Consider the following 144179-nt stretch of genomic DNA (forward strand, 5'->3'; position numbering starts at 1 on the left):
GAACTTTCCCAAGTCTTGGGAAAGTCCCACAGAAATCCTAGGTGTTCTGCCATTTGTGGCTTAGCCATAGCCATAATTGAGTCATAGCCCCCTCGACCTTTCAAAAGCCCCAGGTGTTGATTAACGTGGGGAGAGGGAAGGAGGGCTCGGTGCTTGCTCTCAGGGAGCTCCCAGGGTTGCTGGAGCATCTACTCCCGTTCTGGGTGCTGGGCCGCCCTAGAGCTGGGGCTGAGCTAGAAGGCACAGGTTGGCCTGTATGTCTGCTGCTGGACAGGTGAGTTGGGAAGACTTTCTTCAGAATTGGGACTACAGTTCAGTAATGAGGACGGATCCTTTGAGTCCTATTCTACTAAAATGTAAATTTCCTTTAAGTTGACAGTCCACCGGGTGAGATAGGAGCTGTTCCCAATGGTCCATAAGCATATTTCTTGAAGCTCACTGACTCTTATCTTGGAGGGTGACTATCCACAAGAAGGCCCCTCACCCCTGGGAATAGCTGCACTATGCGTAGACCCACCAAGGGGTGTCCCGCAATGGCATCCTGGCCCCCAAAGGGTATCTGTTGGCCTAGGAGACCCCCCCCCTCCCCCCAAATGGAAACAGATTTCATCCAGAGTCACCTTAAAGTCTCCTGGGTCCCAGAGTGTGGGCTGGTGGCCAGGAGAAGGGCTGTGGTCCCGAGAGCCTTCACTCCTGGTCCAGGGTACCACACCATGGGGGAATATGGGTCCCTGGGTGTCCCAGGGTGGCAGGGCCTAGGGGTGGTGAAACAGCAATCAACAGCATCTGGGGCTGCATGGGGGCAGGGGTGCTGGTGCCTGCATGCACACACCCTCACAGGCTTGCACCTGATGGAGGGAGTCTCTGTATATGTGTATGTGTGTTTCAATGGGTGCTTTCATCAATATGAGGAGGTGTAGCTTTGTGTACATTGTACATCTCTTTGTTTTGGAAAATCTATGGGGTACAGATGGATCTGGACAACTATATTGGTGTGAATGTGTAAAATGACTGAAACACACATGGAAAGAGAGGGAGAGAAAGAGAACTGGGCCAGCAAGCACAGGTGGTAAGACTCTGTAAGGCCTTATGGAGTACTCAGCGTTCTTCTGGATTTCCCCACAGCCTATATATGTTAATCTTGTTGTTAGAGATTTCTAGACATTCTAGAGCACTTTGACTTTTCAGAGCTCTGTCTTATCTATTATCTCATTATCCTCATAATAATTGCATAGAAAATGGTAGGGATTACTTTCCCAACTACAAAGATAAAAGTTCTGAACTCAGAGAGGTTAAGTGACTAGTCTAAGGTCACACAGCTCATTAGGTTTGACCAAGTTCTTCTCAGATGTACTGTCTTGTTTCCAATAGGTCTGAAATGTCTTCTTTATCAAAGAGAGATGGCATACTGCTTTGCAGTTCACTGGTCTAATACATCCCAGTTCTAACGTTGGTCTAATACAGTTCAGACAATTGTCCGTCTAAGACCTCCTGGGCTTACACCAGGGAGAAATGCATGGGCAGCTGTCCTGCAGGGTAGGAGGATAAGTAAAAAAAACTAAAATGCCTAGAAAAAAGCAGCCCCCATAAGACTTGTAACCTGCACTTCATTGTTCAATTTATTTGCACATGCACATATGCACACACACACACACACACACACACACCTGTGTTGGGTGCCCTCTCCCTGGGTGCCCTGGCTGCCCTCTCCTTGCCTATCTGGCATCTTTGTATCCAGGCCTGATCCCAGAGCAGAATTCCAGATCTGGAAGAGGGAGTAGCCCCACCCCTGCTCTCCAAGCTCTCCTTAAGTGGGCAGGATACACACACAAAATGACTTGACACAGTCAAAGAAAACACGTAAACAAATGCAAAGTAATAGCCCAGCTGTAGGAGCTTTACACAGCCGTGGGAGGGGGTGGATGGAATCAGCAGCGAAGCAGAACTGGGGATGCTGAGTCAAAGCAGCTGTGTTCTGTGTTCAGGAACTGAACTCCAAGGGTGAGCTCTAGTTGGTGGAAATGTCCCCAGGCCCCTCTACATGCAGCCTGGCATGGAGCAGTGCCTTAGACCCCACAAGCTCTGACCCAGGTCCTGAGGCCCCTGCTGCGGCTGGAGCAGAAAGGCCAAGGGGCAGAGACCAGACAGATTGTCCTTGCCAAGAGGCAGAGACAGCTGGCGTTCCTTACAGGGCTCCTTACAGGGCCGTGGCCAGAGAAGCCAGTCAGTGGTTGCCAGGAAACTAGGGCTGTCCTGGCAAGCCTCAAAGCGGCACCAAGCCCCTGTACCCTCAGTTGTGCAGCACTCTTTCTCCCTTAGAATGACAGGCCTCCTGAACAAGCTGGGGGAGAGCAGCCATGTGTGAAGGAGGAAACTGAGCCCAGAGCTTCTAAGAAATGTGTACCAGGTCACACTGAACTCCGGAGAGCGGGGGCCCCCTGCCTCGTTCTTGCTTCTCCTTCTCCCCACTGGCCTCAACTGAAGTCTTCTGGAGGTTGATTTAAATCCAGCTTAAAAAAAAAACAAAACTCTACCTTGTATCCCTTGGTTTATTTTCCCCAGACTCTAGTTTGCTGCTTGTAATTTGGACCGCATTGAAAAGATATAAACATCTCTCTGTTTGAAGAGCCTCTGAGGATCTGACAGTGGCTCCCTGGGATCAGGGAACGCTTTGGGGTGAAAGACACCGTCCCTCTCCACTCCACCCCTGCCCCTGCGTGTCTGGAGGGCTGGACGCCAGGCTCCGGGGTGGTGGGAGAGGAAGGAGTCCTGACCTGCCAGGAAAGCGTGCATGGGGCGGAGGGAGGGAGGCTCTCCTGCTCCCTGCACCACGGCTGTTTCTGCAGTTTACAGCCGGACACCTAATTTATAAGCTGTTTTTACTGCCGTTGTCAAACAGCCACAAACCAAAGAAATAAAGTAGCCAGAGGAACAATGCCTCCTTACACCTCGGCCCTCCCAGCCTGTCTGCTGTGTCAGGGCCTCAGTCTGAGGGGCTGGGGAGCCGAGGTCGACTGAGACAGACCCTCCAAAGCAATTTCCCTTGGGGGCCCCGTGGCCATGGGAGACACATCCAAGGAGGCTGGTGGGAAACCAAAGCTGGCTTCCTGCCTTGGAACACCTCAGTGGAAAGCTCCCAACCCCCTCCAGAGAAACAAGTATGTGTCAATCCTCCTGCCCCTGGGCTGAGCATACCTGCAAATTGCTCTCCAGCCCTTTATGCGGTTGCCCGTGTTGCCCAGCCAGCCAGCAGAGAGGAAGGGGGCCAAGGATGATGTTGGGGGAGGGAAAGCTATAATAGTGCAGTCACCCGGGCTCCATCCTGCCCCGGAGGGCCCAGCCATCACTCTGCCCCCATCCCCACCTCCCCTTTGCCCCCCTTTTCACCTCCGCATCCCACCGCACTGTCCACACTGTTGCTGGCATCTGATCACCTCCAGTGTAGCCCTTGATTGTAGTGAGTGCTCTTCCCTTCTGGTTTGGTGTATGATTCTTCAAACTGCCCTGGTGCCCCTTCGCATCATTTCTAGGTTAGGCCTAGAGTAGGCAGGTGATCAGTAAATGTGCAAGGGATTGATCTGAGTGAGCTGGGAGGGGCCCGGGGACAGGAGCACACGAGGAGGGCAGCACGCGGGCATGAGGGCCCTGAGTGCCGAGGGTGAGGGAACCACCCGGGGAGCCAGAAGGTGCCCGGTTCGGGAGCTGACAGCCCCCATGGGCCCTGGGGTAGGGAAGCTGGCCATTTCTGACAATCACCCTCCCGCACCCCCGTTTTTGTGGTGGGCCTTGAACATACCACATATTTGGTCAGGCGTCCCTGTACGGTCTCCTACGCAGTGAGAAATGTTGAGGCACAGCCTCTCCTTCATCAGCTAGAGGAGCACAGGGGAAAGTGATTGTTCTCCGGGGTGTCCAGGAAGGCCTCCCAGAGGAGGCTATGCTTCCAGCTGAGTACTGAAGACCAAGTTTCCTGGGTAAGAAAGAGGAGACAACTATTTCAAGCCGTGGAAAGCTGGATGTCATGGTTTCTCGGTTGCTGAATCTCGTTTACTATGGCTCAGCACAGATACCCAGCTCTGGGTCAAGACTGCCCTCTTTCCGCAACCACCGAAACCTCGAGCTTGCAGAGAGCCAGCCAGAAACCCCAGTCTAAGAAACTCCCCTGTCCCCCTTCTTTAACCCAGACACGGACACCAGAGCCTCTCCTCCTTCTCGCTCTTGCCCAGGCCAGGCCTCCCTCTGCTGACAGCTGCTGTGCTTGGTTCTACCATCTCCCTTCAGCATAGCCCCTTCTCTCTCTCTCTCTTTTTTAAATTGTAGTAAAATGTATAACAGAAAATTTGTCATTTTAACCATTTTTAAGTATACAATTCAATGGCAAGAATTACATTTACAACATTGGGCTACCGTCACCAGCATGCATTACCCACACTTTTCTATCATCTCACCCAGAAACCGTGTACCCATTAAGCAATAACTTGCCCTTCTCTCTTCCCCCAGGCCCTGGTAACCTCTCTTCTACTTTCTGTCTCTATGAATTTGCTTATTCTAGATATTTCATATATGTGAAATCATAACAATACCTGTCCTTTTGTGTGTCTGGATTATTTCACTGAGCATAACGTTTTCAAGGCTCACCCATGTTGTAGCATGTATCAGTTTTTCGTTCCTTTTTATAGCTGAATTTTATTCCATTTTATGCATATCCCACATTTGGTTTATCCATTCATCTGCTGATGGAACTTGGGTTTTTTCCACTGTGCTGGTTTAAATGTATTATGTCCCCCCAAATAACATTATCTTTGATGTAATCTTGTGTGGGCAGACCTATCAGTGTTAATTAGATTGTAATTCTCTGGATGTTTCCATGGAGATATGCCCCACCCAACTGTGGGTGATGACTTTGATTAGATATTTCCATGGAGGCATGGCCCCACCCATTCAGGGCAGGCCTTGATCACTGGAGCCATATAAATGAGCTGACAGGCAGAGGGAACTTGGTGCAGCTGTGAGTGACATTTTGAAGAGGAGCTACAGCCAAGAGGGACACTTTGAAGACTGCACAGAAGCTGAGAGAGTAGCTGCAGATGAGAGACAGTTTGAAGACGGCCATTGAAAGCAGACTCTTGTTCCAGAGAAGCTGAGAGAGGACAAACACCCCAAGAGCAACTAAGAGTGACATTTTTGAGGAACTGCAGCCTAGAGAGGAACATCCTGGGAGAAAGCCATTTTGAAACCAGAACTTTGGAGCAGACGCCAGCCACGTGCCTTCCCAGCTAACAGAGGTTTTCCAGACACCACTGGCCATCCTCCAGTGAAGGTACCCTTTGTTGATGGACACTTCATGGCCTTAAGACTGTAACTTTGTAACCAAATAAACCCCCTCTTATAAAAGCCAGTCCATTTCTGGTGTTTTGCGAGCTGGCAGCATTAGCAAACTAGAACAGATTTTGGTACCAGATTTTGGTCCCTTTGCTGCTGAGTTTGCAAATACCAAACATGTTGGAACGACTTTTTAAATGGATAAGGGGAAGATTCTGGAAGAACTGTGAGGAGCTTGATAGAAAAGGCCTAAACTGCTTTGAAGAGACTGTTTGTGAAAATATGGACTCTATTTTCTGACGAGGACTTCTGACGAGGACTTGAACCGAAATGATGAATGTGTTGTTGCTAAATGGAAGAAAGGCGATCCTTGTTTTAAAATGGCAGAGAATTTGGCAAAATTGAGTCCTGGTGTCAGACGGAAAGAAGAATTTGAAAACAACAACATACTTAGCTGAGGAGATCTCCAGACTATGTGTGGAGGATGTACCCTGGCTTCTCCTGGCAGCTTATAGTAAAATGCGAGCGGAGAGAGATAAACTTATAACTGAACTCTTGGGTTCAAAGAAACCAGAAGCTGATGGCTTGGAAAATTATGAGCTTCCAGGGGGTGGAATCCCAGAAGCTACAGCCCAATGTGAGGATGTAACCAAACATGGATCCCAGCCACCATTTCGGTACAAGCCAAGATTGGAAAAGGAGTTAAGCAGAAAGGATTTGTGGAAAGTCCTATTGTCTGATGGCTTTGACCCCTGTGTGCTTCATGCGAAGCCAACAGAATTTTGCGAGATCTTTATAGACAGAGCTGTTACAGGTCTGGACTGGAGGAGACAGACAAGGAACATATTGAAGGAAAAACTTCTTCAAAGACAGAGCCATGGAGGTTGAGGTCTGGAATCAAGAGGTCTCGGGTTGGGAGAGCAGAGCATCCCACATGCATGGAAAAGATGAGTTTGCCCTGGAGGTTGAGGGTGAGACTTCCGCCTCGATGCTCAGGAAATGTTCTGCCACCCCAAGGCCCAAAGAGGGTGGAGCACATTCCCAGGGAATTGGGGAGAGCCTGGCTGCCACCCCACTGTTCTGAAGGGGTTGAGCATGTGCCCCGGAGATGGAAGGGAATCCGGGAGCTGCCCCGACGTTTGAGGAGGGTGGGGCCAAGAAGGTGGTCTCCCCAGTGTGTGGATATGTTGGAGAACTCACCTAAGCGTTTGGAGAGGAAAGGGCTGCTGAAAAAGCCCTTAGGAAGGGTTATACTCCCGCTCTCTCAAGCCCCAAGGATGCAACATCGTTCCGTAAATGACTCTCAGACTTTGAAATCTAATGGAGTTTGTCCTGCAGGTTTTAGGAACTGTTTTGGTCCTGTGAACCCTGTTTTCTTTTCAGTTTTTCCTTATGGCAATGGGAATGTTTATCCTATGAATGTCCCTCCTTTGTATATTGGAAGCACATAACTTGTTCTAAGTTCACAGATCCACAGCTAAAGGAGAATTATGCCTTAGGATCGACCACGCCTATAATTGATTTTGATGGGATTTTGTACTTAACTATTGTTACTGAAATCATGTAAGTTTCTGTGATATTGTTGTTGGATGAATGTATTTTGTATATGGAAAGATAATGTCATTTTGGGGTCCAGGGGGTGGAATGTGCCAGTTTGAATGTATTGTGTCCCCCAAATGCCATTATCTTTTATGTAATTTTGTGTAGGCAGACATTATCAGTGTTGATTAGATTTCTTTGAGTGTTTCTTTGGAGATGTGCCCCACCCAGCTGTGGGTGATGACTTTGATTGGATAATTTCCATGGAGGTGTTGCTCCGCTCATTCGGGGTGGGTCTAAGTTGATCAGTGGAGCCATACAAATGAGCTGACATAACAGAAGGAACTCAGTGCAGCTGTGAGTGACATTTTGAAGAGGAGCTACAGCCAAGAGGGACACTTTGAAGAAAGCACAGGAGCTTCAGATGAGAGACAGTTTGAAGACGGCCATTGAAAGCAGACTCTTGCTCCAGAGAAGCTGAGAGAGGACAAATATCCCAAGTGCAACTAAGAGTGACATTTTTGAGGAATTATAGCCTAGAGAGGAACATCCTGGGAGAAAGCCATTTTGAAACCAGAACTTTGGAGCAGACGCCAGCCGCATGCCTTCCCAGCTAACAGAGGTTTTCCAGACACCATTGGCCATCCTCCAGTGAAGGTACCTGATTGCTTCAGTGAAGGTACCCTTGGACACTTTATGGCCTTCAGACTGTAACTGTGTAACCAAATAAACCCCCTTTTATAAAAGCCAGTCCATTTCTGGTGTTTTGCATTCTGGCAGCATTAGCAAACTAGAACATCCACCTTTTGGCTATTATGAATAATGCTGTTATGAATATTGGGGTACAGGTATGTGTTGAAGTCCCTGTTTTCACTTCCTTTGGGTATATATCTAGGAGTGGAATTCCCAGGTCATACAGTAATTCTATGTTTAACTTTTTGAGGAAACACCAAGTTGTTTTCAGCAATGGTTGCACCACTTTTCATTCCTATCAGCAATATACAAAGGTTCCAATTTTTCTACATCCTCACTAACACTTGTTATTTTCCTTTCTTTTAAAATAATAGCCACCCCAGTGGTATCTCATTGTGGTTTAGATTTGCATTTCCCTAATGGCTAATGATGTCGAACAACTTCTCATGGGCTTATTGACCATTTGTATATCTTCATTGGAGAAATGTCTATTCAAGTCCATGATCAATTTTTCAATTGGGTTATTTGTCTTTTTGTTGTTGAGTTATAGGAATTCTTTTATCTTCTGGATATTAAACCCTTATTAGATATATGATTCATAACTACTTTCTCCCATTCTATAGGTTGTTTCACTTTCTTGATAATGCCCTTAGATACAAGAAAGTTTTTTATTTTGATGAAGTCCAATTTATCTGTTTTCTTTTGTTGCTTGGGCTCCCTTCACTATTAATCAGCACTTCCCCCTGACCATCTCCAATCCCCCACCACATCCTCCTTTAGTCTAATATCCATTCAGCCACCATTTATGGGGCCTACCATAAATAAGGAGAATGAGAGATGCTGGGGAGGTAACTTTGACTGATACTTAGCCCCTGCCCTTGAGGAGCTCACAGTCAAGTAGAATATCATGGCAGGATAGTCAGAAGTGATATCAGAGATCTCCTAGCCTGACCACCTCATTGCGAAGAAACTGAGAAAGGTTTAGCAACTAGCTAATGTCAGCCAGCAAGTCAGTGGCAGAGCAAGGACTAGACGCTTTCTTTCCAGATATTCTGTACTCAACAAATGTTTGTTGAATAAAAGAATGTATGTGTGAAGAGATGAAAGAGTGAATGAAAAGATAACATGTGAATATGGGCTCAATATCTCCTCTCCATAGGGAGACTAATCCAGCCCTGGGCCTTCGCTCATTCCATTTCAGCTTCTGAAATGTCTGCCTCTACCTCTCCATTTTCTGAAGCATCCCCATTCTTCAAGACTCATCTAGTGTCCCTGCCTCCTCTGTGAAGCCTTCCTTGATTGTTCCCACCCACTAATGATCCCTCCTGGGTTTGGGCTTACTTGAGACTTATTTGGGTATACTCTGTGTGTATTGAGTGTCAGAAGGACCTGGGCTTGACCTCTGTACACCATTTTCTAGCTGGGTGGCTTTGGAAAGTTGACTAGCATACCTGAGTCTTAGTTTCTTGAAATTTAAAACAAGGGGATGGATGCCTTGCTTATAGGGTTCTCATAAGGATCAGGGTAAGGTGATGTAAAGTGTCCAGTGATGGTGAATCCAGTAGATGGGAGCTTATAGGAGTGGACGTGGTAGTAGAAGAAGGAAGGACAATAGTAGTAGCTAAAATTACTATGTGTCAGGGACTCTACATGTACTTTCTCATATCGATGCTCCAAAGGAGCCACTTTTAATTTTTAGTACAGTTGAAGAAAAAGAGGCTCAGAGAAAGCAAGTAACTTGCCCTAGGTTACCCAGCTAACTGGTGGAGAGGAGCACTACTGTGCATCCCACCTGCAGCCCTGCCTGCGGCCCTCCCGGCCCATTCTGCCTCGTATGCAATCTGACTCTCAACCTAAAGTTATTAATTGAGCCCCTGGGGTTTGCAAAGCACTCTGAGTACTGAGCAAAACAAGACAAAATAGTTGTCCTCTAGGCACTTACAGTTTGGGATGAAAGAACATAAATATTAAAAGATAATTGACAGTTCAAGTCGATGCCAAATAAGTCTCATTTGAGCTCCAACCCTGGTGGGATTATTAGAAGGTGGGAACAATCAGGGAAGGCTCCACAGATGAGTCTTGAAGGATGGGGATGCTTCAGAAAATGGAGAGGTAGAGGTAGACATTTCAGAAGCTGAAATGGACTGAGCAAAGGCCCAGGGGCTGGATTAGTCTCCCTACGGAGAGGAGATATTGAGCCCCATATTTACATGTTATCTTTTCATTCACTCTTTCTTCTCTTGACATATACATTCTTTTATTCAACAAACATCTGTTGAGCACCTGCTGTTTGTCATGCATTGTGCTAAACCCTGGGGATAGAGAGATGAGCAATGTATGGACATTGCTCTTGAATAACTCAATCTAGTTGGGAAGATCAACAGTATGATATGCAAATATTAATATAGACAAGTATAGAGGGCAAGAGGACCCAGTGGTGGGGCCATTCATCCATTCTTGTGGGGTTATGCAAGTTTTTCTAGAGGAAGTGCTGTCTAAGCTGAAACATGAAGGACAGATACAGGAAGATTTTAAAACATTTCTACTCATTATCATCATGGTCAGCAATGTCAAAATACCTTGCATGTATTGAACACTCAGTAAGTGCCAGAGAATGAATTAGGTCCTTTACACATATTATCTTCTAATTCTCACGACAACCCTATGAGATAGGTGCTATTCATCACCCCTATTTAGAGATGAAGAAATGAAAGAGTGTTTATGAGACTCACCCAAAGTCACACAGCCAGGAAAAGTGGCAGAGTCAGGATTCAAACTAGGTCTGACTCCAGAACTTTAACTTCTGTGTCTGGAACTACTCCATATTATCAAGTGGGAAGAAGCATGCGTAAATCCTGTGCGTGTGTGTTTCAAGGAGGGTGCTTGTTTAAACCATTAGGGGCTGTTTTTCAGTATGCCCCCAGGACTCTCCAGCTTCACTCCTACTGCCCACACTTGCAGGTTCTCAGCCTCCCTGCCCTGGAAGGGAACAATCCTTCAGAGTATACACCTGGTGCACCAAAATGCCCAAGCACCGAAGGCAAAGGGACTCCTAGAAGAACCAGAGTCATGTTCTCTTTCTCCCTCTTTCCCCACCCTTCCTGAAGGAGCCCCAGGGGAAGTGGGGGCCAGGAGGAATAGAACCTCGGGGCCTGGCTCTCCGTTATTGCCAGCTCAAGTGAAGTCCCACTTCCTGTTGTCATTAGACTCCCCCAACTGACAGACAAGAACTAACAACCAGGAATAAATTTATGGAGCTAGTTCGCTAAGAGAGGATGAATTAGCACCCTGGGCTGTACACCGCCTCTGCTATTGACCACTGCTGAGTGTCAGTGCTCTCACCCACCAAATGAGGGGCTTTATCCAGGCAGGTCTAGTCTGTGTTCGTAAGGGGATCGGAGAAAGGGCAAGTCACACTCCCAGCTGATTGCCTACCTTCCTGAGAGCCCCGCAAGAGCAGGATGCCAAAGACAAGGGTGGGCCTAGATGAAAGGTAGGGAGACAGGGTGATCAAGCAGGACAAGGCTTGTGTCTTTCTCTCCTAGAGATTTAGGCCAAGGAGACAGAGCAGAGTTCCTGGGGTTGTTTTCATGAAATGAGGGTGGGGGTAGTTAAGTGAATCAGGTCTTAGAATGGCTCTTCCATGCCATGTGCTCCACGTCACCCATAGGGCCGAGCTCAGAATCATTAGGGTATATCATGGGTTCAGGGATCGCTGGCTTGGTCCCAAAATGAAAGCGACAGCAGAGCACAAGTCCTACAGTAATTGAATTCAGTATCCTCCTTAAACTTGAAGGTGAAGCTGATTAGGCTGAGGATAAGTAAATGAACAAAATAAGTTTATAGTCCTATTTCACTGGTAGATAATCCAGTTAGAATTCTATACCCCAAGAGAAGGTGTAGGCTAAAAATACACAGAGCTCCCAAATGAGATTGTAATGATTCAGAGAAAAATGGGTTGATTGCAGGTTAGATGGAGAGCTAAAGTATTTTTGCTGTATTTCTAATATTTGAGGACGCCAGGAGAATCTGGCCCTTCCCAAACACCCTGAACATCACACCAGAGATCAAAGACTGATACACCAGGGTCTGGCAAACAGTGATAGCATAAAATTTGAAGGTCCTTTTTAAAAAATTTTTATTTTTAAATGATCATAGATTCACAGGAACTTGTGAAATAGTACAGAAAGATGACGGTGCACCTTTTGCCCAGTTTCCCTCGATGGCAACATCTTATGTAAGTATGATCCCATGATTCCATATCAAAGCCAGAAAATTGATATTGGTATAATTCACAGACCTTATGCAGATTTCACCAGTTTTACATGCAGTCATTTGTATGTGTGTGTGTGTATGTGTATGTGTGTATATATAGTTGTCTTGCCTATCCCTTTCTTCTCCCTTTAACCACCTCTCCTCCTTATTCCCTGTCAAACAGTAATCTGTTCTTCATCTGTATAATCCTTTAATTTTAAGAATTTCATTTAAATGGAATCATGAAGTATGTGGCCTTTTGAAATTGGCTTCTTTCACACAACCTGATGCCCTTGAGATCCATCCCACTTGTTGGGTGTGTTCATAATCCATTCCTTTTTGTTGCTGAGTAGTAGTCCATGGTAGAGATGTATATCATGGTTTGTTTAACCTTCATATGTTGAAGAACATTCAAGTTGTTTCCAATTTGGGGCATTCATGTTCAGGTTTTTATGTGGACATAAGTTGTCATTTCTTTGGGACAAATGTCCAGGAAAGCAATGGTTGGATCATATGTATTTTTACTTTTTGAGAAACCGCAGTTGGAAGCAAATGGAAAGATAGACATGTCTGGGAAACTTGGGGGTCTCTATTACATAGTCACAGTTGTCCACCAGGTCTAGGCTGGGGCCTGGCTGGAAGGGACTGATGCTTATTGCCCTACAGAGACTGAGACTGTAGCTGACACAGCTGGGAAATGACCAAAGGCAATTGGAAGGAAGAGCTATCCGAACTCCAAAGTTTTTCAAAGCAATCTAGGGAGAAGTTAGAAACGAATTTTAATCAGCAGAGTGATCTGGCCTCCAATAAAAACCCCTAACTGCACTAGAAAGATGCGCTGCCTGGAATGATTTTCAAGGCATAATAATGTACTGGTAAATCAGAGCTCTGTGCATAAAGAACATAATCGAAGAGGCTTAAGTGTTCACTGAGGAGTTTTTTGGTCCAGCTCCGGCCTCCTCAGGCTCCACCTCACCTGACTGGAGTGGCTGCCAAGTGGAGGGCACTAGACCACTCACTCACTCCCTCAACAAAGGTTTGTTGAGACCCTACTCTGTGCCCAGCATTGTGCTGGGCTTCTGACCAGACGGAAAGAAGCCAGTATCTGGATGGGTGGTCACCATTAGGAGATGGGACATAAGTTCTGCTGAACAAGAGGATGTTGAGAGGCTGAAGTCTTGTCAAGTCCCAGGATATCTTAAAGAAAATTAGCATCTCCACCAGTGGAGCTTCTTAACAGAGGGCAGACTCTGGAACATGTGGATGGGGCAGGATGTCAGGGACCTTAGGAACAAGGTCCAGCACCGTGCCAAGCACCTTATTATAACCTTAATATTGTAAGATTCATACAACAAGTATTTGTTGAATTCCTACCATGTGCCAGAATGACTGAAAAAGGCACTGATTTCATGCGATGGGAAGTGCTACTTGGACGAGAGACAAAAGAGTCGTTGAAAAGTCCTAGCCCAGCGTGGCTGATGGTTTTCAGATTTCCTGTGTGGGGTATTGGGGAAGTGATCTTCAACAGGGAGAGGCTGGGAAGTGTAAACAGAGTTTGGTACTTGAGTAGAGTTTGAAGAGGCATATTCAAAATGATGCTACAATTCTATATTTGGAAAATAAAAATTATTGTTCTTATCATTAGAGCTAGACCAAGTCAGGCTTGATAAAATGGTCTTAGGTAGGGCAGTTACGCAGAAAAGCAATAACTCTCAATAGAGGGCAAAGTTCTGGGGCAAGACACAGCAGAATCTCCAAAGATGTGTGCTATTTTTATACTCAAAATAAAGAGTGTCTGAGTGAAAAGAAAAAGAAACATTTAAACTGTATTGGGGCTATCATGTTAACCCTTGCCCTACCTACTTTCTCAAATGATACACTCTCTCCCACTCATAGTCAAAGGGCATGAGCTTTGCAATGCCTGTTGGGGGCCTTGTATGCTCTCCCTGCCCCCCTTGATTCTTTGAATAACATTGTCCCCTTCCTCTAAGAAGCCCTTTGTGGAAGTCAAGTGCACCTCCCTCTTTGGAAACTGACCGGAGCCAACCTTGGCTGAGAAACCCCTTTGTTGGTGAGTTTGTCACAGGGTTCCCCTGGGTCGTAGGGTTCCTGCAGCATCAAGCACTCCCTGGGGTAAATCTGGTAGTAGGAGGGCAGGGGGACTAGGTAGGGGGAGTCCACAGGGTGTCCTTCCTGAAGTGCCTCCTAACCAGCATTTGACAGCTCCTGAAATGTTCTAAACCTCAATCAGTGGGAAAGGAGCAAGATCAGCTTCTTCTCTTTGTCCTTAAGGAAAAAAGAGATACATTCCAGATAATTTCACCATGATGAAAGAGGAAGAACCGCTGAAGTAGCAAAGGAAATAAATTAACGCCATCTCAGCTAAAATCACACACAATTAAAACCTGGATCTGAATGTTCTTTCCTGTGTGGAGAGAGCATCTTGAAAATGACATGCATTAGTCATCCATTCCAGCCACCATACTCGATAGGTGCAGAGGCCATTTTTAAAATTAGAGGGCATGCAGAGATGGAGAGGGGCTGGGTTCCTGACCCTGATCCTCAGCTTTCTGTTCTCACATCTGGAGTCCAAAAATTCCATTTTGTGATCGAGGTGTCCAGTGAGCCAGGTTGGAAGAGGCTTCTTTCCAGAGGCTGTTTCACTCATCTTTCCTTCCCAAGCAGGGCCCATTAGCCATTTGTGGGTCGGACACAGCAATGACCTGAGCTCCTAGACTCTCTGCCTGGGGTCCTCGCTTGCAAGGAGGCTCCCTAGAGTACTGGGGGTCACCCCACCATGCTTCTGCCTGCAGGTGGGTAAGTCTCAGCTCAGAGAGACAGGAGTGTCTCCTTTTCTTCTTTCTCCTACTTCTCTTCTTCTTTCCTTTTAAATTTTCTTCTTCCAGAAAAAAACAAAAACAAAAACAAAACAAAAACACTGCAAAGAACATGGGTTTATTGTGCCTGAAGAAAAGAAGACAGAAAAGACACCACAGCCAAAAGGTCCCTGGGTCTCCACATACAGAGGTTGGTGACTGGTGATGGGCTGTTCTTCATCTCCCCCGAGTTTAAAATGGGATGAAATGTGATTCCTGGCAGGAGAAGCAATAAGGATAAAATATAGGGATGAGCTTTCTGACAGTGAAGATTTTAATCCCTTTGACAAGTGGCTCTCAGGGATTGTGGGATCTCTTTTCTATGAGTTGTGGGAAAGAAAAAGGAAAAACAAAACAAAACAAAAAAGCAGCAGGCTTAGAGTCAGAGCACATGGGTTTGAGTCTGGTGCTGGCCTCTTCCTAGCTAGGCAACTAACCACTGCAGGCCTGGGAAGGACTAAACACACCGGATGCTCCCGGCAGTGTCTGGCACAAAATCAGGGGCAAAGTGTCAATTTTACCCAAGTTGCTTATCATGCAGGCCAAGCTTCTAGGGACAAAGTCTGTGTCAGGGTCTAGGCCCAGGATGCAGCTGGGCGGGGACTGGGGTGAGGCCAGGGAAGCCCCTGGGGCCAATTTTTAAGGAGGCACTCTCTCTCGGGGTTGTGCAAGTGCAGGGGTCAACACCTGAAAGTGAGTGCCTCCTTAAATTTTGAACCCTACACACCTTACTTGCATCATTCTAGTTCTGCCCCCGCTGCTCAGCCTTCTGCCTTTGCTGTTTGATGTGTTTGTAGACGGGAAGAATGTGATAGCCTTTGATGAAGCTGCTGTCCCAGGAGGATAATCTGGACTCAGTGGTTTTCACTGATTCATGTCTCCCTAAACCTATGGAGGTAAGGTAGAAAGAAAAAAGTCAGAAGAGCCAAAGTCACCCAATCACTAATATTTGTTTAACCCCTTCCCTACTTCCAGCCTTGAGCACTCCTGGGTTGGGAGGTGAGCCCCACCCAGGGGCTATGGGTCCGGTGGGGCAGGAGGATGTAGGGGAGGATTCTGTCCTATGCTTTGAGAATTTATGGAAAATCTGTCATGAGCAAGGTCTTCTGCTGGGCATTCTGGGGAAAAGATAATGGTTGATACAGTTCCTTGGGGGAGTTCATAATTTAAGTGGGCAAGTGGGATATACCCAGATAAAATAATTTTCTAGACATAGCACAAATGATTGCAAATAAACGGAAAAGCATAAGGCAAAGACTATTCCTACAAAAGGGAAAGGGAGAAAAAGATCAGAATCAGAAATGAATAGGGCAACACTTCTGGGAAGGAGCTGAATTTTCTCCATGGTTTGTAAATGGTATTCCCCAGAGTATGGACCTTGGACCACTTCCATCAGAATCACTTGGGAAGCTGGTTTAAAAATGCAGTTTCCTGAGCCACACTTCAGATCAACTGAATCTGGGAGTGGGACCCAAGAATATTCACTTCAACCAGCTAGCTCCCTAGGTGGTTTTTCTGCACACACAGTTTCAGAAGCACAAGTTTAGAAAGCAAAAATAGACCCAGGTGGTGGCTGCTGGGTGATCTTTTCATATCCCTGTGAGCTCTAGGATCTGTGTTGGAATTAATTCAAATATTGGGAGTAAGACCATAAAGACTTCCTTCTCTGAGAGAAAATAAGAAGGAAAATATAGGGGTCAGAGTCAGTGCAAAGAGAAAAGGACAGGATGAGGTTACTTGCAGGAACAGTTTCTTGCCATGTGAACGATTTCTGAAATGAGATGTTCAGAAATGAATAGAAGCTGATTGGAAAAGAAGACAATCAACGGCAATAATGCAAAATAGAAAGGCTGGATTTGGGTAAATACCTCATTCTTAACATGCACATATTCCACATGTGTCTTGTTTTAAGGCTTTGGAAATAGTCATGGTTCAATGGTAACCCATGGTGAGAAATACAGTGAACACCATGATGCAGTAAATCCGTATACATTTACACAACACTGAAACAAAAGTATTAATGAAATATGTTCTGTTCTATTTCTTTTCTTCTCTCTCTCTCTTTTTCAAGTACTTGCTGCTGCAACCCACTAATGAGTCTCTACCTGCAACATGAAAAACATTGACTTGGATGAGAGAGGGGTGATGAGCATTTATGGACAAAGTCCTCTTGACAATCTATGGGTTACAGTGAGGTAGGTCAAAAGTCAAATAAAAAGGTCCTTGAAGGCACCTGGCACTAGACACTCAGGAAGACTAACCATTCTCCTCTCCTGTCTTCGAGTGTCTTCTCAAGAACTTCCGCCTCCAGGAGGCCTTTCCAGATCAGCCTCATCCAACTTCAAGCACTCCAAGCCCTCTCGATGTCTCCCGTTCCTCGTGAGATATGCACTTCAGAGTCTGCCATGGTACCCACAAAGGATGCTGCCTGGTGGGTCATTTGCAGATGTGCCATGGGACACAAAATCCTTGTCCCCTAGCTCGAGACCTTGGAGAGTCCCCCTCTTGCCTACACAGGTTCTCTGTGTCTCAGAGGGTGGTAGGGGTGGGGGAGGAACCTCTCCAGTCCTCTCCATGGTTCCCTCCTTCCAAAATAGCATTTCTCCCAGGAATCTTTTGAATACACTAAATTTAAACCACAGCGGATTTGGTTACCATATTGCCCAGTTTAGCTGTTTTATATCTCCAAATTTAAATTAAGAATTACACAGTACAGATTATCATTCACAGTTGGTTACATATGGTGTTTATGATGTTTATGCTTATTCCTACAAAAAGTTGGACACCAGGACCTTGGTGAGGAATGTAACTTCCATTACCATGTTGTTTCTGGGCAAAGACAGATCCAACCTACATCCCTGTTACCTGCAGTGCCTTTTCCAGGACTATAACCCAAGATAAATTTGGGTACTCCCCGTAGTTCCGGCAACTCTGCCATCTGCAATGTTCTCCTGCCTTGTTGGGTCTCTATGCTCCATGGATATCTGTGGATCCTGGGAGTTTCCTAAGGGCAGGGATGAAGGACAGATTCGTACTTTGCAGGGCCCACTCTAAAAAAGGAACAAAAACTACAAATGCAAAATTAGATACAATGGTGAATAATTATTTAGAACCAGAAAGAAGATCACAACAATTTATACGAACCTTGGAAATTCAAGTCCCTCTCTTCTGAGATGTCTTTATTCGGTTTACTAGAGATGCTTACTTAAAAAATGTTTTCTGTGTGCAAACTGGCTCCCCGACCCCAGACACATACATAGAATCCTCTACAACTTCCAGCTCTCATAGCCAACTCCCACCCCTAAGGCTTAACTTTACTCACTTCTCTGTGAATCTGCCTTAGGTTGTCTTTTTACTGTTATTCCCAAATAGTTCAGAGGACAAGGACCCATACACGGTAAGCCCAGGCAGGGAGAGGTCAGAGAGCAATGGACCCTCCCCAGCCAGTGTGTCTACAACAAGGTCCATCCAACCACCCAAATCAGAATCACCTGGAGAGTTTTCAAACAGATGCAGATTCCGAAGGCTACAGAATCTGATTCTGGGGCAGGATCTGTGAGTCTGCATTTGTGCTCACTCTCTAGGTGGTTCCTAAGCATGTAAAGCTTGAGGATCACTCGCTGCTCTAGGGTCACATTTTCTACCTGGTTGGGTCACTGGTGGGACAACATCCTCAGTAACTACAAAGGCCCCATCCTGGCTCTTCTGAGGCTGCACCCAGCCGTGGAGCACCTCCCCACCTCCAAGGTGGCCGCACCAGGTTCCCAGCCTTCCGTCTCTAAAATGGCTCACCTGCCAGCCTCCAGGAGAAGCCTTCTCCTCGCTGCCCCATCATACAAACAGCACGCCCAGCACCAGTGCAGTTGCCTGACCCCTAAAACAAAGAGCCAAACTGGGCCAAGGATTGTTTCTAGGGGTCTATAATCCCAATATTCTTCTCCCTGGTTTCCTGGTAGGAAATTATACACAGCTAAACCCAGAGGTTAAGTTTGAAGGCAAAATGTCAAAAACAGGATCATTAAATCCTCTGGGTGATTAATTACCTAAGAGCTTCCCAAGGACTGTGAGTTGAGACCACACGTTTTCCCAGTAAAGTGTCTGGCTTAGAATGGCAGCTATGGGAACCAGGTTGCAAGAGATGCCTGCACCATACTAAGCACTCACTACCATGCTCACTGCAGGACACATGTGATCCTCTTACATCTCACAGCAATGCTATGAGTACGAATTAATACCTTATTGTCATCCTCATCTTAAAGAAGTGGTTCAGTGGTTGGACCCTGCCGTCGGATGAACGTGGGATCAGCTCTCAGCTCCATTATGTACTACTTACGTAAATATCGAACCTTATTTTTTTCCTATCTCACAGCCTGAGTCCTAGGTTGATGGAGTTTTTAATGAAATGGTACATCCATGTGCTTAGCACCATTCTGTATATATAATAGGGGCTCAACAAATGTTAACTGTTACTACTTGAAATCTAATTTTTTACACAGGAAAGAATTGGAACTCAGAGAAGTTATTTTCCTGAAGCAACACAGCTCTAAAACCTGTGCTCTTTTCTCAACCCCACTGGCTTGTGAGAAATTTGGACTCAGCTCAGCAGAAGGCCTACTTTATAAGGGGCAGTGCAATCCCCTTACCCCTTATCTAGCATATGTCTTACAGGGTCTGCCACTCAGAAATCAGCTGTTACTTGCTTTTACCTCATTTATTCTTTGGTGATCAGTTATTGAGCATTTACTACAGGGTACTGATCTCAGTGCTGTGTGGGACAGGCTTCCAGAGGCTTACCCCCTGGGAGGCTGGGGTACTTGAGGGAGGGTTTCAGGCCCTTGATCTGGTCCAGAAAGGACTGGTCAAATCTTTTCACTGTCAGTCTGTGTACCCTGACACTGGACCTCAGGCTGGAGAGGTGGTTCCATTGAATTAATAAGGGACAAAAATGCTCCGACTCCAAAGCCTGGAGTCAAGCTTTGACCCCTTTCATTCAATTAGTCAGTTTCAAAATTCTGCCAAGTTTTCCTTACAAAGGACCATTGCATTTACTCTTCTTTGTCGGTTCTCAATGCTGTCCTTTCCCTTGTTCCTTAAACGGCCTCCTAACTTCCCATCTTCTCCCTCTTTCATCCCAAATGGCTTACGCACTGGGCCACAGCTACACTGCTGAGCCAGACAATTCCTGCTCTTCAGCCACTGCTCCCACTCTGCAGGACCAGTATGGCACGGTAGCAAGAACACCAGCTCTAGATCTTCCTTAAACTCTCTAAGCCTCTATTCTCCTGTCTGTTAAATGGAGGTAATAATTAACTCAAAGGATAAAATGAGAGAGACATATGAAAGGGCCTGGCATAGAATAATTGTTCTATAAATTCCCTCCCTTCCCGCTACCCTCCAGACAGCCCATTCTACTATGCTTTCCTCCACTTTCATACTTTTACCGGTCTGTTTTCTCCACCAGTTCAAATTCTATCCCTCTATCTGGGCTTGGCTTGAAGCTCAACTCCATAAAACCTTCCGCGAGTAACCCTAGCCCATAACGGCTTTTCCTTTCTGTATTTCTATGACACTTCTATTGCCATGAAATGTTAAAATTTGTTTCACATAGCTCTACCTTGTCTCTCTAAGCTCTTCATGGCTATTATGCCCCACAGCAGGGGTGGAGGGTAGGGGTGTTGGGGGTGGTTCAGGAGGTACACTGGGAGCTTAATACTTGCTTCCTGAATATATGAAGGCGAGAACCACCTCTGTGCACACAGAACACCACCGATCTTCAGGCTGACGTTATAAAAGCCTCTAGGCACGGCAGTCACCTCTGGTTGTGCCCTTGGGAGAGACAGGGCTAGAAAGATCTGTCCGTGTTCTATCTCAGGCTCAGCTCACAGGAGGCACTGTGCTCAAGCACCGTGAAGGAAGGAGCCCAGAGACACCCGCTCCTGACAGGGCTCCCCATACCTTGGGCTCCATCTCACCCACTCACCTATCCCTGGTTCTGCAGGCTCTGGTGAAGACCATCAAAGGGGCACAGCCTGTCATGGAACTTAGATTGTTGTGCCCATTCTGAGTGGTCCAGGCTGAAGGCCCTTTAAGGCATGCACATTATAAGCCTTCCCTGCAGCAGAAGACCCACTCTCCTAAACCCCCACTAGTGGCAGTGACCCAGCCTTTCTAAGCCACCAGGCAGCAGCCCAGCACCCACCTTCAGCATGGATCAGCTCCTGCTTCCCTTCCTCAGTCTCCATGACCTGCAGCCTGCAGGGTGAGGACCCTCCAAAGCCCAGCCCCTGAGTGGGCCTGCCATTTCTTAGCTCACACATAGATAATCATCATTTTTTGAGGGCCAGGATGGGCTCTACCAGATTGTCAGAGCTGTCTGACTCAGGAGGCAATGCAGGAAGGGCAGGAAAACTCAGGGGTATTGTGTGTCAAACTTTAGGGTGAGAGGTGCCTGTGCCTCTGGACAAATTTTAACCCACCTACTGCTTTCCTTAGTTCTCTGATAACCTCCGGAGGGTAGCATCATGTGAAGCAAAAAAAAAAAAAAAAAAAAAAAAAGTGGTCTTGAGGTGCCTGCTGTGCCTATCAGCTGCACCTGTCCTCTAAAAGCTGCTGAATTTCCCATCTGTCCTCCTCGCCTTTGCAAAAGGGTCAGGGACAATATTAGAAGAGCCATTCCCTCCTCCTCCTGGACCGACTTGTGCCCCCCTTTCCTTCTCTCAGCCAAGCCTTGTGTCTCAAGGCCCCAGCTACTGAAGCTTTAGCATCTGGCCCCACCCAGCTCCTCCCTCTGGGGTGTATTAGGAAGAGGGGGGCCTTCGGTCACTCAGGAGTTAAAATGACAGTGGGCCAGGAAGGGGGTGGCGTGGCACGCAGACTGGGAGGAGGAGACCGGAGTGGGCTGGGAGGTTGGGAGAGCGGCGGCGGAGCGAGCGAGGAGGGCGAGCGAGAAGCCGGGAGAAGGGGCGCACGCGGAGGGGGGCGCCGCGAGGGCCTGCTCGGTGCACTTGTCTACGAGCGGCGCGCAGAGGGAGCGCCCGGCTCTCTCCCGCCTTCCTCAGGCCACGACGCGCACGAAGGGCGGTGCGGAGCCGGTGGCGCCGAGAGCGCAGAGAGGGGGTAGGGAAGAGACTGCTTTTCTGCCATCGCCTTCACCCGGCTCTGCCCTCGGAACCACTCCCTGGAAAACTCCGCCGCCAGGAAAGCGCCGCACGACCCTCCCCCGGCTTGGCGGAGCGCACCCAGGGAGGGCGCGGACGAGCCTCCCTAGCCCAGCCCCGGGCTGGAGCCGAGGCGGTGCGCGGTGGCTGACGGCGGCTCCAGGACCCCGGGCGGCACCCGCCGGGTGAGTGTGCGGCTCTGGGACTGAAATCCGGGAGGGGCGGGCGGCGAGAAGGGCTGCAGCCCCGGCCGGGCGGTCTGGGGCAGCGCCGCCGCTACCTGGGCTTTTCGGACTCTGAGGCCGCTCGCGTGGATGCAGGAGACACTGGGAGGTAAGGGTGGGGGTGGGGGGCGCCCGGGAGCAAAAGCCATCGCAGCCCCCGGCTCCTACTCCGCCGGCACCGCGGCTCCGCCTGACCCGGGTGGGGGGCTGCAGGGGGGCTGCAGGGGAGGGGCGGGCTGTTGGCTTCCGCTGAGATGCCTGCAGGAGCGATGGTGACTTGAGAGAAGGAGGCGGCGGAGAGGGGAGAGGGAAAGCGAGCTGGAGAATGTAAAGAAGGTTGTCGGCTGCACTGGAGGCGGCGGGGGAGGGAGCGTCTCGGGCCTTAATCAACCTCGAGAGGCTCGAACCTCCCCAAACTGTTGCTGGGTACAGCGGGGCCCTGGAGATGTCGTGGAGCCGAGAGATGGCAAAGAGGCTAGGGAGGGCGTGACAGGGGCGGACTAGCAGGATGGGCGCGCTCCAGAGCCTCGGAGACTTTCCTTTCCTTGGAGCTTGGGTGTCTGTGGGGAGGGACAAGGTGGCCTTGGTGTCCCTCCGAAGTATCTGGAGCCAAGAGCCAAGACTGCAGCCCGGGATGGGGGTATTTGGGGTGGGGGGTGGGCCAGCCTTGGGCTGTAGCTGGGGGCTCTGAGAGTGGGAGGCCAAAACTGAAGGGTGCCTCTGTAACACCCAGGAGACAGGATGGTCTAGCCAGCCACAGGTGGTCCGTGCGTCCTGCAGGCGAAGGGTGGTGCAGATTCTGGCTGGGCAGCCAGAGAGGAGCTGCTGGGTGAAGGGAAACTGAGCTCCATTTGGGGTTGAGCTGAGAAGCTAAAGAGGTGCAGGAGACCTGGTCTGGGGGATGGGCTCTAGGGGTGTGTCTGTGCTTTCCTCTCTCTCTGTCCTTCCTCCCCCACCAAAGGAACAGGAAGGAAAATGTCAGCTGGGCTTTGTGCTCTGTTCCTCAGGCTGCCGCAGCTCCCATCTGTTGAAGCTAATGCAGCTTCTAATTGGGCAACTGGCAGGGTCGAGAGGGGGTGGGCTGAACCCCGGGCTCACTGGCTAGAGATGGACAGGCCGTCCTCCTGCTTGAATTCCCTAGGAAGTGGGGAGAGTAGAGAGAACAGCCTCCCCAGGCCAGGGGAGTAGGGGCAGCTTCCAGCCAGCCTGGTCACCATCATCCGGGAAGACCTGGGTCTCCCCAAGTACCCAGGCCACTGGCAGCCTCCTTGCCTGTTTCCCTGCCAGCCCGGGAAGGGCTGTGGCCCAGTGTCCTCTCCTGAACAAGAAGACCTCCTCTCACTGCCCACTACTTCTTCAAGGTCCCTCCAAAAAAGAGTCCTGGGCAGGGGGATGGGCAGGGCTGTGTACAGAGCACTGAAGTCCCCTTGCTAAAGGGTCTTGTTGCTATCAGAAAAAGTCACATGTGGGTGGCCTGACCCAGTTCCTGGCCAGGTGCCATTGTGGGGAGATAGGAAGAGAAGGGCACAGCTAGGGGACCAAGCCTCCTGGGGCTTTCTCCTTCTTCAGGGCTGGCTCAGACTTTCTTACCTGGGATTGGGACTTCATTGGAAAGGATGGAACTAAAGCCCTCAGCACTTTAGGAATTGAGATCCCTGCCCAGAGTCTGGCCACCCAAGAGCACCCCCAAATCCACCCTCTCCCCTTGTGGGAGACACCAAGCACCAGTGTCTGCTAAGACAAATTCCACCCAGTCTGGGACAGCAGTTTCGCTCCCCAACTCCACAATTCCTCCCTCACTCCGCATTCTGTTTTTCCCTCTGCTTCCTTCCTTCAGTCTCTCTCCCCTTCACTCCACTCTTTTCTCCTCAAGCATTTCTTCTTCTCTCTTTCCCCTCACACGTCTGTTCCCCTTCTTTCACCCTCCTCCTTCTCCCCCAGACTTCCCCCCATCTCCCAGGTTTCTGTCTCCACCTTTGTCCCTCTTCTCTTCTGCCAACTGCAGCTGCAACCACAAGCCGGGTGTGTGAGCAGGCATGTGAGCGCGGCTCCTGAGCGTCCTGACAGTGGGAATACACGCACTGTTAGCTTTGCTGCATCCCCTTTGCAGAGGAGCCAGGGCCAGTGGGCCTGAAGGATGCATTTATTTTACTGGTCCTCATGTCCCTGCACCCTGCCATTTACTCTCTTTGCCCCTCCCACTGCCCACCTTTATTTTTTATTTAAAAGGAAAAAGAAAATCCATTTTTTTTAAAATGGATTCATTCAACAGCTATTAATTGAGCACCTACTATGTGCCTGGCACTATTCTAGGAGTTGGGGATACAGCAATACACAAATCTCTGTCTCTCAGAGTGAACCATACTTGTATCTTGGCCTCCCAACACATTAGTTCTGTGCCTGGCCAGGCTCTTTCAAGACCCACAGTTTGGGAGTGGATGGGGAAGGTGTGCAAACAATCATAAGTTGTCACCATCATCGTAACACTGAATGAATTCTAACCTGCCAGGCCCATCTCCTTACAAGGCACAAGGCAACCCAAAGCCTACAGATCATCTTGTCCTTAAGACATTTCAGACCTGAAAGGATGGACCAGTTTGTGTTTTACCATTTGTTTGGGCAGTCAGGGCTGATTAAAAGGCTGCTGCTTCAGGCTGAGAAGGGGAAAAGAAACATTTATCATTGAGCATCTACTAAGTGCCAATCTGTTAAGAGCTTTATAAAAATTATCTCATTTAATCCCTATGAAAATCATCTAAGGTATGCATTATTATCACTGTTTTATTGCTGAGGAGATATAATCACTTGCCATGAATGTGCCTTGTCTCACAAATTAGAGTAGAAGCCTTCCAAGGCAGGGGCAGCAATACAGGCTCTCACCCAGTACATAGCTGTCAGTGAGGAGGGCCTGCTGAATGATTGCATGAACAAGCTTTCTCAACTAACCAGGGAAGACTTCCTGGAGGAGTTAGGAGCCTGGGAGAGGAGGTAAAGAGGGCAGTGGATCTTTGATCCTCCACAGATCCGTGAAATTTGTAGGCAGGCAGCCATCAACCCCTCTCCCATGACATTACCTGCATCCAGGTAGAGCTGATGGGAAATCGCTGTCTTTGTTCTGGATTAGACTGGTCCATGGCCAGTCTAACGAGTCAATGCCATATGGGTCCTCAGCCGCCTCCTTTTCTCATAAGCCTGGTCTCCTTACAAAAGCTCCAAGGAAAGGGAGGAGGTGGGGGGGCTTTACAGCCTGCAGGGACTACAGGGAAGGACAAGGACAATGGGTGGAGACTGGAATGAGGCAGGAAATGGGGAGAATAACCAAGGAACAGAAAAGAAGGAAGAAAAAGACAGAAGAGAAACTGAAAAGCAAAAAAACAAAAAAGCATAAAACAAGAGACATGCAAAAAAGACATGGGTAGACAGAAAGCAGCTAGTGGTTGGATTTATAAGGGACATGAATCAGAAGGATGCCTTTATCATATACTTCCTTGGGTGCTCTGGTCTCTTTGGCCTATAGCTCAGAGGCTAAAATATTTACCAAGTTAACCTCCTTCAGGAACGCATTTATTCAATTGGCCAGTCTTGTCTTTTCTAAGCACCTACTGTGTGTTCTGCCCTGTCCTGGGAGCTAGGGGCAAAAGGACGAATCAGATATTGTCTCTGCCTTCAAGGAACTCATAGTAAGAGTATAGATTCCGGAGCCACACTGCTGGGTGACATGGGGCAAGTCGTCTAATCTGTTTGCGTGGGATTTCTCACCTATAAATGGGATAACAATAGTATCCTCTTCATAGGGTTGTTAGGAGGATTAAATGAGTTGATACATGTAATGAGCTTAAAACAGTGCCTGGCATATAGGAAGTGCTAGGTAAGTATTATTATGATGATGATTACTTTTATTAGATGGGGGCATCAGTCCTGTAAACAATAATGAAACAAATGCTATAATATAGGAAGGAGCAGATGAAGAAGTGACTATCTCTGCCTGCAGATTAGAAAAGGATTCCTGGAGGATGTGATATTTCGGTCAAGGCTTGAAAAAGAGTCAACCAGATAGAGGAGGTGGGCCTGGGGAACCTGGTGCTAAGGGTATTTGGGACACAGGAGTTGTGTCTGAGAAGGGGCTGTGTTATGTATGGATTGTCCTTTATGGATATTGGTAGTGCTGTTAACACACCCCACGTTGGCTTCTGCCTCTCTAGTGCTGGGAGCTGGGCTGCCCGTGGGGGCTGGCAGGTCATCCAGAACCTTCCCACACTCTCTGGCCTGAACAGTCAGCCTTTGGGCAGCGGTTCTAGCGTGTCCCTGCTGTTCTGGGTCTTGCAACCTTGGCCTCCTGAACATTTTAAGCCATCATCAAGCAGACTGCTCCAAACCCAGAGCTGCCCCAGCCCTTGTCCTCTGACTTCGGGCACTTCCGGGGACCCAGGAGACAGCTTGCCTCTAGGGAGCTGCCTGTTAGGTAGCGAGTTTAACCAGGTTTGGTTTGGAGTTCAGTTTTTCTCTGTACATTTCTTCCACCCACACCATCCCTGCATTTGAGGGACTTGAAGCATGGCCCAAGATGAAGAGCCGGCAGAGGGCTCCTGGGGCAATAGCACTTTCTCAGCTTCCATCTCTCCACATTGTAATGACACTAATTATGGCAGCGAGCATTTATTGAGTATTTACTATGTTCCAGGCACTGTGCCAAGGGCTCTACCTGCATTATCCCATTACAGCCTCAAAAATACCCCTGTTGTGTAGGTGCAATTATTATCTCTAATTTATTCACAAAGAAGTGAAGGCGCAGGGAGGTTAAGTGCCTTGCTCAAGGACAAGCAGCTGCGGGAAAAAAAGTGGAGGAGAGATTTCAACTTTCTGCCTGACTCCAGGATTCCTGCTCCTTAGCCACCCACCCCCCAGAATCCAGCGTTCTCGGGGCCTGAAAGGTGCTCTGGGAATCTTCTAGCCCATTCCCCATCTTCCTCCGGTAACGAGCTCTCCAACCCCAGTCTGAGCCAGGGGCTGCCTTTCCCCTCTTTGGGTCCTTCAGAGAGGGCCTCCTTGGCCGTCACCTCCCCCATCTCCTGCGGGTCACATCTCTTCGAGGTCCAACTTTGTTTCCTTCTGACTCAGCTCATGGCCTCAGGGGCCACATGGAGCCAGTGGCCTCAGAGAAGCAGGACCCGAAGAGTCAGTCCCCACTGCTGTAATGGGAACCAGTGCCAGGAGAACTCACTGGTAACTTGGGAGCTGTGTGTGTGGGGCGGTGGGGGGTGGGGGTGGGTGGAATGCAGACCCCAGGTAGGCTGGAGGGAGCTGGGACGGGCCTGAGACCAGTGCGGTCAGTGGGCTGTCTGTAACAAGGCAGGCTCGCGTGTCTTGGGAAGAGCAAGTGCAGTCGTTCGTATTTACAGACATCTCACAAGTCAGATCCTTCAGGGAAAAAAGTATGGGAGAAGGGGGCAGCGATTGTTGGGCAGCCAGCCTGGTCCCCCAGGAAAAGGGGTTCTGTCTTGTCTGATCCTTCCAGGGGGAAAAAAAGGAGGAAGAGAGAAGGGCATCTGGCAGGAAAGGTTATGTGCCTTCAAAAAGTCTTCTCAAGATGATTATTCAGAGGCGGGTGAGGAAAGGGTCTGATTTTGGCCTGGGAGGGCAGAGGTGTTGATGCCCAGCAGATGGAATGGCCACAGAAGAGCAGCTGGCGGGCAAGCGGAAATTGACACTTTACCTTGCCTGGCAACCTCTCCCCCCACCCCAGGACACCTCCCCCATCCCCTCTTTCCCAGCTTCTACTTCTGAACAAACCTTCCATGGGATGATGGTAACTGGGTGCTCGGGTGGCCTCAGGCCTCTGAGCTTCTGAAGGTATTTTCCAGAGTTGGGCCCAGGGGTAGGATGGTAGAACCCCACATCTAGAGGGGACCCACAGAATTATCCTGCCCGTTCCCCATCTCTGAGCACAGCCATCTTGGGTGCAGGGTGGGACAGAGCCCTCTTCATTCAGCAATTCAGGGCCAGGCACTGGGGGTATAGACAGCAGTGAACAATCAGACAGAAACCTCTGCCCTTAAGGAGCTTATATTTTATTGTCCAGGAATACAGACAGTAAGTAAAATGAATTTGTAAAATAGTTTATTAGAGAGTGGTAAATGCTAAGGAGAAAATTACAGCAAGGGAGGAGGGCCGAAGATTGTGTGCTGGGAGGCGGGGAGGCTGTGATTTGTATACAGCCGCCAGGGGAGGCCTCTCCAAGGTGACTCACTTGAGTAAGGTGAGGTGGCGGTGAGGCGTGAGGGCTCCAGGCAGAGGGCACAGAGGTCCAAGGCTGTGAGGCAGGGGCTTGCTGGGGTCTGAGGATCGCTGAGAAGGCCTGTATGGCTGGAGTGGAGTGAGTGGGGAGAGCAGTGGGAGATGAAGTCAGGGGACAAGGCCAGGCCATGGAGAGCTGGGGCTGGAGTGAGGAGTCTGACTTCTCTCTCAGTAAGATGGGAGCCTTTCAAAGTTTGGAGCAGAGGAAGCGATGTGATCTGACTTTTTAGAACCCTGGGCTTTTGGCCACCCATTTCAGCGTCTCACCTCGAGGTTAGTCAGGAAGTTCTTTCTCATTGGGCTCTCCAGCCATTGAAGGTGTTTTAGCCAATCAGGCCTGACTTACACACTTTTTCTAAATCTTTTTTTGAGCATCATCCTAGGCAATGTGGGGTGGGAGATGGGAGAACAATAGAAAGGTAAGGCATAGTCTTTGCTGGTAAGGAAATCTTCAGCTTAGTTGGGAAGGCCAAATTTATACTCAGAAGAAATAATGAGGGAATAATACCAGACGTATTTAGAACCAAGTGCTAAACTGTGTGATTTAGATTATAAATGTTATCAGAACTGTGAGCACTGCGTGGGAGTATATAGGGAACGCTTCCTCGAGGAGGTGCGGCTGATTTGTGCCTGGGAAATGGGCTGGGGTTTGGATCTGCAGAGGGGAGGATTCTCAGGCAAGGGGAACTGGGAGCTCCTGGGAGTGGGGTACGGGCAGGGGGTGGGGTATGGGCAGGGGGTGGGGTAAAGGAGGCTGGCTGGAGTGGAGGGTGCACAGATGGGAGTGAGGTAACAAGCATGCACTCCCAGAGGCAGGGACTTTCGCCTTTGGAGCTGTCCATTCGCCACCACCTGAGTTTCTCACTTCCCCTTTGTATTCTCAGAGGACAAGGAGAGCAGCCCTATGGAGAATGGAAATCCGTCATCCAGTCTTGCCCCCTCCTTCCCAGGGCCTGTTGATCTCTGTTCCTTGAAGCCCTCCTGCTTGGAGAACGCCCCGTTAACAGCTCTCTGGTTACATTCATAGCTCTGCACTCTCTTAGTGTGTTGCTCCCCACCCCTCCCCTTGGCCTGCTGATGTCTGGGGCCTGCCACCCCTTCTAGGTCAGCTGATGTCTGGGGCCCAGTGCTTTGGAATTGTCCGCCCAGTGTGTAGCCAGCTTCTCTCTCTCCCTTCCTCTCACTGCCCAGGCTCCTGTTTGGTAGGTTACTCCTATAACACTCTCAATAATTTTGTATACAGTGAACTGGAAAGAAAATTCCCCAAAATGAGCAAACTTATTCCCTCTGTGAAGGTGAGTCCCTCTTCTCTCTGGAGAGAGGCTGCCCTGGCTTGGAGTAGGTCCACTGGTAGTTTACTCAGCCTCCCAAAGACACAAAGAGACCCCCAGTCCCCACCCCTCCAGCCAAAGAGCAAGCAAGAGCCCTGAGTGACACAGGCAAAGCATTCTGCAGGATGCCTCCCCTCAGGCCCACTGGCTGTACCTCAGGGGCTCTTGGCACAACCACCTCAAAGACACAGGGACTGAGCATGGCCCAAGGTTCTGTCCTCCTGACTCACAGTCCAGGGGAGAGAATGAGAATTTGGAATCAGCTGGACCTTGGTTACAGCCTGTGAGCCCTAGCCACATGCCCTTGGGCATTTTAGTTAACCTCTGTGAGCCTCAATTTCCTCATCTATAAATGTAGGCTAATAACATCTACTTCTTTCATTTGTTAATAGTGAGACCTAACATTATTGAGTTATGATGTGCCAAAAGCTTTACCACATCATTTCATTTAATCCGCATAACTCTGTCAATTAGACGCTATTTCCCCCACTTTACAGTTGAGGAAACTGAAACTGGGAAACCTTGCAAGGCCACACACAGTCAATAAGTGGCCGCTCCAGTACTCAGCTCCGGATCTTTCTGACTCCAGAGACTGATTCTCCACCACCACATTAAATGAACTAATCTGTGTAAAGTGCCTGCTACAAAGTAGAAGCTCAATAAATGTTAGTTCCTTTTCTCCTCAGTTTCCCCAGGGCCACTCCTCCAAAGAATAGCTTTCCCCTACTGTATCACATTTCTTTTCCTGCATCCCCTGGGACATATGATAGAAGTAGGAATGGGAATAAGCTGCCGGTTTATACTGAGGAAAAAAAGGAAGGCTGAGAGAGGGTGGGTAATTTGCATAAAACCATTAAACACCAGGGTCACCATTAATACCGAAGGCACCTTTATCATCAGTTTTGTTATTTAGTCCACTGGGACCCAGGCAGTTAGCAGAGGGCATGTTGCAGAGGTGAGACCTGAGGTTGTGCTGTATGGGGGAGAAGGAGAGGCTGCCATCTCCCCGAGGGGTAAGGAAGAGCCTTCCTCATCTGCAATGGCATGATCAATCAGTATGGACCTGGATCTGTGCTAACAGGAAGATGAGAAGATCTCTGTGTTCTGAACTGGGGAGCTTTTTCCAGCATTTGTTAAAAACAATCTGGGGGCCCCTCTGGATGGCTCTAGGAAGCTGAGGTGTGGAAGGCCAGGGAGTGGAGGAGAGGCTGGTGTCTCGACTTCCTGACTGTTCAATCAGTGTGCCTTCTGTGCCCATGCTGTGCCGAGGCGATGGGGATGGGTGATGGGAGCAAGGGAAAGCAAGGTCGTGCTCTTGGGGATCATCTGGTTTGATTGGACAGATCACTTACGTGCATGGATACATACGTACCTTCCTACATATGTAAGCTCAGTCTGACCTTACCTGGAAGTAAGAACAAGGAATGAAGAGGAAAGAGCTAAGACCAGTGGGCTCTCCAGAACAGCCCCCATGCTTTCCTCCCTGGAAACCCCCACTGCTGGTAGACATAGGCCCCAGCTCTCTTCCCACTGCACTGGAATGGCCTAAGCCCACTATGGTTCATACTCGATGGGCAGACCCCAGGGTCCCTCTGAGTTGCCTTGTAAGGATCCCCTGGGGAGAAAAGGAGAAGAGGAGGCCAGGTAATAGCACTTTAGAACTGATGGCAGCCTGAGAGTCCTCTGGTTAGGTGGCTTTCAAAGTTTTTATAGAAATGACCCATTTTTCAAATCAAGACAAACATATGTGTCAGAGACAGAAAGATAGACCCCCGAAGATGTCCATGTCTTAATCCCAGAATCCGTGAATATGTTTTTATTGCATGGCAAGGGGCAATTAAGATTGCAGGTGGAATTAACATTGTTCCACAGCTGACTTTAAAATAAGCAGATTATCCTGGATTATCTGAGTGGGTCCAGTGTGATCTCAAGGGTCTTTTAAATGTGGAAGGCGGTCAGTGTCCAAGTGATGCCGTGTGAGAAAGACTCCGCTGGCCATTGCTGGCTTTGAAGCTGGAGGCAGGGCCATAAGCCAAGGAATGCAGGCAGCCTCGATGCTGGAAGACTCAAGAAAAGAGATTCTCCTCGTGAACTCCCTGGAATGAAGGTAGCCCTGCTGACACTTGGATTTTAGCTAAGCAAGACCCATTTTGGACTTCTGACTTCCAGAACAGTCTGATAATAAATTTGAGTTGTTTTAAGTGACTGAGTTTGTGGTAATTTGTTAAGCAGCTGTAGGAAATGAATGCAACGTGAAACCTTTTAATAGGAAATGGACAGGAACAAGGCTGTAGTTGGAAGAAAGTAGGGACACCAGAACCACACTGACTTGGCTGCCTCCTGACCTCCCAGTGACATTGGGGGAATCCTTTCATAACTCGGAGTCGTCCAGTTTGGAATATATTATTTGAAGTACAACCCCCCTCATTTTATAAAACGTGAAACCTTTTAATAGGAAATGGACAGGAACAAGGCTGTAGTTGGAAGAAAGTAGGGACACCAGAACCACACTGACTTGGCTGCCTCCTGACCTCCCAGTGATATTGGGGGAATCCTTTCATAACTCGGAGTCGTCCAGTTTGGAATATATTATTTGAAGTACACCCCCCCTCATTTTACAGATGATGAAGCTGAGGCCCAGAGAGAAGTGGCTTTGACCAAGGTCACCCTGTGGTTAGTGGAAGAGCTGGGACTCCAATCCAGGGCCTGCTCATGTGTTGCCAGAAATCCCAGATGCTTGCATGGCATTCTTTCATCCAGTCAGCCATTCTCAGCAAATGTATGTGCATATTTTTATCTACAGAGGCCCAGGCACCCTGCTAAGCACTGAGGAGAAGCAAAAGTGAGTTCCAGCTCAGGAAGATGGGGAGAGAAGAGGACTGCTTGAGTTCCGCTCCTGCCCCCCCCCCACCGTGCCTCAGTTTCCTCCAAACACAGGCAGCCAGCCCAGGTTGCCCAGAGCTGTCAGCTCTCCTTGGCCATGGGGTGGTCCCCAGGTGGGCTTTATGACAGCCACCTCCTCTGGGTGGAGACACAGCTCTATGCAGGGAGGGGACTCGGCTCGCTGGCCCAGGCTGTACCTGCGCTGCCCGCCTGCAGTCTGTGCCGCATTTATTACATCTAACAAGCTGCAGGTGGGCAGGACACGGGCCTCGGGAGGCGGGGAGAGGAGGAGGCAGAGCCCAGTGCCCTGCTGCCCAGAATCAATGCCCGGATCACACGTCATCTCCTCTCTGCCAGGTGTTTTGGCTTTCCCGGCTGTCTCCACAGCACACCTGAGCCACCGGCCAGCCCCCAGGGCTGCCAGCTCTCAGTCCTTGTCTCCATGGCAACCCACATTTGCCGTTCTGGTTTCTAATGACTTATTGGCATGTGTGGTAATTTGCAGAGCGTGGCTGGCAGACTAGGGAAGCTAGTGAGGAGGGGAGGGAAGGAGGGAGTGACGGACACTTGGCAGTGGGGCGGGGCTTCGGGTTTCAGATGGAGATACAGGCACACTTTTCTTCCTGACCTGCCCTTACTATTTCCTGCTAATTAATGTCCGAAGGAAGCTGCTTCAGGTCCAGGCCTCCCTTCTCTGAGGAGCATCAGCTTTCTCCACACCCCTGTGTGGGAGACAGATGGACAGACAGATGTGGAGCACAGCTGCTCACCTGTCAGGCAGAGAAGGGTGGGGGTGGTGGGGGTGGGGCAGACAGCTGTGTTCATCTTCAGCAGGTCACGCTCCTGACTGCTTCCTGGGCCCTGGGAATAAGGGGCACCCCCTGGGCCCAGAAGCTGCTCTGCCTCATGGGAAGGGGTGAAGGGGGGTGTATCCAGAGGACAAGTCTTTGCGGCTTCTTGGCCTCTCCCACACTCAGAGAACCAAGCGGAGCAGCACTGGATGAAATGCCACATTGCGAATGTAGTGACGGAGAGCAGGGTGGGGGGAACCAGCCAAGCAATCAAAGGGGGAGAAGGAGAAAGGACCTGACCCCTCTCCACTTTTCTTCTGCAACGCTTACCCAACCTCAAAACTACTTCCCCAGGGCAGGGCGGTGGGGAGCCTCAGGCTGTCTGTGATGCCGCGGTCTTTCTGCACAAAACTTCTGCCTCCCCTTTTGCTTCTCTTTTGATTCCGTACTACATTTATGCTGTCATGGGAGGCAGCCCAGTGCACCTAAAAGAGCACAGTCTTTAAAGTTGGATGCATCTGGGTTAGAATCCTGTGACCTCTGCTTACCTGTTCTGTGCCCTTGAACAAGTCTTGGCCCATCTTTGAACCTCAGTTTGCTTATCCATAAAATGGGGCTAACATGCTCATCTCTCAAGTTTGTGAAAATGAAACCAGCTTACGCTGTAAAATTCCTGGCACACATTAGGTGCCAAAAAATATGTAAAAAGTTTAAAAGTAATTGCTTAGTTATCTACCCAAATAATCAGAAGCGGACAAATTATATATTCTCAGATCACCAATAATAGATGTCAGTTGCACATTCAGTCCTTTATGAAATTCATAAGTAAAAAAATATTGTTCTTTCTTTGTGGTTTTAATAAAAGTTCAAGAATTAAAAAAAAAAAAAAGAACAAAGGAAAGAGGGGTGGAGACTTGTTTCAAATGTTCCAAGTTTGCACAGGAGATTTTTTTTTCAAATATTTCCAATTTGTGCGGGCTAGTTAAGCTTGTCGAATAGAATATAACCTCTGAAGTATCCAGCCAATGGAGAAACAGGGGAGGGACTTGCGGTTAGGTGTAGGGAATAAATACTGCTGGGTCTATTGTTCTGCGTGCCAACATTTTGGTTGGGCGCCCGTTCTTGCAAGATCGTGAATAAATTCTTTTCTTCTCCACAAAAAAAAAAAAAAAATCAGAAGCAGTGTGATCAATAATTTTAAAATTTTGGTGGACTTTGCAGGGTTTTTTTTCCTTTTTAATATTTGAGGCTAGTCTTCATTTACTCAGTAAATTCTTATTGAGCATCTGCTGTGTGCAGAGTCCTGGCCCAGGTGCTGGGTTTTTTCCTGGTATTTTATGATTAGAGTGCAATTAGGTTGGCCATGCATTCCCTGAGCATACAGCAACTGTCAGAGGGAGAGGGCGGCCCAAGGTCAGCCATGTAAGTGGATCTTATGTGTAAGTGGATTTCTGAGAAGTGGCTGGCCCAAGAGAAAGACCTGCATTATGAAGGCTTTGTCTGGGTGGAGTGAGACACGCCGCTGTCGCCTCAGAAATGGTGAGTCTGTTTTTAGAACTGAAAACTGGTCCTCCACTTTCATGAGCTGCTTCTGAAGACTAGGGGGAGAGGGGCTACAGTGACCACCCAAACACCAGCAGGAAGTGGAGCAGATGCACCTGCCCTCACCTGGGCATCAGCAGATCACAGTTTCCTCTGCCGGTGCTGGGAGGAGTGGGAGGAGGGGCAAAGGGAGGAGGAAACTTGGATTCTATCTCTGCCAGCAGATGGACTTCTGCCTGCAGCAGGAATCTGTCTGTTCTTCTGTCAGCCTCCCTGCAGCCTTCTCCAGGAAGGCACGACAGAGATGGCTGGGGCCCTGGCGAGTGTCTGGCCCACTGCTTCCCCACCTTTTTCATCTACTTATAGCACACATTGACAATGAAAATGGCTCAGGGGCTCTGGCTGGCCTGAGGGCTAAGGAATCAATATCTCAGCCCACCTGTAACCCATCCTTGGCTTCCTAAAATCTGTTGGGAAGTTCTAGGTTAGCCAATAACCCTAACCTCTTTTATCAATGAGAATCCTGATGTCCAGGGATGGAAAAGGATTTGCCCAAGGTCACACAGTTGGTTATTGCAATCAGGACCAGATATAAAGCTCCTAACTTCTGGCTCTGTGCTATGCCCGTTACCTCTTCTCAAGACTCTTCCTTTTCCTTTCTTTTCTGACCTGTCACCCTGGAGAGTGCACTTCAGTCAGGAGCAAGAGAATGTGATTTCTCTAAGAGATCATTGTTACTGAAATCTCATAAAATCAGGCTGAATTTCCCCCTTCCCCTTATCATTGCCACCCACCATTTTCGTTCAGTGAAGCCTTTGGCATCTGCCCACAGACATCCTCCCCTGTCTGACTCCTCCGTCTGTCATCCTGGGTAGGTTGGTGATCACATGGACAACTGGATATACTCGTTGGCCTGTCAGCTCCTTCACTGGCTTCCCCACTTCAGCCACTCACTCCCAAGATTACACCTCAGACCTTGCCATCACCTGCCAGTCACCTGTTAGAGTCCCCTGCTTTCTGGTCACTACCTCCTGGTCTCCCAGCTTGCTTGTCCAACCCATTCCCATACAACCATTTTTAAACCCCTTTGGGACCTCCGGTCCATTGGCATCTCTACTATCTTGCCAGCCATTACCTTCCTTTGCCTTCTTTTCTCTCTGGGTTGGATGGATTCTGTGGTCCATTATTTTAAGAACTCTCCTGACAGTATCCTAAACTCCCTTGACCCTCTGTCTTTTTATTGCCCTGGTTTGGCAAAGTCCTTGTTCTGAATTAATCATCCTATCTGCTTCTTTTTGCTTGCATCCAGGCTGGTAAGCCTGCTGGAGAGGTAAGCTGGTTCCTTTACAAATTCACCATCTGCATTCTCAACTTAGTCTTCAAAAGTGCTTGGTGTTCCTACCACATTCCTCTGGTTATCTCTCTCCTGACTGTCTACAATGAGTATTTCACACCTTCGCCCTCAAGCCTCGATCCTTTCCACCTACATCCTCACTCTCAGCTGAGGACCTCACCTCCTACTTCAGAGAGAAATAGAAGTCACCAGGCAGAACACCCTCCATGTGTCCCCACCAAGCCCTCAGACACACCTGTCTCTGCACCAGCCCTCTCCTTCCCTCCTGCTTCAGGACAGGAGGTGGCACTTCCATTTCAGGCCAGTGTTTCCACCACTATGTTCTAGATCCTATAATTCTGGCTTAAGTTTCTCCCGTCTCAAAAAACAAAGCAACAACAACAAAAACTTCCTTCAAGCCCAACTCCACTTCCTGCTACCACCCTGTCTCTTTTCTCTTCCAAGCCAAATTTCTTGAAAGAGTTGGCTCCGCCAGCTCCCTCCATTTCTGCACCTCCCACACGTTCCTCAGCCTTCCTCTAGCTTCTTCCTCCGACTTCCTCCCCCATCGTGCTACAGAAACGGTGCTCCATGTTGCTAAGTCCAGAGAACATTTTTCAGTTCTCAGAAGCATTTTTCACTCCCTTTTTGGCACTTTCTTTTCCCTTGGCTTCTCTGACCCCATATCCCTGGTTTTTCTAGTTATTCCCAAGTCTTTGCTGATTCATTCTTCCCTTCCTGATCTTTCACGCCAGTGTGCCTTATGGTCCTGTTCAAGGTGTTCTCTTCTGACTTGATGCTTTCTCCTCAGGCCATCTCAACCACATGAACAGCTTCTATGACCATCCACATGTAGATGATATACAAATTTCTCTCTCCAGTCTGCATCTTTTCATCTGCGCTCCACACCCTTGTATCCACCTGCCTAGTTGACATAAATCCATGTCTCAAGAAACCTCAGAGTTTGCATATGTAAAACCAGAGATGTGCTTCTCCTTCTAAATCTCCCCACAGTCTCCCCTACCCCCAGCATTGCCTGTCTTTGTGAATGGTACCTCCTCAAACCAGTTACACATGCCATAAACTCAGAATCCTTGCTGACCCTTCCTTCTTTACCCTCTTAGAATGTAACTCATCACCAAGTCCTGTCTCATCTACCTTCTACAAAGCACTCAGATCCATCCACTCCTCCCCGTCTTCACAGCGCCCCCTGTAGTTCAGGCTGTCCCTTGCCTCTCACTTGGACCACCAGAATGACCTTCTAACTGGTATGTTACATCCACCCTTGTACCTCTAATCCATTCTTCAAATTGCTGTTAAAAATGATCTTTTAAGGACACAAACCTGACGCTGTCACATTCCCCCATACTTTCAAAACCCTTCTATGATTCCCAGTGCTCTTTAGGATAACCAGTGACTGACAGTTCTTGTAGGGCTTGGCTTATACCTGCCTCTGCAGCCCCCTCCTGTTCTTTGCTCTGCAGATTGGCTTCTTTCAGTTCCTTGACTGCTACCCTCCTTCTGGCCATGTGGCCTTCGCGTATACTCTTCTCTGTGCCTTGATCACCTTTCCTGAGCCATACTTCCTTCTCTTCCCTAAAACCTAGTTATCCTTCAAACCTCGGCTCAACTAGCCCTTCCTTAAGAACCTTTCCTGTACCTCCAGAATTTCATCAGGTCACTGCTAAACATTCTTATAATACCCTTTATGCTTCCTTCATAATACTCAAGATGATATCTAATTATATAATTGGGTGCTTATTAGGTAAATGTCCATCTTGCTGCTAGCCTGGACCCCATGAGGGCAGAGACCCTATCTGTTTAGCTTACATTGTGTCACTAGTGCATGGTTCAGAATAGATGTTCCAAATATATTAGGGGACTGAATTCATTACTAAAATGTCTTCAAATACAAAAAGGATCTTAGAGAAAAAGCCCAAAGGAGAAACTACCCCCTCAAGTGTGCCTTGCGGTGGTTCTCCCTAGAGCTTTGCTTGGGCTGGTCCATCTCCCTGGGCACCCTTCACTTTCTCCTCACCTGACTAGCTCGTACCATACCTCAACCCTCAGCTCTAGTGACGTCTTTTCCAGGAAACCTTCCCAAAGCCAAGAGAACTCCTCCCATGTACTTCCAGAGCTCTCTTAGCATATTCTAGCCTTAGTATGTCTTTGCTGGGCCCTTCTCTGCAGACTGGAAGCTCCTCCAGGACACACCATGAGTTATTTATATCAGAACTCCCAGTGCCTGGCACATAGTAGTAGTAATAAAATAACAACACAACAGAACAGATATTGAAGGCTTACTGTGTGCCAGGCCCTATCTTCAGTGTTCATTGAATCATCAAAATAACCTTCTAATGTAGGTACTTTCATTACCCCATTTGTTTTGTTTGTTTTGTTATAACTTTTTCTTTTGAAATAACCATAGATATACAGGAGTTGCAAAGAAATGCGCAAGGAAGTCCTAAATACCCTTCACCCTGCCTCCCTCAGGAGGTTAGCATCTTGCATAATTACAGTACAATATCAAAACCAGGAAACTGACATTGCCATAACCCCAGAGCTTATCCAGATTTCACCATTATACCTGTACTCTCGTGTATGCGCGCAAATGTTTGTAGCTCTATGAAATTTTATCACTTGTAGCTTTGTGTAACCACCACCGTAATCAAAATACTTAAGTGTTTCATCACCACAAGACTCCCTTGTGCTACCCCCTTTTATAGCCACACACCCCCATCCCTAAACCCTGGCAACCACTAATCTGTTCTCCATCTCTATTGTTGTGTTATTTCACAAATGTTAAATAAATGGGATCGTACTGTCTGTAATGATTTTTTTTTCACTCAGCATAATTTTCTTGAGGTTCATCCAAGTTGTTGCATGTATTAATAGTTTGTTCCTCTTTTGTTGCTGAGTTAATTCCATGGTAGGGATGAGCCACAGTTTGTTTAACCATTCATCCATTGAAGTATATTTGCATTACCCCATTTTTACAAATGAGAAAACTAACTTGCCCAATGTCACACAGCTAGTAAATGGCATGGTAATAGCCACCCACTAGATGTTCACTGTACTGAGCTCAATTGATTGAGGGTGAGGACAAGTGTGCACTTGATGCTCTTATCTTAGCACCCAGAATGGTGTTTTACACATAGTATGCACTCAGCAAATGTTTGTCAGTGAGGATGTGGATGAAATGGCATTTATATTTAGGTAAGTAGCAGTAATGTCCAAGATATCTCTGTGTCTAGACATTTGCTAGAGAGGAATATCTCCATCTCAATATCTCACATGATAACTGCACTTTCAGTTTCACCTGGAATATCAGGAAAGGAAATCTGAGGCAGTAAATACGATCACATACAGGGCTGGCATTTTATTGCCTAAAATGTCCAAAGCTCTTGGTTCCAAGTTAATATACGGCATATTGCATGATATTTTGCAACTAACTTGCAGGTTGCTTATTTTATCAAAATGCGTAGAAACCTTTCCAGCTCCTATTTCTTGCCTCCACCACCCTCCCAGCTCATACGGGGTCAGGCTGTGCAGGTGCAGTCTGCAGAAACAATGGGTTGGGTCCTGAAAGTGTCCACCCTAAGCTAAAAAGTCTGCTGGGGTGATTTTGCCTGGGGAAGAGGAGCTGAGCTGTTTTCACGTGGCAGGGGCCTCAGGAGGTTTAATTAAGGAGGATCTGTGGTGCTGTTGGAGGTTTTCAACCTCAGGTATGGAAAGCCAAATGCGATTAAGTGATCGGAAAGGCACTGCAAGTTGCACTTGTCTCCATCCTGGCCCCAGGGCCCGGGAGATGGGCTTGCTTAAGCACATCCCACCATCCCTCTGTTTGGAGAGGTGAGGTGACAGGAGGGCCAGCCCCAGCCTTATGGGGTGCGGGACACTGATTACGTGCTTCAACTTGGCGGGCCTGGGCTGGGGGACCTGATCAGCCCCTGGGGAGGGTGGTGGGCACGGGCGACAGCGCCCTCCACAGCCCCCCGGGCCTGGGAAAGTGAGGCCGGAGGCAGGCCCCATTTCCTCACCCAAAATACCACTGTTAAGGGAGGCTTGCCGGAGGGAACCGCCTTTTCCCCACCCCCTTATCTTGCCCGGACACTCCCCGTTGCCAGTGCAACTCCCATCACCACCAGTGCGCATACATTGTTGCCAGACACCGTTACCGGAGCAACTCTCGCCCCTTTTCAATCAACCTCTGCGCCCTCTCAGAACCAATCCAAGACTTTAACCTCTACAGCTACCCCGCCCTCTAGACCGCCCGTTATAAGCTTGTACTCTCCCCTAATAAACTCTCTCTCTCTCTTGGCTTCTTCACCCTAAAAGAACCGTGTCCCGCCTGTTCCTTTCTCGCCACCCTCCATACTTTGCACGCCACCCCGCCGGGGACCTGGCCAAGTCCCCCGCCTCGCCCTCGCCTCCGGGAAAGAGCCCCCGCCGCCGGTACCCTCCGAGCAATCCTGGGAGCCTAGGATTTAGCAACCGGCCGCCACCCCCCCCAGACGAATCAACTGCGACCGCAACTGGCGCCCAACGTGGGGCCCCTGGAATTAAAAGTCCTCTCCACGCAGCGGTCCAGTAAAACCACCCGCTCGCCCGGACGCCTCTCCAGCTCCCCTTCTCCTCGCCTGCAAAGTAAGGGCCGCCTCTCCCTCGCCGCCCCGCGGAGCCGCCTCTCCCTCGCCGCTCCACGTCCGGAGCCGCCTCTCCCACGCCGCTCCGCGCCCGGGCCGCTCTTCCTTTCCCGCAATGGGGCATTGGAGATAAGCGGGGTCTCCAGGGTAGAACTTTCCCAGAGGGTGTTTGGAAACATGTCCTGTGGACTTGAAGGGAATCTGGGGTTTTAGACCAATCAACAGGTTTACGAAGAGCCACATGGAAGAGGGACGGACATAAAAGGATATGACTATGTTCCCTGTCCTCAAGGACAGGACCCACGCTCAAAGCAATTAACAATAATTAAATGCTAAACTAAATCCTACAGACCCTAAATCCAGACAGTTTGTGGAAAAGAGAGACTGTGTTAACTGGGGTAACTAAAGAAAGTGTCCTGGAGCAGGTGAGACTCACAGTGGACAGCGATGAATAGGCCTTGGCACGTGCTTCTCAGCAGGGGTACAACACTGACTCAGAGACTTGGGGAAGAAGTGTTATCGGAAAGCAAGCACAGATCTAGTATGAAGAATATCACAAAAATACTTAAAACAAGACTTCAGAGACTTCTGACAGGCCGTTTGGGATTGTGCCCTTAGACCCCTGGGAATGCATGATTACTCTGTGTTGTTAGGGGCCCTTCAAAGAAGAATTGGAGAATCATCTTCCTAAAGTTGGGGATGTAGACTGGACCACTGAGGAGAATGGGCTAGCTAGGAAGTGGGGTCCAGTATTGGGGTGGGGGTGTGATGTGTCCTAGTTAGGACCTGTGGACCCAGGTGGAAGTTTGGTAGATTAGGGAACTGAATGAGGAGACAAGATTGGAGCTAGAGAGGAGGGTCATGGGTCTGAGCCAACAGTGTAATCCAGGAGACTCCACAAGGCCATAAAGAGAGACTGTAAAGGACGAGCAGAGGATGAGCCTGCCACAGAGGCAGAGGATGGTCCCAGAGGTGGGATGAGCACAAGGACAGCACAGAAGACAGGGAGGCTTCCAAGAAGGGGTTTTTTGCTCTGCTTGATGAGCCCATCAAGAGCTCCGTGAGGCTGAAAGCTGGGAAGATGCTGTTGGATTAAAAATAGCCATGAGATTGAAAATCAATGCACAGAGGTGAAGCAAGGGTCTGCATACTTGGAGTAACAAACAAGGGGTCCTTTTTATTGTTGTTTTTAAGGTGGAGAGAGGGTACATAAAAGGCTGAGGAGATAGGAGGGGATGGGGTTGGTTTTTAAAAGGAGGCAAACTTCTTCCCCTAAGTCAGAGGGAGAGATGAGAGAATGGGCAGGTTGGACGAAAGTGTGGGGAGGCCCAGTGATGGAGGGCTGGGAGGTCGTGTCGGACCATCTCCCTCAGTTGGGCAAGATCATCTGTCCGGAGGGCAGAGTGCAGATTGGGAGCACAGTGAGAAGCAGATCTAGAAAAGGTTTATGCAGTGTGTGCAGAGCGGCAGCAAGAGAGGAATAAAAGGATTGCAGCAGAGAGGACTGAATGATGCTGGAAACATGAATCTGCAATAGGGTTGATCTGTCGGGCTTCCACATTTTCTTCCTGCAATGCTTTGGGTGGAGAGGAACGACAAGGGTGGGTAGGGGGATTTCTAATTTTTTAAATAGAGAGCAGCAATGACCTCAATATCCTTTGCCTTATTTCCTGGGGGCCTGGACTCCTAGACTGCCTGGCCTCTGCAGAGAGACCCTCCCGGCCAGGCCTCTTCCTGGGAACAACCCAGCGTGGTAGTTCATTCACCTGGCCTTATCTTCTGTGGAGCCCCTGCTTTTCAAAGCTTGAGGCAATTTCTCCTTGGCCTGACTTGTCAATGGATCCTGTTCTGGAAGAGTCCCATTTACCCTCCATGGATCCCTGTGCACCATTTTCATTTTTCTCCCCTCCTCAATCTTGCAATAGCAGCTTAATAGCCTCCAAGAGGGTCAGGCTGGGAAGATGAATGCTGACCTGTGGGAGACTGTCCTGCCTCTCCATTAGGGAGGTGATGGAAGGCAGCGAGCAGAGGATGGATAATCCAAGGAAACAGAGACACAACAAGCCGCTCACAGGATAATCTAAACAGCATTTCCACTTGTGCTTAATGTGTGCTGTGATGATTCCAGTGCCACAGATTTGCTGGTCTAATTAGATTTGACTTGGAGAATGCTGGCTGCAATTCCCAGAGTAGAGTGGGCAGTGAGGAGAAACCAGGACAGGCTAAGAAGCCACAAAGTGAGTAATCCCCAAGTGCACACATGAGCAGAACAGGGGGCCCATTATGGCTGCCACTTCTGGAAGCTTTGCTGCATTAAATGAGTCCAGATACCAGCACATCACCCCAGAACATAGCTTCCTGCCCAGCATATTCCTCACATGTTGTGTGTGGACCCTCAAATGGCCAGATTAACTAGGGAGACTGGGATTCCTTACGGGTAGCATCGAGGCAATGGTCCAAAATGATTTATCTCTGACCCTACCTTACCTTTGTTGACGTGACCCAGGTCTGTGAGCTGATGCCTCTGGGTGCTCCTGGCCAGAGGAGCCGTGAAGACTCCCGGAGTGCTGCCCTCGCCTCCCACCCGACACCCAGCAGTGGGTGAGGCTTCCTTTGCATCTTGGGTCCAAATGAAGGATGGAAGGAGGCGCCTGAGGCAGAGAACATGAGACTGAAGGAGTGTCCCAAAAGACTTCAGAAATGAACCATTTAAGGAAACATGAGTTCTAGTCTCAGCTCTGGCCTCAATTCCTGTGTAACTTTGAACTACTCATGAAAGCTTTCTGGGTCTCCATCTTCCTGCTGAGGCCATTTTTCCAGCCCATCCCCTGAACTGCCCAAGAGCAGAAGGGATTTAGTAAAACCAGTTTCCAGTCATCTCAAAACCAAGCTGTACTACAAGTAGAAGCATCCCCAGATTCTCCTAGGCTTATTACAGGGCTAGACTGTTTCTCAGTGTCCAGACAAGGATTTAGAGCCATGTGACTTGTATTTAGGTTCCAGTTCCGAGCTACTTACTAGCTGTTTGATCTTGGGCAGGTTATTCTTTGTATGAAGGTCAGTTTTTCATCCGCAAAATGGGGCTTACCCCTGCCTCACCTAAGATGCCATTAGAATAAAGTAAGATGATGTGTGAAAAAGCATTTTGGGAACTCTTAAGTACTCTATCACTGTTTGTGGTTGAGAGGTAGCAGGGAATATGGAAAGATCTTGGGGCTTGAGTCATATGGACCTGAATTCAAATTTCAAATGTTTGTGGCATTTGTGGCCTTGGACAAATTGGTGAACTTCTCTTAGTCTTGGTTTCACCGTCTATAAAATGGGCATAAATAAACCATGTCAGAGAATTATTGTGAGGATTAGATGAGTTGGTTTTGGGAAAGGTCTGGCATATGGTAGACGCCCCATAAATGTTGCTCTCCTCCCTTTCCCCACTCCCTGTGGGAGCTCCCACTTCCTATATCTTAGCTCTTCCAGGCCTTCAAGTCAAGAAAAGCTCTGAAGACATAATTTGCACCTATTTCCATATACTCAGCCAGTCCTGACATTTATACAAGGGAAATGCCACATAGTCTATATCCTCCCCAAGGCCTTGCTCTTAGCTGGGTGTCTTCAGTCTTGGGTCCCCTCCTCTAGTTGTAGAGCAGGTGTTTGCTGAGAATGCACGATTGACCAAACTCAGTCCGCAGTCCCTGCAGAGTCATTAGGCCATGGCATGGAGCGCTACTTCTGGTGGGGAACAGCTTTCCCAGCTGCTGCCTGCTCCATGAGCTTTCCCCAGCCCTGTCTTGAGCCCATGCATCCTGGGGCAGGAATGCTGGAAAGGGCTCTGTGCCCAGAGAGGTTCTTTTCCCTGATGGGAGGACCCACTCCCATGCTTGCCTCCACCATTAACATCTGATCTCACGTGGCCCAGAGAGCTGCCCCTCAGTTTCCACCACTGCATCTGCTGTCTGGACAGTGCTTCCTCCATGCTACCATGTGGCCAACCTCCAACCCTCCTGCCAATGGCGTCTGGGAGTCCTTAATCATCCCAGCTGCCACTTGTGGCTCCCAGAAGGATGACACTTTAACCCATTTAACTGGGCAAATGGCCAAGCCCTAGTTTTGAAGTCTGTGTCTGGGGCAGGGGGTGGGGTTAAAAACGCAGTGTCCCAGACATTGGGACAACTAAATAGATTCCAGGGTGTCCAAAAATCTGCATTTTAAATAAGCTCCTATGAGATTCTTATGCATAGTAAAATTTGAAAGCCATCTTATGACCTTTTTTTCCCCATTTTTATTAAGGTATAACTCATACAGGTAAGCACACAAATCATAAATGTGCAACTTGATGAATTTGTACATGAGGTGTTCAGGACCCACCCTTTTACCACATGCTAAACAAGATGTAAACACTTCCAGCCCCCCCCCCCCCCGCAGAAGGCTCCCCCACTCCGCCTTACACTGAATAAGAGTTCTGTGCAAGATTGGTTTTGCCTGCTTTTGAATGCTTCTTTCACTCAGCATTGTGAAATCGTTGCCTGCTCTTAAAAGCCCAAGTAACTTCTCTTTCATTCCTTGCACTTTACCCCCTCTCTGAAAATAGGTAGGTAGGTAGAGAGGAGGTAGATAGGTAGCTAGAAGTAAAAAGGAAAGGAAAGAAAACAGCTTTTTCCAGGGCCTAACCTTAAACCTCTCCCCTTGCAGTTCCCTCCTTTGTCCTCCCAGCCTCAGGCCTTGTCATCCCGCAAGTATTTGTGATTCCAGAGACTGAGGGGCCAACCCTAAAGCTGCTGGACAGGACCCGGGCCCACTCCCCCACCAGTTTCTACACACAGCGACTGGGGACACTCATTTGTTGTGTGTGGGTTGCCAGGGAGTCCAGGCACATTCCACATGAAATTGGCCAATTTAAGCTACAAATGAAAAGACAAATGAGATGGAAATTGCACAGAACAAGCCTACTCCACATCAGTAGGTATCAGTCCTGACGTGCTGAGTTGTGTGACTTAATTTAGGCCTTTCCCTGTCGCTGGGGTCAGAAGGGCTTTCCCCGCAATGGGAAACATCATCTCCTTTGCACCCAGCCGATCAGAGGAGCAGCCCAAGAGGCTTTGAGGGGAAGCTAGAGAGGATGTGTGTGTGTGTGTGTGTGTGTGTGTGTGTGTGTGTAAGGGGGAGAAGGGGGGACAGGCAGAGGACACAAGGCAGGGACCAGAGAAAGAGGGCAATGCAGAAAAAAGATTCTGACATTCCGAAAAAGAAAAAAGTGTTTTGAACACCTGCCATGGGCCAGGCCACGTGCTAGGTTCTCAGGCTATAAAGATAACTAAGACCTGCCCTGGAAAGCACTCCTAGCCAGAGAGAGAAAGAATGAAGGTGAGATGATAGGGATGGTGGAAGAGAAGGCAAGGAGATGGAAACACATGTGTAAGATAGAGAAAGCAGCCGGAAGGGAGAGGTGAGGGTGGGTAGGAGAGCTGGAGAAGAGCACATGAACCTGGAAAGGAGGAGCAACGGCCCTAGCAAGGGCATTTTAAGGCCAGGGATGTGCTGGAGCAATAAATACAAAGCAGGGAAGGAGGAGGAGCTGGGCCTGCCCCCCGATCTCTGGACCAGGGAGGGACAGCCTTGAGGACAGCCTGAAAGAGAGAGAGAGCTCTCAAATGGCTTCACAGACATCAACTAATTGGTTCTTGGTAAAGTGTGAAAGAGTGGGGACAGCAGGGAGTTTGGTTTCTGCAGGAGGAACCAAAAATCAAAATATATGTCTGGTGGCTTATTCCCTATGGTGTAAACAGAGGCCAGAGACCCAGGAGTTCTCAATCCCCAATTCCCTTGTCTCTATCTCATCCATTTTCTTTGTTGAGTTAAGGGAGTTGCAAAGAAGCAGGGAATGCAAATTTGTTTTCATATGCTAAATACAATTTTAGTAATAATAATAATAATAGCAAACACTTACAAAGCACTTACCATGGGCCAGACTGTTCTAAGCACTTTAGACATATTAACTTATTTGCATAGTAAATATGCCAGGAAAAAATCCTACAATGCATTCCAAAGCCAAACACAAGGGACTTGTGAATTATCCATCTCTAACACACACATCGTGAAAGTTGATTATGATCTGTTGACCGGTGTAAGAGCTCTGAGCCAACCCTCCCTCTCTTGGGTGAACATGAGGCAGAAGTCCTGGGGGGGCTGGACTTGAAAAGCAGCTCCAGGAGCACTTTAGATTCCAGATTCGGGTGGGCCAGACGGGCTAACCTCCCCCATCCTTACACTGAGCCGAAACGCTGCAGGCCAGGCCCCAGCCTAGGTACTCAGGGAGGCAGGAGAGCCAGGAGACGTCCTGAAGGGTACAGCCTTCTCTCCATGGGCTGCTCCCTGTCCATTACCAGAGCCAGAATCCATGTACATACACCATAGGGGATGTCACTGAGCCCGAATGCCACCAGGGAAGTAGTTTCCATAGTGACACAGTACAGTAGACCCTTGACATTCTCCAGGGATACATCATAGTCCTTCATGAATCCATGGATTAGTAACTACCACATAATTTGCCCCATAAAATGCAGTAAAGTATGACTAAGAAATGTAATGAGGATGGTGAGCAGAGGGCAAACTCATCTGATTCTCAGCTCAACAGGATGTTTCCCTGCACCTGTCTCACAGCACTTGCAAGTCAGCATTATACATTACTTCATGTCAGATTGGTGTTCATAACAGGAGAAACCACTGGATGATAAATAAGAGAATGCCAAGCATCTGCCACTTTTCAAAGGACAAATCGCAAGGAGGGACTTCTGGTTGAACATGGTAGATTGAACACGTCCATGTTTCTATCTGCTGCCTCTCAAAACCACACTAAAATAACCATAATGTTGTAAAAATGGCACAAGCCCACAGGGCAAGAGAGAGGAGACTGAAGCAATAAATGATCTCAGTACAATTTTGGAAATTGAGAAGTTAATTGGCTTGGCTTGATAGAGCAAGAAAAGACCTTGGGGGGGGCCCCCCAGAGAGAGGAGCCAAAGAAAAATGGGCAGATTCTCACAGAGAACCGCAGAGAAGCTCAGAAATTGGTGGCATCTGAAGATAAAGCATGGAATAGGGCCCAAAATAGGAAAAGTTGGACCCCAGATCACTCCCTTACCCCCATATCAGCACATCATTAGTCCTATTTTATCTCAACAGCATCCTGGAGGGACCTTTACTCTCCAGAGAGACTGAATGTAATTGCTGACTTGGGGACCTGTGTGGAGATGAGGCATTCTATTGAAAAATGGGGATTTGCTGAAAGTTTGCAAGCTGAATGGGGAAGGCTCCTGCCCTTTTCCTCCAGTTAGCTCCGGGAACACTGGTAGCTGGGCAAATGGTGACATTTGGGGACTCCCCTGCAAACCCCCATGCTGAGGCCCACCAGGTCACAAGCTCTGGCCGTACACACAGCTTGCAATCAGCTTTTAAATGCTTTGCTCATAAAAATGAAGCCAAGGATTACCAGATTTTTAAGGCAAATGGCTAATATAAAAACGCACGCACCAAAATAAACAGAAAATAACAACTTGAAGAAACCAAATACTATGCAAGGAACAAGAAGACATTCGAACAACAACCACCTTCATAATTGACATCTTCAAAGAGAGATAAGAAAGAATATTATGTCCACAAAACAAGTACAGAGGGCCTTTTTTAAAAAATTGAGATATAATTCACACACCATAAAATACAAACTTTTAAAATGTACAATTCAGTTGTCTTTAGTATATTCACAAAGATGTGCTAGAATCACCAATTTCAGAACATTTTCATCACTCCCAAAAGAAACCCTGTGTTCATTAGCAGTCACTCATGCTGACAGAATCTGCTTTCTGTCTCTATGAATTTGCTTATTCTGGACACTTCTTAGAAATGGAATCATACAATATGTGGCTTTTGTGTCTGGCTTCTTTCATCATGATGTTGAGCATTAGTTCATTTTGTAGCAGGTATCAGTACTTCATTCCATTTTATGGTGAAATACTATTCCATTGAATGGATATACCACATTTTGTTTATCCATTCATCAGTTGATGGACTTTAGGGTAATTTTTTTAAAAGGACGATTCAGAGAACAAGAATAAACTCTGGAAAATTTAAAATGTGCCCTGTCTTAAATGAAGATGATAATGTTCCAGATTAAAAGGGTCCACTAGATTTCCAGCACAAATAATGAAAAAAGACCCACACATAGACACAACATTTTGAAATTTCAGAATGTCAGGGATAAAGTGAAGATTCTACAAGTATCAAAAGAGAAACTTTAGGAAAAAGAAGTCTTTTCAACAGCAACCCTGGAAGTAAGTTGCCTTCAAACTTATGAGGGAAAATGATTTTCAATCTGAAATTATATTTCTAATCAAACTATCAATTATGGTGGTAGAATAAAAGATTTTTCCAAACACACAGTTTCAAGAAGTCTACGCCTTTTTCAAAAGTAACTTGAGGATGTACACCACCAAAACAAGGGTGGAAACAAAAACAATGACATGAAATCCAGCAACAGAGACAAATAGTAAGAATATTTACTACTAGAGGGAAAAACCTGAAAGGATAGGCACCAACATGTTGATAGTGGTTAACATTGGGAGGTGGAAAAGGAGACTGTTTAAATACTCCTCATTGTGTTTTTCATATTTTCTAACTTTTCAATAATAATACTGCATTTTGCCTACCATTTACTATGTATTTGCCAGATGAAGATAGAGATTTGGAGGCAGGACCGAGGTATAGAGGAAACAGAAAGAATAGAGGCTGAAGGAGAGGTGTGGCACTCCGAGGGCCGCTGAGCTGTTCCTGGTGCCCTCGTCTAACCCAACACAGCCCCTGGGGCTGCAGTCATATCTGTGGATGTCTGTCTGCTCTGCTAGGATGAGAGCTTCCTCAGGCCAGAGGCTGGGTCTTGTTCATCTTATATATCCCCAGTGCCTGACAGAAAGTAGGCACTGAATGGATGCTCGAATGAATATGTAGAGAGAAAGAGGAAGGGAGGAGGGAAAAAGAAAAATTAGAAATGGGAAAACCTCCACCAAATGTAGACCATAAAGTGAATAGTACCTGGAGTAGGGATGCAATAAAGATTTTACAGACGCTTGCTGGGGCTGGCCAGTTCTGCCATCAGAGAGCTTGTCTCAGCTGGGCCCAGCCCCCAAACCCAAATCACACCCCCACACAGCCACATCCTCATCTGTGCTGGTTTTACTCTATTATGTCCCCCACAAAAGATATGTTATTTTAGTCCAATCTTGTGGGTACAGACTTATTATGGGTGGGATCCTTTGATTAGATGTTTCCATGGAGGTGTGCCCCACCCATTCAAGGTAGGTCTTGATTAGTTTACTAAAGACCTGAAGAGAGATCACAGGCCATCACAAACCAGACACTTGGAGATGCAGACAGAAAGACTTTTGGAGATACTAAGCTAGGAGATGAAGCTTAGAGTTTTTCCCAGAGAAGCTAAGAGAGGGCCCCCAGACACTTAGAGAGAAACACCCTGGGAGAACAAGCAAGGATTCACAAGAGCTGAGAGACAGAAGCTAAGAGAGACAGAAGCCAAGAGACATTTTGGAGAATGCAATTTTGAAACCAGAACCTGGGAGCAAAGGACCAGCAGACGCCAACCGTGTACCTTCACAGCTAACAGAGGTTTTCTGGACAACGTTAGCATTCTTCAGTGAAGGTATCCTCTTGTTGATGCCTTAGTTTGGACACTTTTATGGCCTTAGAACTGTAAATTTGTAACCTAATAAATCCCCTTTATAAAAGCCAATCTGTTTTTGGTATTTTGCATAACAGCAGTTTTAGCAAAGTGGAACATTATCCAAGAGCTGGGGGAGCTGGGAGTGCCCACAAGAGCTAGAGAATGGAGAATGTCTCTGGTGCACATTAAAGTTTCATGATAACTCTACTCTGACCTTGGGTCCCCAGCCACATGTGACTCCACAGTGCTTGCATATCCGCTGGGACTTTGGGTCAGTGGTAGTGGTGAGTTGGTAGGGTAGGGTAGGGTAAAGGGAAATCCTGATTTGTAGTGTTTACCAGTTTTTATGGTGTGAATATTTCCATCGTGGCCAATTTCAAACTACCTATATAAAGTCGCTGAGCATGGAGTTGGGAAGAGGTGAGCCTGATCAGCCCTGGGGAACTGGTGTGAGTTGGTTCCAGCACTTCGCTGGCTGATGGCAGTCATGGAGTTGACATCAAGGGCCACCTCTGCATGAGCATAGAGCTGGGCCACACAGGTGGTTAGAAGAACTCAAAGAGCTTCCAGCCCAGGCAGGGAGGCCCCATGGACACAAGTAGTCACATAACTACTGCCAGGGCAGTTGACAGGGGGTGGGCATTGTTAATTGGTGGAGATTTTTAGGGTTGGTGATGTAAAAAGAATGAGAACAACTGGATGGGACTCCCTTTACAAAGAACTTTTACATTTATCATCGACTAAGGAAGCAGGCTTTCATTGTTTTTAATTGTTCTGTTTTGCAGATGAAGAAATGAAGGCCTAGTGAGCTGCCAGTGGTCACACAGCTAATAAATATGCTAGAACTGGGACAAACCCAAGCCTTTGGATTCTTTTAAAATTTAGATTCAACTTATCTACAGTAAAGTACACAAATCCATAAATCTTAAGTGAACAGCTTGATGGATTTTACACGAGTATACACCATGTAACTCCCACTCAGATCAAGATACAGAACATTTCCAGCACCCAGAGGGCTCCGTCATGCCCCCTCCCTGCCCAGGCAGCCATGTCTTCTGATTCTTTATCCAGCACTCTTCCCACTAGTCCCTGCTGACTTGCATTTGGCAGTATATCTTGTGTTATGAGCATCCCATGAAGGATGGTGTTGCTTAGTGGTTATACACACAGACTTTAGGGCCAGATTGCCAAGGTTTGAATCCCCGCATTCACTGTGTAACCCTGGGCAGATTACTTAATTTCTCTGTATCTCCATTTCCCATTTGCAAATGAAGATAAATGTCATAGGATTGTTGTGAGAATTACATGGGTTAATACATGTGAAGTGATTAGAACAGTTCCTGGTACATGCTAAGGGTCAGCAATTATTTGACCAGGGGAGGTCAGGCCTCCTGGCTGGGGAGTCAGAGGGGTGTGATGAGAAGAGGTTGATTAGTGATCAAGGAAGGCCATCAGCCTTGGGCTTCCGTCAGGATTCCCCACCCTGGGGCCACGGAGCTAATACTGGACAGAATAATCCCTGAAACATAGAGTTTAGGTTGAGAGGACTAGCAATCATGTAGCCAGGTACTATATCTTGCAGATAAAAATCAGAAGCCCAGAGTTCCAGATTGTGTGCTCTTGCACAAGTCAATTCTCTGCTCTGCACCTCAGTTTCTTCCGTTGGAAAACAAGGAGGTAAAATTAGGTGGATGCTGAGATCTCTTCCAGCTCTGGCCCAACTCTGGCCTCTTGAGGATATACAGCATCCCGAGGGCTGAGGAACAACTCACCTTGCATAGGTGTGGAGGCTGCCCAAGGAACAGACCCTCAGGTGAGAGTAGAAGGTGGGGGTGGGCCCTCCTTCCCAGCCAACTCTCCCATCTCATGCTAGAAATGGATACAGGCATCAGGACTGCATTGGACTAGGTCTTTTTTTCCAAGAGGCAGACACTGGCCTGGAGCAGCGAGTATGGATCCAGCTGCCTACCTCAGAATCACCTGCCTGGGAGCTAGTTAAATCTGCAGATGTCTGAGTCCTTCCCTAAGAGCTGCAGAATCTGGAAAAAAGAGGAGTAGGGTGGGCATTTGCATGTTGACAAACACTCCAGGTGATTCTTGGACACACCCTGAGTTTGAGAAATATTGGATTAGAGGAGCTGGGATTCAGGATGGGGGTGCATCTCTCATAATAGAAATAGCTACCATTTATCCATACCTACTCCATGTGGGGCACTTTTGACATCTCTAATCTTACAACAACCACTCTGCAAAGTAGGTATTATTACTTTAATTGTACAGAAGAGATAACTGAGACCCAGAGCAATTAACTTGCCAGACATCACACAGCTAACAAGACAAAGAGCCAAAATTTTAAATTGGGTCCTTCTCCGCTCTTCCCACTGCACACATCTGCCTCCTGCTTTGGGCATAAGCAGCTGCTTCTTACCTGCTGGGGAGGGAACCCAACAGCTTTCGGAGGTGACCAGCTGAACTCGGAGGGTGGTGGCAGCCCTGGGGAGGAGTGGGGCTGGTGAGGATCCCACTGCCCAGCTCTGCTTTTCCTTTCTCTCTCTGTGTCCCGGGAATTCTTCAGGTTCAGTGCTGTTGTTTTAGCAGGGTGGGAAGATGTCCACAACCCCTGTCTTCTCTGCTTCCTGGACTCCTATTGTCTCACTAATTAAAGACGTCTTGAAAAATTTGCCCTCTGTGTGCTGCGTGGTGCTGTGCAACGTCCCGCTGGGGAGAGCAGCAGCAGACACCTGGTCCCCTGGCACCGAGGAGACACCTGGGCATGGGCAGAGGACAGCTGGGTGGGGAGGCAGAGGAAGGGAGAAAGGAGCTTAGCCCAGAGAAGGCCCCACAGTGGGGAAGAGGGCTCTCTGGAAACGGCCCTGAGAGTTCCCACCTGCCCCGCCCTGAGGCCAGCGCACACTGCTCAGTCTGTATTCTGAAAGGTTTTCTGAGAGATTCCCAGCAACCTTCCACCCTAACCTATTCCTTTATCTAGCAGCACTTCCCTCAGGATACTCTTTGTTCTTGCTCCCCTGAATGCTCCCACCTCAGAGCCTTTGCCCTCGCTGTTCCCACTGCTGTGGGGTGGGGGGTGGGGGTGGGGAGGGAACAGGGGACTTCATTGCTGAAACTGGGAAATGGGGATGGGTTGGTCACCCTGCTCTGCCTCCCTGTCTGTCAGGTCTCAGTGCACATGTCCCCTCAGAGAGTCCTTCCCTGGCCACCCAGGTTGAAATAGCTCCAAGTCACTCTCTGTACTCTTACCCTGTTTACTTCCTGGATGAGTAACATAACAAATTACCACAAACTTAGCAGTTTACAACAATGCAAACTTATTATCTCACAGTTCAGTAGGTCAGAAGTCTGTCCAGGTTGGCTCAGCTAGTTTCTCTGCTCCAGGGTTCAAAAGGCTGAAATCAAGGTATTGGAGGCTCTGGGAAGCAGGTGGTGGTTGGAATCCAGTTCCTTGCACTTGTGGGACTGATGTCCCTGTTTCCTTGCTGGCTGCCAGTTGGGGGGCTGCTCTTAGCTCCTAGAGACTTCTCTCCAGCCCTTGCATTTAGCCCCCTCCCTTTCAGAACAAGCAACAGTGCATCAAATTCTTCTCACATTGCATTCTCTTATTTTCCTTCTGCTGCCTGTCTTCTGCTTTCAGGCAGAAGAAATTTTCTGCTTTTAAGGACTCATGTGATTAGATCCCTTCCCACCCCCTGATAATCCAGGACACCTTTCCTTCTTAAGGTCCATAATCCTAATCATATCTGCAAAGTCCCTTCTGCCGTTTAACGTATGCACAGATCCCAGGGCTCAGGTTGTGGACATTTTTGGGGGCCATTCTTCCTACTGCATTTCCTTCAGAGTCCTTAACCCTGTCTGATGTCTGTCTCTTCACATTTATTGTCCATCTTCCTCCCTCCCTTGAAATGGAAGCTCCATGAGAGGAGGGATCCTGTCTTTCCACTGCAGTGTCCCCAGCCCCCCTTCAGTGGTGCTTGGCACACAATAGGCCATTAGTGTCTGCTGAATGAATGGATGTTGCAATGGCTGTTGGATGCTCGGTGGAAATGGGAACTTCTGGCAAGTTTGAGGCGGCTTCCCAGAACCTACCCCCAGCTGGGTTCCTGTAGGTGGTGGGCAGGCAGACACACACCTGCAGGGTAGAGCACCCCCCTCCTGGAAGCTGGCCTTGAAGCCCTGAGTTATAGGCTCCTGAGCAGCCACACCTTCTGACCAGCTGTTTCCTCAGCCACTGCTCTCTGCCAGTGTTCTCCCTTCCTCCCACCCATGGGGTAGGCTACCAGGACCCCCAGATCTCCAGTCTCTCAGTCTAAGGATCCAAAAGGGATGATCAGTGGCTGCCCTGAGGGGTGGCGGAGAGGAGGAGAAACAAGTCCAGGAGGAGGCAGGGACTGCGTAGCCTCAGCTGGGTTCAAAGCCAATCCACCTGGGACTTCAAACAATTAATTTCCTCAATCTGCAAAATGATCAGCTTCTGAGGGAAAACAATTAGCCCACTGCAAATTGTAATTGTCATCTCACTCCTGATTTTAATTTGGACTAATGAGGGCTTAGTGATTCAGCTCCCTTCCCCTCCCACTACCCTGTGGCCCCAGGCCCTCACCTGTGAGAGGGCATTTAACCCTTGGCTGTCTGCCTTGCACCAATGGTTAAGGACCCTTGCCTGGGTGACGGAGGGCCCGGGCCAGGCTGGGCAGGTGCTGACACGAGGGAGGGAATAAGAGAAGACCTTTAGCCCATGGGGAGCTGCCTGTTTACGGGGCTCAGAGGCAATCAAAGTTTTATTGAATGAAATTGACTACTGCCTCGCACCACTGTCACAGCCAGTTATCTCTGGCTGTGCAATCTCTGGAGACCCAGCTAACAGAGCATCTGTCTGCCTCCCTTGGGCCAGGCCACCTCTGCCTGGTCTTGCTCTGCCCCACCTACCCCACTGCCATCGTGTAGTGGGGCCATGGTTTTCTGCAGTTGAGAGAGACTCGAGCACCCACAGTCTGTGAGTCACGGGGGTCAGAGTGGGAAGGGACTTGCTCAAGGTCACACAGAGGCTGGGGCTCAGGGGAACCCACAGTCCCTCACATTTTCTTCTGATTGCTTGTTAAATTGTCTGCCCTGTTCCCTGGGTGCTTGCTTTCATCCCTTGCTCAGTTTGCACCCAGCATGATGCCCTGCCTGGCAGATTCATGGATGCAGGAAAGAACACCTTCCACTCAGCCTCATTTCTTGTTGGGTTGGTTTGATTCATTCATTCACACATTGATTCAGTCATTCACTCGTACACTGCAGCCTTGTGCTGGGAACTGTGCTAGGTGCTGAGGATACAGCTGTAAATAAGACCCATCCCTGTCCTCAAGGACCTCACAGTCTAGTGGTTTCCACATGTGGAGCTGTCCAGCCCACAGCCCCCAACCCACCTCAGGTCACCCTTCAGGGAGAACTACCCTTAAATCCTGAGCCGCAGTGGGTAAGGGAATGAACCCCACTCCTGGCTTCTGCTGCTTGCTGTGGAGTGACTGTCAGCCCACCCGGCTCCGTGTCACTGGCTGCTTGAGGAGCTAAGTTTGTGAGTTCTGAGTTCTTGTCCTGGCTTTGCCATGGATTGGCTCTGTGGCCTTCCACAAATCCCTTCACCTTGTTCCCTTCTTCCTGAAGCCAGGGCACTGGACTCTGGTGTCCAGGACCTGGCAGAACCTCGCCCCTGCTCCATGCAGCTGCCTCTTCACCTCCTGGCGGAGGTGGGCATGGACAGTGGGAAGGTCTCTTGTCTTGATCAGGAGCTCCTGTCACCACCCCTGGGTAACTTTACATGCCCTGAGCCTCAGGTTCCTCTTCTTAAATGGGGAAGGTGGGAACTTACTGCATGGCAAGGAGTCCATGCAGGTGAAGATGCTCACAGATCAATGGGCAATCATGAGTGCCCTGCACGACTCCCTTGAACCAGCCATATCACACACAGGGCTTTGTCAGGTGATGGTTGTCTCTACCACATCGTGGGTCCTTGTCAATTCACTGGAAGCATGAAATTGAGCCACTGTGGGGAGGTGGAAGGTGCATGGAAATAGGAATCAGGAGATGAAAGGATTTCCCCTCTCTGGGCCTCAGTTTCCTGGGGCCACTGGATTGGATCATCTTTCGGGTTTCTTCCAACTCCGACAGGCTGGAATTCTGCAGTTGAGATGTATCCAGTAGTGAGGACAGCATTGTGAGGGACCACCACTCCCTCTGTGTCCCCCTGGGCCCCTCTTTCACTCTCTTTTGAGGGAAGACAGTTGGCTGTTCCTCTACAACATTCTCTTTTTTGCATTTTCCCCATTGCCTGTTCCCCCAGCATACATCCAGCCCCTGACCCTGTGTTTCCCTACTGCTTTTCTTGTCTTTGTTGGCTGTAGCTGGGCCACCCGCCTTGGTTTCTTCTCCTCCTACACTGCCCCACATCCCCCTGCACTGGCCTGGGTGGTGGGAGTCCCAGGAGAGGAGAGGGGCTGATTGGGGCAGCAGCTGGGAGTAGGGATGAGCTCTGTAGGAGGGATATGTATTTTCCCAGGGATGAGGAAAAGCTGTCATGCCCCTGGCTACAGATTTTAAGGCTGCTCCTGCCTTTTCTAGGCACACTCTGTGATCTGAGCACTTTTAGTTCCTTCCCTGGTCTGGTTAGCTCACTCAGCTAGTTCCAGCCCCAGATTTCAGACGCCAGTGGTGGGGTGGGGGTGGGCGTAAGGACTCAGCACAGCCCCTCACTGGTACCAGGCCCCATCCCAGAGGACAGTGGTGTCTACCGGAAGGCACAAGCCCATCATTCCACTCAGGGAGATCAGGAGCACGGGTGTTGTGCCCCCTCCCTGCTGGCCACTTTGCCACTTGCCCATCACTGTGATTCAGTTCAGATCACTTTGGGGAGGAAGTCATCCACCCCAATCCTCTGATTTTACAGTTCTAGAAAGGGGAAATGTTTTTCCAAATTCTCAGGGCCAGTAGAAAAGTTAACCGTGCAGCTAATTAGAAATTAGTGATGGGACTAAGAGAGCACTCAGTCCTTGCTCCCAGGAATGGGGGGTGGGGTGGGGTGGGGTGGGGGTGACAGGTCATCATCCATGTAGCTGTTTTATACACATCATTTTATTTAACTCACAACAACCTCACAAGGAGCACACTCCAATATTTTCACATTTTATAAGATGAGGAAATTGAGACTCAGAGAGGTGAAAATGACCTGGCCATGTATCTCCAAGAGGTCGGATTTGAACCTAAGTCTTTCTGACTTACAGTCTATTTCAGTAGAAATATAATGGGAGCCACATATGTGATTTTAAGATTCTAGTAGCCACATTAAAGAGAAATTGGTAAAATTAATTTTAATTATATACATTGTAATATTATCATTTTAACATGTAATTTTTACCATATTATCTTATATTTAACCATATTATCATTTTAACATGTAATCCATAAAACACATTTATTAACGAGATGTTTTATATTCTGCTTTCATATTAAACCTTCAAAATCTGGTGTGCATTTACACTTGCAGCTCATTTCAGTTCAGGCTTGCCACACTTCAGGGCTCAAAGGCCCGTGCTCTTTCTACTGCTCTATTCTGCTGAGTCACATAGTGACTTGGCATAAAAATCAGAGCCATCTCACCTGGGCTCTGCTTTCCTTGACTCCCTACCTGTCCCAGGGACCAGACCCTGCTCTTCCTTTGTGCTCTCTGAGGCTTGGTGCTCCCCTTCCCTTGCCTCACACCTGCCCATCTTCTAGTACACCTCTCTGCTCTCCTTCCGTAGCTCTCTCCGGGAGAAGGCCTTGTTGTCAGACAAGAAAACTTTAAATAGGTAACACAAAGATGACACATGTTCCTCATTTACATTCAGGCTCTATCTGGTTTGGGGGGCCCTGTAGAATGGCACCTCTATCAATACATCTCATTTGAGAATGTCAGGGTGGCTTTTGATCTGGCATCAGTCACCGATGGCAGCTGACAGGCGGGAACAGTGTGGTGGCATCTAATATACTGTGGAGTATGTCTTTTGCAATTGCATAGTATTTTATTTATTCAACGTGGCATGAAATCTCTCGAAGGAAGGAAGGAAACGATTAACCCTGCCGGACCAGGTTCTTTGAGGCCTACCTTTCCTTAACTTTACAGCCTCTCTCTATTTTTTTTTTTTTTTTTGCCTCTTTGCTGCTTTCCTACCTGGAATCAGAATCCTCCAGACTCTCTGGCACTTCCTCTCCCATTCCAGCAGGAATCAAGCCAGGCACCCTACAGGACGCGTGTAAGAGCTACTCGGTTGAAGCCCACCTGGGTCCTGGCTCCCAGGTTCCAGAAACAGTTCACTCTCATGGGGAGGAAATCTAGCCTTCTTCCCTGGATGAAATTGCCGTTTCTCCGCCTTTCTCCTCTCCGCTTTTCCCTGCTCCCTCCCCAGCTCTGCCAGCTCTCCCAGATTCCGCTGCCCTGCACTGCTGTCTCTGAGGGACTGCACTGCTCCCTTGCTGTGCTAATCCAGGTGCCTGCCATCTCGATTTTCTCTCAATTTCAAGTGAAACAAGAGTAGGTTTTATGAAGGGAACAAGCACTAAAAAGTACAGAAAAATGCTATCTCACACACACTGCATAGAAACAAGTTCCAAGTTTTTTCAGGACATGTATTTCTGATCCATAGTAAAGGCAGTCAGGTCCCTGATAAGATGGGCTGGTTCCGTTCAATAGCCTGGTCCCAGCCCCTTCCCCTCATTTCACCCTTGTGTCTGGAGCTCCCCACTCTTCTCACTGTCAAGGGCTTCTCCTCCGGCCCGCAGTTCTTCCTCTGGTCCTCCTCTCAACTCTTTTGGGGTTGAAATTTGGCCAAGTAATGTAAGCAACCAAGCACAGTGGAATGGTAACTGCTTAAGGCCCCTGGGTTGTTACCTGAGCTAAAAAAGAAAGCATTGGGCTGTGATAACCAGTCCCGTGTTTCTCATCAGTAAATCGAGAAAATACCTGCCTCGGTGGGTGCCAAGATGAATGCCTGAGATCAGACATGTGAAAGGTGCCTGGTAAACCTAACCCCTCAATATGAAATAATTCTTTAAGCCACATCCTGCCACATTGGAGGAAAGGCTGTCCATAGGACTTTGGGAACTGGTTCAACCAGTTCTCCCTCCATTCTCTTTCACGTTGGTGAAGGAGAAATATCACACACTCATAATTTCTCAGTGTGAGCCTTTCTCTGTTCCTGTTTCTTCTAGGTGCTATGTTGTGATTTCTGCAGAAGGCGAGATCTTGTAAGGAAAAGAACTCTTGATCTAGACGTAGACTCACCTGATTCCAATTTTAGATCTGTGCAACTTCCTGTGTGGCTCTGGGCAAGTAATTCACCTCTGAGCCTCAGTTTCCTCATCTGTAAAATGGCTTGATGATACCAGTCGCACAGAGTTAGATCTGACACTGTCAGGTCTCACAGTTGTTCTTTCTCTTCTTCGTCCCCTCCCCATCCTCTCCCTCTCCCTATACAGGCACAAGGCCCTGGCCCCATGGCTTGGAGTAGACAGTGCAGAATCCGGATGGGACAAGCACAGCAGCCCTAACTGTCATCTCACCTACATGTCTAGACCTACATGTGACTAAGCCTGCTCCAGCAGGACCCATGCTAGTACCCCTTGAATGGGGCCTGCCACCATTACAGGAAGCCTTCTGCTAAAGAGGACCCCACTGCCAGCCTCTGGGAACTGCACTGTTTGTTCTTTTACCCCAACCCCTATTTACTGAGCAATGACCATGCACCAGGATGAGGCATAGTCCTTGCCCTTGCGAAGCCCAATCTAGGGAGGCAGACAGATACTCCATGGCTGCTGCTAAACTAGGGGAGGTGCTAGGGGAGCAAGAGGAGGGGGAAGGTGTCACAGTGGAGATGACAATTGAGCTGGCACTTGGTGGATAATTAGGAGTTCCACAATCAGAGAATGGACATTCCAGAAGAACAGGTACAAAGATAGGAAAGCACATAAGAGGACAGGCTGTTCATATACAGTTTAGGAAAGGGGGAGGAGAAGGGGAGGAGCAGGAGAAGTGGACAGGGACGGGATGTGAGTGAGGAGGCTTTCCTAGGACAGCCAAGGGATCTGCCCTTTTATAAAGGACAGCCAGTGGAATTTCAAGTGACTTCCCTGTCCACAGGAAGAAAGATGGACTGCAGATTGCATGATACAGATGGAACGCCCAGTACAGATGGCACCTGGCAATTGTTGTGGGATATCAGGGAAGAACACTGTAAGAGAAGCTTCATGAAGGAGAAGGGACCCCAGGCAAGCCACAAAGGATGGGTAGAATCTGGTTAGGGTTTGGGGGAAATGGCTTCTGACTGCTATTCACATCTTACCTCTTTCTCTGATCTTACAGTGGAAAAGGGTGGGCATATCTCTGCCTGCTGGGAAAGGGGCACATACTGCTGTATGCTAGGCACTATGGCAGTTTCTTTGTTAGCATTATCTTAATTAATCCTCAAGATAACCCTTGAAGTATTAGTCCCATTTGGGGGATAGAGAAACTGACATTCAGAGAAGTTAAGTGATTTGTTCAAGGTCACACAGCTAGTAAGACACAGAAGCAGATTTGAACTCATGTCTTTTGTACTCTAAAGGCTTTGTTCTTTCCACTAAACTGTGCAGAGCATTTGGTTCCAGCTTCCTGGACCTGATCTCTTTATAGCCTCTGGGGTTCTGGAAGAATTTATATGACATTGATGCTGTTTTCATCATTAGAAGGCTGTCACCAGGGTGACAGGGAACTGTAGATATGGAGCTGTCACGATGGGAAAAATGAGGTGACGGGGAATGCACTTCATCACCACCTCTGGATTAGAGGCAGCCACGTTCTGCCTGGCATAAGGCTCCCTGTCCCAGCTCCGCTTCAGCTGCAGCCCCCAAGCTCATCCTCTTCAAGCAGGTGGAATCCAGGCCTCGGGATTCACCCTTGACTTCCAGAAGATAAAGTCATTTTTATAGAAAGGGGCCAACTCATCATTTTCAAAACCAATCAAGGGCTAGAGCAGTGCTTCTTAACATTTTGGGGGAATCACAGACCCCACTGAGAATCTGTTAAACGCTATGGACCTTTTCTCCAGAAACATGCACCTGTGCACACATTTATACACACACAAACATATTTGCATACAGTTTCAGGTAGTTCCCAGACTCTGAAGTCTATCTGTGGACTCTCCCAGTGACTATGAGGGCTTTCTCTCTGGAGATGCTGGGAGAATAAGTTTATGATAAACAAAGTTCCTGACTGTGTCTCCCCTGCTGACCCCTTCCCTGTCTTGCAGTGCCCAGAGACAGCAAAGGAAATGTAACTCAGACCCAGTGATCAGTTTTCAAGAGCGTGTTGGCATCCTCCTGTAGGGGATAGGGTTGAAGTTACTGGATTATTGGTGTCTAAATAGTTCAGTGTCCTTCCCATCCTTCACTGTGTGGGTGGGCTCCCTGGACAATCCGAGTTGGCTCTGTGTCTGACAATCTGTCAGGCTCTGAGCCCCCTCTGGAGATGTCTCTTGGAACCCTTGAATGCTCCTCCTTACACAAGTTTCTCTGGAAAATGCTTTGAGAAGAGCCATTGCTGCAAGGCCCTGAGGTTGGCCTCAGAAAGTCCTTCCTTCCTTTCCCTCTCAGCCACCTCTGGAAGTTTCTGTCCCTCCCTGGAGGGAAGCATGTGCGCTCTTAATAGAGCTGCCTAATCACTTGTTTAAACTAGACATTTGATGGGTAATGACTCCTGGCTGGGACAAGAGAAAGCCATCGGCGTGCTCTGCAGGGACCAGACCTTCCAGACAGAGTCCCCCATGGGCTGCAGGAGTGGAGGGTAGTCCTCCCTGAGGCAGAGCTGGAGCGGGGGGTCAGGGAGCACAGAGTATGGATGGGGCTTTTTGGAGATTGGGCAAAGAGAGCTAACTCCTCCTTCCCTCCCTCTCCTTCTCGGCTACTCCTGGGCACAGAATGAACCCAGAACATGAGGGCCGATGGAGCAGAGAGCCAGGAGGTGGAGCACCTGGGGTCCTTCCTCAGCTCTGGCATCCAAAGTGGCAGCTCCTGGGGCAGGTCAGTCCCATGTGCACCTGCACCTGCCTCTCCAGCTGGAGGAGCGGGAGAAAATCCAGCAATACCCAAGGCTTCCCAGTCCCTGGGGTGCAACTATGAAGCCAGCAGATTGGCTTTTTGCACAGAGTTTTGAGGTCTAGGGAGAGAGGTGCTGGAGAAATATAAGTTACAGCATATTAATTATTATTATTTTTATCATTATTACAGGGGAGAATGCTCCCTCTGTTAATTCTCTGGGAAAATGGCTGTGAAAACGAGCTAGCATCATCCAGGCCCTGTGCCCAGGAGAGCAAGCACTGGTGAAACGCAGCCTCCAAATCCTCTCTCCTCCAAGTGGGCCCACCTGGTTGGCAGCAGCCCCTCTTCCAGGAGCCTAGCCAGAGCACACGCATGCATGTAGCGACATGCACACCCACACACATGTGCAGCCTAAGCTGTACCCAGCAGAGAGGAAGGTGCAGAGCCCCTGGAGCTGGTTAGAGAGTAGGTTCGGTCCTGGAGGAAACTGGCCGACCTACAGCAGCCCATGCAAGTTGGGTATGGGGGGTGGGTGGGGAGTGGGGCCCTGCCTTAGATATTCTGGAGCTTTTATACTTACAAAGAACTTTCATTCTTATTGTTCTGTAGCCCCTTCTCAGCCAGGCAATCCAGCTGGTGTGGTGATAAAGAGTGAGCGCTTCGGCATTAGACAGGGCTGATCTGCAGCATGTGCTGGCTGGGTGACCTTGGACAAGCTGCTCGAGTTCTCTGAGGCTCCGTTTCCCCTTTGTAAGCACACTGCTACTCAGAGGGTTGTGGTGTGACTTAAATAAGAAACAAGCTTTGCAAAAGGCCAGACGAAGTTCCTGACACACAGTAAGCATTCAGTAAATGGTGCCTGTAAACTTCAAGGCAGAAATTCTTATCCCCATTTTATAGATGAGAAGAAACTGGGGCTCCGTGTGGTTGTCCCGTGGCTGGCAAGTGGTGGAGCGGGGATTAGAACCTCTGGATCTCTTCACTGCCAAGCCCTTCAAGCACAGCTGTTTCCTGGGAGACATGCATGGTGGGGGTGTGGAACTGGGCATCCCTGAGTTGGCCCTTTGGCCTCTTTCCTGCAAGTGGCTATGTCCTCCCACTCACACACACACGACCACCCCCCTCTGGGGACTACTTTCCAAAGGGGTCCCGCGGAGGACATCTGCAGCTGGGGCCCAGCCTCTGCCGAGGTGGGGTGAGGGGGTGGGGGCGCCCAGGAGGCTCCGTGGCCAGGAGGAGCCTCGGGGTCTCTCCTCTCAGGGAGAGGATGGTGAGGGGTGAGGAGCAAGGATGAGGAGGGGCAGGAAGAAACAGGAGAGTCCAGAAAAGAGGTAGAGAAAGGGAGAGGGGACACAGGCCTCACGGCCTCCTCAGGACGGGCTGCAGGCGGACATGGCCCTGCCAACCTGCTCCACTCGCTACAGCTGCTCGCGGCCGCTGCCAGGGAAGCTGCTTCTGTCAGTACACCTGTTTCTTCCCGCCAGATAATAATCACACTGTACTTTTCAGAGTTACTGTGAATGGAATTTATGGTAGGTGTATTGAATCTCAGGGCTATTATTAATATATGAATATATGGTATGTATGTGTCAATGTGTGTATATATGTATATAAGAATACATTCCATTATATGTACATGTGTAGTGGAATTGATAAGAGCACCGGTTCTTGCCCTTACTAGCTGTGTGGTCTTGGATGAGAAGCTTAACTTCTTTTAGCCTTAGCTTCCTCATCTGTGCAATGGGGTTAATAGGCTGTAACCAGGATTAAATGAGATGAGTGGCAAGGGCCTGGCAGAGAGTAAGCACTTAATCAAATTGTATATATTTTGCAACTATTTTTGCTATACAAGGCAGCTATCATTGCCCCCATTTTAGAGTTGAGGAAATTGAGCCTGGGAGAAATGTCCCCTTGTTCATGCCTGGAGGGCAGGTGCTTTGCCCCACTCATCCCTCTGTTCCTGGGATGTTGTGTACAGGGTGGGGCTCAGTGGATGAATGTTTGCAGATAAGGGTACTCCGCCCCTTGTTCAGTAGTACCCAGCTTCTTAATATTGGGGCGATGGCACTTGAAGGCAGGGATCTGGGCTCCTTGGCCTGGGCTCTCCCCATCAGGCCAGGCTGACCTCCTAGAGCCAGCACCACCCAGGGAGGTTGAGGAGGCCTTCGTGGCCCAGGAGCCTGCCAGTGCCCTAGAGGTCAGTGGGCCTCTCCAGCCTGCAGCTACCTGGGGAGCAGTGCTGGAATCCCCCTCCTCTCGCCCAGGAGAGGGCCTTCTCAGGGCGGGTCATTCTGCAGGCTCACTGAGCTTTGAAGACCCTGCCCCAGCCAGAGAGCAGAGCCTGGGGTGGGCTCACACCAGACAGGCAGATGGACAGCTTCTGTGTTCTATAGTTTCATCCAAAGCCCTGATTTGCTTAGCACAGATTAGGTGTGCTAAAAATCCAGTCCTAAAAATCTCCACGTGGTCGCTTGGCAAGTAACATCTTTTTGGTTTCAACATCCCTCTTAGCTAGGAAGTTCTAACCACATCCCAACTATGTTAATTTCATCTGATTTCCTGACCTTGGCCCTCAAAGGAGATGGGCAGAGTCAGAGTTGGCTCAAAGGCCCAGCAGATACTCTCCCTGGGGCTGCAGGGAAGAGGGGTGTGCTGGCGAGTTCTCGGGCCCTGGGTGTGAACTGGGACCCTCCACAGGCACAGTCACACATTCTCAGGCCTGGTAGGCATGGGAAATCAGGGTCCTCAGTAGAGGACCCCAGCTTCACCCTGAACTGTTTTCCTGGCTGGAAGACTTGACTGAAATCTATTCTGGAGGGCAAAATGGGAAAAGATTGTCAGCTTTGAGAGGTGGCAGGGAGTGGCCTCTGCAGTTGGCCTATCTGGGATTGCATCTTGGCTCCCTTAATTACCCCATACAAGACCTTGGGCAAGTTACTCCACCTCTATAAGCCTCAGTTTCCTTATCTGTGAAATGGGAATACCAGTAGTTCCTGCTCGAAGGAGGAGGGACGTGTGAGGATTCAATGAGATAAAGCATGTAAACCCTGGAGCTTGGTGCTGGCATATGAAATGTGCTGCTCGGTTGGAGGCCTGCATGTGAAAGTGCTCTGGGCACAGCAGTACACAGCGTCCGTGCTGGTGAGGATATCCCCAGCCTGCTGCCTGCAGACCTTATGCCAAGGCCTGATGTGCAGGCAGGGGCAGGCGGGGAGCAGCCAGTCACAGTTGGGGTCCCCCTGGCGCTCAGCGAATGCTTTCGTAAAAGCAGGAGGGAGACCAGGAAAAGCAAAAGGGAAAGAAAACCGCAGCAAATTCTCCTCTGTCCTCCCCCAGCTACGCAGCTCCTGGGGGAACCGAGCTGCATAATACAATGGGATTTAATAAAATGCCTTTAACTCACAGAGTTTGTCTGCTGCCAGCTCCTTAATTAAATTGCCTAATGCTGCTTTGCGATGGCGGCACAAACTCCTGTGTTTAAAGAGCACAGTGTTGCCATGGCACCCCTCCCCCCGACAGGGCGCGCTGGGATGAGAAGCACACAGATGAGGTATGGGGTCGGCCCCTTCCCCGCCGTGGCCTCCTCCCCCGCCCCTCACCCCAACGCACTCACACTCACTCTCACGCAGACTGGGCTGGTTTTCCTGGGAAAGGGTTTAATCATGGCTAAGAATGCTGAGCCGGAGCCTTAGAAATGGAAGGCTCGGGGGCATTTGAACAGAGCGGAGCTCGCCCACCCGGAGGGCAGCGATGGACTGAAGCCCCGCCCTCGGCGGTCGGGGACGCAGGTGGGGCCTCTCCCCAGGCCGCTCCCTCCTGCGGCGGGACGCGCCTCCATTTACCCCCGCGCGCTCTACAAATATCCTTTTCTAAGTGTGCCAGGACCCTAGAAGGCGCGGGAAGCCTTGGACGGGAAGTCTGATTGCTTTGATGAGAAAGGAGGTATGTTCTGTCACAAATGGAGGCTAGAGGAAAGAGAAACTCACTTGCTAATGGATTTTTCCTTTAGGTGCAGCGGTTCTCAGCCCTGGCTTCAGACTAGGAGGACCATTTGGGGATTTCAAACATACAGTGAGGTTGAAAGAATTTTGCAGTGAACAACCCTATACTCACCACCTAGATTCTACTGTTAACCTTTTACTAAACTTGCTTTATCACATCTCTCCATTTATCCATTCCTCTATCTTTCCATCAATCCATCTTATTTTTGGTGCATTTCAGAGTAAATTGCAAACATCAGTATACTGCTCCCTAAATACTTTAGCACACATATTATTAACTATAGAATTCAATTTTTGTTTAGGTTTTTTTTTTTCCTTTTGATGTAAAATTTACATACAAAAAAATCCTGAAGGATTTTTTTCCCCTAAAACCATGCCTGGATCCCACCTCAGAGACTGATTTGAATGATCTGGAGTGGGACCTAGCCACCAGTACATTTTAAAATCCCCATATGATCCTATTGTGCAGCCAGATTTAAAAAAACACACACACAAAGTTAATGGGAGGCAAATGATTGTCACTTTTACTTTGCCCCAGCAGAGTAGAGAGCTCTCCTGGCCACACTTGGGCCTGTCCCCTGCTGGCCCTGCCAGCACCGCTCACCCTCCCCCAGGCCCACACCTGTGCATCCACATCCATGTTCATGGTTCTTTCAGGGCAGTTCTCCTTTCAGCATCCTTTCCATTAAGGGGATGTGAATCCCCTCATTGTCATGTTAGCCCTCCAGGGGGTCTCATCTGCTTGTGTGTATTTCCCAATGGCAGAATCCATGTCTGTTTCAGATTCTGCACAGATGAGGCCCTATAAATTTTCTTATGATGCCCAGGAGGGGGCCAGTGGAGGGGTGGTTACAGTGCTGTGTGGTGATGGGAGCGGCCATGGGGATACTGGTGATCACAGCTGAGGACGAGAAGCATGACAAGGATGGAGCTGGTGGTAATGATATTGACATTGACATTGATAATGATGACATTGATATTGACAGAGGTGGTGGGGTGACCACATTGATACTGTGTGGTAAACACCGGGTGATGGCAGGGTGATAAAGTGATGGTGGTGGTTGTGGTGGTGAGGCTGATAGTTGCCCTTCCCCATCAGGGCAAAATGCTCACCAACTCAACTGACATCCATTTGGTTGTGACATGGTGGGAAGGTTAATCCCCTCTGTTGGGCATGAGAACCTTCTCCTCCTGGAGCCACGGAAGAGGCTCCGGCAGACAGCAGGTGCTGCATGCTCAGCTGCCCTGTTCCGTGGCAGTTTAACAAGACAGAGCTCCGGTATTAAGTACAAGTGGATCATTAGGAACATTTATTTAAGATGAACAGTTCTGGGAGCCAGCTGGACTTGGGATGCCAGCCATCTCATGATCGATAGAGATTTTATTTGCTGCCTGCGTGGTTTCCTGTTCTTTTCATGCCTGGTATGCTCTGGGAAGGGCAGAGGAAAGGCTCCTCCCCCCCCAACCCCAGGCAGCGAGGGAGCACCGCCCAGGGGCATTCCCCATCTCACAGTATTTAACTGGCGCCTGTCTGAATTTTACTGGGCTCCAAAGAGCAGTTTAAGAATGAGAAGGAGGTTGCGACACTGCAGTACACACACACACACACACACACACATACATACATACATACATACCCAGAAATGGGGCTGAAAAATACCTCTCAAATAATGGCATCCAACCCTTTCATTTTATAGATGAGAAAACTAGAGCCAAGTGGGCAGCAAATAAAATCTCTGTTGATGACAACAATAAAAATACCCTTCATGTAAATAATATCACTCATTATGAAAAGTGATCTCACAGCTGTGATCCGATTGGATCTTCAGAATGGCCCTGTGGGCGGGCAGGGAACTTCCTGCCCACCTGACAAATGACTCCTGAGTCCCTTCCCAGATTCTTTCCACTAGCAAGGAGCCTAAGAGATACTCGTTTAGCACTTGCAGCTCAGAGTGCATATTTCATGCTCGTGTTTTCATTCGAGCTGTACCACATCTCTGTAATTTTTCAGGGAAGGAAACTGAGGCTCATAGAGGTTAAGCATCTCGCCCAAGCTTGCACAGTTAGTAAGTGGCAGGGTGGGCTCCCAAGCCAGTGGCCTTTACCTGCTATGCTCCATCCATCCATTTCCCCCTTCTGGTCTTCTCCTCCCAAGGAGGAAGGGCCCTCTCTCCTGCACTGCAGAAAATGGGGCCAGCTGGGAGCACTTTTCATTTTCTGCTCATCCCAAATTATTATAAGCTACTAAGGTAGAATCATGAAATGTAAGTGGGCTTTTTGTCTTTTTTTATTCCCAGACAGTAAAAATCATTAAGGCTTGCTTTTAATTAGTTCAATTTTGAAGCTTCTAAATATTGATTTAACCTACACTCCTTTGTACTTGCTGCAGTCACTGAATTATGCCTGTTATTGATCGCAGATGGAAGTGTTTCATCCACTGGGCTCTGGGGCCCTGGGAGCCACCCCTCCTCCAGTGGATGCAGGGGGCTCTGAAGGTCCCGATGGGCTTGGAGGAGAGGAAGCTTTGCCAGATTGGAAAGGCCTTCCCTTGAAGAAGGGCTGCTCAGCTTAGGCCAGGGGCCAGTTCCTTTCTCTGGGATTGGCCCAGGTCCAGGGGAGCTTGAGTAAGAAGTCAGCTGGCAGTCTCCCCATTCCATGCCAGGGCTTGAAGATGAGAGCTGGAGAGCTAGGGCTGGGAGGAGAGCAGTGGGATCCAGGGATTTAGAGCACAGGTTTTAGCACCAGCCAGAACCAAATTGAGTCCTGGCTTTACCAGCTAAGTGTCCTTGGGTAAAGGACCTAACGTCTCATCTGTACAATGGGGTTAAGATTACCTTGTCATTGCATTACTGTGTGCAGTAAGTGTGATCACTCATGTTAGGTACCCAGCCACAGGCCTGGTTCATAATCAGTGTTCAGATAACAGCCACCATTATTATCATTGCCCTCCCACTGGGGAAATAAGGACTAGACTTGGAGGCATATACCTTATCTTCTAGCCTTGGCTCCATGACTCGTTTGCTGTGTGACCTTGGGCAAGTCATATAATATCTCTGGCCCTCAGCATCCTTTCCATTAAAATGGGAGTAACAGCACCTGTGACCTTGCAGGACTATTGTGAGAATCACGTAGGATGGTGGACATGGAAGAATTATTTAAACTGCAAGGTGCATCCAGCCCTAACATATTGTTCTTATTGCTGATTCGCCCCTGGAGGACTAGCAGTTACCTCCTTAGATGCCCCTGTTAGCGCCCCTCTGCCTGCAGTATCATGTCCAATCCCTTCTGGCCCTGGCCTGCAGCTCCAGCCTCTTTACCTCCTCCCCACACCCTTGGGGGCTGAGGGGAGCCACTCTCTGCTTGGGATTCTCTTCACACCTCCTAGTACCAGGACCCTTGTACCTGGTGGCCCCTCTCTGCAGAGACTGCCTTTCACCATCTGTGCTTCTACCGACCTACTAATTCAGGCAAGGCTTCCCCTGTGAATTTTTTAAAAACAACTTTATTGAAGTGTAATTTGCATACCATAAAATTGACCAGTTTTAAGTGTACACTTCAATGATATTTAGTGAGTTGCCTCTGGGAATTTTTGCCCAACTTCCCACAGGGGACAGAAACATGTTCTTCCCTTTAGGTAATGTCCCCATTGCACTTGGCAAATACTTCTGTGACAACTTTTATCATACTCTGGTAGTGTTGTTGTTGTTGTTGTTGTTGTTGTTTTTCAATGTGTATCTTTTTTATTGATACTGTTCACATACCATACAATTATCCAAAGATCCAAACTGTACAATCAGTTGCCCATGGTACCATCATACAGTTGTGCATCCATCACAATTTTTTTTCAATTTTTAAAACATTTTCATAACTCCAGAAAAGAAATAGACAAAAAAAGGAAACTCAAATCTTCCCATACCCCTAACCACCCCCCCTTCATTATTGATTCATAATATTGGTATAGTACATTTGTTACTGTTGATGAAAGAACGTTAAAATAGTTTGCAATAGGTATATTTTTTCCTATATGCCCCTGTCTTATTAACTTCTAGTTATAGTGTCATACATTTGTTCTAGTTCATGAGAGAGATTTCTAATATTTGTACTGTTAAACACAGACATTGTCCACCACAAGATTCACTGTTCTATACATTCCCATCTTTTAACCTCCAACTTTCCTTCTAGTGACATACGTGACTCTGAGCTTACCCTTTCCACCACATTCACACACCATTTAGCCCTGTTAGTTATTCTCATCACCTCTGTCCATTTCCAAACATTTAAGTTCACCCTAGTTGAACATTCTGCTCATAATAAGCAACCGCTCCCCATTCTTTAGCCTCATTCTATATCCTGGTAACTTATATTTCATATCTACGAGTTTACATATTATAACTAGTTCATATCAGTGAGACCCTGCAATATTTGTCCTTATGTGTCTGTCTTATTTCACTCAATATAGTGCCCTCAAGTTTTCTTCATCAACCCATTTTTTTAAGACAGTTTTGTTCACACACCACACATTCTGTCCTAAGTAAACAATCGATGGTTCCCCGTATAGTCACATATTTATGTATTCGCTACCATCGCCACTATCTATATAAGGACATCTCCATTTCTTCCACAAAGAAGGAGGAAGAGTCAAAGAAGGCAGAGAGACAAAAGAGAAAGAAAAAAGAAAGAGAAAGAGAGAGAGAAAAAAAACATAACAGCTAGGAAGCACCAAAAGGAAAGATAGCATTAAACTAAAGTAGAAAAAAAGAGTCAGACAGCATCACCAATGCCAAGAGTCCCATACCCTTCCCCCATGTCCCCTCCCATATGCATTTAGCTTTCCTATATTGCCTTGGTTATATTAAAGGAAGCATAATACAATGTTTCTGTTAATTATAGGCTCTGGTTTGCATTGATTGTATTTTTTCCCCAATCCCACTCTATTTTTAACACCTTGCAATGTTGACATACATTTGTTCTACCTCATGTAAAAACATATTTGTACCTTTTATCACAATCGTTGAGCACCCTAGGTTTCACTGTTATACAGTCCCAGTCTCTGTCTTTCCTCTTTCCTTCTGGTGTCCCACATGCTCCTAACCTTCTTCCTTCAACCATATTCACAGTCATCTTTGTTCAGTGTGCCCACATTGCTGTGCTACTATCTCCCAAAATTGTGTTCCAAACCTCTCACTCCTGTCTTTTCCTTTCCATCTGTAGTACTCCCTTTAGTGTTTCCTGTAGCACAGGTATCTTGTTCACAAACTCTGTCATTGTTTGTCAGAGAATATTTGAAGCTCTCCCTCATATTTGAACTACGGTTTTACCAGATATAGGATTCTTGGTTGGTGGTTTTTCTCTTTCAGTATCTTAAATATATCACCCCACTTCCTTCTTGCCTCCATGGTTTCTTTTGAGACACGTGCACATTGTCTTATCAAACTTCCTTTGTATGTGATGGATCACTTTTCTCTTGCTGCTTTCAGGATTCTCTCTTTGTCTTTGATGTTTGATAATCTGATTAAGTGTCTCAGCATAGGCCTATTCAGATCTATTCTGTTTGGGGTATGCTGCAGTTCTTGGATCTGTAATTTTATGTCTTTCATAAGAGATGGGAAATTTTTGTTGATTATTTCCTCTATTATTGCTTCTGCCCCTTTCCCCTTCTTCTTCTGGGACATCCATGACACATACATTCCTTCATTTAGTGTAGTCATTCAGTTTCTGGAGACGTTGCTCATATTTTTCCATTCCTTTTTCTATCTGTTCTTTTGTGTGTAGGCTTTCAGGTGTCTTGTTCTCCAGTTCCTGAGTGTTTTCTTCTGCCTCTTGAGATCTGCAATTGTATGTCTCCATTGTGGCTTTCATCTCTTGTGTTGTGCCTTTCATTTCCATAGATTTTGCCAGTTGTTTTTTCGAACTTTCAATTTCTACCTTATGTTCACCCAATGTTTTCATTATATGGTCCATCTCTTTTGCTATGTCTTCCCTGAACTTTTTGAATTGATTTAGTATTAATTGTTTAAATTCCTATATCTCAGTAGAAGTGTAAGTTTGTTCCTTTGACTGGGCCATAACTTTGTTTTTCTTAGTGTAGGTTGTTAGTTTTTTGTTGTCTAGGCATCTGGTTTCCTTGATTACCCCAATCAGGTTCTCCCAGACCAGAATGGGCTCAGGTCTTGGAAGAAGGCAATAGTATCCGGTTTCCCTGAGAATGTCTTAGAAGAAATGATACACCCTATAATGCCTCAAATCACTGTGCTTTTCTGCCCAGCAGGTGGCACCTGTCAGCCTGTAGCTCCAGACTGGTGTAAGGAGGTGTGGCCTGTGGCTGTTTTCCCCCAGGCTCTGGGGTCTGGTTCTGAATGGAAGGCAGGTAGTAGAGCTTGGCACCACCTTTTTCCTCTTAGGGAAGATACACCCCTGGGGAGAGGTCATTTACATTCGAATAGTGTCTCTGTCTGTGCTGTCTCCTCCCTTGTCTGGGTCAGAGTGCTGGGAACCGAAAATGGCTGAGGCTTTCTCCACCGAGCCAAAAAAGGGGCAGAAATCCCCCCTTCAGGGCCAAGTCCACAGCCACCCTCAGTTTCCCCCATCAGCCAGAGACAGCACCCAGTCCTCTGGGCTCCCCCTCCCTCCCAGAGAGGTCCTCTGGCTCTCCAAGGTCAGCTGTCACCAAAGCCTCTGTCTGCTTGTTGGGGATTCATAGCTTGAATTGAGCAGTCCATGCTTGTTAATTAAAACCCCATTTGGAGCTCAGCTGAGCTATATTCGCTTGCTGGGAGAGAGCTATTCTCTAGCACAGCAAGGCTTTGCAGTTTGCCGTGGGGGAGGGGGCTCTCGACTTGGGTCTGCAGTTTTTACTTACAGATTTTATGCTGCAATCTCAGGCATTCCTCCCAATTCAGGTTGGTGTATGATGAATGGACAGTCACATTTGTCCCCCTGCAGTTATTCCAGATTATTTACTAGATGTTCCTGGTTGTTTATTAGTTGTTCCAGGGGGACTAACTACCACTCCTCTCTATGTCGCCATCTTAGCTCCTCTGTTGTTGTTGTTGTTGTTTTAACCTGACTCCCTGCCCCATGACTTTGTATCCTGAGCCCCTCACAATGCCTAGCAAAAAGTTGGACTCTCTTACTGTTAGTTGAGTAGAGTTTCCTCATGGTGGGGATGGAGAAGGTGAGGGAGTAGGTGGGGGTCTGAGTAGCTGCGTCTTATCTCTCAGGGTAACTATAATAAGCTTATCATACACATACATACATAGTTTTAATTGAGCATTTCTAGGTGGCACTGTTCTAGGTTTCTAGAATTCTAATCTCAGCTGGAGGGGACCTTAGCAATTATCTAGCCCAGCGATGCTTAAACCTGAGAGTGTATCAGAGTCACCCGGAGGGCTCATTAAAACACAGAGCTTCTGATTCAGTGACCCTGGGGTGGGCCTGAGAATCTGCATCTCTAACAAGCTTCCAGGTGATGCTGCAGTCTGGGGACCAGTTTTAGAACCACTGCTCTAGCCCAGCCCCTTCATTTCACAGATGAGGAAACCAAGGCCCAGAGAAGGGGACACACACCAAGGTCTGTCCCAGAGCCAGGACTAGAACCCAGCCCTGTCCTGTCCTCCACCACCAATTCCCATTGCCTGACCTTCCCTGCTTCCACTCTTTCTGGCTTTGGAGAAGCTGGATAAGGGGTGGAGAAGGTACGAAAGAGCTTCTAAGAAATACTATTCATAGACCTGACAGAGAACTGGGCAGGGAGAAGCAAGGGGGACTGCTGAGGGCAAGACCAGTGGGGTTGGGGAGGGGGCCTAGAGGCGAGAGAGCCCTAGGAGGGGCGGGGAGGGAATGGCAGGAGCAGGCCTGAGGGAGGTTGCGTCAACTGAGGCCATTCTCACTGCAGTTAGGGGGAGAAACCACCACCAGGGCCTCAGCTGCAGCCATTCATCTCGCCACCTGCCTGGGACAGCTGACAGAGGGAGAAGGCGGCGAGCCCGCGCACGGACCAAGGCTCCTTCCGCCACGTGATTTATCTCTGAGCTTCATCTGGCAAACCTGCTGATGAAACGAGTCTCCTTTTCTCTCCGCCTCATCAGTTTTCATTCTGATTTCATTTTCCTTTTCCTTTAGAAGAGGTTTGGCCTTTCTCCTTGCCTAACGGATCTGCTCCCCATTCGCTCTGCCCTGCTCCTCCGCTCTCAGGCCTAACCCCCCTGCCCAGGCCTCTCCCGGCTCCCCCACATGCCCTGTGGGTCCCTCCTGCTGCACCAAAAATTCTGTGGCAGTGGAAACCCCAGTCTCTTCACCCAACTCCTCATTCACCCCACAATGAATACTGGACTCCCAGTGGGTGCATCCCTCAATTAGTTCTGGGGCCACAAAGCCACCATCCTGCCCTCCAGCATTGCACAGAGAGAGGATGTGAGCATCATAATGGATGTGGCTTCTCAGGGGACAGAGGAAGGAGCAAGGGATTATGCAGTTGGGGGAAGGAGTGGTAGTGATCAGGGAAGACTTCATAGAGGTGGGGTGGGAACCGAGACTTCAGAGATGGCAAGGAATCCCCCAGATACACAAGTGAGGCAAGGGACTTCTGGGCAAGGACCCTGCAAGTGCAAAGATGTGGGAACATGAAAGAGCATTGCTTGTTTCTGTCTGGAGCCTTCCTTGCCCTTCCTTGCCCTTCAGCTTACTCCCAGGGATCCTCTCTGTGAAGGGAAGTCCTGGGGCCCTAGCTGGGGGAGGTGCCTTTAAAGAATGCTGCAGGGTCTGCCCAGCACCCCGATCTGATTCTCTGGGAAGGGCAGGATGTATTATGGGAGGGAGACTGGAGAAGCTCGTGGTCACTAGCTGGGCTTGACTGCCCTCTGGCTTGTGAGTGTGGCCAGGGTAGAATATCTGTGAGATAGTTAGAATTCTGCTAGGAGGGGCCCCCTTGACACTCCAGAGAGCACCCAGAGAGATGGAAGGGTGGCTCACACAAGTCAGGAGGAGCTGGCTTGATGTGGGAAAGAATTTTGAAGACATTGGTGACCTGTAGATAAACTGAGTCGTTTATCTACAGTTGGAGGCCCCTGGGAGACCTTGGCAGTTGGCGTCAGGAGAGAGAGCTCCTGTCAGGGAGGAGCTGAGTCAGCCTGCAGTGGCAGCGTTCCTAGGAAGGTTCAGGAAGAGGTGGACAGGCCATGGGACCCCCGCTGAAGCCAGTCTCCTGCTCATCTACCTCAAAGGCGGTCTAGAAGCCAAGCCCAGAACCAGAGAATGTGACTGTGTCTCAGACAAATTGAGGTAGATAAAAAGGAAAAGAGATTGTGCTGAGCTCTTGATAGACATTGTCTTTTTTGGATTTCCATGTATGAGGTATGTGCTCTCCCATCTTATAGATGAAGAATCTGAATGAGGATGTTTAAGTTCACACGGGATTCCAGCATACAGCTGACTCAAAAACCATTCTCCGAAGTTCTCAGAGAGGTCAGGGGGTCCTCAGACTCTCCAGAGGGGGAGCCTGAGAGAGCTCCAGAGGACGAAGACCATTGTAGGATGATGTCAAATACAAAGGCAGAAATTTTGAGTGACCAGGGAAGGGCCCAAGTGGCCATGGAGTGGCCAGAGCCAGGGGTGAGGGAGCCGTGGTGTGTGTTTAGGACAGCCAGGCTCTGGAAGTGGTTTGTCTCCTTCCAGTTGGGAAGGCAAAGAGCAGAGGGGCCTGAGCCAACACTGTCCACCTCCCAGACATCTGTCCCCCTGATCCAGGGAGCTCTGAAACCATCAGTGCCCTCCTCCCTCCTTTGCCTTGCCTTGCCTTTGTTTTTCCTTCCTTTCTCCCTCCCTTCCCTCCTTTCCTCTTCTGCAGATATTTTTTGAACTCCTACTGTGTGCCAGATTGTTGGAGGAATTTGCAACTTGGAGTGGAGTAGAGCTTGCTTCCTTCCCCAGGAGAGCTCACAGCCTGGTGGGAGAGACAGACACATAAAGCCAATTTATGATGGAGGAATGCTGGGGCACTTGGGGGCCCAGGAGAGGAACAGAGGGGTCAGAGAAGGCTTCCATGAGGATGTGCAGGTGATCAGCAGAATGCCTGGCTGTGAGTGACGGTGGGACTCAGCCTGGAACTGCTCTCTATCCATCCCCCTGGCAGGCTCACTCGGGCTCCTCTGCAGTCTTTTTTGGCACAGGGCAAGCAGATGGAAATGCCTATGTGCACTACTTACTGGTGCCTCCACTCCTAATTAAGAAATAAGGCAGGCTCCGTTCCAGGCCTCAGAGCTCTGATCCCTCTGCCTGGGCCAGCCAGGAGACCTGGGATCAGGGACCCCTGCCTAGGGACATGTCCCTTTCCTCCCAGGCTCAGCAAAGGGGTTTTTATTGCCGACACCAACCCCTCTCATTCCTGAGAGGAGAGGAGGGTAAGGATGGAAGAGGAAACCTTATCCTTTCCCCGGGAAGATCCTTCCAATTTTCTCCCATGCTCTCCTCCAGTCTCTCCCCATCTTAGCTCTCTGAGAGATCAGGTTAACTTCTGGCTCTAGTATCATGGAAATGGCAAGGGCTGGTCTATGAGACAAATCTGGGTTCAAATCCCAAATTCTTCCACATACTAGCTGTGTGATCTTGGTCTGTTCACTTCACTGAGCTTCAGGCTTCTCATGTAAAATTGTGGGAAGACCTACATTACAGGTCCTTAGGAGAATGAAATGAGGTATATAAAGTGTCTAGCAAATAGAAATCCTGGCACATGAAACTGCTTTTTCGTCATCATTCTAGTAGCATTAGCTGGAGTTTGCAGAACTCACCTTGCCAATAAAAGATGCTCAGTAGAGGAGAGGGTTTTAAGCTTTTATGCTGCAACCCATGGCAGAAATGCATTTTGCATTGTGTCCGTACACAAACATATGCTTGTGTGTGTATAAAATGGCAGGGGCGGGGGGGGTGGTCCTCAAAACAGTGCTTAGTCTAGTTACATATAGTACACCCTGATATTTTCTGTTCTATTTCATTTTTCATAATATTGATTGAGAGCCACATTAAATTGTTTCTTGACCCACTAAGGGCTTGAGATTCCAGTTTAAAAAAAAAATCATTGCAGTAAAACACCTCCCAGCCCTGCTACTTATCCACCCCCACCCCAACATGGAGAACTTTGCACTGTGCTAGGTTCTGGGGAATACAAAAATCAATAACGCACCATCCATTTCTCAGGGAGCTCACAGTCTAGCTGTCATAGCAGAAAACTACTTTCAAAACAATGAGGAAGGTGCTATAGTAGCAGTTATTCAGTAAGTCTCAGGGACAGTGGTGAGAGTAAGCACCCTTCTCTTCTCTGAGGGAATTAGGGAAAGCGTCACAGAGGAGGTGGCATTTAGGATGGGTTTTTATGCCAAAGAGGACTTTGGTAGCTGGAGGAGTTGGGGAAAGGCATTGCAGGCAGAGTAAATGGCCCAAGGCATGGAAGGGCCTGTTTGGAAGTAGCAAGTCTAGTTTAGCCAGAGCATGGAGCATCTGGGAATGAGAAGCAGTAAGAGGGGCAGTGAGAGGATCACATAGGGGTGAAGGAGGAAAGACCCAGGGGCCATTGTAATGGTCAAGACAAGAGATGAAAGAGAAAGTAAATGTGAGCACTATGGTGTGTGTGATGTAGGAGAGGGGCAAATCAAGGTGACTGAGGCCACCAGCCTTGCAGAATGGGTGGATAGTGGTGGTGACTGACAGAGATGAGAATAAAGAAGCAAAAGCAGGTGTGGTGGGAGAAGATGTTGGGTTTGGGACACGTTGAATGTGAGGAGCCTCTGAGACCATCAGATGGAGAGGTCCAGGAGGTGGTTAGAAGGGTTTGGGCCCCTCCTTCCCAGCCACCTCCCTGATGGATGCTCTTGTCTAGTACCCCAAAACTCTGAGATGAGAAGTCCTAGGGCTGTGGCAGTGGAGAGATAGGTCAGTGCCACCCCAGGGGCTGGCCAAGACTCAGCAGGGTTTTGCAGAAGAGGGTGGATGAGAGTTACAGGGCTGCAGGTGGTACATGGGGGCCACGAGGTCACAAGGTCATCTCAGCCACCTTCCTGCCTCCAGACACTCAAGGGGGAAAGCCATAAAGATTCTAGCCAGAGCCAGGCCCCCAGGGGTGACCTGAGAGCAATTTCTGGATCTGGGGATGCTAGAACAAGAAAGGGCTCCATCTCCCTTTTTTTGGAGATCACTGTTAAAGGGTGAGGAGCTAGAGCCCACTTTGAAGTAGAAAGATGAATTAAGGGAATTTAAAGTCTGACCTTCTGGAGTTCCCTATGCCAGAGTCAATTAATTCCAAAGATCCTGGTTCCAAATTGTAATGGAGAAAGAAAAGAAAAAAAAAAAAAAAAAAGGAAAGGAGACTCTGGGTTTAAATGCTGGGAGAAACTGATTGATGGTGATGGAAGTCAGGGTAGTGGTTAACTGTGGGGGAAGTGGATATTGACTGAAAAGGGTTGCATAAGAACCTTCTGGGATGCCAGAAATAGTTTCATCTTGATCTGGGTGGTAGCTGCACTAGTACATACATATGTAGAGATTCATCGAGCTGTACACTTGGGATTATTGCCCTTGATGCACTCTCCTGTACATATGTTATACTTTAATAATATAGAAACACAAAGTTTCTTAGAAAAAATAATAAAGGAGGTGATGAGGTGGAATGAGAGGCAGTAGCAATAGGGGGAAATGGAAGGAACTAGAGAGGGCACTTCACATGCCTTTCATCTCGTACTTCCCACAGTATTTCTGGGAGGAATATATTATTATCCCCATCTCTGGCTAAAGCATTTGAGATTCAGGAGGTGAAGTACTTTGCCCAAGGTCACACAGCTAGTGGCAGATCCAGGCTCAAACTCTGATGGCAAAGCACAGGCTCTTTCCACTCCCTCCACCGTTCCTCCTTTACATAAGTTATTTATGAAATTCAGACTCTGGAAGACTAGATAAGCTTGGAGGTCTCCTCCTGCCCTGAGGTTCTGGGTGTCTGTGATTAAATGAGAGGTGGGAGTGAGGGGCCACGCTCATCTCCCAGGAGGAGTTGGAGGCCAGGTGGCCGCGGTGGTGGCGCTGTCCAGATGGAGGGTGCTGATCTTCCCTGCTGCCCCCGCTGGCCACCCCCTCCCTCGGCATCCCTCCTACCCAGCGCTTATCTGCTGGAGAGGAGGCCGGAGTTTATCAACATAACACTCAATTATGCTGCCCATCTGTCTCCGCAGCTCAGGGGGACCTGGCACAGAAGCAGCAAAGGCCAGGCAATCCATCACCACCCGCTGCTCCTCCCTCTGGACCCTTGGCTCGCGGGGGCTGGGTGGAGGCCGCGGGGGAGGGAGGGGGAGGGAATGGCTGCGTCCACTGACTGCCTGAAGGAGCAGCCATCTCCACACTTCATACTACAGCTTCTCCACCCCTCTTCATTTAGAGCTCCGCCAAGGGTCTTAGTTTAATAGAGAGTATAGGGAATCAATTGCACACTTTCTGCTAAATTCAGAGAAGGTGCCTGGAGGAGGTAGGTCTGGCTGGGCTTGCAGAGCCACCACTTCCAAGGGAAGAACTTGCCCTTGGAGTGGGCAGCCCTGCTTCCCTGGCTGTGGCCCCAGGACTCTGCACAAAGAGCGGCCCCCCAGCCCTCAATCAGAAGGCAGGCTGAGGTCTGCATGCTGCCCGCTGGTTCTGTGTGTACCTGTGATTCCAGGCCCAGCCACCTTCACTATCCTTCAAGGAGGGAACACCGTAGCCAGGGGGCAAGGAACAGTGTGTGTGGGGCCTAGCAGATGGCGGGGTGGGAGTAGGAGAGCTGAGGTCCTAGGTTGAGCTCTGGAGAGATTTAGACTGAGGCAGGGATTCTGCTCCTGTAAAGCAGGCATCCATCCACCAGGCAGCAAGTGTTGGCTGGGCTAATGGGGCAGGCTGTGGTGACAAAGACCTGGGTTTGAATCATGGCCTTGCCTCTTAGAAACTGTGCAAACTCTGACAAGTCACTTAACCCTTTCAGGGCCTCCATTGCCTCTGCTGCAGAATGAGAATAAATAACCCCTTCTCCCATGTTTTAGTTTGCTGGCTGCTAAAACAAATGCCATGCTATGGGCTGGCTTAACAACAGGAATTTATTGGCTCTTGGTTTCAGAGACTAGAAGGCTTGCTTCTTCCTGGGGTCAGTATCTTTGGGTTCCTTGGCTTTTCTGTTACAGGGAGATGTCCCTGGTGGTGTTGTCTCCTTTCTCTTGTGGGTTCTGTTGACTTCCAGCTTCTGGCTGCCCCCAGGGGCTTCTCCTTCCACATCCAATTTCCTTTGCATGTAAAGACTTAATCCACATTAAATTAAGGCCCACTCTCATTCTGTTTGGCCCACCTTCACTAATAACATCTTCAAAGCTCCTATTTACAAATGGGTTCATGCCCACAGGACCAGAGGTTGGGACCTGAGCATGCCTTTTGTGGGGCACATGATTCAACCCCCACTTCCTTTATACGTGGTTTGATGGGAGGTTTGAATATAACGCCCATTTGCTCTCCACATTTTATTACTTGTACTCACTTCCAAGTACCCTCTGTATACTCAGTACTACACTTGGCACCATAAGGGATGTAGAAAATATGTAAGGCATGGCCCCTGCCACAAGGAGTGTGCAATCTAGTTGGGGAAGATCTAGTACATGTGATAGTCTGAACTCCTGATCACCCCAGGAGATTACAGATGAAACAATTATACTTTCTCTGTAGCTCCCCAACAGAAATTGCTAATCAGCCTGCATGAGTGGGCCATGTGCAAGACAACCTTAAATGGTGATGGCAGGTGAGTGGGCAGCTCTGAGCTCCATCCCAGAAGGGGCTGCGTGCTTAGCAATAAGGAGGAGGACTTGCCTGGGCCTTTGCCAAGCCCTGGGATCAGAGGTACAGCATGAACATGAGTCATCAAATCCTGCCTCTCTCTGGGTGCTAAACCCCAGCCTTGGATTCTAGGTGAGGAGGAGTGAACCCTGCCTCACCCTCCCGCCCCACCCCAGCCCAGCCAGAGGAGGCCAGGAGGAGAGGGCCGCCTGGGGTGGGGATAGGGGGTGAAGGCAAGTCTATGGAGGTTTTAATTGTTTTGATTTGTTTCTTGATCCCTTCACTGCAGTTGAGTTCTGACTCAGCACTTAGAACAAAGGTGTTGGAGCAGAAGAGAGAAGCAGGGGGCTCAGGTAGGGTACAAGGGCCAGGGAGATGCTCTCCATCTACCCCAGCCCTTATCCTTCTCTCTGGCCACACTAGTTGCTCACCCCAATCTGCTCGTGAACTGTCTTGGCTCTCTTAATTATTTTGCATTTTTGGTCCTGCCTTCCCAACCCCAGTGTGCCCATGTTATCTATTTCAGTTCATAATTCCCCACTCCACCATGGAGCAATCCTGGGCAAATGGGGTAAGCTTAACAGAGGCTTGCTGAGCCCTCAGTTCCAACTTCCATTTTCCCCAAAGAGTCTTATAACATTTATTGGGCTCTTTCTGTGTGCAACACACTTGGCTCATTTAATCCAAATGGCAACCTCGTTTTAAATATAAGGAAACTGATGCTCAGAGAAGTTAAGTAACTTTTCCCAGGGTGCTGTTGTAGCAAGTGGTAGAGCCAGGATCTGGGCCCTGATCTATTTGCTAGAGGGTTCTGCCCTCTCTCCCCAGGCCTAGGCAGGAGTCGGGAGCCTCTGGTGTGTGAGGACACCTGGCTTTAGATCCAGTTCCATGACAGGGCCCTCTGGGGAACTCAGCTTATTCCCTGCTCCCTCTCCACCCAGATACTGCACCACAGAATTCTAGAACAAGAAGAGATCCTTGAGACAAGCCTTCCCTCCTTTCACCTCCGTGACTGCCAATCACTGGCTTGGGCAGCCAGGTTCCCTGGGCTCCCTTTTGCACATGTATGCAGGCGTGCACGTGTGTGTGCACGTGGGTTTGTTTGCCCTGAGTTTTATGTGTCAGTGCACACATCATCCCACGCCAAACCTCTGTTCATTTTAAGTCACGGTTGTTTTCCCACCTTCAGAAATAGCTGCCGAGGAAGGTGGGAAGTAGTCAAATGTAAACAGGCATGGTGCTCTCCTGCTCGGGAAAGAGTGCCACGCCTCCAGCTGCTCTCTCCCCAGCCCCAGCATGCCGGGAGTGGGTGAGGAGGGATGAGAGCCCTGCTGGCCAAGGCCCCTCTGAGAGGCACCATGCCTAATGGAGGTAGGAGACACAGCTCAGAGCTTCCCGCAGATCCCTGGTGAGGAGTCTTCATGCTATGGGACAAGAATGGGCACCCAGCCTGCTGCTGCAGCAGCCAGTGCACCCTGGTCCTCAGGCCAGACCTGAGGGCAGAGAAGCATTGTGTAAATGACACAATTCCTGTCTCCTGCTGCTTACCAGCTATGTGACTTGAGTCAAGTTATTTAAGTCCTTCTGAAACTCAGTTTCTTCATCTGCAAACGGGGGTCTGTGTACGCATATGTCATACGCCTGCTGTGAGTGTTAAATGGGATAAGACGTTCCGAGTCTGCAATCCTAGCAAATAGTAGGTGCTCAATAAGTGTTTGTGTGTGTCCCTTGATGCCCTGTATCTGGAAACCGACCTGGAATCAGACGTCCACTCAGGAGTCAGACCAGGCCCGGGAAGGAGAATACAGAGTCTGACTCCCGTTTTTGCCCACCTCTGGTTCAAGGCCACGGCTGGACTTGCCTCGAAGGCAATGCAGCCCGACCCTGGGATCTGAGAGAGAACCTGGATTGGTTACCTATACTCAGGAAGGAGGAATCAGCTGTGGCTTGGATTCTTGATTCCAGTGGCTATCAGCCTTCTTGGGGGAAGGGGCCCAGGGCCACAGAGAGTGGCACATAAAACAAGAACTCGCTGGGTGCCTGCCGGAGCCAAGAACTAATATAATGATGAGCAAGACAGGTCTCAAGTTGGGGAAACAGTTGATGTGGTCAGGGCGGTGACAGGGAAGCATAGGGTATTGTACAGGTGTGAAGCAGGCCCCTTAGCCAGCCAGGGGTGGGGGAGGTTTTGGAGAAGCTTTCTGTAGGAGGTAACTGACCCTGAATTTGAGTCTTGAAGAACAAGAGGGAGTTCTCTGGGAGAAAATGAGGAAGAGACATGAGAAAGGATGGCATGTCAAGGTAACTTCTGCCTGAAAGGGTTGTGCACACTGGGTGGGTAAATGGGGTGGCAACAAAAGTTGCTGGGAGAAGTGCCCGGGGCCAGGTCATAGAAGGTCCTACCTGCAGGGCTGAGGAGCTTGGACTCAAGCTTCCAACCCCACCACCAACTCCAGGCAGCTCTGCCTCCAGGATGGGGAAGGTGGCAAAATCCACAGCTGAACCCTCAGCCCAGGAGAGCCTCAGCAGATCCTAGCAGAGCCATCGACTTCCCCAGGCTGTCTGGATCTGGGGTCAAGGTCTATTGCCTTTCGACCCCCAGAGTGCTGGGGAGCCCATCCGGGAAGTTAGAAGCTATGCTTGTTTCCATTACCCCCCACACCCCCACCACCACACACACCCCTCTCCTACACCTGCAGAGACAGATGCCTGTGAGACCTATCACTTTATTTTCAGTTTATTCAGTGAGCTGGGGAGGGAGGGGGGAGAGAGATGACAAAGGTTGAGGAATCCACTCCACATCTCTAGACTCAGAAGGACTCTGAAGATGACAACAACCCAGATCACACACACACACACACACACACACACACACACACACACACACACACACACACACACACACACACACACACACACACACACACCTTCCTCTGAGTTAACCAGGCAGCCTCAAAGGCTCAGTCGCCTGCTGTTACCTGAAGACTCACTCTCTCCCCCAGCAGGTCATAGAAATGGAGACTAGAGCCTTGAGCCTGGGCTCTGGCCCTGCCTATCCCCTCTCCAGTTCCTTTGGCCTCTTTAGTCAAACAGGGAGATATGGGAGGAGGAAGGAGACTCTGCCTCTTGGCCACCTCCTAACTCTGCCTCCTCTTCTTCCAGGGCTGCCCCTGATGGGACGCAGTGATGAGTGAGCAGGCCTGCCCCCAGCAGACAAGGATGAGGAGCCGCTCCCCAGAGGGCAAGAAGTGATGCCTACCCTTCCCAACAGAGAATGACTGGCCTGGGTGGCTGGTGCCCTGGGCCCTGGCCGGGCTGCTGATCCTCAGCCTGCAAAACACTAAGAGCAGGACTCCAGACTCTTCCCGTGGATGGTCCCCTGCCCTGCAGCTCCACCATGAGGCTCCTCGTGGCCCCCCTCTTGCTAGCTTGGGTGGCCAGTGCCACTGCCGCCGTGCCTGTGGTACCCTGGCATGTGCCCTGCCCCACTCAGTGCGCCTGCCAGATCCGGCCCTGGTACACACCCCGCTCATCCTACCGCGAGGCCACCACTGTGGACTGTAATGACCTATTCCTGACAACGGTGCCCCCGGCCCTGCCCGCGGGCACGCAGACCCTACTGCTACAAAGCAACAGCATCGTCCGTGTGGACCAGAGCGAGCTCAGCTACCTGGCCAATCTGACTGAGCTGGACCTGTCCCAGAACAGCTTTTCGGACGCCCGGGACTGTGATTTCCGTGCCCTGCCCCAGCTGCTGAGCCTGCACCTGGAAGAGAACCAGCTGACCCAGCTGGAGGACCACAGCTTCGCAGGGCTGGGCAGCCTGCAGGAGCTCTATCTCAACCACAACCAGCTCTACCGCATCGCCCCCAGGGCCTTCGCCGGCCTCAGCAACCTCCTGCGGCTGCACCTCAACTCCAACCTGCTGAGGGCCATCGACAGCCGCTGGTTCGAGATGCTACCCAACTTAGAGATCCTCATGATCGGTGGCAACAAGGTGGATGCCATCCTGGACATGAACTTCCGGCCCTTGGCCAGCCTGCGCAGCCTTGTGCTAGCGGGCATGAACCTGCGGGAGATCTCCGACTACGCCCTCGAGGGGCTGCAGAGCCTGGAGAGCCTGTCCTTCTATGACAACCTGCTGGCTCGGGTGCCCCGGCGGGCGCTGGAGCAGGTGCCCGGGCTCAAGTTCCTAGACCTGAACAAGAACCCACTCCAGCGGGTGGGGCCGGGGGACTTTGCCAACATGCTGCACCTCAAGGAGCTGGGGCTGAACAACATGGAGGAGCTGGTCTCCATCGACAAGTTCGCCCTGGCGAACCTCCCCGAGCTGACCAAGCTGGACATCACCAACAACCCCCGGCTGTCCTTCATCCACCCCCCGCGCCTTCCACCACCTGCCACAGATGGAGACCCTCATGCTCAACAACAATGCTCTCAGTGCCTTGCACCAGCAGACGGTGGAGTCCCTCCCCAGCCTGCAGGAGGTGGGTCTCCACGGCAACCCCATCCGCTGTGACTGCGTCATCCGCTGGGCCAACGCCACGGGCACCCGTGTCCGCTTCATCGAGCCACAGTCCACACTGTGCGCCGAGCCACCAGACCTCCAGCGCCGTCCGGTCCGTGAGGTGCCCTTCCGGGAGATGACGGACCACTGCCTGCCCCTCATCTCCCCGCGCAGCTTCCCCCCCAGCCTCCAGGTGGCCAGTGGAGAGAGCGTGGTGCTGCACTGCCGGGCGCTCGCGGAACCAGAACCTGAGATTTACTGGGTCAGTCCAATGGGGGTTCGACTGACGGCTCCCCGTGCAGGCAGAAGGTACCGGGTATACCCAGAAGGGACCCTGGAGCTGCGGAGGGTGACGGCGGAGGAGGCGGGGCTGTACACCTGTGTGGCCCAGAACCTGGTGGGGGCTGACACCAAGACGGTTAGTGTCGTCGTTGGCCAGGCTCCCCCGCAGCCAGGCAGGGGCGAGGGATGGGGGCTGGAGCTCCGGGTGCAGGAGACCCATCCCTATCGCATCCTGCTGGCCTGGGTCCCCCCACCCAATACAGTCTCCACCAACCTCACCTGGTCCAGCGCCTCCTCCGTCCGGGGCCAAGGGGCCACTGCTCTGGCCCGCCTGCCCCGGGGCACACACAGCTACAATATCACCCGCCTCCTTCAGGCCACGGAGTACTGGGCCTGTGTGCAAGTGGCCTTCACTGATGCCCACACCCAGTTGGCCTGTGTCTGGGCCAGGACTAAAGAGGCCCCTCCTTGCCGCAGAGCCTTAGGGGACCGGCCTGCCCTCATAGCCATCCTGGCTTTCACTGCCCTCCTGCTGGCAGCCGGGCTGGCAGCCCACCTGGGCACGGGCCAGCCCAGGCAGAGGATAGGCGGACGGCCTCTCCTTCCAGCCTGGGTTTTCTGGGGCTGGAGAGCCCCCTCAGTCCGGGTAGTGTCTGTACCCTTTGTCCTGCCCTGGAATCCTGGGAGGAAGCCATTGAGATCTTCAGAAGGGGAAGCACTGTCACCAGCACTGTCTCAAAACTCATGAAACTCAGCCTGTTCTGAGCAGCAGAGAAATAAGTAGGACTACTTTTTACCAAAAGGGCAGCAGTCTCGGCTGTGTGCCCGGCCAGGAAAGTGACACGGACCCTGCGCTTGAGGCCTGCTACCTGGACCAAGACGAACAGGGCTTTGTGGCCCCAGGAGATGCTCCTGCAGCCTCCCCAAAGTTGCCCTTCCCTTCTGCGGCCCTCTTCTGCTGCCCTGCTGAGGAGCCCCTCCACGGAACAAGAAGGGCTCGGCTGGGGCCTCCCAACTCCCCGTTTATCTGGGTGCCCAGAGGCTCCTGGGCCTCAGCTTGGGGGTCCCCTGCCTGTGTCCCCAGGACCTTGGCCTGTAGACTGCGCGCTCCCCACCTCTTCTCTTTGTACAGTCTCAGTTGCTTGCTCTTTTCCCTCTTGGGCAAGGGCTGAAGGAGGCACCTCCTTCCAATCTCGGGGGACTGCTCGCAGAGTGGAAGTCACCCCAGCTGGATATGAAAGACATTTGGGGAGAGGGGTGCCCCGGAATGCCTCACCTTGGTGGCCCGGCCCAGTCCGGTGCACTGAGGTTGACTTTCTATAGGCAATTTTGTACCTTTGTGGAGAAATGTGTCACCTCCCCCAACCCAGTTCACTCTTTTCTCCTGTTTTGTAAAAAATAAATAATGATAACAATAATAAGGGGGAGAAAACAAAATGAAAGGAAAACAGTCTTTTGAATGCTGACTTTAGCTAGAGAGCTCTCTGCTGTGCTCTGGAATCCCTTTAGAACCAGGAGGTGGCAGAGGGAAGGGCTGGGGTGTGATAACAGGATGGAGAAGAGAGGGGGAAATGCTGAGAGGGGGAACAGTGTTTCCTTTTAGTTATCAATCCTGGCCTGCCAGGAGCCTCTAGGCCTGCTCCCAGCCCCCAGAGAGTCCCTGTAACTGTGAGCAGGGAGCTGGGGGAAGAGGGACAAAGAGTGGAGAGGCTGGCAATGGCCAAGAGCAAGGAAGGGAGTGCAGGAGGTAAGGAGAGGGTGGCAGAGGAAAATGGAGAGAGGTGGAAATTTCCATCACCAAACATTGTCACCCCTTCTACTTCTCTGATAAGCAATTAAAATTGCAAATGCAACATGCCAGTGCATAGGAAGCACTTCCCAGCCTATTTCTAATTAAACAAACCCAAGAGGCAGAGTCATGCAGAGAATTGCAAATCATCAAGACCGCAGGAACTCTGGCTCACTGGGGCAGGAGGGGGTGTGCAGGGTGATGGAGAATTTGGAGAGGAGAGGGCTGTGGGATAAAGAGATTGCTGCATTTATCTTTCCATTCCATTTCAGTATAATTTGCAATGAGCCCAGTTTGCTCTAGCTGTATATTTTTTTAACCGATTGACTTCTTAGGACCAAATGTGAACAAGAACATCTGTTGCAAGGCCAATAAAGCCAGCGGGGGAAGAGGTTGCTGTGGGCCAGCCAAGGAGGCAGTGCCAGAGCAAGAGGCCACTGGGCAATGGCTCGCTCTTTCTGATAGGTGGGGAAAGCTGTGGGTGTCCTGAGACTGAAAAAAAAAGCAATACCTGATAGTCTGCCCTTTTTTTTCAGGATATGTTTTGCAGACTTTTTGGAAGCAGTCCCTAAGCTAACACCAAGATTGCAAATGTAGTCAGAGGTGGAAGCCAGACCAGGGAGCAGAGCAGAATGCTCACCAAAAGCCAGAGAGTAACATCCCTCTCTTGATGAGCACAAAGAGAGCAGAGTCCTGGAGACTAGCAGCAAATAGCCAGTTTAGAAACCTCTGGAAGAGGCACCTTCTTCCTCAAACTTTAGCCCCCTTCAGAATCGCCTAGAGGGCTTGTTAGACACAGATTGCTGGTCTGATCCTTCCCCAGAGTTTCTGGTCTTCTAGATCTGGGTGGGGTCTGAGAATTTGCATTTCTAACATGTTTGCAGTCTATGCTGATGCTGCGAGTCTGGGGACAACGCCTTGAAAACCACCGCCTTGAGAACCACCGGAAGTAGGCCTGCAGCAGCTATAGGTTTTCACTCTCTCCACCTCTGCTCCAGGCCCCGGCATTTTTATAGACAGTGGTACAGGTTATGGCTCTGGAAGAGAGTTGGGGAAGAGGCTGGAGGATGGTCCCTCTAATCCTTCCCACCATTCTAGTGGGTTGCTCAGCACCCATTTCAAAATGACCCCTGCTGCCCTGATTTCTGAGGATAGCAGTCTCCATTCACACGTGCTCTTTCTCATGGATGTGGTGTGTGTTCTTTAGGGAAGCAGATGGGAACAGCAAATATGTGGCACACGTGCTCGCCTTCCCCTTCGGGTGCCCACTGCAGACACTCCCAACACCTCATGGTGTGCCTCCCCGGTGGACTTTGGGATCCTGACACTGGACTGGAGCTGGCCTGTGGGGTTAGCCGATCCGCCATCCTGGAGAGGAGGCTCCCTCCTCCATGATCCAAAGCTTGGTGGGGATGAGGCAGGCCTGGGAAAACCAGAACCATGGAGATCTGAAGCCAGAGATCAATGTCGCTCCTTTCTTCTAGGATGCCAGGCAGTGCCTCCTTTCTTGGCTGGTCCACATAGCTGTGAGAATCAAGGTGCTGTTCCCTGAAATGAGTACCCTGACTCCTGGAGGAGCCTGCGGAGCCCTGTAACCCTCTCCCATCACCACCTCTATGACCACTCGAGAACCTCCCTAGGAGCCCCTGCCTCTTCAATAGCAACAACAAATGTGACCACTTACAGACTTGGAGGGCTAGCGCCTTGGATCCCTTGATGAATGTGCCTGAAGTTGGAGGATGGACCCCTCATCTCCATTTGCCTCCCCAGATCTCTTTGCTCTCCTCATTTCCCCTAGACTCATCAGTCACAGACAGGAACCCTGAGAATGAACGAAAGCTCTGAGCCCTGGGGACAGGGAGAAGATGCCCAAATGGGAGAATGGAATTCTGGCTTCCAAGCTCCAGGCACCTGGGTTTTTAGCTGCTCTTCCAACTCCCAGCTGCCATGACTCCCCTCTCCTGGGGGGAAAAGTCAGTAAGAGTGAGTTAACCTGTCTCTCAATGAAACCTCTGGGCCCTGGACAGAGGAGTTAGGTGAGGTGAGGGAGAAGAAGGAAGCAAATGGCCTCTTTCCTCCTGGGAGGAGAGATGATGCAGCAGGGACAAAGCCAGTTGTGGAGAGGGAGGAAAAGCCACTTTGTAGGTTGCAATTTCCCAGAATAGCTAGGAAGTAAGGAAATGAGTGAGTGGCCTCTCCCTGGTGCAGAGCTGGACCTGTGGCTTGGGTGTGGTTTGATGAGGAGGTTGTATAGTGGGACCATCCCTGCCTTCTTACACCCTGTATGTCAATTAACACAGCCTAAGGTGGCATTTGGAGTCACTGTTTTCAGAATCAGCCGAGTATGTGGGCAACTCAACATGCTGAGTTTGAAACAAACAAAACAGCTATTAAGCCTGGTCTTTTCCGTACACTTAAGATGACTTTTTTTTTTTTTTTTAACCCTGAAAAGAACATTATATTTATTTCCGTTAAAATCTGAAGCTGTTGCTTTGGGCTTGTTTCAATCTATCAAGATGATGTTAAAACCCAACCCAATTGTTGAGCCCATTGGTTTTCCCTCCCAAGTGCCTGCCACTGGCAGATTCCGTGCTGCCTTCTATGTCCTCCTCTGCAGCTTGGGAGACATGGAGCCGGCTGGAGCAGGACGCAGCCCTGCGGCTCACCACTGCTTGATCCTGGGCCATTAATCAACACATCTGCTTTGGCTGCTCAGCCAGCTACAAACCACCTAAATAGACTGTCCTGCAGCCCACATTTCTGCATCTTGTCTGTAAGGTTGTCAGGGCAGACTCTGTGGGAGGCTGGACCAAAACCAGGGTAGAGGGTCTGTGGCATTCCGGGGAGCTCTCAGTCTAATTGCCAGATCACAAGAGTAAATGAGATGGGCTAGCTGAGCGTGGGGCGACCAGGTGACCCTGGGGACTTTCCCCGTCTGAGTGCTGGAAGCCCCCTGTCTCAGGAGCTCTCTCACTACTGTGCAAACTGAAATGGCATCACACGAGTTTAGTGAACTGAGTCTAAATGTACCCAGGCCGTCTTTCTTCCTCCTTTTCTCCTCCCTCCATCATCCCTTTCTCCCAAGCAACAATGGTATGGTAGGCACCATTCTAGAAACTGGGGATATAGACAAAAAGCCCTGAGCCCACAGACCTTGCATTTTAGCCAGGGGAGAAAGTTGATAAACAGGACAGATAAGTAAAAATAGATAGTAGGTTGGGTGGTAATGAGTGGGGGTTGTGGGCCATGGTAGATAGGCTGGTCAGGAGAGGCCTCACTGAGGAGGTGTCATCTGAGCAAAGACCTGAAGGCGGAGCCAAGCACTTACCTGGGGGAAGAGGGATCCAGGCAGAGAAAACTGAGGGCAAAGGCCAAGGAAGAGAGAGGAGGCAAGTGTGGCTGGAGCAGGGGCGCTGGGGTAGGAGCCACGTGAGATCTAAGGTCAGAGAACAGTGGGGCAGCCGTGTGGGGCCCTGTAGGCTACTGTAAGGACTTCGGATTTTCCTTTCAGTAAGAGGGGGAACCTCTTTTTGCCTCAAGAGGATCCCGTGGTTGCTAGATTGGGAACAGAGCCTTGGGGGAGAGGGGGTGCAAAGGGCCGGAGCGAAGAGACCAGGTAGAAAGTTCCTGCAGTAATCATCTCAGTTCAGTAATCTCTTCTAGAACTTTGCCAGGCATGGACATTAACACACCTGCTTTTTTTCCCCTAAATCTATCTTTTCCCCTACTTTTGGGAATGGAAGACTCGTGTACTGTTTTGCAGGCTCAGACCCCTCTCCCTTTCCCTGGAATCCTTCCAAGTAAAGCTCACGTAGCTCAGGGCCCCACCGTTGCATTTGTCAGTTGGGTCAGGGCCCTTGTCTTGTAACAGAGAGACTGAAACTCATTTCAGGTAGTGAGGACTGATCGTTATTGGTCTGCAGTTCCATCTGAATTGTGTTTGTTGTTGAAGGTGCATCATTCTGGGGAAGACGGAGCAGTGATGTGAGAGATGCACTGTTCTGTGCTTCCTGTCTGCCAGTGATGACACGTGGCTGTCCCAGGCCTGACGTCTGCCTTCCTTCTGGATGATTTTACCAAAAGAAGTCTTGTGGCTTCCTCATGGGCCTCACAAGTTCCAGAACAACCTGTCCTGTAACTTTCCCAGTACATTCTGACCCATTTGGGTTATTCTTTAGCAGTTGTCCTTTGTTAAGAACCTTTTTTATACAATGATAATAATGGCTCACATTGGCTGGGCATTTACCATGTGCCAGCCACTATGGTAGGCATTTCACCATTTCATTTCATTCATGGTTACCTTATAAAGCAGATACTATTATCCCCATTTTACAAATTTAAGTATTAGAACTCAGCAAGGTTAAGTGACCCATCTGAGGTCACACAGCTAATAAAGAGCAGAGTCAGGATTCAAATACCATCTGCTCTCAAAGGCTCAGTCTTAACCCCTCTGCTCTACTATATTCATATTCATATACTTTATAAGTATGTCAATAGTTTTTTGAGAACACGAGAACTTTTAAAAATCTGTGCATGAGAGAGCTCCCTATGCAGCCACTTTTATTTTTAGATGCTGCCCTCTTTTTTTTTTTTTCTTTTTTACTCAGTGGGATAATTTGTGATTTTATTGTCAGGACTTCAGTTTTAAAGCCTCTTGAACTATATTCTCTTGAGAATCACAGCTTATGATTCTTTTCTCTGAATTTTTGAAAAATGCTTTTCAGAAGTCTGGGCATGTGTCTAATTATACCCCTCATCCTTTCTTTCCCTAGATACTATAACTCTAAAATGCTGTAGCAGCTTCCTCTGGAGGTTCCAATCACTCTCATCACCAATCAGTTCTTCTCTGTTGGTCAGAATTAAGTGCCGAGCAGCCTTTGCCCAGGGGCTCCCCTTTGCTTCTGAGCTCACATGTCAGCGGAGCAAGTCAGGAGCTCATCAGAGGCTCAACACTGAGCCAAGGGATATACGAAGCAAGTATCCAGGCGGCAGCAGTCCCCCATCACTGCTTCAGCAGCGATTAGAGAACATCGTCCCCATGGCCTCCTCCTAGCCAATGGCCTGTACTGTTGTCATGCCACAATGCCCTCCAGAGCCATTCTTTTTATCTCATCCAAAGTCTGGTTCTGCTTCTTGTTGACCTTTCGTTGCCCTGTTTACAGTCGTGAATCAGTAACGCACCCCACCCCCACCACACATACTCCAGGTCTTTGTGCTTCTCCAGATTCCCTTTTCTCCAATCCCCAGCCGAGGAACCTGGGGGAACCCTCTGCCTTGTTTGAAGAGATTTCCATCCCCACCTTCAGCACCACTACATGCAAAAAAGAGACTTGAGTTGCCTTGCTTTGGGATCTCTCAGAGCTTTGATAGAGACTTTACTTGAAAAATGGCAGTGTCCTTGGCAACAAGAGAGTAAGCACTGGTAGGTTGAGCAGTGCTAAGAAGCTAGTCCTCACCTGCCTCAGGAATCAAAATGGGCCAGCCATCAGCCTGTGAGGAGGGAAGGAGAATTCAGGCTAACCTACATGGTAAGAATAATGTGTTGTATGTTTGTCTTAGTTTGCTAATGCTGCAGAATGCAAAACACCAGAGATGGATAGGCTTTTATAAAACGGGGGTTTATTTCACTACACAGTTACAGTCTCAAGGCCACAAAGTGTCCAAGGTAACACCTCAGCAATCGGGTACCTTCACCGGAGGATGGCCAATGGCGCCCGGAAAACCTCTGCTAGCTAGGAAGGCAGCTGGCGTCTGCTCCAAAGCTCCCGCCTCAAAATGGCTTTCTCCCAGGACGTTCCTCTCCAGCAAGCTTGCTCCTCTTCAAAACATCACTCCCAGCTGCACTCACTCAGTCTTTTTGAGTCAGCTCATTTATATAGCTCCACCGATCAAGGCCCACCCCGAATGGGTGGGGCCACGCCTCCATGGGAACATCTCATCAAAATTATCTCCCACAGCTGGGTGGGGCACACTCCAAGCAAATCTAACCAGCACCAAAACTTCTGCCCCACACAAGACTACAAAGATAATGGCATTTGGGGGACACAATACACTCAAACCGGCACAATGTTCTGGTATATATTTCTAAGCTCACTAGCATTCACTTCCTATTTTCTCTTAGTAACAACTCAGTGAGTTAGATAGAACTGGGTATTATTATTGTTGTTATGCCCATTTTACAGGTAAGGACATTGAGGCTTAGGAAAATTTAACTAACCTACCCAAAATCCCACAACCAATAAGAGCAATGTTGAAATTTGAACCCAGGTCTATCTGATTCTGAATTCCCATACTCTATTTACTTAACTACACTACCTTCTGCATAAAGTACAAGGAAGTGAGTAGAATGCATCATTTTCAGAAGTACTAACTATGGAGGTTAAAGAGAAGACAGTACCACTTGTACTGACTAGGATTACAGGCATTAGGTATATCACAGGCAGGAGCAAGAGCCCCACAGGCTGATCCCAGGACTCGTGGGGATGGCCTGGCTGAGGCCAAGGAGGCACAGCTTAGAAGTGGGAGGTGAGGTGAGTATCTCGTTCCAGAGTTCAAAGGCCTTTGCTTGGTAAAATCCAACTTTCACAGCTAACGCCAGCCTAAGGAGTCATCTGGTTCAGCCCCTGCCTTCAAATGGCCATGATAGAACCTGCATTCTCCTGATTTAGGCCAGGGCTGGATCAAGAGTCGTGGGAAGAAAGGGCCCTCTAGTCAAAGCCGGTGCTGGGAAGATGAACTTAGAATATCCATGAAGCTTGATAAATGGCTGACAGATTTTTTTGTGTGTCTGCACATGTGAATTTTTCTGGAGAAAGGACACCTTGGATTTAATAAGATTCTGAAACGAGTCCAAATACCCAGAAAGCTTGAGCCCTTCTGCATTAGAGGGTCCAAGGGTCATGCTCACAGCTGCAGGATTCGATGCTACAGTTGGAAGTTGCCAAGGGAAACAGCCGCCCACAGCAATTTGAGGGTCTGTCAGGAAGGATTAGATTGATGAACATCTACCACCTCTGCACTAAATGGATTTAGATTTCATATATAGACATTTCCTTTAAAATAAGGAAAATGAAGTGAGTTCCCAGTGTTTTCATTTGCAAAGCAAGGGCTCCTATGTCTGCCCCTAAACTTCAATCAAAGCTTCAAGCTTGCAGCCCATCAAAATTTATAAGCGTCCTGGAACTTCACTGACCATCCCCCATGTCAGCTCCATTGGTCCCCCATCCCTGAGAGCCATATAAAATCTCCCTCAGCCAGCCAACAAACATCTACCTGACCACCAAGTGTCTGCAGAGGGCACAGGACTGGCCCAAGTGCACGGGAAACCCCAGTCTCCAGCCCTTCTTCCCTTTAATTTTAGGTAATTAAAAGCACGTGCACTTACATGCGCTTGCACAAACACACAACTTTGTAAATGTCATTTGCAGCCTCTGTTTCAGTCCCCATTCTGCACACCATCTGCCAAAAGCTATTTTAAACACCTAATAAAACTGTTTTAGAATGAATCCTGGGTGTGCTTGCCCTTTACTCCCCCAGGGCAAAAACAAATGGGCTCCAGATGGAGCTACATTTTGGCACCAAGGAAGGAAAGGAAGAAAAGAGAGTCAAACTAGGGCTAATAAGAGACCCCAGTACCCTCCCCACAAGCAGTATAGTGCGTCCTCAGCATTGGCCCACAGAAAGAACATAGATAAAAGAGGGGTGGGGTGGATGTGGGGGGCTACAGGGTCTGGACTGAGACAGATCACAGGGATTTCAAATCCCTCCTCTGATCACTTACTATCCCTGTCTTGGGCCAATGACTAAACCTCACCTCCAACTCATCTGCTAATGGGATCTACTAGCACCTAACTCAGTGGTTTCTCAAACTTGAGCAGGCATTCAGAATCCCCTGGTGGGTGGTTGAAATGCAAATTGCTGGACCTCAACTGCAGAATTTCCAGTCTGGAATAGGGATTGAAAATTTGCTTTTCTCACACAAATTCCCAGATGATGTTGCTGGTTCAGGGACCACACTTTGAGAGTGAGTGTAAATCTCCTGGCACGTAGTAAGGTAGTAAGTGGTTCTCAACCTTGACTATGCATTAGAATCACCTGGAGAGCTTTAAAAAATCCTGATGCCCAGCACTACAGACCAATTAAACTGGAGTCTCCAAGGATGTGATATGGTCATTGATACATTAAAAAAATCTCCTCGGTGACTTAAATGTGCAAAGTTGAGAGCCACTGTAGCAAGAGCACCATAAATTTCAAATACTTATATGACCTACCCATCTGCTACACTTTTCAGGGCTTTCCTCTCCTTTTCTTGGGGTCCCGTCTCCCACTCTGGCTCCCGTGGGAAGGACCATGGCAAAGCTTAAACCAGGCTTCGGCTTCTAAAATGGCCAGGTGCTGAGTGCACTTGGAAGACGAGAGCCGGTTTGCTTATTCAATCGCGTATCCACTCATATACTCATTTACTCATTAATCACCAACCCAGCACACAACACTGTATTTACTAGGTGCTTAGGGACTCAAGGATGAGTAAAATCCAGTCCTATCCTTGGGAGTTTGTAATGTGGCAGAGAAGGTACAAAATAACAGACTCTTGGGTTGGGAAGGGTCCTCCAGCCCAACCTCCCACCCAACGGAGAGATTCTCTTTACAATCTCCCCATCATCTCATTCAGCTTTAAAAATTCATCACCTCATGGGGCAGCCGTTCCAGTTTAACAACTCTACTTGTTAAAAAGTTCTTCCTTAGACTGAACTGAAGCCCAGTGCCCTGGATCTCCCACTCATTAGTTCTAGCTCTAAACTCTGGAACTCCTCATCCCAGGCATCCCCTCCCATGTGACACAATGCACCTATGTAGAGACCCTTTCCATAGGAGGGAGAAATTACTACCTGTAAATGGAGAGAATATTCATAATTACCATCAAAGTGTCACAAGAACAGTACAAGGCCCCTTGTTACCTGAGTGTCTACTGTCCGGTTTTCACAAGGTTGTGCAGGAAGTGAAAGTCAATGTAATACAAAAATATTCACTAATGAGCCAAGCACACTCCAACCTTAGCCCTTACTCAAATGTTCTTTCCCTGTTTAACCCCAGCCTCAGCTGGACTCAACCCATTGTGTCAAATCTTTGTTAGTCTCTGCTGATTGTGGGTGGTAACCACCATGCATAACAAATACAATGCAAACCAATTACAAAGTGAAATCACACGTCTTGCAAAAAAAAATGCAGATTTTAATGAAGCTGAGATCAATGTTGGGGAAGTGTTTAAATCACACACAAAACCATTGAAAAAGTAATAAAAGTTAACAACTGAAGTAGAGAAAATCAACAAGGATCATGACATAATAGTTGCCACAAGTAAATGATGTGGATATCAAAAATTAAGGTAGGCCCATGCAAAATGGATGGAGCACTACAATATTTTTGTAAAACAACAGTCCTCTTTAAGATCCTGCTATAAAAGTCAAATAAGTGAAGAGTGTTGCCTTTAAGGAGTCCACGATTTGGTTAGGGAGTGAAGTCTTGTAAAGTATATATTATTTCCATAATACAAAATAGCAATGATCAAGAGTTGGATTGAGGGGAACATAGATCAAGAGTTGGATTGAGGGGAACATAGATCAAGAGTTTAGAAGAGGAGAACCAGTGAAGACTATTGTGGTTTGTGAAGGCTTCGCTGAGAGGAGGGACTGAGCTTGTTTTGAGGAAGTATGTGCACACCCCGTCACCACCACAGGTCTTCCTTCCCGTCTCCTCTGTCGAGGAGGATATCCTAGTCAACAGAAGCCCAACAAGCTTAGGAAATACCAGTACATCTAAACACACCAAGCACGTTGAGGAATCAAATCTCAGCTGCTATGGTCAAGGTGACAGGACCATAGATATGCAATAGAACATGTCATGTGGGCGGGAAAGGCCCCTGAGAAATCCCCTGAGGGGAAGGGGAAGGGCGCATCTGAGAAACTCCTCACTCCCCTTGGTGCTCCCAGTCCAACGCATCTGGGTGTGCTGCCAGGAGGCCCCTGCCCAGGGCTCCCAGTGGGTCTGACTATTTAGCCAGGGGCGGGGGTTGAGGAGATGGGAAGGGGCAACATTACGTTTGCACAAGAGGGAAATCAGGGGGCTAGTGAGAACAAGCCACCTCTGGACTTGGAACAGGAACCCAGGACCTCAGTCTAGTTCAACCGATTACAGCCCTGGTCCTTCCTGCCTTCTCCTCAGAGCTCCCACCCTTCTCCCCCATTTCCATTTCCAGTGGACTCTCATGTGATTAAAGGCATGCCCTCCAACAGGCCTGGGGGAAAAAAGAAAATAAGGGCTTTCAAGGCAATCAGTGAAACAAATACCCAAGAACAAGGGTCCTTAAACAACAGCTCCCAGCGCAAGAGTGTTCAGCAATGGGACAGATTTGGGGCAAGATGTGCGGGCTCCCAGTCCCTCCTGAGCTGGCTGCGTGGATCAAGTGGTCGGGAGCACAGGGCAAGGAGGTGAAAGGGGAGAGGCTGGGTGGAGGCGAGCAGGCAGCATGGCAGCCCAAACCTGTCCTCCGTGCCTGCCTCCAGTCGGCAGTGGGGAGTCAGCAGCCACAGGTCCCTTTCTAAAATGCAAATCTGGTCACCTCGCTTCCCTGCTTAAGCTCCCCACTGCCCTCGGACTAAAGTGCGTACTCCTTGACACATATTCCTAGTCCTCCATGATCTGACCACTGCCTCCCTCTCCAGTACATCCTCTGCTGTTTCTCTCCCTCCTGCTCTGTGATCCAGCCATGCCAAATGTCTTTCATTTCCTAGACTCTCCCACACTCGCCGTCTCCATTGGGCCTTTGTACACAACGCTCTGTCTCTGCTTGGAACAGCCTCCCCACACCACTCTCTGTCCCCTCCTCTTCATCTGGCTGATTTCCACTTGTCCTTTGGGTCTCAGGTGAGATATCACTTCCTCCAGGGAGCCTTCCGTGATCGCCTCCAATTATGGGTCAGGGGTCTCTTCTCAGTCTACCATGGAGATTATCACAGGATTATTACACTGTGTAGTGTTCTTTGACTTGCTTATGTTCCTAAGACACTAGGTTCCATAAGGAGAGCAGAGCGTCCTGTTCACTTTTTAACCCTAGCAACTAAAACACTGCCTGTCTCAGCGTTCATTAAGGGTCTTGTTTTCGTTTTTTTTTTTTTTAACTTTTTTTAAATAAGTGAATGAATGCATGAGTAAATAGATGAAGGACTCAAAACTGAGGCTGATGAGACCACAGTATAGTACTTGGGGATGGGGGTGGGGGCAATGAGGGTCAGACTTCCACCCTGTCCCCAACCACATAACCATAAAGCTCTCTAACCTGGAATCATTGGGGTCAAGTTAAAAATTAGCCAGACCTTTTGACTTCTTTCCTGTCTTCTGGACTTCAGAGTCTCCCCCAAATTATGGAAAAATGAGGGTAGGCAAAAGGGGCACACACAAATGAAACACAAGCCTTTAAATTCCATTGGAAAGCTGCTCCAAAGCTCTGGATTATGGGTATATTTGAATTCGTCTGGCTTTCTCCTGCCCTGTGACACTGATAATAAAGAGTTTGTGGTATTAAAGCCCCTCCCTGGCTTCCCTGCCTCTGACCAATGAGCAGGTCCTGCCCCCTTCAGCCCTCGCGGCCCCTTTCCCCTCATCCCTGCCCCTCCTGCCATTGCTGGGAGATGCTGTGATCTATGGGAAGTTCTCCCCAGGAGACAGCCCGGCCCAGAGGCCTGAGGAGCCAGGTGTGACAGTGACACATCTCTCGGAGTGGAGCTCTAATTGGCCATTCCCTGCAGGGTGTGAAGACTTAGCAAGACAAAATTCCCCCTTACAGCATCCTGAATCTTTTTCTTGCAGCTGATAAACAGCAAGTCCCTGAACTGGGAACTTTCAGACAGGAAGAACAATAGTCCTGGGAGAGGAGCGGAGAAAGGGATCCATCCAGAAATGCCAGCCTTCTCCCCCAGGCACCCCAGAGCACGCACATTCTGGGAATGCAAAGTACCAGGGAATTTTATCTGAGTTATCACTCTGACTAATAAGTGCATGCAGGATCCCAAAGAACATACATCTCTATCAGTCCTTTCAGTCCCATGCCATCCCGGGGGTAGGGGAGGCTGGCAGGGTCTCCTTACAATAACACCTACTGTTATTTATTGTGTCCCCTGTGAGATGGTGTTTTACACACATTATCTTCAATCCTCCCAGCAATCCCAGGAGGCAGATAGTTTTCACTTCATTTTATAGATGAAGAAACCGAGGTCTAGAAATTTATGTGACTTACTCAATATAAGGTGCAGGATTTAACCTGGAGTCTGATTCCAGAACACAAGCTCTTTCCGCCCTCCAGCGCCATCCTCTCAGGGGGCCCTTGTCACACAGCTAGTCAGGGGCATTATCACGATGGAAGCCCAAGACGCCTGCACTAGGCCCAGATGCCTGCTGAGTTGCGTCCAGGCCTGGTGGTCGACCTCAGGCATCAGCGGGCCAGGGGCCAGGGGATAAACTCAGTGGGGGATAGTTGGAGCAGACAGAGATCCCAAGAACATGAAGTCTGCCCCCTTCGTTTTAGAGAGAAGATGCTGCTGCCCAGCATCCCCTTGGGCTGGAGCCAGACCCAGAAATGCACATGCATCCAGCTGTGGCCTCCCAGGCCCTGCAAGTCCTCTCTGTGCCATCAAGGGGAAGGGCTGGGGTGCGAGGGTTACACATTTCAAAGCAGTTGAGTATTGCTCATGTTCTCTGATGCTAAAGGCCCCTAATGTCACAGCTCTCTGCCCAGGTGGCCTGGCTGGGGCTAGACTCTGTTCTCACTCCCAGCCCCACTCTTCCAGAGCCAGACTGGTCTGGCATCAAGGTACCCCCTATCCCATAATCCTCAAAAAGGCAGGCATGCACATGCACAGGCGCTTCATTTTTCCTGCCCTGCACCAGCACCACCGTGTCCTTCTCTAAGGAAGCCTGCCTCCCGCAATACCCACTGAAACGGGCAAATCTGAGACGCAAGTTGGAGTGGGAAAATTTAAATGGCCAGTCCAACCCCACTGGCGAGAACCTGCCCATCCTCTTCAATGAGGTGCTGAGAGGACGCAGAGACCAGGTCTTCGTGAAGACCCTGATAGGTGAGAACCTCGAGATCGAACCCAGTGACACCATTGAGAATGTGAAGGCCGAGAACCATGATGAGGAGGGCGTCCCACCTGACCAGGAGCATCTGATTTTTGTGGGCAAACAGCTAGAGGATGGCTGCTCTCGCTCAGACTAGAACATCCAGAAAGAGCCCACCCTGCACCTGGTGCTCCATCTCCGGGGGCGGCATCACCGAGCCTTCTCTCCGCCAGCTCGCCCAAAGTACAGCTGCAACAAGAGGATCTGCTGCAAGTGGTGTGCTCGTCTGCACCCTCGCGCTGTCAGTTGCCGTAAGAAAAAGTATAGCGACACCAACAACCTGCACCCAGGAAGGTCAAATAAGGACCCCTTTTCATGGCTCCTTGGCCTCCAGCAGGGCGGCTTCCTTCCTGAGCCCCGTGGCCCTGAGACCTCAATAAAGTTTCCCTTTAGTTGACTGAAAAAAGAAAAAAAAAAAAAAGAACCACATATCAGTGCTAATCCTTCCCGCCCCCCAACACAGTCACCCTCATCCTTATAACCCTCATGTCTGGACAGCTTTTGGCCATTCATAGGCCCTTTTCACATCTGTAGCATGGTCCAGTGAGGTGGGCAGAACAGCATTTATCTCCCCAATTGGATGATGGACTACATGAGGCTCAGAGAGGTTAGGCGGTTTGCCCAAGGTCACACAGCTGAGACTTGAACTTAGGCCTCTTTAATACCACCATGCCTTTTCTGTTGACAAAGCAGCAAGCATTTTCCTAGCTACAGGCAAAACCCCCGGCTGCAGAGCTGTGACACTGCAGGGGCACAAATACCTGTGATGAGAGAAGAATGCAGGCAAGTCTTCCTGTCCCCTTCCCTCTAGAAAGAGAGGCCCAGTAGAGGCATGCCTTGAAAGATCTCTGAAGGGTTATGGTCCCTCAGATCCTTCCTTGCGCCTCTCAACAGCCACTCTGGGTCGCCTTCTTCTGAAGAGAGGGACATGATAGCACCCAGGACAGAGGGCAGAGCAAGGAGGTGGGTGCAGGAGAGCAGAGCTACATTCCTTCCTCCTCCTCCTGTGAACACTTGGGTGCCCCCATCCCTTACCCGTTATATCCAAGACCTTCCCTCATTCTTATTCCCCTCTGTCCATTAGGAGACACATTAAATCTTAATTGGGAGGAAATCTGAGGTGATTAGCATGGAGTTACATGCAAGGAGCATATTAGCGGAGAGCAATAATCACACCTATGCATGCAGAGCCTGGAGAGGACTCTGCCTGGGAAGGGGCTCTGGTGAAGTGCAGTGCACCAAATTCCTTGCAGCCTTGGCACAGGTTACCAGAACTGGGCTTTGCATCTCCTGGTAAGTGCAGCCTCTTTATTATCTCTTTGCACTGGGGGTTGAAAGAATGGAGAGAAAGTCTAAGAAACCGTCTCATGTACAATGCTTAAGTCAGTCTGGAAGACGCTTTTTTCAAATGAAATGAGATTCAGTCATATCCAAAATGGGAGTGGAAAGGCCCACATAAAAGTGACTGAGTCCGGGGCTCAACAGCTGTGGTAGCAGATTACCCTGCTACATCACATATACATACGTGCACATGCGCACACACGTGTGCGTGCACACACATATACCACAGTTCCCCTCTTGAAGGCACAGTTCCCAAACATCACCTACAAACCAAGAGCAGCCCTCCATACCATGTGCAGCCTCCCCTCACCTCTCTTTCTGCCCTGGTACTTAGAGACCAGGATCTCATATGACTCAGGCCAGACCCAGGGGCGCTCGCTGCTCTTGCCCTCTCATGTAATTTTCTGCTTTGAGCTAAGCTCCACAGAAATTCAGCCAGGCAGGCTGAATTTTTCCTGCCAAAAAAGCTAATGCAAGGTGAAATGGCATTAATAATGGTATAGTGTCTAGACAGGAGGTAATGGGCCTGAACTTCTCTGCACTGGTCTGACCTCACCTTGCTCAGCCTGAGAGCCACATGCTCAGAACATTGGTAAACTTGAGCCCCTTCAGCGAGGACACCCAGCATGGGGGGCAGGGGTTCTAGATGAGACCCTTTCACACTTGTGGTCTATGAGAGCCGTCTTTAGACAGCTGTGGGATGGCTGTGTAGAAAAGGAAGGAGAATGGTTCTCAGAGGTTTCAGAGAGGACACTGAGTACATGCCAGTTATGGGGAGGTAGATTTCAACTCAGTGTAGGAAAATTTTCTAATAGAGCTAAAAATAGTATGTCACAATATATATTCCAACAGTACAGCAAAATGTTTAAGAGTTTCAGCTATGGAGTCAAATACACCTGGCTTCAAATCCTGGCTCTGTCATTTACAAACTGTGTGACTTTGAAGAAGTTACTTGAAACTCGGTGTCTTCATTTGTACATAAGTATAATACTAGTTAACCCCTCAGGTTTCGAGGCAAGGTAAAGTAGAGTGCCTCACAATTTCAGCTAGAGTTATTATTGTATATCATCAGCAGCAAAAGTTAGGTGGCTACTAATCAGTGGATACCAGCAAAGGCAGTCCCGTAATGGTTGAGGATGGATCTAGGTAATCTCTGAGATCTCTGTCAACTTTAAGGGCATACAGATTCTCTCATATACTTTTTACTTTTCTTTTCTTTTTTCTTCATTTAACAAATGAAACTACTCTGAGACACAGCTATGCTAGACCTTGAAGATACAACTGTAAGTAAGGGATCAGAGGCTCCCTCATGCTTTCTTCCCTTCCCTTTAGGACCCCTTTAATCATTCCTGGCCTTAAAGCCCTTTTGTGTTGAGCCTGGACCTGGCATCATGGGATTGAGAAAGTCTTCTTAACAAAAGGGGAGAAGAGAAATGAAACAAAATAAAGTTTCAGTGGCTGAGAGATTTCAAATGGAGTCAAGAGGTCATTCTGGAGATTACTCTTATGTGTTATATAGATATCCTTTTAGTTTTTAGTGTATTAGAATAGCTAGAGGGAAATACCTGAAACTGTTGAACTGCAACCCAGTAGACTTGATTCTTGAAGGTGATTGTATAACTATGCAGCTTACGTGGTGTGACAGTGTGATTGTGAAAACTTTGTGGCTCACACTCCCTTTATCCAGTGTATGGACACATGAGTGTAAAAATGGGAAAAAATTAAATTAATAATGGGGGGATAGGGGTGGGATGTTTGGGGTGTTTTTCTTTACTTGTATTTTTATTCTTGTTTTTATTTTCTTTTTGGGGTAATGAAAATATTCAAAAATTGATTTTGGTGATGAATGCACAACTATATGATTGGACTGTGAACAACTGATTGTACACTGTAAAAAAAACATAAAAAAAAATGTCCAAATATGTATATTAAAAAAAAAACAAAAACCCTCCCTGTTTGATCAGAAAGATGCATTGGGGATACAAGCTTAAGGAACAGATGTTTCAGATAACACATTAAAATATCAAAACATCCAGGTTTCAACAAAAGATTATAAAATACACAAAGAAACAGGAAGTGATAGCCTGGCAAAGGAGAAGATTAAAGCATTAGAAATCATCAATGAGAAAGACCAGATCTGGGTCATACCAGACAAAGGCTTTTTTTAAATGGTTCTAATAATGTTCAAAGAGCTAAAACAAAACACAGACAAAGAATTAAAGGAAATAAGGAAAATGATAGATCAACAGAAAGAGACTATCAATATAGAAATGGAAATTTTGAAAATGAACCAAACAGGGCTGAAGTCCACAGTAACAGAAATGTAAAATTCCTCAGAAGGGTTCAACAGCAGATTGGAACTGGCAGAAGAAAGAACCAGTAAACTTGAGGATAAGACAATTGAAACCATCCAGACTGAGAAGCAGAAAGAAGAAAGAATGGGAAAAGGGAACAGAGACTGAGGAACCCGTGGCACACCATCACGCATACCAATATATGCGTTTTGGGAGTCCCAGAAGGAGAGAGAAGGAAGGGGAGAGAACATTCAAGGAAATAATGGCTGGAAATTACCCACATTTAACACGAGTATAAAATCCAAGATGTTCAACAAACTCTAAACAAAATTAACCCAGATAGACCCATTCCATTGCATATTATAATCAAATTGTCAAATGCCAAAGATAGAATTCTGAAAGCCACAAGAGAGAAGCAACATGCCATGTACAAAGGATCTTCATTAAGTTTGTGTCAATTTCTCATCAGAAACCATGAATGCAAGAAGGCAATAGGATGATATATTTAAAGTGCTGAAAACAAAAAATTGCCAACCATGAGTTCTATATCCACCAAAACTGTCTTTCAAAAATTAAGGAGAGATTAAGACATTCTGAGATAAACAAAAGCTGAGGGAGTTCATCGCCACTAGATCAGCACTACTAGAGATGCTAATGATAATTCTGAGGTTGAAAGGAAGACAATAAACAATAGATAGAAGCCAGATGAAGAAATAAAGATCTCCAGTAAGGGTAATAAAATGAGTAAATATAAATGCCAGTACTATTGTATTTTTGGTGTGTAACTCCACTTTTCACTTCTTAAAGGACCTAAAAGACAAATGCATAAAATATAATCATAAATCAATGGTTTGGGAATCAAAATGAATACACACGCATTTTGTGATAAGAATTACATAAAGGTGGGGGATGGAAGGTTAAGGAAACATAGTCCATGTATACCATTGAAGTTAAGTTGGTATCAAAGCAAACAAAACTGCTATTGATTTAGGGTGTTAAATTTAAGTCCCATGGTAACTACAAAGAAAATATCAGAGAATATGCAAGCTCATAGTGGCAGAAATTAGAGTACAGGTTGCCAGGGCCAGGGGGCAAGGGGAATGGGGAGTTAATGCATAATGGGTGTAGGATTTCTGTTTGGGGAGATGGGAAAGTTTTAGTAATAGAAGGTGGTGAGACTACCACAACATTGTGAATGTGATTAATCCCATTGAACGGTATGCTTGGGAGTGGTTGAAATGGGAAAGGTTATGTTGTATACATGTTCCCAGAACGTAACAAAAAAACAACAAGCAACTACAGAAACCATGACAATTAAATGCAATACATGACCTCTGGATGTAATCTAACAAGGGAGGAGAAAAGGCTCAAAAGGACATTAGTGGGCATATGCAAAATTGGAATATAAATTGTGAGTTTTATATCAATATTAAATTTCTTGAATTTGATAACTGCACTTAAGGTGGTTACATAAGTGAATACCCTTATTCTTAGGAAATGTACATGGCAATATTATGTGTTCAAGGAACATGAAGTATACAACCTCCACTCAAGTATTCAGAAAATCAATTGATAATACATAGTTGGATACATAGACGGATAGACAGATAGATAGATGATAGAAAGAATGATATAGCAAATGTGGCAGAATGTTAAAATTGGTAGATTTGGGTATCCTGGTGAAATAGGAATATGTTGGAGTTCTCTGTATGAAGTTTGTAATATTTTTGTAATTGTCCTACAAGTTTGAATGTATTTCAAAATAAAACGTTTAAAAAAAAAGAGAGAGAAAACCATGTTGGCATGCAACACACATGTACATGTACACTGTCACACTGCCATCCCATCATCAACATGAGAAACACTGAGCCTTGTGAAAAGCATAAATATTTCAAAACTTAGTTATTCATTCATTAGTCATTCCTGAACCCAGGTCTGATTCATGTAACCTCTCACAAGCTATCTCTGGGCCCTTTTTTGATCTATCCATGGCAGCAAGATCTGTTTTTGCCACAGCCTGGTTCACTGAGGATCTATTCCTTGGGCAAAAACCCACAAAAGGTCAGTAGAACCCAAGCATTACAAAAGTGACCCTGATCAGCAGGGACACCAGGAAAATAAGTGTCTGTCCCAGGAAGATAAATCATAATGCCCCCATGGAAGGAATCCAAAATAATCAACTTGGCATAAAGCAGCTGACCAGTCCCCCCAGGTTAAGGTGCCAGATCAGGAGCCCAGGGTTGGGGTATTTGGGGCATTTAATGATGGCTATAATCAAGTTAGTCTTGCTAAGTCCATGTGGTTGAGCCTATACCAAGCCCTCAACTTGGCCCCCATGGCCACTGTTCATAAGGCCACTGAGAAAACCCTGGGGTAAATGGAAGAAAATAACTAACATCCACAAAGTAAACATATTGTCTACCTGGTTGCCAACAGGTACTTGGCAAGTATTTACATAGAACACAAAATATTCTTATGTCTGTGCCCACTGCAAGAGGTCCCTCTACAGATCTTTTTATACACTTCCTTGTCACCAATCCTTGTATCTTATCCCTTCCAAGTTCTTGGCCATTTTACCAAACTGTTAGCAAAGCACATGAATTAGTGAGTCTTATTTCATCTCTCCTTCCAAGCAGAGTAGCCAAAAAGTTCTGCTGCTCACCGTACTTCCCCCTGTGATGATTTCTGTTCTGTACTTCAGAGGCATTCCTCATGGGTGCTTTCATGCTAGAATAGTTCACTTTTGGTAGATTTGGAAAGCATGAAGAGCTTTTCAAAGTGGTCTTTTTTGTTTTCCACCTCAGTCAACTCTCCGTGAGGCCATAGATATAGGTTGAGGAAGAGGTGGCAGAACAGCAGGAGAAGACACACTCAGAACTTGAGTGACTTGCTCATACAACTCACAGGAGCTATTGGAAGCTGCCTGGCCCTGAGCCACTTATACCACTTGCACCTGATTGTGGCATGCTGCTGGGCACGCCTGAATTTTTGTCTTGGTTGATCATGATGGGCGGTTTGGATCGCACGTCACATGGTGTCCAGTGGTCACGTGTATAGTCTGCCAGGGCCCAGTAACAACGTCTTTGCTCCCAAAGCCTCAGAACTTCCCCTGGAATTCCCTTATAGGGTGCATTTCAAAATTTGTCTCCAAAATCTCAAGAGACTAGTTTCCAGCCAAGATGGAGTATCAGAGACAGGATTTACCTTTTCACCCAAAACAACTGAAAAATAGACAAAATACATGAAACAACCATTTGTAAGACACGACATGGTACACCAGGCTATGAAGAACGGTGATCCCTGAGATGTTGGAAACAAATGAGGTGATGCCTATGATCGCCCCACCTCGCTGCCTTGAAGGAGTTCCCAGGTAACAGCACAGGGGGCGGGAGCCCGGGAGGAGTGGGATGGATTCCCTGAGTTGAGGAGACAGAACTGAGAGTCCAAGGCAGCTGGAGTTCACAGGAATAAAAACGAGAGAGGAACAGTGCTTGAAGCTGGGAATAGTGCCTGTCCCACAGGCCATGTTGGAAAACTCCACGATTTGGGGGGAATGGGATTGAGGGGTTGTATTAGTTAGGGTTCTCTAGGGAAACAGAATCAATGAGAAATATCTATGAATATAAGATTTATAAAAGTGACTCATGCAACTGTGGGTATGCACGTGTCCAAATTCTGTAGGGCCGGCAGCAAACTGGCAACTCCAATGAAGATGTTCGATGAACTCAGGAAATGAACTGGCAACTTTGACGAACTCCTCAGGAAACGCTTCGCTGGGCAGCCAAAGAAGAAGTGAAGGTTCTCTATCCGTCTCACTTAAAAGTCTTCAGCTGATTGATTGGATTAAATCCAGCAACTGCATTCTCTCATTGTGGAAGACACACCCTTTGTTGAGTCATCAGTCACAGCTGCAGCCAATTGACTGATGATTTAATAAACCAGCCTACTGGTTTATTAACCAGCCACAAACATGCTCGCAGCAATGTTAGGCCAGTGCTTGCTTGGCTAGACAGCTGTGTACCATCACCTGTCCAAGGTGACACATGAACCTAACCATCACAGGGGTCTTGACTCAGCAGTGGGCTACAATTAGCCTTAGACCAAGTTTTCTCAACCTCAGCCAAGGCACTGTTTCCATTGATCCTTTCAGATGGTTCTTTCCTGTCTTGAGTAGTTCCTCACATGCATGTGCTGAACAGTACTAAGCTGAAGACTCAAAGGGAATCCTCTACAGATCTCCAGAGCTCTCCTTCTGTGTGGCTCTTTCCTCTGTAATTCTCAATAAATTCATACCAAATATGTTCTCTGACACAATGGAAATAAATTAGAAATCAATAAGAGAAAAATAACTAGAGAATCCCCAAATATTTGAAAACTACACACTTCTAAATAACCCATGGATCAAAGAAGAAACCAAAAGGGAAATTAGAAAGTATTTAAAATGGAATGAAAATTAAAATACAACATATCAAAATTTGTGGGATGCTGCTAAAGCAGTACTTAGAGGAGAATTTATAGCAGTAACATATATTTTAGAAAAGAAGAATGGTCCCAACTCAGCCCTCCAAGTTTCATGCCCTGCTGTAGTGATCTGATTATATCTCCTCCACAAGACTGTAAGTGCTCCAAGGACTGTATACAAGTCTTATACACTCCTTAGCCTTCAGAACCTAACACACTGCCTGGCCCACTGAAGGCCTCCAGAAATGTGACTTGAATCAACATCACTGGTTTCCCTGTCATAGGGGCTAGGAGAGTGCCCTCTGGACCTGGGCCTTTTATTCTATTCCTTTGGAATAAGCAGAATTCTGGCCCCATAACATGGCCAAGGGGGACTCTGAGGATGGAGACAGGCCTGTTTCTCAAGTCCAATCCTTGCTGGTAGGCAGAACCCAGCCAGCCTGACCCTTGAAAATCCACTGATTTCTTTCCCATTGCAGGGCTAATTCACCTGCTGTTCCCTCCAACCCCAGCCCTTCAATGTCTGGCTCCTTCTCATCATTTTGGTTTCAGTTCAGATATCCTCAGAGAGGCGTTCTCCGATTTAATGTACACCTGATGTTTCACAACGTGCATTAGCCATAACCTCTTCTTTTGGCAACACCACCCAGATTTTGCTTTGGATAACTACTCCTCCTTCAATGGACACAGTCCCGGGGAAACTGTCAACCAGGGTGTCCTGGTCTCCATTCTGGTCTCCTCTGGCCAAAGAGCGAGGACCCTCTATCTCTGGACTGTGAATCCTAAGCAAGTGTCCCCCAAACAGAATACTATTCAAAGAGATTTGTCCCAAAGCCCACCCCATGAAGATACTGTCTTGGTTCCTGCTATAAAGACCCCTGAAATAACCCTGGCTCCCGTGCCTTCTTTTATTCTTTTCTTCTTTTATTTTCTTTATTCCTGTGGACTCCCCTTATCCTTCGAGGAATTTCTTTTCCTTATGTTTTCCAGGGTCAGTTTCTATTGCTTGCAATGAAAGAATTCTGATACCAGTGCTCCCCTCAATTATTATCTATTAATTTTCTTTAAAGCATTTTTCATAATCTGAAATGATCTTTAAAAATTTATTTGTTTGCATGTTTATTGTCTGTTTATGCCACTAGAATGTAAGCTCCATGTCAGCAGCAACAATTTACATCTTGTTTCCCATGGTCCCCTAGCACCTAGCACAAGTTTGGCACACAGCAGGGACTCCGGAAGAAAGCAAGGTCACACTGTGACTTGTATCTTATTGTGAGGCTCCCTTGTTCTGAAATTGGAGGTGTGTGGAAGAGGGAGAAAGGAGAGGGCTTGTGGGAACCAGTGACTGAGCTTCTACCTCTCCCAGGGCAAGAACTCCAGCTGGGGATTCCAAGAACAGAGCTCTGCTCCCCTCCCCCTTTGATATCTACCACTCCTTTGTAAATCTTAAGTTGTGTCTTGTAAATCTTTAATTACAAGAAAATTGCAACCTAGCCAGCGAACACATGAACAGTGTTGATAAATATTTAAAATTGCTACAGCAGCAGATCTGAAGGGATTAAGAAAAGATATATTGGAGTGACAGATATTAAACACTAAATCCCAGTAAATGTTACTGAGCAGATAAATTATGCAAACTCCTGACAGGCGCTCTGTTGCTGACAAGACAGGGGGATCTCTGCTCGGGGGCCATGGCATTGGGGTAGGGAACAGGCCCTCACGGCCAGTGGAAGGGTTGTCAGAGGAGAGCTGACAACTATGGATCTAGCACCCTGTTTGTTCCCTGGAGCATCCCCTGCCTCACGGTCCCTCAGCATTGCTATCCCCATGGAGGGATGGTGGGTGGTGGCTGGAAGAAAGGGGAGAGGAGGTTCTGGAACCAGGGTATTTGGAATGTGCCAGCAACTGGGCTCTCCCCCAAGGCTGTCCCCTCGGGCTGCCCAGCTTTGACTCTTCCCAGGACTCTGGAACTGGGCCATTTGGGCTGCCACCAGCACACAGCCCTTTGGAAAGAAGGAAACCAACATTCCCTCATTCATTCCTTCACTCAATCAGTTCTCTACTAATTCATTGATTCACCATTCACCTATAACCCCACTTATGCACAAATTGACGTTCATTGATTCATTCATTTACTAGTTTCTGTGTTCTTTCACTCATTCATTCAATTACTCATGTATTCACTAATTTACTTTTGAATGATGTACTCGTTGATCATTCAAGCACTTCTGACAGCTGGGAGGTACCCAGCTGAGCCATACCCAGGACTTGACCTCAAGATCTCAGAGATTAATTGAGGGTTGGGGGCCAAAAAGATAGAAATATTACAATATAGTACACTCTTAACATTTGCAGATTTCATATTTGCAATTTGACTCTTCAATAAACAAACACAAGGATCTGTGACTGTCAGAAATTTTCACTGTTGTTGAGACACATTTAAATTATGCAGGTGCCAAGTCTAGTATGTGGAAATGAAGAGGGCATCTGACGCAGTCTGGAGAACCAGGGAAGGCTTTCTGGCTTGGGTAATGCTTGGGCACCAGCTATATGCCAGGGAATTCGCTGTGTTATATCATTTAATCGTGCTAGCAATCCCCTGGCCCATTTTAAAGATTAGGAAATCAGAGGTCAGCTTGTCCACGGTCACAGTGGTCACAGCAGAAGGAAGATTAGAACCAGAGTCTGACTCCAAAGGAAAGGCTCTTTCTACAACACTCAACTTTCCAGGGGGCCCCGTCAGACCTCTCTATAGTAGTGTGGGAAAATCTCCAGCCTTCTAAAGACAGCGAGACAAGGCTATTTTATTTGTTGATTTGTTTGAGATATTATGTACATTCAGTAAAATACACTTTTCTACAGCTCTAAAGAATTCAATGCAATGAACTTAAACAAATGTATAACACCCCATAACCAACATCTAAATCAAGACATAAATATTCCCATCACCCCAGAAATTCCCACCAGAGGCCACCATTGTTGTGCTTTCTATCATCATGGATTCATTTGCCAGTTCTTGAACTTCATATAAATGGACTCAACATATAAATAGCTCTTTTTTCCTCGACACAATAAGACAAGGTTTTAAAAAGGGACTTTCTTTAGAAGGGAAATTTTAGGTTGTATATACGTTACTAGAATACAACTTCAAAAAAATTATTTTTTTTTTTAAAAAAGGGGCTTTTGTAAGAAGTTAAGGTCCATCTCCACAGAAACATCTGAACACAATGAAGTGACATCACCGAGTTCTGGTTCAGTCCTGACTGTATTGTAGAAAGGGTTAGATTGGTTGGCACTGCCCCAGACACCAAAATCCTTAGTTACTTTTGCCTTGCCCTGGGGGACAGGGGTTAAGCTCAGAAGCTCAGGGGGCCACTCCCAACATTTGGGGTCTGGGGAGGCTGGGACCCTCCTGGGACTTGCCCTCTTACCCCTTCTCAAGGTGTAAACACTTGGGACATTCTCGGTCTAGTGTTTGCTTTCCTTCTGCCCTGGGTCTCGGGAGTTTTACCCCAGCCTCCTGGGTGAGGAAGACTCGCTCCTATCTGGCTTCCAGATGTGCTTCTGTCTGTCCTGTACTGACCTGGCCACACCTTCCGCATGTCTCCGGGAAGCAGGAAACCAGCCTGGTTCCGGGAGGCCCCGCCTCTTCCCTGAGCTCCGGGACACACTCTCGGTTCTGGCTTTTCAGAAGCTATGCGGCATCTTTTCAGGGGCCTTCAGGCTTCACCTCAGCTTCTCTGAGAGTCAGCACCTGCTCCCTGCCTCTGTGTGCCTCAAAGCCTGTGCTCCCTTCTGGAGGCTCGTCAAGTCCCTGTTTCCCATGTAAAAAGCATCTCTCTTCTCCTTTAAAGAGCAGGAACAACTGAAATGCCTTGGCCTCACCAAATGAACAAACTAGCTGGGAATCAGCCCTGCCAATTGAAGATATGACACCTGGGTGTTCCCCAGGGAGAGAAGAACTTGCCCAAGGCTCCTCAATTATATTTTCAGCATCTGGGAAAATGACCCTTATCCATTACAACCATAGAGCCAGATTTCCCGACATTGGGTGACTGGGGAAGGCTGAAAGGAAAGTCCCCAAGTGTCTGCAACAGAGGAGCCGCGGATGTGGCCAGGGACTGGATTGGATGCAGGAATGGGGGTGAAGACCTTGGCGCCCTCCGGAAGCTCCAGCGTCCTTCCCTAAGAAGGACCATAGCTGAACCAGAGCTGCTGGGGAGGACAGATTGAATCTTTTTAACCAATGTCCTAGACATCTCCGCAGTAATTATCTGCAGCTCAGGCTGTCGCTACCCCAGTCAGCTCAGTGCTAATGTGCCCCGTGGCATCCTTCCAGCCCATCCCTCCCTGACTCTTCACAAAGGAGCTGGGGCTTTGTCCCACCATTGTCTGTCTCCTGCTCCCCCAGAAGGAAGGAGGGGCTGGGGCAGGACAGATGTCCTTGTTTCAGAGTCAGTCAGTTGACAACAATCAAGAAGCCCTTCAGAGGCAAATGCCTACTTCATTCTCTCAGCTCCTTAAGCGCCTGCTGTCTTGTTCTATTCCCTAATTGTCTCTGACTCCGTCTTTTTCTGTCATCCAGTCATTCATTCAACAAATATGTATTGAGCTTGCGAGGCAACCCAGTCCTCTAAAGAAACTCAGATCCCAGAGCCAGGTGTTCTGGGTTTAAAGCCCAGCTCTTCCACTTCCTAGCTCTGTGATCTCTGGCAAATTGTACCTGTCACCTAACCAGTACACTGAGATAATCAATACTTACTCAGTGCTACAGCAAAGAGTAAATGAGTTAAATACGGAAAGTGCTTAGGGCGGTTTCTGGCACATAGTCATCACTGTATGTGAGTCTCCTATTAAAATGATAATGATTATTATGTGTGGAGCACAGTGCTAAACTCTGGAGCTAAAATAGTGACCAAGAAGGAAATCCCACATGCTGTCATGGAAGTTACATCTTAGCAGGGAAGCTGTGCCTAAGATTGATATAAGTGGAAAGAAGGAGAAGTACAGAGGGCTGGGAGAGACACAGTGGGGGGAGGATGCTAAGCTGGATAAGGCGCCAGGTTTGACATTTGGCTGACTTCCAAAGGATGGCTGGGAGTTGGGTGGGAAACAGTCTGGGGAGAATAAACAGCCCATGAGGCCTGAGGAGGGACTGAAAGGGCTGTGGTAATGGAGTTTGCAGAGATCCTCCATGTGCAAGGCAGGGAGGGCAGGAGAGCAAGCCTGGGGCCTGAGAGGCAGGGGGCCATGGATGTGATCATGAAAAAGTCGACCAAGGCAGCAACAGGGGAGCCAGGAAGGAAGAGACCCGTTCCTGACCTGATGGAGGATGAGCTGGGGAAGAAGGGAGAGGAGGCAGGCCAAGGGTGACTCCCTGGTTCTGGCTCCAGAGAGGAGATGATTTCTCCTTTGGACATCCTGAGTTTAGGAAGGATATGAAATAGCCAGGGGGATGTCCAGCAGGTATATAATCCACAAATCTAAAGTTCAGAGATGAGACATAGATCCTCATGTAAAGGTGGTTTAAACCATGACAGTAGAGAGATTGCCCAGGACAACAAGTAGGGACAGAGAGCCAGTAGGCTGGGGTCTCTGCAAGGGTTCCACATGTGGCCTGAAGACTCCTCTTCCTTTGCACCAGCCATCCTTCCTACTGTCCTCTGAACCCCAAAGTTCCACACAGCTTGGGGCTCCCCCTCTCAGTGAAGGACATCTTTGTCAGAGACTCCAGGGTCCAAGCTTTAGGTGGGGGTGGGTTGGACAGACTGAGTGGGGATGGAGAGAGGTGAGATGTTTGAGGGGAACAAGGGAGCTAGGGAACTAGGCCGGGAGGGGAGAGGAGGAGAGCAGATAGGAAGGGAAAGCGGTGGCCGACAGTAAGGTGGAGACCTGGAGACAGCAGGAAAAACAGAAGCCTGGGGTGTGGCAGGGCAGGGGTGGGGAAGGATGGGAACCAACCCAGCCTCAACAATCCTTTTATTTTTTAAGCTTTTTGGAAGGTAACATGTACCCACGGAAGGAAAGGGAGTTTCTTACAAAGATATGAACAAGGTATGAATAGTAAGTATGGGTATGAATAAGAATATCGATACAGACCTAGAAATGGACGTGGATGTGGGTACAATTAGAGAGGGAGATAGGTGGGTGTAGCATACATTTTGACAAGGAAAAGAGAAATGGGGGGGGGTGTCTTAAAATAAAATAAGCAAACCATTTTGCTACCACCCTAACAAATCTATTTTCAATTTCCTTGCGTTCCTTCTACATACTTATACATGTGCATATATGATTTTACCTTGTTATAATCATAATAGAGAGAATTTTATATCCTGCTTTTCTTCCCCAGCTGAGATGCAAGCCCTTCTGCAGTCGTCTACCTTGGCAAGATGAAGGAGGTCAAATGCTTTAGATTCTAAGTCATTAGACTCAATGAACAACTAACTGATGGAAGCAAAGCTATGCCCCATCTAGCAACAGCCCAGACCACAGGCAGTAAATTCTTATTAGCCATCTCCTCCTGGCAATTCTTCCCCCTCCCCACTTCAGTCCAGGCTCTGGATTCGACTGTGCATTGACTTTTACGTGTCTGATCCCTCTCCCTCCTGAGTGCCACGCTATCCCCCTCTGACTCCTCAGTTCCCAGGGCAGACTCCTCCCCAGGCCGGCAGTTTCTTTGCCTTCTCCAAACAGGGAGCCCCTGAATTAGATTCCTATGGCTGCCAAAACAAAGTACTCATACCACAAATCAGGTGTCTTAAAACAATAGAAATTTCTTCACGCACAGTTCTGGATGCTAGAAGTCCCAAAGCAAGGTGTCAGCCGGGCCACGCTCCCTCTGGGGCTCCAGGGAGGAATCTGTGCCACACCTCTTCCAGTTCCAGGTGGCCCCAGGCAGCCCCTGTTTTGTGGCAGCATAACTGCAATCTCCACCTCTGCTGTCACATGGCCTTCTCCCCGGGCATCTCTGTGTCTTCACATGGCATTCTTCTCTCTGTGTCTGCATCCCAGTATTCAAATTTCCCTCTTCTTACAAGGACACCGTCATATTGGATTTAGGGTCCACCCTAATCCTGTATGACTTCCTCTTAGCCTGATTACAGCCGTAAACACCTATTTCCAAATAGGGTCACATTCATAGGTTTCAGGTGGACATGAATTTTGGGGTGGTCCCTATTCAACCCAGTACAGCCCCCACCCCAGTTTCCTTTGTCCAAGGTGGCTTGCAGGTTTGCACACAGCTAACCTTTTTCCTGCAATCTCTACTGTTAACTTCCTGATCTGAAGGTCTGGAGAGGCAGGGGGCAATGACTCTATAAAGTCCAATATAAGTATTTTTCCATGTCATACACAATCTTTGTGGCATCAGTTTTACGCATTGCATTACATCCCGTATGGCGGATGCCCTCTGCCTAACCATTATCCTAGGGTTGGAAATTAAGATTTTGGGACAACTACTTTTTTTTTAAATGTGTCCCTGCCCCCCCAGAAAGTTTTCCTTGTGAGCCTGAGAGATGAGGAGGAGCACGTTCCTCCAGGTTCTTGGAGCAGTTAAGTCTTAAAGCTGTCTGCTCTTTGGACAGCCTGCGATAGTGGGGTTTTACCTGTGTGCTGCCTTACCTACCTATCTCCCTGTAGCCCCAGGGGGAGCATCTGAGAGGAACCCAATCCCGGGGCAGGTGGGTCACTATCCTTTCATTGGCCACACAGCTTTGTAATAAGCTTTGGGCACCTACGTCTTTTGGTAAAATACATGAGGTCTGGGTCATGTATTTCTCTCCCAATGCCCAGCACTTGGCACAGTGCCAGGCACCTCCTGCTATGACTAAGCAGAGCAAAGAGTGAGCGCCTACTTGCTGCCAGACACAGGTGGTTTGCATGTATTAATCACCTATGAGGTACACACTACGATTATGCTCAGTTGCTGAGACTGAAGCCCAGAGAGGTTAATGAACATGCCAGGTCGCATCCAAGACCCAACTCATTTTCAGCCTCCAGGGTTTCTAGATGCAACTTCCCTGAAAAATTCACATAGCCGCCAGCTCCATGTCTGGGAAGAAAGGTTGGGAGGGAACACTGCCCCTGGCTCTGCCTCTATTGAGCAATAGGTGGTCTCAAAGGATTTAGAATTTCCCAGAGGTGAAATAATGATCGTAAACAACTTTATTACAATAAGACTTATATTGCTTTTGCAATACACTTTTTAAAGCACTTTCCTATCAAATACTTTATCAGATCCTATGAAGAAAGTAGGGCAGGTATTATTCCCATGTCTGATGAAGAAGCCGGGGCCCCAAGAGAAGTGACTGGCCTGAGGTCACACAGCGAGTCGAGGGAAGGAGTAGCATCTGGGAGCTATAGAAGCTTTCAGAATAGGATGGCCAAATCACCAGGATACACATTCTTCTCTAGTGATCACAGATCTTTCTCCAGGATAAACCATAGACTGGGACATAAAACAAGCCTCAATAAATTAAAAAAAAAAAAAAGAATTTATTCAAAGCACATTCCCTGACCACAATGGAATACAAATAGAAGTCAATAACCATCAGAAACTTAGAAAATTCACAAACAACTGGAGGGTAAAAATGAGGGGGAGATGAAAACATTCCAGGATAATCAAAAGCTGAGGGACGTCATCACCAGTGTATTAGTTCTATGAGAAAGGCTAAAGGGAATTGAGCAGGCTGAAAGGAAGGGACACTAAACAATTAAAAAAAAAAAAAAAAAAAAGAATAGGATGGATCTTGCTTTGGATGTGTATGAGGAGCAGCCCTGCCCTTTGCCCATCTTCTTCCAACTGCTCCAAGGCATCTGTGGGTGGAGAGGGTTTCTGTGCTTGGGGGTTGGGTCTCGGGAGTGATGCTGACCAGGCACCAACCTGGTCCCTTCTCGAAGGCAGATACTGGATTTCTAGCACTCAGGGTAGTACGGGGGACGGCAAGAGGCTCCTCTGCTTCAGAGGCAGCACACTCCAAAGCCGGCTTTATGAAGGATGACTAGCATTGAATCCCCACACAAAACACCTTTATACATTTGCAAACACCAGGATCCAAAGTCTGCTCACTCAGTTGGACCTGCCCAAGTAAGCTATGTCAGTCACAGATAAACCTGGGCAGCACAGCAGTTGTCACCACCAAGTCTGTCAATCTAGGCTGAGTTGGAAGGGAGGCACCAAGTGAGACAGACAATAGTCCCTGCCCCCTTTGCAAAATATCCGGTTTGGATGTCCGTACAATTGCGCAGGTGCACACTTGATAAACCTCCCTCAGATACGCAGGTTTTTGTGGACTCCAAGAGGACAAACAGCCCAGCTGCCCCTTTTCTGGAAACTGCACAGCCAGACGGTTACAGCAAGACTCCCAGGGGCCACGTGCCTTCCCCCTGCCCCCGCAGCCACACTGAACCAGCTACAGGCAGCCCCCGAATCTGGGCCAATCAGACTCCTTCCCTGAGAATTTGGATTTGGAACCAAGAGATTCCAGTATAACTGTGTGTCTCAAACAAAAGGAAGGTAAACTTCAGAAATGTTAGTAGTGGTCAATTTTCTCCATGTGGCCTGGGATACAGAGAAAACCCATCTGCAGCAAGAGGCAAGAAGCAGTCAGACCTGAGAAGAGAAGACCCAGCTGCTCCTATGGCCTCGGGTTCTGTGATACCCTAGGATCCTTTGAACAAAGTCCCAGTTTTGCTTAGAGTTGGTTTCTGTTACAGTATAACTCATGGTTCTCAACCCAGATGATCTCATTCCCCAGGGAATATTCAATAATGTCAGGAGATATTTTTGGTTGTCATAACTGGGGGGTGTTACTGGCACCTACTGGGAAGAGGGCAGAGATTCTGCTAAACATCCCAAAATGCACAGGAAAGCCCCTCCACAGCAAAGAATTATCCAGTCTAGTGTCAATAGGATCGAGGTTGAGAAACCCTGGCAGAACCGAATGTACATGTGTGCCTAAGGCAGGAGCACTATCATGTAAAAATAGGCTCTACGTCCTCCTTCTCCATATAGCAAAGATTATTTTATTTTTAAATGATAATATTCTGTTTGTGAGAATTCTCCTACCTTGATAGTGGGTGGAGTGTCAGTTAGTGCAACCTCTTTGAAGAGTCATTTAGCAAGATATATATCAAGAGCCTTAAAATGTGCACTCTTAGATCAGTAATTGACTATGTAGAATTGACTGTTGGTGGAAAATCTTATTCAGAGATATACACAAAGATTTAGGCAGATGGATGTTCATTGAAGCTTTATACTGGTGAAAAATTGAAGCAACCTAAATATCCGACCATTGGGTATTGGTTACATAGATTATGATCTATTCATATCACAGAATAATATATGTAGCACATAAAATTATATTTGTGAGGGTTATTTCATAACAAAGGGAAATGCTCATTATGTTAACTGAAAAATTAAAATTTTTAAAAAATATTTTCCAATTTTTAAAATAATAAATATTAATTAAAACAAAACCCTTATGAAACCACATGCGGTGACAAAGCAGGGGTCACCATGGAAAATTTTATGGTCGAGAGAGTCCGATAGTAGAAAGGGATCTGCAGAGGGTGAAGTAGGTCACAGCCTGGGGATGCGGCTGGAGAGCGGAGGGTTAGGTTGTTTGCAATGTCTGGGTAGGTAGCACAGGAGAGGAAGAGGGGGTGGGGTGGGGACGGTCACTGTCACAGCTGTGCTCAGAGCTCCCCATGGGAAGGAAGGGAGAGAGGGCAGTAAGAGGAGGGAAAAGCAAACACCAGTTAAGAAATTAGCAATTGGAAGGAAGCGTAGTGTGATGCAAGATGGAGTAGTTGCAGCTCCCACCAGAAAGGAAAACATTCACTTCCCAGAGGCCAGAAAATTAGAGACAGTTCAAAAAAGTGAGGGGCAAGTACAGAGAGGAGTGAGTTTGTGCCACAGACCCAAGCCCAGGGGACTCCCGGAACAGAAGGAAGTCAGGAGACTATTACCCCTCGGGTTATAAAGGGCTACCAGGAATGCATCCTGGCTGGAGGAAGCCGACAGAACGGCTCCCGCTTCCCTGTGACTGAGAGGCCCCAGGCGGGCTGGGTGTGGAAGGAACGCAAGTGAAACTGGAAATTGCTGGTTGAATTTTGCAAACTGAATGAAGTAACAGGAGTGGATGCCCGAAGTGGAGCAAGCTGGGGAGTTTGTCGCCAGGGGGGATTGGTTTCTGCACTGCCGGCTGCCGGCTGACCAGGAAAACGATTTGCTCAAGGCCTCCCCCGGCAGAGGCAGCAGCTGACCAATGGAGAAATACCGGGGCCGCCTGAGCCTATTTCTGCTCGCAATCTGGTTACCTGCTTTGGTGTAGACACTGGGTCCCGACGGTGCAGAAGGATTCTCAGGGAAACAAAAGGCTTGGGGTACAGAGGTCCTAGTTGAGTCCCAGCTCTACCATCTGTCCCAGGACCAGCCTCCAGCCACTCCACCTGTGAAGTGAGAATAACAGTGCCCACCCTCCCCTCACGGAGGTGTTAACTGTCCCAGGAGAGGCAGTAATGGGATCCCCTAAGGGTGGTAGTGAGAGTTCACTGTGCTAACACACCCAAGTGCCTCTAGAAAAAGCCCAGCGAGGGTAAAGCGCCCCACACTGCTGCTGGTGCTGCCACACACCATTTTTAGGCTCAATTTTTTGGCTCAAATATTCAGGCTCAAATTTTTAGGCTAATTTGAGATGATAGATATGAAAGTGCTTTGAAAAATGTTCAAAAAAAAGGTGTTATTTCCACTGTTCTCTCTTCCCGCCCCATTTCTCTACCCCCACCAGGCAGCTGCTATACTGAACTATTGAACATGGGCCATCTCCTCAAGGGGACTTGGCACGCTCCCCCCCCATGCCAGCGTTGGGTCCCCCCCCCCAAAGGCCTCCGGTCTGCACCTGCAGCGCCTCCCACCCCAGTCTGCACCTGCAGCCCCCCTTCGCAGGCCTGCCTCCTGTAGCCTGGCCCGCAGAGCTCCGCCCTGCCTCTCCCCCACCCCCACCCCCGCAAACCAAGCCTGCCCCGCCCTCCAGGCTGAGCTGCGGCTCTCCTCTGGGCTCCCCCAGTTCTGAATTTTCTGTGATTTCTGTTTTTGTTTTATTTTGCATTCTTTTTAAGTATGATTTCCTGGCTGGACTATGACCTCCTTGGGCACATGCAACATGTCTATCTCGTCTTGGAATCCCGGGAATCTAGCGAAGTCTAGGCATATTGTAGGCCCAGTGAATGTGTGTGGATTTGAATGAATGAGCAAATAAGATAATGTATCTGAAATCCCTTCTTCCAGTCTTAGGATTGATCATTATTAGTAGTTCATTAATGAATATTCATTGATCACCTACTCCTCTTTGCCAGGCTTCTGCTAGGGGCCCCGGGCAATGTGGAGTGGAGTCCCTGGCCTCAAGGAGTTTACAGGGGCAGGAGGGAGAAACTGGGGGCATAACTCTGTTTCCTGTAAATTAGAAGAGCATAAAAATGTGCTGTAAAAGAGGTGGGGGCAACGTTGTAGAAGTGCAGTGAGGAGCAATGCCCCAGGGCCTTCAGGGAGGCCTCCTAGGGAGGAGGTGAGGAGCTCTGCCTTGCCAAGGAGCTTTGGCAGAGCCTGGCAGGTAGGTCCACCCTCCCTAGCCCTGGCCCGTTCAGTATATTCTCTTTCGTTGGGCTCTCAGAAGACCCGGAAGAGCTCGCTGCTGCCTTGCCCTGCCCTGGATGCTCAGTCCCTGGGGTCCTGGGATGCCAGCAGCTTTCTCAGCATCTCTGCACCCACCCTCTGAGGACCACCAGGAACCTGTGCTCTGAGGCCCCCACATCCGGGGGCCCACTGCCCCACAGCTGGCCAGGGCCCTGAGGCCAGAAGAGGCTGAGGGGCGGAAGTTTTGTGAATGAGGGTCCCAAGCACTGGGTTTGGGGTCCACCAAACTCTGGTTTGCACCCTGGCCCTGCCATGTAAATCAGGGTGACTTGCCATATTTACTTTTTCAAAACCCTGATTTCCTCTTGTATAAAATGAGAACAGTGATAATAGTTGGTGATACTTAAATGAAATAACACATACAGCAAACTTGGAACATGAAAAAAAAGTCTTCAATAAATACAACTATTTTTACTTCTAAGAGCCATGAGAATGCAGTGTCTCGCAGGCAGGTACTGGGTGTCCTCGAGGCCTACAGCGTGTGTCACTCAGACATCGCACAGGCCCAGCCCCTCCCTGGGGTCTTCGGGTCCTCCTTGGAGTCCCAGAAAAGAGATGCAGGTTAGTAAAGCCCGGGCCTCCCAAACTGTATAGGCACATTTAAGAATCTCTCCCATCTGGCTGGGTCAAGAATTAATCTGTAATTAAATTGTAGACATCTGTAAAGAGAGGATGTTCCCATTTTAGCCTCTGATCCTGGGAGGCAGAAGAGGGCAGGGTTTGGTTACCCCAGATGAGGAAACAAGGCCGGAGAAGGGACAGGATTTGGCCAAGTTCATGGCGGGGCCCAGACCAAGTCCACTCTTTCATCCATGCTGTGGATTTACCAACTAAAAGGCTTGGCACCAAGAGGCTGAAGGCCCCCAGAGATCAGAGGTTGCAGCTGAAGCCACGCTGCCTAATTCAATTATTGGTTACTTCCGCAGGAGATATTTCTGGGAGATGATCAGAAATATCCCAAACCCTCAGGGAATAGCAGATCTAGGTCTTCACTCTGCAACTTATAAACTCTGAGACCTTGAGCCTGTCCCTTTCCCTCTCTGGGCCTCCCCTCCCTCACCTGTGAAACGAGGCTAATGAAGCAGTGTCCTCACCGTCCCTAAGGTCCCTTCTAGACAGACTTTCAAATAAAGGCTAAAGCGGCTGACTTACTTGTCTTTCACAGAACTCAGGTCTCAGGGATATCCTGCCTGCTGTCCTGGTCCCTGCACCGCCCCATTCCCTCTGCCTCCTGCTGCCAAATGCACCTGTCCTCCCCCTGGCTGGCAGGGCCAGTGGCTGGAGGGGAGGGAAGGAGAAGGCTGCTGTTTGCATAGCAGCTTTGAGCATATCTAGCAAGTCTATCAGCCTTTACCTCACCCACCTGGCTCGCTCTGCCTCTTTATCCTCACTAGTCCCCCTCTTGCTCCTTTGCCCCATTCCCAACCACTGGAGCCTAACAGATTCCAGGTAAACCTCTGGGAAACTCCTTGCAGCTGGACTCTTTGCTAGGGGACGGGGAGGCCTCTGACCTGGACATCTCCAGGAGAAGACAATTCGAGCCTCTGCCTACTTGGTCTCCTCACTGTTCCCATTTGTCCTTTGGTCGACCCCTATGTGGGAGGTTAGGGGAGAGGGCAGAGAAGTCACTTACCTGACACATTAAGGATGCAAAGCCCAGGTAGGTTAAACGTCTTATTCAGGTTCACACACAAGAGCTCACAGGAAGCCACTCAGTTTCTGATAGGAGCTGGGCCAGGTTACTAGGCTTGTCTTGTCCTTGTCCCCATCCCCAGCATAGCTAGTGTCCCTGTGGTGGTTGGGTAGATGTGGATGAGGAGGCTTTGTCTTCTAAGACAGTTCACAGCCTGGATTCAGGGAGAGCCCAAATTTCAAAAATGGCAGGGGTGGGAGTGAGGAGTGGCAGAGGGGGAGAAAGATAAATCAAAGACCAAACCCCTAAAAAAAAGGCTTCTAATCTAACCCCATAGTCTCCCTGCCAGCTCACAGCACTACCCTCCTATTGAATCTTTAATTAAAAGAACAGGGCTTACAGGGGCACCTGGGGACAGTGTCATCTACATACTTAATCTGCACCAGAGACTGCCTCTCAGAGCAGCTGAGACAGATCAAAGCTGCCTCTGAGGAGCACTTGCTCTCCAGGGGAGCCAGTAGCAGGAAAAAAAAGATTTGGAAAACAACAAAATAGACGTGGAAAGAGAGGAGAGTTGGAAGCAGGGGGGAGGTATGCATTCCAGGACATGTTTAGTTCCTTGGTGTCTCCCTCCTCCCTCTCCCCAGCCTCAGTGACAAGACAATTTGTGTCCTCAGCTTGAGGGTCATTACAGCGAGGCCCCTGCCTTCATACACCTGCCCAATTGAAGATCCTTCTCATGACATCCTTCCATCTCTGTTCCCAGTAAGTTATAACCCTCCTTGGCCATGTCTCCTCTTTCAGGCCTTTAAACCTTTGCAAATGCTAGAGTGTTTTGGGGTTGAGTTTCTGTCACTTGCGATCAAAAGTCCAACATAAGAAAATGTTCATATTAGAGAGTAGAATATGTGGTCGTGACAAATGTGGACTTTGGAGCTTAATAGCCTGGGTTCAAATCCCTGTGTCATCATTTGCTAGCTGTGTGACTCTGGACGAGTCATTTAACTTCCCTGTGCCTCAGTTTACTCATCTGCCAACTTGGGTCAGTAACGGTACTTAATTCACAGGGCTGGTGTTAGTGAGTTACTCTGTAAAGTGCAGATTGTTATGACTGCTCTAACTGCATACCCCGGACACGCTGGCAAGGGTTCCTTTTTAAAGCACTGGTGCAAGTTCCTCATTCAGCCCAATGGGCCATGCCTGGTTCTGCTCCCTAGGAGCATCCCCTTGTGTGCTGTCCTCCAGGGCCACATCTGACAGTGGGGAGGACTGGGCTCTCCAAGGCGGAGGTGAAGGAGAGAGCAGTAGTGTAGAGGGAGAGGGTGGGGAGAGTTGAGAAGTGAGGGAGTACACATGTGGGTGCCTACCCCCAGAAGCCCTTGTCCTCTGTGTCCTACCAGGAAAGGGACACTGCCAGCTCTACAGAGGGCAGGACCGAGCTCTGAGCTCTGGTCGCAGTGGCTGACTGAGGGAGTGAGGATCGCTAGTCCTCTGTGAGGGGCTTCCCATCCTCACAGATGCTGGCTTCCTTCTAAATAGTTTTGTCAGATACACCTTGCCACCAGAGGATTAATTTAGTCTCAAAACTCTCATCTGGCCTCTAGGTGGAAGTTACATTCCTCCTATCCTAACTTGGCAAATAGAGCATTTGCCACACTGCCCAACTTTACCCTAAAAAGTTTCCTCGGATTGAGCAAAAACATTTTCATCTGCCCTGTAGTGGAAAGTAGGGAGGCAAGTGGGGGATGGGTGAGGGTAATAAATTCTGCTACAGCATGAAAGATGCACAGAATAAAGTATTGTTAACGTGATGCTCTTCCCCCTCTCCTCTCTGGTACTCAGTAAATATCCATTGAATGAATGAATGCTAATGGCACATGAGTCTATCTTTCCTGTTCTGATTAATGATAAAGTTCTCTGGTTTCCAGGTCAACCATGGCCAGGCTGCCTTGCCTATCTAGAAATGCGTTGGGAGCCCGCAGGCAGCTGTGGTGAACAACCAGCATGTGGGAGTTCATCATTCTGCTGAACCGAGGAGTGTGCAGGCAAGAAGGGAGGATTCCTGCAGGGCAGGTTCTGCCCTCAGCGGAGCCTGGCTTTACTCATTGCAGATATTTAAGTTTCTCCAAAGTGCTGTGACATGCCTGTCTGTCCTTGGAATTCCATAGGGAAATCACATGTGGAACCTGGTCACTGCCAGTATAGACAGCACACTGAGAGATTCTAGGGACAATAATTTCTAAGGAAATCACCTAAGTGCAGAAGGGTCCATCATGGCAGCTGGGGGGATTGGAGCAGGAACAGAAGGTGGGAATGAGTGACTTGTGTATTAATCACAAAGCAATCAGTGGTTGACAAAGGGCCCTGGAGCCACCAGGTCTGTCCAGCTGGATGAAGCACACAAAAAGGTCACCCTTGCCAGGGAACTCCTATCCATCACAAAGACACCTACTTACCTGGCTTCCATGTACCCAGGCCTCCTTCTTTCCAGCTCAGCTGAGATGCTACACTGGCCTGGCTCATTGTCCTTTACCCCGCCCTCTGGGCCATCTCATCATCCACCTGCCCTGTCAGATCTGGCCCCAGCCTTGGGGGCTCCTTGGCCAAGCATAGTGCAAAGGAGGTCATGGCTTTGGCTAGTTAACCTTTAGGAAGCCATTTACTGGGTATGGTCTACCTCAGTTGCTGATGTCTGCCAACTCCTTTACCTATGCCCTACGCCCAGTTATCAGGGTCTAAGAAGGAGAGAGAGCAGACAAGAGGTAATTGCGAATTCAATGAAATAAGTCCTTGCTGTACACCCAACTCGCTAGTCTCTCCCTCCCCAGCTCCTTCCCTCTCCTGGCAATCCATCCCCACCAAGCAGGCCTCACTGAGCCCAGAGGCCCCTGCTGGATGGAGCCCCCCTTCTCACCTGACCCTGGTCCACTCTAGGCTGTGTCCTGTGCCCTAACTCTTAGATCAAAATCTATTCCCAGTTCATACCATTTTTTTTTCTGAGAATAGTTTCATGGCAAGTGTAATGCCTTCTAGGTCATTTTCATTTTAACAGGGAGCAATGTCTTTACCCAGTTGTAACATTTGGCAGTGGATTTCAGCAGTGATGATTGGTTTGAGGGAGGAAATAGAGTCTTGAATAGAAGAAATGTTTCATGGTTCAAATCACAGATAGAACATGAGCTTTGGATTCGGACCCTGGACTTAAATCCTGGAGCAACTTCCTAGCTGTACAACCTTGGGCAAGTCACTTAACCTCTTCTAGTTCCTTGTCAATAACAGGGATAAAAATACCGTTAGGGCTGAATACCAACAGGGCAGGTTATTTTAAAGGCACTTGGCCCCAGATAGCTACAGCTTTCCACCATCACAGTTGTTTCTCAGGGGTAAGTGTTATCTTCCCATAAGGTCCTCTTTGAAATGTTCAAATCCTTGGGAAGTCAAAGCCACTAATGTTGTCATGTGAAAAGTTCAATCAAAAGCTTTTCTTTGTCTATTTTGTTTGTGGGAATACAGGGTGCCCTCAGACTCAAAAATCAGGAGAAAGCAAGGAATGTCCCAGCGATGGAGGGCAAGTTATGTGCCAGACACTCTAGTATCCATGACCTCATTCCACCCTCACAACCACCTTCAGAGGTAGTTATATTTAGAGGATCACTTTTTAAAAGGTAAAATCATGATGCTTGTCCAACCAAAATATTAACACATCAAAGATTATATTTGACTCATCACTCAATGAGGGAACTAGTAAGACGTTGAAACTGGTTCAGAGGAGAATCCAAAGAACAGACACATAAATGAGCCTTCAAGAATGCTGAAATTAATTTTCATAATAGACACAAAACTGGTCAATATCCAGAGGATAATAATCACTGGTCATGATTTGCATTTCTATGGATAAAATAATTTGCATTATTATCTGCTTTCTACAATGCACAGAGTAAAACATAGATCAAAGACAATGAAAGGCCGAGATAACCCAAAGGGTATAGTAGACAAGACACCCAAAAATAATCCTTTTTGCCCATCTTAAAGTCTTTCACGGCTTTTCTGACCTGATGATTATTTCAGTTTGCTAAATCTGTAGGAGTGCAATATACCAGAAAAGGGTTGGCTTTTTCAATGGGGTTTTACTAGGTTACAAAGTTGCAGTTCTAAGGCCACAAAAATGTCCAAGTTAAAGCATGAAGAGGAAGATACTCTTTCTGAGGAAAGGCTACTGGCATTGTGGTTCCTTTGTCACATGATCAGAGTTTGCTGGTCCTTCTCCCCCAGGTTTAGCTTCTTTTTCAGTGGCTTTCTCTCTCAACTCCTGTGGGTCCTTTCTTCGCATCTCCAGGGCAAACTCTGGATTTCCTCTCTTAGCTTCTCTGAGCTTTCTGAGTTTCATCTGTCTTTTATCCTCTCATAGAGGACTCCAGCAAGGGGATTAAGACCCCTCCCTGCATGGGCTGGGTCACATCTCCATGGAAACAACCTAATCAAAAGTCCCACCCAACAGTAGGTCTGCCCACACAGGGGTGGATTAGGAGAACATGACCTTTTAGGGGGAACATAACAGCTTCAAACCAGCACAATGATTATTCTCATTTCATAACAAAGCAGAAAGGACAGAGATGGACACAGAAAGTAGAAAGGGTAAGTTATCTAGTTCACTTGTTCCCAAATGCCAGTGTCCCTTGGAGGACTGGAGAAGTACATGACAAAGATGTTACCGTCTGGGATGAAATGAGGAAAATAAGAATGAGGTATGTTTTTCCACAGAATTAAATTATTTCCTTCAAAGGACTGTCCTTTATTGGAGACTATATTCTTCCTACATTGGTGGCATTGAAATGTCCTTTCTTTTATGAAAGGATGGTGGTAATGAACGAGAGTAGAGTTGTTCTTTTTAAATGTCTTTATTAGAGGAAATAAAGACCGGCAACCCTATGTAAGTCCCCACATTAAAACAGGTTTTTGGTTTTTGTTCTTGTGTTTTGTCCTTTTTAATTTTATTCATCTGTGAGAGCCAACAGTCTGGAGATACTGATGCTGTTTAGCACTTTGAAATCATGTGCTATAGATAGACTGGTTAAAGGGTGATCCTTAGCAATGCTACCTATGTCTAATTGAACAGAGGGTGGCTGGCTGAGGGACACACCCGACTTTTCCCTGTTCTCCTTTTCCCTGCCCTTTCAACTACCTGGAGTCCCTTAGCCTATCAATGCTCCTTGTCCTAGTGGAGGATGGGAAACCAACTTTGACAGGGAAGGCCTGAGGATACCAAGAGAAGAGGAGAAAATCATGACTTCTGGACTGACCTGGGGATGCCAGAGGGAGGTTGAGATGAAGTGAGCAGGGCCAGAAAATCACCTTCTCTGGTGCTGGCCTCAGAATTCATTCTATGTATGTGCTGCATGGCTTGTCAGCAGCCTTTACCTGCACGTCCTCTTTGCCAGTAGCAGAGATGTTTTTGAGACCCAGTAAAGCCTGGCCTATGCATGCTTGAGGCCAAGAAAGCAGGCAGCAGGGCTTGGGGCCACCTCCCTTCTTGAGGGCCCTCCCACCCCTACCCAGTACCCGGGATGTGGGGCTGTCAACAAAGGCAGGAGTGAGATGGGTTACAGACTTCAGAAGCAAAAGACTGACTAGAACCTGGTGAATTAGATCAGAGATTTCCTAGCATGTTAGAGATTGGCATTTGGATCCTGGTTTTTCAACTCCTCCACATCAGGAGTTTGGTTGGCAAAGCCCGGCTGCCTCCCACACATCTGACTATCCCACCGCTTAAAGTTGGAAACTGCCAAAAGCACTGCTTTTAAAGACACCGTGCTATTCAACCAGAGAGCAAGAAGCCCCAGCAGGTCCTAAGCCTGAAGGGTTGGGAGAGCACAGGCACTTGAGTTTTGGGTTTCATTCTAAACAAATTGGACATCCCTCTGTGGCTCAAAGGGGAAAGTGGATTGAGTTTAATGGAGGATCTACAGGTACCAGATTTGCACATATTAAGTCCTGCTATCCTGCAGTACCTGCCTTCTGCTTGGATTAAAGGGAAAGAAAGAGAATAGGGGCAAGGAGTTAGCTTCTTGGTGGTTTTTAAAGAAGAGTATGTTTAAACCTAGAGGCAGAGCAAAACTCTCCTCCATGAAAAAGACTAGATGAAGGGCAGAAAGCACTCCAGAACAGCAGTTCCAGGGTGCCACCAGCCGGGCAGGGACTTCTACATCATGTAGTGGGGACTTAGCTGGAGAGGCAGTGAGACTACATTTGAAAGGATGGGGTGAGTGTGTTTGGCCTAGACCGCCACCAGGGATGGGTGGCTGAAGCCAGCTGACGAGCATGGGAGGGAGCAGCTTTCCACGCCCTGTGTACCCATCTCAGCAGTTGGCTGGGGAGATAACCCTTCACAGCCCCACAGCCAAGAGTGCCCATGAGGGAACTTGGGATTTGGTGGATTTGTGGTGACTGCATTCACTTTTCCTCCATGGAATCCCATAGTGAGCATAGCCGATAGTAAAGGTTGCTGCACAAAAGTGCCAGGAGCCCCTCCCCAAATCCAGGAACTCGCAGGTGCATGGCAGACAGGGACTGCGATGCACTTGAGCTGGAAGGTGAGACACACAGCCCCATAGCCCCAGAGTGGCCCACTTGCAGTCTCAGAAACTGCTGGGACCACTGTGTCCTGGAGTGGACTCCCTGCTGAACAGCACAGGGCCCAAGCCCCACCCACAGGGCTGGCAGTCCCAAGCGCATACAGAGAACTGGTGTGCTGATTGGATTTCCATCTGGGTTGGACCCCACCTAGTGCACAGGCGAAGTTAGGGGAGAGCTGGCCTGAGAGTAAGAGGTGGTTTAAGAGCACCATCTTGCCATCTGCCTGTTGGACAGGGAAAGCACACTCCACCAAGCTGTAGCTCTACCAAATTATAGATAAATGTTCAAATAATCCTGCATATCCCAAAACAACCTTATCAAGATAAGAAAATGCCCTGAGGCCAACAACATAAAATCATAAAGCACGTGAAGAAACAAGAAAATACAGACAACCTAAATGACCAAATTAACAAGCTGTAGGAGACACAGAACTTGGAGCAATTAATAAAAGAAGTACACACAAGTCTCCAAAACAATTTCAATGAGTTGGCTAAGGACATAAAGGACATCAGGAAGACTCTAGAAGAGCATAAAGAAGAATTTGAAAGAATAAATTTAGAAACAGAAGGTCCTATGGAAATAAAGGTACTGTTGATCAAATTAAAAATATACTAGAATATGATCATACTGTGAACAGTTGATTGTATACCATGGATGAGTGTATGGTAAGTGAATATATTTCAATGAAACTGAATTAAATACACACACACACACACACACACACACACACACACACTAGAGACATACAACTGCCTTGAAGAGGCAGAAGAAAGAGTAGAGGAGAGAGCAATTGAATGTGAATGCACAAAAGAACAAATGGTGAAAACAAATAAAAAAAATTGAAATGGGGCTCAGGGAAATGATGAACAATATGTGGTGCACAAATACAAGAATCACTGGTGTTCCAGAAGATGAAGAGAAGAGTAAAGGGCTAGGAAGAGTATTTGAAGATATAGTTGGGGAAAACTTCCCAACCCTTCTAAATGACATAAATATGGAAATCAAAGATGCCCAGTGAACTCCAAATAGAATAAATGCAAATAAGCCCACTCTGAGACATATACTAAACAGATTGTCAAATGTTGAAGAGAAGAAGAAATTCCTGAAGGCAGCAAGAGAAAAGTGATTCACCACATACAAGGGAAACTACATTAGACTAAGTACTGTCTACTCAATGGGCACTATGGAGGCAAGAAGGCATGACATATTTAGGATTCTGAAAGAGGAAAACTGCCAGTCAAGAATTCTTTAGCTAGCAAAGCTCTCCTTCAAAATTGAGGGAGAGTTTAAAATTTTCACAGACAAACAAATGCTGACAGAATTGTTAACAAAAGACCTGCCCTGCAAGAAATATTAAAGGGAGCTCCACCAGCTGAGAAAAAAAGGAAGGAGAGAGAGGTCTGGGGAAGGGCACAGAACTGAAGAGTATTAGTAAGGGAAATTTAAATGGGGGTGGGGGACAGGGGGACAGATCTGACAAATAAAAACCAGAGGATAAGATGGTTGCTCCAAGAACTGCCTTCACAGTAATAACATTGAATGTGAATGGATTAACTCTCCAATTAAAAGACATAGATTGGCAGAATGGATTAAAAAATATGAACCATCAATATGCTGTTCACAAGAGACTCATCTTAGACCCAGTGACACAAAGAGATTAAAAGCAAAAGGATGGAAAAAAATAATCCACACAAGCTACATTTCAAAAGAAAGCAGGGGTAGCAATACTAATATCAGACAAAATAAACTTTAAATGCAAAGATATCATAAGAGACAAAGAAGGAGACTATATATTAATAAAAGAGACAATTCACCAGGAAGAAATAACAATCATAAATGTTTATGCACCCAACCAAGGTGCTCCAAAGTATATGAGATAAACATTAGCAAAACTGAAGGGAGCAGTAGACATTTCTACAATAATAGTGGGAGACTTCAATATACCACTCTCTAGAATGAACAACCAGACAGAGGACCAATTAGGAAATTGAGAACCTAAACAATGTGATAAATGAATTAGACGTAATAGACATACATAGAGCATTGCATCCCAAATTTCCAGGATATACATTCTTCTCTAGCACTCATGGAATGTTTTCCAGGATACATCATATACTGGGGCATAAAAGAAGTCTCAATAAAGTTAAAAAGATTGAAATTATTTAAAGCATATTCTCTGACCATAATGGAATGCAACTAGAAGTCAATAACCATCAAAGAACAGAACATTCACAAATATGTGGAGGTTAAACAACACACTCCTAAATAACCAGTGAGTCAAGGAAGAAATTTCAAGAGAAATTGCTAAATATCTAGAAACAAGTGAAAATGAGAACACAACATATCAAAACCTATGGGATGCAACGAAGGCAGTGTTGACAGGGAAATTTATAGCTCTAAATGCATATATTATAAAGGAAGAAAGAGCTAAAATCAACTAATGGAACAACTGAAGAAGCTAGAGAATGATCAGCAAACTATCCCTAAAGCAAGTAGAAGAAAATAAATAAGGATTAAAGCAGAAATAAATACGGAGAACCAAAAACAATAGAGAGAATAAATAAAACCAAAAGTTGTTTCTTTGAGAAGATCAACAAGATTGACAAACCCTTAGCTAGACTGACAAAGTCAAGAAGAGAGAAGACCCAAATAAACAAAATTATAAATGAGAGAGGGGACATTACTGTGGATTCCAAAGAAATTTTAAAAAATCATAAGGAGATACTATGAACAACTGTACATCAAAAAACTAAACAATTTAGAGGAAATGGATAATTTCCTGGAAAGACATGAACAGCCTAGACTTACCCAAGAAGAAATAGAAGATATCAACAAACCAATCACAAGTAAAGAGATCCAATCAGTCATCAAAAAGCTTCCTACAAATAAAGTCCAAGGACAGATGGCTGCACAGGGGAATTTTACCAAACTTTCCAAAAAGAACTGGCACCATTCCTGCTCAAATTCTTTCAAAAACTTGAAGAAAAAGGAATACTACCTAACTCATTTTATAAAGCTAACATCACTCTAATACCAAAACCAGAAGAAGTTTCTACAAGAAAGGAAAACTACAGGCCAATCTCCCTAATGAATATAGATGTAAAAATTCTCAAGAAAATACTTGCAAATAGAATGCAAAGACATGTTAAAAGAATCAGACCAAGTGGGGTTCATTCCAGGCATGCAAGGGTGGCTCGACATAAGAAAACCAATCAATGTAATACAACACATTAACAAATCAAAAAGGCAAAATCAAATGATCATCTCAAAAGATGCAGAAAAAGCATTTGACAAAATTCAGAATCCTTTTTTGATAAAAACACTTCAAAAGGTAGGAATTGAAGGAAACTTCCTCAATATGATAAAGGGCATATATGAAAAACCCACACCAGCATAGTACCCAATGTGAGAGACTGAAAGCCTTCCCCTTAAGATTGGGAACAAGACAAGGATGCCTGCTATCATCACTACTATTCAACACTGGGCTACATGTTCTAGCCAGAGCAATCCAGCAAGACAAAGAAATAAAAGTTATCCAAATTGGAAAGGAAGAAACAAAACTGTCATTATCTGCAGATGATATAATCATATATTTGGAAAATCCTGAGAAATCAATACAGCTACTTGAGCTAATAAACAAATTCAGCAAAGTGGTGGGATACAAGATTAATGCACAAAAGGCAGTAATGTTCCTATACACTAGAAATGACCTAACTGAAGAGACACTCAAGAAAAGAATTCCATTCATGATAGCAACTAAAAAAAACAAGTACCTGGGAATAAACTTAACCAAGGATGTAAAAGACCTCTACACAGAAAATTATGAAACTTTACTGAAAGAAATTAATGGAGACCTAAATAGGTGAAAAGATACTCCATGTTCATGGATAGGAAGGCTTAACATTGTTAAGATGTCAATTCTACCCAAACTGATCTACAGATTCAATGCAATTCCAATCAAAATTCCAACAACATACTTTGCAGACTTGAAAAAGCTAGCTTATTTTTTCCAAATTTATTTGGAAGGGAAAGGGCCTTGAATAGCTAAAAACATTCTAAAAAAGAATGAAGTGGGAGGACTTAACACTTCCTGACTTTGAAGCCTACGATAAAGCCACAGTAGTCAAAACAGCATGTACTGGCATAAAGATAAACATGTTGATCAATGGAATTGAATTGAGAGCTCAGAAATAGACCCCCAGGTCTATGGTTAACTGATCTTTGATAAGGCCCCCAAATCCACTGAGCTGGGACAAAACAGTCTCTTCAACAAATGGGGCTGAGAGAATTGGATATCCATATCGAAAAGAAAGGAAAACTACCCCTATATCAAACCCTATAAAAAATTTAACTCAAAGTGGATCAATATAAGAGACAGTGCCACGAAACTCCTATAAGATAATGTAAGGAAACATCTTCAAGACCTAGTATTAGGAGGTAGCTCCTTAAACGTTATACCCAAAGCACAAGCAGCAAAAGCAAAAACAGATAAATGGGAACTCCTGAATATCAAAACTTCTGTACCACAAAAGAATTTGCCAGAAAGGGAAGTGGCAGCCAACACAATGGGAGAAAATATTTGGAAACCATATATCTGATAAAAGACTGATATCCTGCACATATAAAGAAATCCTGAACTCAGTGACAGTAGTACAAACAGCCCAATTATAAAATGGGGCCAAAAAATATGAAAAGACATTTTTCTGAAGAGGAAATATAAATGGCTAAAAAAAACACTGGAAAAAAATGTTCATCTTCACTAGGTACTAGAATGGCTGCCATTAACAGGAAACTACAAATGCTGGAGAGGATGTGGAAAAATTGGAACTGTTGTTCATTGCTGGTGGGACTGTAAAATAGTACAGCCACTCTGGAAGGCAGTTTGCCACTTCCTCAGAAAACTAGATACCGAGTTATCCTACGATCCAGCAATCACACTTCTCGGTATATACCCAGAAGATCTGAAAGCAGGGACATGAACAGACATTTGCACACTGATGTACATAGTGGTATTGTACACAACTGCCAAGAGATGGAAACAATCCAGGTGTCCTTCAACAGATGAGTGGATAAACAAAATGTGGTATATACATATGATGGAATACTATGCAGCAGTAAAGAAGAATGAGGTCTTGAAACATATGACAACATGGATGAACCTTAAAGACATAATGCTTAGTGAAATAAGCCAGACACAAAAGGAAAGATATTGTATGTCACCACTAATATGAACTCCCTGAACAATGTAAAATCAGTGTCTTACAATGTAGAATATAGAGGACCTAGAGAAAGACAGAAGCTAGTGAAGGGAAATGATAACCTAATATGTACAGACATGATAATGATGATGAATTTAAAGGTATGGGAATGGACAGGAGTGATGATTGTTTGTTAATGGGATTATAAGTATCAGTGCCCCATTGAAGGTGAACTTGATTGAAAGTGGTTGTTTAAAGGCATGTAAGTTTAGTAGGCCAACCCCTCTATCTTGGATCTTGCCCTTATGAAGCTTGTTACTGCAAACGAAAGGCTAGGCCTAATTATAATTGCGCCTAAGAGTCACCCCCAGAGAATCTCTTTTGTTACTCAGATGTGGCCTCTCTCTAAGCCAATTCGGCAGGTGGACCTGCTGCCTTCCCCCCAATGTGGGACATGACTCCCAGGGGTGTAAATCTCCCTGACAACATGGGACAGGACTCCCAGGGATGAGCCTGGACCCAGCACTATAGGACTGAGACAGCCATCTGGATCAAAAGGGAGAAGAGAAATGAATCAAAATAAACTTTCAGCGGCTGAGACATTTCAAATTTGGAGTCAAGAGGTCATTCTGGAGGTTATTCTTATGCATTATATAGATATCCCTTTTTAGTTTTTAGTGTGTTAGAATAGCTAGAAGGAAATACCTGAAACTGTTGAACTGCAATCAGTATCCTTGATTCTTGAAGATGATCGTATAACTTTATAGCTTACACAGTGTGACCCTGTGATTGTGAAAACCTTGTGGCTCCCACTTCCTTTATCCAGTGTATGGACAGATGAGTAGAAAAATGGGGACAAAAATAAATGAATATCAAGGTGGGGAGGAGGGGTATGTGTTATTTTGGGTGTTTTTTTTTACTTTTATTTTTATCCTTATTTTTATTTTTTAGAGTAATGAAAATGTTCATAAGTATGATGACACTGTGAATAATTGTACACTTTGGATGACTGAATGGTATGTGAATATATTTCAACAAAATTGCCTTTTAAAAAAATTAAGGCATGTAACCCACAGAGTAGTACTACAAATATAAGTAAGTGTTTGCATGATATACTTCTAAGGTATGACAAAGAGTTAACAACAGAGTGGTATATGGAAAAACTACCCATTACATATTATAGACCATATTTAATAGGAACACCTTATCAGCACTACACTAATACTAGGGATGAATAAATAGTGGGTGATAAGATCTCTGGGATGTTTTGTGTTATGACAATTGTTTAAAATTGAGAGTGATGATTGTACAACTTAGAGAGGATAATGTAAGATACTGATTGTTTACCTTGGACAGAATATATGCTCTGTGAAATTAGGAACCCTCTACTTAATAAGTCAAGCCCTCAATCTTGAGGCTTGCTCTTATGAAACTTATGGCTGTAAAAGGGAAGACTAAGCTTTCCTATAATTATGCCTAAGAGTCACCTCCAGGGAACCTCTTTTGTTGCTCAGTTGTGGCCTTTCTCTCTCTAAGCCCAATTAGGCAAATAAATTCATTAACCTTCCCCCTACATGGGACATGACTCCCAGGGGATTGACTCTCCCTGCAACATGGGACACAACTCCAAGGAATGAGTCTGGCCTTGGCATCAAGGGATTGACAATGCCTTCTTGACCAAAAAGGGGAAAAGAAAGGTAACAAACTAAGGTTACAGTGGCTGAGAGATTTCAAATAGAGTCGAGAGGCTATCCTGGAGGTTTCTCTTATGCAAGTTCCAGCTAGACATCCTGAATGGCCACAGTATGCCATGCCTAACCAACAGTAGTCCCCAAATACCTGGGTCCCTATCTGGGATTCTGTAAAAGTTTCACTCACTAAGTTTATCTCTCAGAAACTTAAATCCACCAGAGTGTTCCTATGCCAGACAAGTCCTAAAACCCAGAGGCAACAGCCTCTTTAAAAACAACAACCAGATGCAGCCCCCTTTTCCATAAATGTTGACACCCCCTTTCAATATGAACAAGTTAGGGTGGTCACTGCCTAGACACCCTTGAAGATCGAGAAAGTGATTAAATGAGAGGAAGGGGCGGCAACAGACAAGGTAGGATTTAACAAAGGATTGGGAATACTGAATCTTTATATAAATATATATATTTTTAGTGCTAGGGTATTAGAATAGCTAGAAGGAAATAACTGAAATGGTGGAACTGTAACCCATAACATTCTTTGAAATTACCTATATAACTACTTGTTAAATAGTACTTTGAAAGTTATCACTGTTATGTATATATGTTAAATTTCAAAATAAAAAATGTTAAAAAAAAGGTTGGGGGGGGGGTGAGGGAATCAAGGTACAGGAGAAAGACCCCTGGGTGGAAAGGAAGGGGCCCCAGTGCAAGGCCTGGCTCTGCCACTGACTCCATGTGTGGCTTTGGGCAAGTTACCATCCTTCCCTGAGCCTCAGGGTCTCCACATACAACAGACTGTGGGCCCCAATGCTGTGACTCTAAGTCTCATTCTTAGCACCAGTTCTCTGGATATTAACTGTGCAACCACAGCCAGTAACTACATGTCTCTGAGCTTCAGGGTTCTCATCTGTAAAATGGGGGAGCTAGAGCAGGTCACCTCTACAGGCCTTTCCAGACCTGCTGAAAGAGGCAGAAGTCACCACAAGCCACCTCCCCTCTGGGCCCAGCCATCTCTGGGAGAAAGAGGGAAGAAAGGAGAGGGGAGTCCAATACTAAGGTCAATGCCTCTCATATTCTCCTTACAGCATCCAGACATTAAAAGTCCCATTTGATAGATAGGAAAAAAGAAAAAAAAAAGAAACACTGAACACATAGTGTAACTGAATGTTGGGTTGGAAAACTGGCTGTTTAGCTCCGCAGCCAGATCCACTGGCTGACAAAGAATAAAAGCAATTTGATTTTGTAAATTGCCAGTATTTTGAACCAAGGCAAAGGGGCCTCTTAGCGAGCAGGGACTCTAGTGACTTCTTGTCCTGGTTCCCACATATCAGAGGAACAACAGAACCAAGCTAAAGAAAGACTGCCAGAGGTCTGAGCTGTTAGCACTGCAGGCATTGGCAGGGTTTTTGAGTTTTCATGTTCCCAGCTCTGCCTTCAAGGAAGCACAGCCTCCAAATTCCAGAATCTCAGAACCAGAAGGGACCCCAAAGATTGCACAGGAATCCCTGCTTCAGCTCCCCTAATATATGGTCCCCTGGCCCCTGTGGAAAGCTCCCTATTCCCCTGCCTAGCCTGCCCACTGATTGCCAGTTCACACTGGTTGTAAATTCTTTCTAGTGTGTCCTGAAATCTGCCTCCCTTCTATCAACCAGCATGGTGGGCATATATGGTGGCTACCTACTAGCCAAGTTCACCTGCAGAAATTTATTTTTTTTCTTGGCCCACCTAGAAAAGTGTTTTACAAACTTTTTTTTGGGGGGGGAGGTGGAATCCAATATTTATAATTGAGAGATTTCTCATAAAAATCTGGCTATCTGGATTCTCTTGAAATATTAGAAAGACTGGCAACAATGACCCCATGTTACCGTCTGGCTATAGTTGGGTAATGGTTGCCCCCTTTAAGTGGACATGGCTCTCCAGCTTACCCTGGTCCCCAGCTCTCCCTACTGTCCCCCTGACCCATCTGCTTTGCTTATTTATTAGAACCGACTGGGTCAAAGGTAAAATGTTGAAAGCTGACCTGAGGCTGTATTTCCTTACCCGTCAGATTAAAGAACAAAGAAGACAGTAAAAAATAAACTATGTACAACAGATACTACACTAGATCATTGCATATCATTGCTTCCCAAAGTCAGTGAGGCTTTCGAAGGAAGCTGTGGTGGTTGGTGGTCTCATCTCCTTAGTTATCCCCCTTCCTCAAATGGTGAAAGGGTTTTCTCCCCAAGAATACAGGCTGCTGTGATAGGTATCTGTTAATCACCAACTCTCACCACAAAGAGAATTCTTGCAGAAGGAAATGGCTTCTGAGGCTTGGCAGTAACACAGAGGATCAGAAATTGACACCCACCCCACTTCAGCCTGCTGGAAGGAAGGCTGGCCAGGATTGGAGGAGAAAGGGGGGAAGCTGTACATCAAAAGGAAGAAACAGCAGTTCAGTCTATTTGAATTACCCAGGAAGAAAGGAACTGTAATAGGTTATTACTGAAAGAATAATTTATAACCAGATTACAGATAGTCTGAGAAGATGGAGAATGGATGGTAGAAATGAACAAAATAAAAAACTGGAATGTATCGTCTTGTTGGCTGATACGGAGTAAGAGTACCATTTACTCTAAAATTCTTACTCCAGTTATCTCTCCTGGGTTTTAAAGGAATCTTACAAATGATTCCTCAAAATACTGGTAGTAAGAATATTTAAATAAAGACTTGAACCTGGAGAGTTATCCTCAGGCAGATTCAGCTATGCTGTTCTAAGGGCAAAGGGCTCTTTACATTAGATTTTATAGGTTACTGGTGCCCTCTGGTGGAAGAAAAAGGTTACATCTGCTGGTTAGAGGAGAGAGATTTGATTGGTCATTTATATTTAAGGAAGTTTAATTCCCACTTTCAGGTTGAAATAAGAGAAGAAAATATGAGGGGCTAAGCACCTCACCTGCATTACCTCATTTGTCCATCACTCTGTTACAGACAAGGAAACTGAGGTGCAGAGATGTTAAGTGAATTGTCTAGGTCACCCAGCAAGCAGCTAACCAGCAGTCCTAATTCAGTACCTAGGGCTCCGGTATACTGATAGTCATGAGTGTGACACACACACACAACCACGAAAAGAAAGAAGAAAGCAGATGCAATAATCAAAAGAAAAAAATGTGTACTATATTAAGGTAGTAGCTTACCCAGTTTTGAGCAATGTACTTTGCTGATTTTGAGATTCAGATTTCCCAAATTAGAGCACTGAAAGTTTAAAGCCTCTTTAACTTGATTTGAATGCATGGCTTATTTTCCACTAGTGATTCTTTCAGAGGCTAATGATGAAGGGGAAAGAGGCCCAGACTGAGAAAAGGCAAGATCAATTATCCAGACCAAATGCGTTAATTAACCGTGCAGTGCTTGATATCACTCCCTCCTTGTAAAGAAAATAATTTTAAGGCCATGTTAAATATTTTTTCTCATACTTTGCTCTAAATCCGAGATGAGTGCTCACTCCCCTCTCTCTTTTCCCCATCCCTAAAAGGATTTTTGTGAACTTGTTTGGCAGAAATGTTGGAATATCTGCCTAACTAAAATCTATGAGTCCAGTAGAACAAAACAAAAATCCATTCTCATCTTCATGACGTTTTCATGACCTTGTCCCTGAGAACTTCCCACTGTTCCTCTCCTTCCCAAACCTCTCCATTGTAGTAGCCTCTACACCACAGCACCGGGAACTAGATAGAAATGCTGATGCTTGGACCCCACCCAGACCTACTGGGTTGATACTTTGGTGATGGGGCCCAGAAATCTGTTTTTAAAGATCCTCAAGATGATTCTGATGCTTGCTAAAGTCTGAGGGACTCTGCTCTAGAACAAGGCAGTGTTGAACCTTGTCCTCCTAAAAAGATACATTGAAGTCCTAACCCCAGAAACTGTGAATGTGACCTTATCTGAAATAGGGTCTTTGCAGATACAATCAAATTAAAATGAGGTCATACTGGATGGGTGGGCCCTAAATCCAATGACTGGTATCCTGATAAGGAGAGAGAGACTCAGACACACAGATACACAGAGAGAAGGCCATGTGAAGAAAGCAGCAGAGACTGGAGTGGTGATGGATGCAGCTATGTACCTAGGACTGCTGGCAACCACCAGAAGCCAGAAAGGCACAGAACAGATGCTCCTTTAGAGCCTCTGGAAGGAAGCAACCCTGCTAACACCTTGATTTTGAACCTCTAGCCTGTAGAATTATGTAAGAATTCATTTCTGATGTTTTTAACTGACCAGTTCGTGGTATTTTTCTACATCAGTCCTAGGAAACTAATACAGATGGGTTTAGGGAGTCTAAGAGCATCTTGGAACTGCATATAAAAATTTGCATGTGCATTTACCCTTGTTATGGAGAGAGGATCAACTCCTGACTCCAAAAAAGTCATGAACTACTACTATAAAATTCTGTTTCATGGTTAGCATTCCTCTGCCTACATCCAAATCTCTTCTCTTTTCTCTACTTCTTTGCTTAAAAGATACCCGGCTTTCCCCCAAAGACTCTTGGTGATCATTCTCCCATAGCCCATGGATCTGCATCATAGGAGATGGGGTCTCTCCAATACTGCACCTCAGCAACTATTCCTCCACACTTATAAATCTCTGCTCTTCTGAGACTCAGATCTCTTTACTTTTCCTTTATTGCTGTCATTACCTGCTGACCTTCCAGACACTATCCCTCATTCATCATAGACGATGGGTTCCTACAGCTCTGCCATCATCCTGGGTGGCATCAATGTCCATATGAATGACCCACTCAACACCTGAGCCTCACAGGACCTTGACCATCTCAACATCAAATAATTTCACCTCCATACCACTTCAGTCACTCATTCTACGACACGCCTTGGGACTTGCCCTCACCTGGGATTGCACCATCTCTGTAACATTCAGCTTTGATTAAGTTACACTGTGGTAACAAACCCTCAAATCTTACAATAAGAATGATTTGTTTCTCTGTCCATTACAGGAACACTGTGGCTCTGCCTCCTGTTCTTTTAAAACTTAGATCCAGGCTGAAGGAGCAGCCCCCATTCTGGGGCACAGTGGCCTCATGGCAGAGGTCCCTAAACCTCTGCTCAGAGGTAGCACACTTACATTTCCATTCACATTTCATTAGCCAAGGCTGCTATCACTGGGGAGGAAATACCATACTCCCTAAGGCCTAGGAGAGACAAGTTGGCAAATGTTTTGACAATAATACAATCTGGGGTGATGTCATCAACATGGCGACATAAACAGCTACTGAAAACTCCTCTCCAGAGATTCAATGAAAAAAGGACAATTCTGAATTGTTTGAAACTCTGGAGGAGGATATAAACGAGAAGGACCCTACAGATGCCGAATTGAAGAAAGAGAAAAAATATCAAGTAGGAATCTTCCATCCCAGACCAGTCTGTCCTCTCCCCTCCCCTTCATTCAGTCTCCATGTGGAGAAGGCATGGAATCAGCAGAAAGGATACCTCTCACCAGTGACACAGATTTTAAAATCTCTCACAGCAGTGAGACATACCTCCACTGTGTGAAGACCCAGGTGACAGGAGAGGACATCTCAAGGCCCAGGTCAGTGAGGGACAAAGAGACTGAGAAAATGTAGACAGAGACTGAGCTTCCAGCCCTGAGTCTGAAAACCCTTCCCCCAACCTTGAGGGAAGCAGCAGCCACCAGCCATTTCCTTGCCTTTGGGACAGCCAGAGTACTGGGTCAGCTGAAGAAGTACTCTGCCATAGGTGAGCCAGATTTGGACCAGCAAAGTGAGAGAATAGCAATCCTGCAGTTTCAGCTCACCTGGGTAGATGCAGCCAGTGCTCAGAGGCAAAGCAGCCTCTAAGGACAATTAAGATACTGAACAGCACCAACTGCTGGACAGTCCAGAAAGTGCAAGGGAATGAAACACTTCTTAAAAGATGTTCCAGACCCTTTATTAGGACCACAGGAGCTAGTCCATACATCCTGTACAGAAACCTGGCCCTGTTTTGGCTGAGAAATATGGAAGACCCAACTGTTAAAGTAAGACTCTAAAACAAACCTAGGTCTTGCTGGCCAACAAAAAAACAGAGCACCACTGGAAGCCAGCAGATATGTTTTACCACACACAGTGAATTTTCTGGGGTGTCCAGAGCCCAATTCCCATCTCTGTGGCAGGCCACAGTGGGTACCTCAGTTTGGAGGAGAACTGGGGGGCAGAGCCATCTGACAACTGGCCAGAGAGATATAAAGATCAAAGAAAACCAACAAGAAAACCCAAGGCAAAAGAGAGCAAACAATCTTCAGCATAAAATAATCAAGAGAATCAGATGTCTAGAAAGCAAAAAATCATGAGCCACACCAGGAAACATGAAGATATGGCCCAGTCAAAGGAACAAACTAACACCTCAACTGAGATTCAAGAGTTGAAATAACTAATTAAGGACGTTCAAACAAATCTTCTAAATCAAGTCAACAAGTTGAAGGAAAATGTGACAAAAGAGATGAAGGATATAAAGAAGACACTGGGTGACCATAAGAAAGGATTTGTAAGCTTGAAAAAACAAATGGCAGAACTTATGGGAATGAAAGGCACAATAGAAGAGATGAAAAACATAATGGAGACATACAACAGCAGACTTGGAGAGGCAGAAAAAAGTATTACTGAACTAGAGGACAGAACATCTGAAATCCTACACACAAAAGAACAGGTAGGGAAAAGAATGGAAAAATATGAGCAGTGTCATAGGTGTCCCAGAAGGAGAAGGGAAAAGGGACAGAAACAGTAATAGAGGAACTAGTCAATGAAAATTTCCCAACTCTGATGAAAGACATAAAATTACAGGTCTAAGAAGTGTAGCATACCCCAAACAGAACTGATCAAAAAGACCTATTCCAAGACACTTACTAATCAGATTGTTAAATGTCAATGACAAAGAGAGAATTCTGAAAGCAGCA

The 144179-nt window shown here is 47.6% G+C and overlaps 1 protein-coding gene across 1 annotated transcript; it reads left to right on the top strand.

Annotated features, from left to right (window-relative positions):
• Positions 1-21443: 21443 nt before the first annotated feature.
• On the top strand, positions 21444-87226 carry LRRN2 (leucine rich repeat neuronal 2). Its single transcript, XM_037824957.1, is given in 3 exon segments — positions 21444-22026; positions 84701-85916; positions 85918-87226. Coding segments are annotated over 2 exon segments (2139 nt in total). The 5' UTR covers positions 21444-22026; positions 84701-84935; the 3' UTR covers positions 87076-87226.
• The last annotated feature ends 56953 nt before the right edge of the window (positions 87227-144179 follow it).

Source organism: Choloepus didactylus, chromosome 2, assembly GCF_015220235.1.
Source record: "Choloepus didactylus isolate mChoDid1 chromosome 2, mChoDid1.pri, whole genome shotgun sequence".
Lineage (NCBI taxonomy): Eukaryota > Metazoa > Chordata > Mammalia > Pilosa > Megalonychidae > Choloepus > Choloepus didactylus.